The sequence below is a fragment of the Diadema setosum genome, chromosome 13 (assembly GCF_964275005.1).
Source record: "Diadema setosum chromosome 13, eeDiaSeto1, whole genome shotgun sequence".
Taxonomy (NCBI): Eukaryota; Metazoa; Echinodermata; class Echinoidea; order Diadematoida; family Diadematidae; genus Diadema; species Diadema setosum.
In genome coordinates, this window is record NC_092697.1 from 5,811,153 (window position 1) to 5,916,945 (window position 105,793).

The 105,793-nt window shown below is 37.4% G+C and overlaps 3 protein-coding genes across 5 annotated transcripts; 2 read left to right on the top strand and 1 right to left on the bottom strand.

The window, feature by feature from the left end:
• Positions 1 to 23,993: 23,993 nt before the first annotated feature.
• On the top strand, positions 23,994 to 34,110 carry LOC140236952 (uncharacterized). Its single transcript, XM_072316895.1, has 2 exons — positions 23,994 to 24,006; positions 33,687 to 34,110. Exon 2 carries the CDS (start codon positions 33,754 to 33,756, stop codon positions 34,108 to 34,110), a length of 357 nt encoding a protein of 118 aa, XP_072172996.1. The 5' UTR covers positions 23,994 to 24,006; positions 33,687 to 33,753.
• Positions 34,111 to 42,703: 8,593 nt separating this feature from the next.
• LOC140236824 (PHD finger protein 24-like) lies at positions 42,704 to 58,769 on the bottom strand. 3 transcript variants are annotated; one of them, XM_072316763.1, is made up of 9 exons: positions 58,344 to 58,769; positions 56,533 to 56,677; positions 55,519 to 55,704; positions 54,254 to 54,380; positions 53,573 to 53,649; positions 52,573 to 52,665; positions 50,728 to 50,867; positions 45,429 to 45,494; positions 42,704 to 44,158 (listed from the first exon to the last, which is right to left on the bottom strand). In XM_072316763.1, exons 1-9 carry the CDS (start codon positions 58,634 to 58,636, stop codon positions 44,044 to 44,046), a joined length of 1,242 nt encoding a protein of 413 aa, XP_072172864.1. In that variant the 5' UTR covers positions 58,637 to 58,769; the 3' UTR covers positions 42,704 to 44,043. The 3 variants fall into 3 exon arrangements, with proteins under 3 accessions (XP_072172864.1, XP_072172865.1, XP_072172862.1); XM_072316764.1 differs by having other exon boundaries at positions 54,302 to 54,380; positions 58,338 to 58,769; XM_072316761.1 differs by having other exon boundaries at positions 58,338 to 58,769.
• A 123-nt stretch (positions 58,770 to 58,892) lies between these two features.
• Positions 58,893 to 89,341, top strand: LOC140236410 (intraflagellar transport protein 74 homolog). Its single transcript, XM_072316338.1, has 20 exons — positions 58,893 to 58,992; positions 62,159 to 62,270; positions 64,700 to 64,754; positions 65,242 to 65,319; positions 66,116 to 66,263; positions 67,175 to 67,235; positions 68,174 to 68,233; positions 69,386 to 69,447; positions 71,287 to 71,365; positions 72,337 to 72,459; positions 73,822 to 74,006; positions 75,693 to 75,772; positions 77,021 to 77,074; positions 78,109 to 78,149; positions 78,928 to 78,984; positions 79,518 to 79,638; positions 81,769 to 81,932; positions 82,809 to 82,863; positions 84,350 to 84,481; positions 85,801 to 89,341. Coding segments are annotated over exons 1-20 (1,788 nt in total). The 5' UTR covers positions 58,893 to 58,990; the 3' UTR covers positions 85,920 to 89,341.
• Positions 89,342 to 105,793: the final 16,452 nt, after the last annotated feature.

The window sequence follows — 105,793 nt, forward strand, 5'->3', positions numbered from 1 at the left end:
TGTTGTTGCTATTGCTGCTGGCGCTTCACATTGTCCCATAATACTGTAATTTCTCATTCAATGATACCGCGTGGATGAACGCGTCTCACACAAGGAAGTGAGACCAATGACAAAAATTTACATTCGCCCACGATTTCCACGATTTAAGAGGATCACATTGTATCTCCACACACTATATATCCCACTAGCATGTGGTGCATGTAATATATATAACACAGACAATTATGTTCCAACATTTCAGGGCCTCGAAAGTGTTATTTTATCATAAATGCAGCATATTACCAATGTTAGAGTTTAAGTGTTTTGCGCAGCATTATTCTACATGGGTACCAATTTCTCTAATATTGTATACAAATCAATATTTGGGGGCAATTTACTGTAGAAAATGAACGCTATATGCTTTGAATTAATTTAAAAAGGTGAACAAAGTTGCTGTAATCGGTTTCTCCAGAATAAAGTATAGAATAGACCAATTTTATTAACATGGCGATATTGGTCACAGATACAGCACAAAATTGAAGAAAAATCCTTCCATTTGAACATTAAAAGGATTAGGATGCAGAAATGAAGATTTGATAATTTCCCAAACTGAGCCACAACAGTAGCAACAGTGGTAATATTTGAGCTGAGCGACTGAGCGTCTCATGTTCAAAGTGGGTATCGTTAATAAGGGCTAATTCTTGCACCGTCAAACATGTCAAAAGTCACTTTTTTAGATTGTCTGCGTCTTTTTATCTCCGATTGTTCGTGTGCCTGCTTTTATGTGTGCGTGTTTCAGTGCCCATCCGTTATTTCACGATTTTGTTTTCTTTTGTAAATGCACTCTATTGAGTGACCCACATCTCTACAAGTTTTTTACTCTCTTTCCCAAAAACACAATGATGTTGAAAGAATAGTTTCATGTAGGTTATGCTCTTTATTATCTTTTGTTTACTTTTATATGTTTATGTCATGTTTTGTATTATATTGACTTTTGATTCAAGTTCAACTTTATTTTCATTTCCCTTAAATAAGGAGAAATTATGTTCAATGCATAAACAAAACAAATTTGTAGTAATTTCGATAAACGTACATCAACAAGATACATGTGATGATGATTAACGACATAATTGCATTTTATATGCATATTACACGGATGGGAATGGAAATGGAGGGTCCCACTAAAAAGCCAAGCTTGTACGATATGGGACCCTCAGAAATACATAAAAAGCAAATAATGGCTTCATGAAACTTCATGAAACTACAAACAAATATATGAAACAAACAAATATATGAAACAAACAAATATATGAAGCAAACAAATATATGAAACAAACTACAAACAAATATATGAAACAAACAAATATACAAACAAATATATGATTCTTGCATTCGACAGAATTTGTGATATTGAAGAATAAAATTTGATTTGCATTGAAATAGTAATTGCAGTTTGAAAGTCGTATGCTTTCCCTTTTAGATAAATATCCCGATAAGGAGAGTCAGACGGATGCAATACAAAAAGGTATGGTTGTTTGTCAATAAGGCCTACAGATTATCCTTCGATGTAGATGTGAAAGATTATTCTATGTTACTTTTTCTTTTCATTTTTTTTCTTCCACAAAACATGACAGAAAATTGCAAATGATATTGAGAGCAGATTTGTTTGTTGCAAAGTGCAAAGTAAATTGACTAAGGAATTGAAAGCTCGCTTACATAATTTCAAACCAACTTTGTTCAATGTTCTCAGAAAAGGGGGGCTCCACTAAAAAGCAAGGATCGTGTACTCTGAACAACTCACGCAATCGTGGCAACAACAAAAAAAAAATCTGAATTACAAAAGTAAAATATGTTGTAATTTATAACAGGATATAGTAGACAACAAAGAAGAAAACACAAATACAGAAAAATCAAACACAGAAGCACAGCAACCTTGCATGACTGTAAATGCAAATGTAAATGATCATAGAAATACCTATAAGCTGCTGATGAGGAATCGGATAAAGAAAGTGGCTCGGAATACATGATGATTCAGTTCACCTGTAAGGTTGTGATGGTAAAAATTAAGTATACATTTTAAATATCAGGGGATTACGATATTTGCATTTGCATTTGTTATGAATCAGTTAGAAACACTGCCTCGGTAGGACTCAAAAAGAAAAAAAAAAGCTTCAACTTGAGCAAAAGAATACAGTGAGCGAGAGTTTGTTTTTTTTTTTTCATTTCGCAATCTCGAGAACCCAAATAATATTCCAGGCCTGTGTATATAAATCTTAAGATATGAACGCATTCTATAAGCTAATAAAGTTCTCATGAGAGGTAAATGAAAATCAGTAGACTGCCCAGTAGGATGCTCATGAAAAGATTCGTTTCTCAGAAACTGAACGGACAACGACCTGAGCATCGAGCAATTGGACTGATGCTGTATTCATCTCAAACTGATCAAAAGTCAGATGACCGCATGTTAACAGAGTAGAAAAAAAATAAAGAAATCACAAAAATTATATGACCATGGTGACGTCATGTATGCTCAATATCTGATATTATCAGGTTACTATACAAGTAGACAGACAATATACCGCGGTATCGCGGATATGGCCCTGTAAATGAAATCTTGAGTTTGAATATCTGCCCCTCGGATAGGACATAAAATGGAGGTCCCGTGTGTGAGAGAGTCACAACTCATGAACTTAAAGGACAAGTTCACCTTCATAAACATAGGGATTGAGAGAATGCAGCAATATCATTAGAACACATCAGTGAAAGTTTGAGGGAAATTGGACAATCGATGCAAAATTTATGAATTTTTAAAATTTTTGTGTTGCAACCGCTGGATGGGGAGAGTACTAAGGCTCGTGATGTCATATGAGTACAAAGAAAATGTAAAGAAAATTCAACATATCTTCACTTTTTTCGCATAATAAAAGAGCACTTGACTTGCCTCTTTCTAAAAGCAATGGGAATAATATTACCCATAACATATGTCAGTAACGAGTCAAGAGAATGTGTACTTTTTTCAAAAGATGAAATTTTGTGAAATTCTCTTTATATTTTCCTTATATTGTTGTACGCATGTGACATCATACACTGCAGTAGTCTTCTCATCCAGCGGTGACTGCACAAAAACTTCAAAAATTCATAACTTTTGAACGGATTGTCCAATTTTCCTCAAACTTTCAATGATGTGTTCTGCTAATATTGCTACATTCTCTCAATCCTTACGTTAATGAAGGTGAACTTGTCCTTTAAAGGGACTGTACAGTACTGGTTGAGGTGAGGATTCAGGTTTATAACATTCCTAAGTGAGATGATGAGAAACCTCATATAAAAAATGAAAGAGCATGTAATTTTAAAATTCATTCAACGTTTATTGGATGAAAATTCGTTTTCAAATGGCTGAGATATCCAAAAAATAAGTGATAATAATAAAAGGCGACAGGCCACGCTTTTATTAGGATCTCTTTGTTTCACCTTGTTTTTGGATATCTCAGCCATTTCAAAACTGATTTTCAGCAAATAAACTTTTGATACCCCTTAGAATTGCATGCTCTTTGACATCTCATAGAGTGGTTTCTGAATATCTCGCAAAACGTTAGAAGGTAAATCCTCATCTCAATCAGAACTGTACACCCCCTTTAAAAGATCCCGTTTCATTCATTTATCGCAAAGAGCAGGGTGTTTAACCAGGTGAAGCGGTCCCGCCTCACATCTGACTGGACCCCATGGAAGACCAGCTTAGTGTAGCTGAATATGGGCTGTCCATCCATCTTCTCAGATGGAAAACAAAGAAACAAACAAACAAACAAATCATTGTCAGCTAGACAAGATGATGCACCCACAATGTCCCTGTATAGGCATTAAGTTCGACTTCGGATAAGTAATCATATCAATTTTGAAATTGACAGAAAGAAGAGCGGTTCTCATGATAAGGAGCCTGCACCACGAGATAATTCTACTAATTTCAAATGAAGTGAATGTGGGTGTGGTCATGTTGTGTGTTGTTTGCTGGTGTGAACAACCATGTGCGAGTGAGTTTGTCTATCTTTGATGACGAGAAAAAGAAATTTGAGCGAAAAAAAAAATCACACCTAAGATTTCAGTTCTTTTGATTTTCAAGATTTATATTTACACGAAAATTATGAGTAATTACGCCAAAAGTTTTTGTCATATTCAAACGTTTACACCATTAGAAAGGATAGAAATCAAATTGGGTTTGGAGAAAATTTTGGACAATGGATGTTTGCCATTACCATCAGCAGTGACATACTCAAATACACATCCACATATTGAAACAGAGCAATCAGTCAAAAATAGAAGATGATGAATAATAAACATCAAAAGTACATTGGGATTAAACGAAATAAACATCAAAAGTGCACTGGGATTAAACGAAATAAACATCAAAAGTACGCTCGGATTACATGTCGGGTGGAGGAAAGATTATCATCGTCATTATAGTACGTGTCTGATCACATGAGTACCTATAGATCGGCTTGACCACGATTTTATGAAGGTCGAAGCAATAGACTAATTGCGAGTTTGGTACATTCTTGTCTTTTAAGAACAGGAGTGTTGTCAATCCATAGACAGGAACCTAAATGTCACAAGGGCAAAGCTTGCAATGCAGCCTGTTTTCCATCTGTCTTAACTCCATCCATGCCCATTCCTTCATACTCACTCGCAAAGAGGTATACATTGGTTGACAATGCCCACTGCAGAAGTAATTTGATCGGCATGAAGCTCCATCTTCCTCGACGCTCCGAGAAAATTGATACCTCAGATGACTCCGTGTAGATGATTCTTGGCGCACATTGTGTGTGTGACTTTTGTGAACGCCATGCCAAGCGAGAACCCGACACTTATACTACTTACGAGGTATATGCGCGCATTGTATGCGGATATCACCAGTGTCCTTATGGATCGTGAGAAGTCCTGATTTTCAAGTGTGTTTAAAAACCTTCCTGGTGTCAGTCTGAGCTTGACATTTAGTGCGTCATGTACGGATGATAACACGGATGACTTTCCGACGTCCTAAAGTCTGTTAGTTTTTTGCGCTTTATCTCTTTTTTTTTTCTATCCGCGGGAAAATACCGATAGAACATCGTTTCTGCTGGCTTCCATACACAATGGCGTTTTTTGATATTACGCATTTTCTACACCAAAATGCGATCTTTATCATCTTCATCACGTTCGCCTTAATATACTCTTCCTCGGGTAAGTTTTTCTGCTTGTGTGTTTCGGGTTGTTTTGCTCTGCTGTCAGTCATGTTTCAGTGTATGTATGTAGAGGTCTTAAAACTCTTTCTCCCAAGAGCAGACATTCTGTTCGTGACAAACGCCACTGAAATGTATTAGATATGAGTTTCCCCAACTGCTTTCATCAAGATTTCGGTAGACAGGAGACCCATTTGTGTTTCAATCTTTCTTTGTCTACAAAGTGTAAAATTCATCCGTTCGCATGCACCTGCAACACGAGGTTGTAAAGTAAGAGTGAATAGGCCTATCTACCGTATCTTCAGGGAGATGGGGAAAAAAGGGGGCAGACAGGGAACCAACCATTTATCAACCCCATTGTAACTCGGGTAGTTGCTTGTAGAGTATTTATTTCGTTGATGATTTGCATTTCCATTTGCAGCTTAGACAGGATATCGAGAAAAAAAGGTACAAGTCTAACCGCATGATAGTGATTGAAATTAGAGAATTCACCAACCATATTCTTAGTATCTCAGTAGCTCAGAACTAAACTTCTCAGTAGCGCAGGAAGTTCTCCGTGCTCCTTAACAACAAGCGATGTATATATACATATATATGTATATATACATATATATGTATATATACATATTATATATATATATATATATATATATATATATATATATATATATATATATATATATATATACATGTATATAATATATATAATATGTAATATATATATATATACATACATATATATATATATATATAGAGAGAGAGAGAGAGAGAGAGGGAGAGAGAAAGAGAGACACATTGGATTTATCAAATGATCACCTCATAATTTGTTATCCGCTAGAGTGAGTGTTTGTTGGCGGAAAGGGACACTTAAAATTGTCTGTACGTACCATTTATGACTCCAATGGCCATACAATACTTCATTGAGGCTACCTCTGGATATTCCCATCTGTTGAATAAGGTTCACTTTGCACTCTTGAGGGAGTAAGTGATCTCAGTTGAAACTGTCTTATTTTTGTCATTTTGTCTGACGTTGCATGAAAAGCTATTGTGATACAAGTATCTCTATGGTATAATCGATGAAGATGTGAAAACACAACAGTCCTAGTAATAATTTCAAACAACGCATATCATAATACATATCAGAAGTCACTTACTCGTCAGACGTTGATATTCGAATTTGAGAGGAATACAGTAAATGTAAAGAATCTGGTCGCTGAAAGTCTAGTTCTTGGTGTAACTCAAGCAACCTGAAAGACGACGTCATATAGAAGGAGATGTAAATCTTTCTACTGTGGTTTATATTCACGTATACATAATATATCTTTCTCTCTAAAGGCGTATATGGTGATGAAACGACAACGGCAACTGGTAAGCTTTCACTGAATTGTATTAGAAGACACGGTAGAGTTATCTATTTAGCTGAGACGCTGCGTGTTCTCATTCATTTTACTTGATTTCATTTTTCGTAAATGCGGAAATGATATTTCAAGTCTAGGCTTTGACTCTTTCGACTTCCAATGCAGATCTCTTACTTGCGTGGAACACACCCAATAGTTATCATTGACATTCTTGAATGTAATCACTGATCTGATATTGTATACAGGGTATATACCTGGCATTATAGTATCCTAACTTAGCGCATGACTATGTGTCTGAATTTATAAGAAAGCAGATGATGCGTACACTGAAATTTTAAAAGAATGGTACGAATTCTTTAACTTGACGAGCAATGGTCGATGAAAGTTTTTATTGGTTTCGCCAGGCAAACGACGTCGTTAAATATAAAGCGTCTGTCACATTACTGCAAATCTTCTTATGCATTCATGCATTCTCTTTCTAAAAAGGTGTCCCGAATGCGGCAAAAACGGGTAAGAATCTGTTGAATCCAATTACACGAGAAAACAGGTTCTGAGACATAAACTATTCCGATTAATAAATGGATAAATGATTTACTTTCCTCTCAATATTCATATTGATTTCCTTCTCAAACTGTCGTACGTTTAAAGGCATAATTTACCATTTGCAGATGAAACAAAAACCCAGCATTAGTGCTTTAAAATAGTTCTAAAATGTGAGTTAGGGATAGAAACAACCACTGTCAAAATTTTAGTTCGTATAATCGATGTTTAGTGTTGTTAAATACACAAAATGTGAACAATAGTTATAATAAAAATGTTTCCAGACTAAACCGTATACAGTTACGGTTTATTGAGAAAAACCCCGATATCTCCTTATATTTTAGGTTTTATTGCAAATATTTCATATGGTAGGATGTTTTATGATACAACAGACCCACACATATGCATCAAATGTGATATCTTGAACATTTTTGAAATCACTGCTCCCAAAGGTAAACTGAACCTTTAATTGTTCACTCCGTCCATTTTCGATGGAAATCTCCAACTTGTATAAGGCGCAGTTATGTTATGACTACGGCTGTCTCTGAAGTCATCACTGAACTTACAGTTTATTCTCCCCGATATCTTTACAGTACTCAAACAACCCTGCTGGAAAGAACACAGTGGCCCCCAGTGTGAAGCACAATGTGAAACATAGTGTGAACACGTTGTGAACACAACGTGAAACCTCTTCACACTGCTAAATTCGAGCGTTTTAACAATGTAAACAAGTTGTTCATTGTAAATTCACAGTGTGAAACGCAACATTACTGTGTGAATTCTCTGTGAAAAAGCACACCACAGTGTGAAATCATCTTCACATTGTTAAATTCGAGCGTTTTCTCATAGTTGACTATGTGAACTCACTATTAACACACTGTGAGCAGTGGGACACTGTGTTCTTTCCAGGAGGGAAGTTACATAATAAGTATATCTTATCATCACTGGTGCTGAAACTGTGATTTTTATATATTGAATGCCCCAATTTATAATGCATGATGAACAACTTTTTACGTGATCACTAAAACAAAATTTAAGATGAGAAAATAGTGAGTCATCATTACAATATTTATTACAGACGCCTCTGCTTCAGCAACTGTCCAGACAACGACAACTGGTAAGCTTTCATGGAATTCTCTCAAAGTACAGCAGCGCAACATAATTCAATCGTGGCACTGTAAAACTATGATCCAATGATCAAATATTGTTAAACGATAAGTAACGTCCAGTGAAGATGTCATTCCGCGTTTTACTAATACAAAATTAAAGAGAAGAAAATTGTGAGCCATCATTGCAATATCTATTGCGGACGTTCCTGCTTCAACAGCTCCTGATGTCCCAAGTTCGGGCAGAGAGCGACGACAGGTGTTAAAGCTTTTATGGAATAATTGTCACAAAGTAAAGCAGGGCAATATAATTTTATCATGGCACTGTCAAACTATGATCCAATGAACAAACTGTTAAATGATGACCAAAGTACGTTAATGAAGATCTTATTCCGTGTTTCGCTATTAAAAAAAAAAATTCAAGAGCAGAAAATTGTGAGACATCATTGCAACATTTTTTGCAGACGTTCCTACTTCAACAGCTGTTGAGAGAATGACGAGTGGTAAGCTTTCATTGAATTTCCACAAAGAAAAGCAGAGCAACATAATTTAATTGTGACAGTGGAAAACTATGATTCAATAGATCATAGTTTGATATATGATCAAATGCTTTACACCCCTGTCATCATGTTATACAAGTTATATAATTACCATAAATGCGGAAATGCTGTTCTGAGTTTTGGCGTTGACTTGCTTGAGTTGTAACGAAGATTATACCCAAACATGCATGGCGTGATAACTGACAATGAAATTCGCTAATGTCGTCACTTATAATGCCTTTTTAAGCGAGAGATATTTTAATAATACTAACTATAATACTGTTTATTCTTTTTAACAAAAATACATTTTTACCTTTACATCAAGCACATACTCACATAGTAGTAACGAATGTTCAAGATGTTGTGATATCTTCGGTGATTTCCATTTGAAGGATACGTTCGTTTTAAAAACAACATGTGCTTTTTCCCCAAGCCAGGAGCAGGATTGCAATCTATCTACATTCTATAATCCCCGATTCCTTTTGCTTCTTAGTTTTCATACGAGAAAGATAAACAACAAATCGTTCCTCTTTCTCATTTCTCTTTCTATCGGTCTCTTTGCTTGCCAGCTTGACTATCATTTCTATGATTAATGCTATACAGTGTATTGCAAATTCTGTCTTACATTCACATTCCGATTTTGCTTTCATTTCCTTTGTTGAAAGTGGTAAGACTGCAACTGTGTTTCGTTTATAGCCTCCTGTCCAATCTTCAACTACGTGAAACAAATGATTGTATATATATGATAGATTGTATATATATGATATATATATATATATATATATATATATATATATATATATATATATATATATATATATATATATATATATATAAATGAAATACTGCAAGAGATAGGTTTATTGACTTCAAACAATGATTGATATTATAAATTTCATTTTTTTTGTATTACCCATGCACTGCAATGCTGCATGTGTGTGTGTGTGTGTGTGTGTGTGTGTGTGTCCAGTGTGCGATATTGTATCAAGCATGAAGTGTTATGATTATGTTTGTCACATCGTAAGGATCATGTTAAACGATAGTGCATTTTACAACAACAACTGACCCAAAACAATAGTGATGTCTGCCCCAAGAAGTACCCTATAGCTTTCACTGTAGCCGACCACTTCACGGCGAACCATAACATTATATGAAATTGATATTTTCCCATTATGCGAGTCATGTCTACTTATAGGGAACTGCGATGAAAAATAAACACATTTCGAAGAAGATATGGCCGTTACTGGCGTGAATGCAATTATTTGACGGAGATAATGTACTCATACTGAAAATCTATAGGATAAAGATACTTTAAGCACAAAATATTCATATCAAAACATAATGCTGAGATCATGGAGTTTGAAATGCTGGAAAGGCTTGCAATGAACATTTTCTTTTGTTTTTATGGCGTCACAGTCGCAATTGGCTTATGATGTATTCATCCTGCCTATGTTTGCTAAGGTTAAGTTTACTGTTGTGTTCCGCGAAGCTGAATTACAGTTGTTAAGCTGACTTTGATGTTAATGTTTATGATGTTCTTGGTAGCTACAACAGACAAAGAGGGTACATGTTTTGTACTTGAAAAAGCATTAGTGTACTCGTTGTCTGAAGTTTGTCTGCAGAGCGAGGTCGGTTATAATTTGTTACAATCTTAAAATTACATTTTTCTTGAATTATGATAAATGTCGTTGACATGGCTCTTTGCATTTTGAATATAACTCATGGGCCAGTTACCATGGTTACAATTTTTTTTTAATGTGATTAATAGGCATATTTCCAGTATGTGGACGTGTCCTTGGATATACCTCAAAGTTGACATCTATCTTTATTATTATCATTATCATCATCATTATTATTATCATTATTATTATCATCATCATCATCATCACTGTTATCATTGTTGCTGTTGTTATTATCATTATTATCATTATTATTACTACTATTGCTCCATTATCTTTGTTTTATAATCACTCCCATTTTGAAGATTCAATGTGTAAAAGCACAGACACCAACGAACTGGCACGGGCAAGCAAGCAATAGCAAGACTGATAATCCCTGTCTGGTTACATTCATTAAAGAAAAAAAAAACAACCAGAAAATGATTATGACGATAACAGCAATAGTACTGTTTATATATTATCCTTTTCGCTTATTGATAACAAAATGATCTGAACATATCAATTCTTCGGGGTTGTAACCCTTCTCTTGCTAGCTCGTCAGTTGTCCATGAAACTGATATTTGAAAGTGTAGGGCCTGTTGTAATTTTTCGAGTGCCTAGTCTACCTTGTGTTTGCCTGGTCACTTTGAAGTGAGAGGTAACGATTCCGGCCAAATCTCGCTGTTCTTTCGTCGAATGTACATTTTTCGTTACTAGCGATTAAAAAGATTAAGCGTATTTCGGAGATTATTCTGATTTTAGATCCGATAAGCTGAAAATTATAGCTTGAATCAGATGCCTTAGCAATTCTTTGTTTCATCAAAACCACCGTATTACACCTCCTGCAAGTAGGAAATAAGACATAGAACCCGGGTATTTAACACGCCGACAAAAGCGAAAGACAATATCCTCTTTCGCTAACTTTCCCTTGAGACTATTTCAAGATGCGGGATAGCTTGCCAGCATGCATGCCTCATATTTTTCGCTCACGGTGGTATAGTTTGTTAGAAAAATATTCGACCAAAACGCTTCATGAAATGCCCCCCCCCCCCCCCCCCTGACGGCAGTGAAGGGACTGCTTTGGAATCCAGCCCGATGCGTGCATCAATGAACAGGTTTTTATTCACCTTAACTTTCTAACCCAAATTCTAGATAACGTTACCTGTTAATGCAGGGGTATTATTAGATGATCATGTGTTCCTTTGAAGACTGAAGACCCCACGCGTGGCAATTAAGACCATGGGCCCCGTTGCATAAAACTATGGTAACTTTTTTATAATATTAATGCAATCAATGGTAACTATCAGTGATTTCTTGGCTCTAAATGGCTATGCAATAGTGTTGCAATGGTATAGTTACCAGTGATTGCAAATACACAAGTAATTGTAACATTGCCATAGCTTTATGGAACAGGACCCATGTCATCATTTTGACAACACACGTTTTCTCTTCTACCAGATTGTCGTGACGGCATTTTGTCCTAGTTAGAATATCTAACCTGTATAGCTTGCTTCTGCAGTAATTAACATTGAGCTCCGCCACAGAAATACTCTCGTAAAAATGATGAGTGCAAAGCTCATACTGATATCTACACTAATGGGTGCAAAACCAGTGCAATTTAGATTTACCACTTTGAGAACATTAAATGAAACCCCAAGGTCTATCGCAAGCACAAGTGTCTAAAACTTTACCATGCACCAGATTTACAAGTGTAAAAACTTTTGAAGCAGACAAGTGAAAAGCAAAAAATTTACACCGCAATGTTCGTTTAACAGTCTTCGTTTCTGCTTCTCAAATCAAAACAAAAATAGAGTTGCAATGTTGTAACGCGTTAAACAAATAACTAAATCAAAAAGGAGCAAAACTTACGATTTCATGTAATACTATACAGCATAAATATTTATGGTTGCATGAACCATGAAAGGCAATGCATTATTTTGACTCGACAAGGAAGCAGGAGACCGTCAGCATAAGCATAGCTCGACTGGGCTGACGGCCTCATGGGGAATTTAACTCAGGTTTGTCTCCCGCGAAAGGTATAGATTTTTGCCATAGTATACGTGTATAGTGGGAGGAAGATGTAAGGTATGTGCGCGTGCAGCATGATGTGCATTAGATGTTTGTGCTGGGGCAATGTAATACATCACCATTCATCAATATCAATATAATAATGCCTAAGGATGAGATCAGAAACTATACAGGGTTGTGCACATCGCACGGATGTATTTTGCTAAGCGTATTGCGTCACAATGCCCTTCTGTGTGCTAGCTTTGAATGGGATGCTCGTGTGTTCTGGACTGGTGGTAGGGTACAGCATTTCAGCTTTGATGTTTACAAACAGAAAGCTTCCAACTAGTACACCCAAAGCTTGTCTCTCTAGATTTATCACTTCATGACTTGTGAGTCGACCAACTGGCTGACTTATCTCAGATTATCGCTTTTAGTCTACGATTAGTCTAATATGTACAGCAATCCAATTGTCGGTTTATTTGTATTTTTTAAGGAAGGTGGAGGACACTCCAGTCTTTGGCTACTAGTACCTAACAGAAATAAAGATCAAGAAGCTTAAAATTTATCTATTTATGGGGATTGGTTGAACTTCATGGATAAAATGCTCTGAAATATCTGAATCGTTGCTTCGCTTTAATCATCGTTAAGCTTTTAACACGTTACAGACTTTCTCTAAAGATGACAATAGAAATCCCGAAATGATATTCATCGAAAATTTAGATGCATTTGGTTACAATCATAGGAGGGCTAAAGTAGCTTCATGTCGTCGTGATGGACCTACCTCTCTGTGTATGTCCAGCTTTGGTTTTCAATGTTTCATTGATTTATTTAGCTGTGATATTTGACACAAACTTTCCTTCATCCTTCAGAACTCCGTCATGTTTTGCAACTTTACACATCCGCGAATTTGTAGGGGCTAAACCAGGTCAAAATGTGCACTGTTTTCATTATCCTCTCTTAATCTTTAAAATGGTTGCCTTCCCTGATAATAAGATAGACTTTCGCATTCACCAATATGCCTTGCAAACATTCCTCTCCTGTACGCATACCGTTATACCAATACGGAATGTAGTATAAAATGATAAATGTTTCCGTGCTCACTCGCCGTCCATCTGTTCAAATTACTGGCACCTTGGAATCATTCATATTTTAAAGTGAGCGCCAGCATTACCGTAGTCACCATAGTGGTATGGGTGTTACAGGCGTTTGCACTACATGGGAACCGTTCCGTCTGCGTTGAAAAAAAAATGATATTCGCATTCCAAGATGAAGCCTTCATTTACAGATCATATCAGGGCGGGATGGGGGGGGGGGGGGAGGGGGCGGGGAGTCCGAAGTATGTAGGTTGGACAGATATAATATAGGAGCCTTGTACATATGTAGCTATGGTAGTCCGGAATGCTAACTCATGTTCGAACATAGTTACACATTGATCGACTCATCATTTACATGGAGTGACAAATTCGTCCATTCTGTGAAGAGTATCTTCAGTATGAGACAACTAGATGAAGCGAATTTCCAGGAATCACCAGATCCGTTATCTTGCCATCTCTCCTGATGTAAACAAAGATAAAAATAAAATCTTATATCTATAAAATACTGAATGGTATGTACAAATCAAAAAAAAACAGTGATCTTTTACGGCATTTTGGTTTGTTGGTGGAAATTTTTCAATAATTATATCTATTCAGTATCCAGCGTTAAAGAGGTGATTTCACGCTATGTAAACTTATTTACTATTTCAGCTTTTATGTTTTTCGTTGTTGGTAAAGTCTAGTATGAGTATATTAAATCCAAGGGTAGTTGCTTGTGTTTCACTCCAAAATAATGGACATAAACCATTATGAGGTAAAGCAAAACGCGGGCACATGCGCGGGCAGACATACACAAACACATTTTGAGAGAGATTTATTTGCCGAAACAGCGATATACTCCCTTTAATTGAGACTCAAGTGCCTTTGAAAGCGAGCGCATCATTTCCGTATTTGAAGACGGAAATGATTCTTCCAGTTGAAAATAGAAACAACCGCTAATCAAACAAGACCATCAGTCCATTATGTTCTCATCCAAACATTTTCTCCTATACGCTGCAAATAAGAAGAAGAGGGAGATCGAACGTCTGTTATTAATGAAAAAGAAATTATATGTTTGTTCGCTGTATTCATGCGTCTGCCACGGGCCGTGGCTCTGAAGTATTAGTCACGTCAGAACACTCAAGCTTTGTGCATCATTAAACGACCCCTTGTTTCCCCGAACTCTTCTCACATATCTCTTCTTTCCTTTTACATACGTGGACTTCTCATTACCTACTTAGAATAGACAGGGTAGAGAGAAAGTACGGCAGCAGGGATCAAATGAAGAGTTTGGAGGGGCGTGGGGACTCAAAATGGGTGCAAGTCACAAACTCGACACCCACGAGTCACACTGCCCACGAATCATACAGCCCACGAGTTCTTCAGCTCTTATGTCATAGAGCCCACGAGCTAGACACTGGGCAAACAAGACAAATGAGCTAGACATTAGGCGAATAGGAGAGGCGCATGGGGACTCAATAAGGATGCAACTCACGAGCTCGACACGCACGAGTCACATTACCCACGAGTCATACAGCCCACGAGTTCAACAGCTCTTGAATCACACGGCCCACGAACTAGACACCAGGCAAACAAGACCCATGAGCTAGACGTAAGGCCAATTGGAGGGGCGTGGGGACTAAAGATGGGTGCAAGTCACGAGCTTGACACCCATGAGTCACTTTACCCACGAGTCATACAGACCACGAGTTCTACAGCTCTTGAGTCATACATTCCATGAAATAGACAACAGGCAAACAAGATCCATGAGCTATTTAAAAAGGTGGTACAATTGAAACCATGGTTTAAACCATGGACAAAGACTGTAGTTTTGTATGGGGCGCCAAGTGTCGCATGGCCTATTTCGTTGACGAAATGTTGTCATTTCGTTACAAAATGACTGATTTCGTAACGAAATAGGAAATGCGACACGTGGCTCCCCATACAAAACTACGGTCTTTATCCAAGGTTTAAACCATATGGTTTCAATTGTACCACCTTCGTGAATTCGGGCCAATGCGTCTAAGGCCAACGGGCTTGACACCAGGCAAAAAATGGCCAACGAGCCAAATGTTACTTCACAGGGCTTCATTTATGTAGTGTAGAGCTTGTGGACCCTTTTTGCCTAGTGTCGATCCCGTGGATTGTTTTTTTTTTTTGTTTTTTTTTTTTTTTTGCCTATTGTCGAACTTGTGGGGCTTTTCATGTGCCTATTGTCTAGTCTGTGGGACTGTTTTACGTATAGTGTCTAGCTCTTGGATCTGTTTGTTTGTTTGTTTGTTTGTTTGTTTGTTCATTTCCATCCGAGAAGATGGCTGGATAGCCCATATTCAGCTATGCTAAGCTGGTCTTCCATGGGGTCCAGTTGGATGTGAGGTGGGACCACTTCACCGAGTTAAACACCCTGCTCTTTGCGATGAATGAATGAAGCGGGATCTTTTACGTGCATGAGCTGTGACTCTCATACACGGGACCTCCATTTTATGTCCTATCTGAGGGACAGTTTACTTTTTGACTAGCTCTTGGGCTGTATGACTCACTGGTGTGTCTAGCTCGTGGGATGACCCCTTCAATGTATAACTACAATATATTGGGAAATTAAGAATGGGGATTACCATTGTATTGAAAAATTCATCGACACAAAAGGCTGAATGACTTCATGGTTTCTGAACAAACAAAAAAAATCATCTCTTTTTCATCAAATTATGCTACTAGCTGCATAGAGTCTTATAAAGGTGGTAAGACAGTTGTCATCAGTCAATATCAGATATTCAATACTCCATTTGATAAACGCTCGATTCTGATTGGTCAAAGGTGCAGCCACTAGTTTTCGCTATATTGTCCGGCATTCAGGTGGTGACTTTTCAAGAAGCGCATACGTATATATCTTGCGCGCATATCTATATTTGCGCATCGTGAAATTCATACGTTTATGTGATTTCTCTGGCGGGTAGCACAACAACTTCATTTCAATATCTAACTTCAGCATAAAAATGCGGTATGTAAAGCAAATATATCGGCTACTTCTTTTCGGACCACGATTAAAACTATTTCTCCTCAGTGATTTTTCAACAGTACTCCCCATGATGAACGTGCAGCAGTCAATATTTTGTAATTATTTATAAATTTTGGCGAGCAATGAATGGAAATCAGAAATAGATATCTGTAAGGGTGCACTTCTCGAGTTCGACACCCTCGAGTTACACAGCCCACGAATCATACAGCTCACTAGTCTTACAGCCCACAAGCTCAGCCATAGGCAAATAAGGCCCTCAAGTCCAACACTCATTACATCACGGGGCTTAATATTCATACGCAGTGTCGGTCTCGTGGGCCTTGTTCGCGTATATAGGTCAGACTGTTGGGTCTTTTTGGCTTCTTGTCGGACTCGTGGGCCTTGTTTGCCTAGTGTTGAGCTCTTGGGCTGTATGACTCATTGACCCTTTTTCAATGTCGAGCTCGTGGGCGTTTGACTCGTGGGTGTCGGGCTCGTGGGGTGACCCCATCTGTAATGCTGATTATCGTTGTAGGTAGAGGAACATGCAAGTGTCATTATATTTTGTCCTTAATACTTAACTTATACACCAGAGTACCAGTGTTTATGAAATACATAACAAGGTGAAAAAAAAAATCATATCATGATCGAGAGTAATTTGTAATTTGAGAAAGAGCGAACAAACAAAACTATAGAAGCTTCCTTGAAAAAGAGATAAACTTAATTAGGTTATGGAAATTTAAAGGTTCACTTTAATCTTATAGAACTATGATAGCGGTAACTGTCATAGATTTGTAGATTAAGAGAAGTGATGATGTCACGGCCTCATGACACTCCCAATCAAAAGTACACAAACTTGTATTAGATCTTCTGTATTTAATAATCTTTCAACACATTTCCAGTGTTGACTTAATGGAGGGTAGGTTGGTTAAAGTAGTTTAATTCTAAAATCAAACGAAATGACTGTGTGATAATTTATGCACAATATCTGGAAAACCGTTTTGCCTGTGATATCATCACCATGTCTAATTTATATAAAGTAAGGACTGTAAATGAAAATTTGTGTGATTTTTTTAAAGAAACATTACCAATTTTAGTCTGATTTCGAACGGTATCGTTTTCGTTAAGTTTGTTTGGTGTTACTCTTCTTATCAAGTCGCCTTGCACACCAGAAGGGCGTCACTCTGCAACATTTAGTCTTATACTGCTATTACCATACGTCTACTGACATGATCAATAATACTATCATTCATGTCATAATTTTATTCTAATCATGATTATTACATATATCATATCGTAGATCATGACACTATAATGTAAAGATCTGCATTGTCTTTAATATCTTGCGAAACTCTAAATCAGAACTTCTGCAATTCAGAACTTTTTTTTTTTGCCAGGATAAAGACAAGTTTTTGACGGATATTTGATATTCATATGCAAGTTTCTCTTCCCAAGCGGGAAAAGGCCCCGGCATAAGGCTTTCCGATTGACGGTACATCGCAGTTTTCTAGATATTGCACGTTTAGCGTTGTTTGTGATCTGCCTTCTACACTCACAACATTGAAAATAGACCAGCTTATTCGCTGCCTGAATTAGGCTTGCGACATGGTTACTGATTGCCGAGTCGTGATCAGTTTCAAAAAGCATGTAGGCCTACAGAAACGCTGGACAAGACGAGACCAATCAAAATAAATATTATGATATGAGTAGGCCAGGAACTTATGAAATCGACGCCAGTGACGAGTTGAAACCAGTGTTAGGTTAATATTTGCCTTGCATCAAGGCTGAGTTTGTCTTTTTTTTTTCCCTTACGCATGCAACATATCTCGCTACATAAGTATTACCCGTCCGGGTATAGGAACAGACGATGACATATGACGCGATGCCTGATTTTTTAATCTTTTTAGTAGGCACATGCTAATTTGAATGAAGGTAATCTTACGTTCCCTCATGTAAAGTCAGAGTATAAAGGGGAGAAAAGGTTGATATTGGGCGACAGCACCCATCGGCTTGAATATTAGACTTTGGAACGTGAGAGCTGAGCGGGGAGCCGATTAGCTCCAACGAGTGAAAGCTATCCTCCAACATGCTGTATGAAGTGTGTTTGTTTTAACTGTGATCACATGCCATATCCATCCCAATTCTGTCCTTTGTGACCTTACGGTGGCAACATTTGCTGCAAAGCCGTCGTGTTATTTCAGTACCAAGCACAATGACGTTGAGGGTTCATTTCGGCCTTCCTAAATAAATATATGCTCACGGCATGCTTTTCTCCTGGTTAGGGATCGCGTGATTGTGTAGACCTTACATGCAAAAATATGCCAAAACGTTTTCCCAAAACTCTCAAATAAATAGCACTATAAAAGGAAATAAAAGTAGATATTGGGTAACCTTGGCTGTTGTTTTCGTGATGTCAGTAAGCTTCATTTATAATCACAAAACAAACAAATAAACACCAGTACAAGCAAAACAAGGGTAACATATCATAGTCAGCAATACTCAGTATACATGGTATAACCGGCAATCTCGAAAGGACGGCAAGAAAATGAAAATTGTGCTAGAACTCTAGAATTAATGTATCTGTGTGCACTGGTTCACAGTATATACGATTAGTTACTCCAATATAAGAATCCCCTACCCCCCCCCCCCCACCCCCACCCTAAGGAGTGACGGCAAAACAAAATATTATGAAAAACAAACAAAAAACACCAACATAAATGCTCAAGTACTGTAGTAATGTAGTGCATTATGGTTAGTGAAACTTACTAATAATAGCATGATGTCATCCTGAAGAAGTCATGATAGTCGGGGGGGGGGGGGGGGAGAAAGAGAATGGTTTGACGCCATAATATTTTACTTTGAATGTTTTATACGTTTCTCTCTCTTTTGATAATAACAATGATGTACCAATACGTACGGCATGCGCAGAAAAAAAAAAAACGATGAGATAAGGAAGGTCAATCCGTGGCTGGAAAGATTCCATCCAAGTCACACATTGAATAAGAAAATGCACAGAAATGACTAATTAATGATGTCACAGCTTAAAAAGTCTCACAAGAACTATTGCTAAATCTTTTCATTATTTTTTTCTCCAAATTTGAACATAACAAAATGGTTAATACTTCATAGAAAGTCATTGTTTTGTTGTCTGATTTACCTCTATAGGATATTTCCTCCGGGGACAAGAATTGCTATAGGCCTACAGACTATCGATCAGACCCTTGATGTTTGTAATTCTTGTGTTCAAATAAATTAAAAAGTAGTGAGACGGTATCATCACCACCTGTTATCATTTGCATAATCACTATGACGTGACTGAGGTCGCTTCGATGACAACATGTTAAGATATTGTTTTATGTCGATTCTCATGAAAGCGACACTAATCTTACGCTTTGATGTCACTCTTTTAATCAAAGTTTACTAAAGTGATGCAACACTGTACCTCAAAATGCAAACCTTTCTAAACTGCATTTGCTGACAAGGAATATCAGATATTATGTTTCAGCTGTTTTATGATTCGTTGGTCAGTCAATAGCATGAAGTATTGTTTGTAAGCACAGTTTTCTGTTTCTCATGGTTTTTTTTTCTTGAATTCTTCCATGATATCTTTTAGACAGTCACTTTCCGTAAAAAAAAAAAAAAAAAAAAAGCATGGCGATGCAAGCGAGTTAGATCAGTCGAGAATGTGGGGGAGGTATCCTTGATAAAAATGAAAAGGCCATTATGTGAATGACTGTACCATTACTCATTCACAGTGACTTGACGCCATGGTGAGGGTCGCATTTCTTCGAAGGCTGTGCACAACACCAGTCCAGTTCTCGTCTAGATATATCTATGACATCACTTGGGAGTTTTTCGGAGACACAATATGTCTGACAAAAAAAAAAAAGTGCTTCGTGCGATCTAAAGATGTAAAGCGATCCTTCTATATGTATTTTTCTATGTGAGCCAAACTTTAATCCCATGATTAGCTTCAATATTTATACAGTATGACCAAAAAAAAATTACAATCAAATTTTCGCATTGATAACACCCATTATGATTAAATTGTCTAAATGCTACTTCAGGGTCTTCAAATATAACATCTTAGCTCTATTTCGCAGAAAACCCCCATTCAATTTAGTTAAGCGGTCACAGAGAAAAATGGAATGTTGTAAAGCATGTCATGAGTCTGATTCTTCCAAGTTTAGCACTTGGATGCTTTTGTGTGTGAATACAATAGACAGAACTTGGAGGGAAGAGATTCTTGACATCCTCTACAAAATTCCTCATTTCTCTTTGACCACTGAAGCAAATCGAATGGGGTTTTCTGTAAGATGTGGGCAATGAGTTATAGTTTCATACCCTGAATTTGTATTTTGGATTGATTTACTATTTTTAAAGATATCATTGCGGAGGGTCCCGTTGTAATTTTTTTTTTTTTGGACATACAGTAGAATTGAGACAGTTTCACTCATTCTCGGCATTTTTGTAATGAGTATCGGCAATGGCTATATAGTTATTCTCACAGTTTTAGAACTACGCATGTTTTCACTATTATTTGTTTATGTGTGTGTGTGTGTGTGTGTGTGTGTGTGTGTGTGTGTGTGTGTGGGCGCGCGATACAAATTATGCACAATGTTGAATATACTGCACTTGGACGAAAGATGATATCATTTTTATTAATCCACATTTGATTTGATTTTTATTTATTCTATTTTTTTTTTTAATTTCTGCATTCCTTTTGTTTCCGTACGAGTAAATTATACACAAAGGCAAGTGAAGAAAGTTATTGATTACTATTTGAATCTAAGAGTGGAAATACTTGGACACAGGTAAATGATTGACTTAGATGTAGCCCACTGCACTGTTCTTCTTGATTATACATGAGTGAAGACAATCAGGTTTCATTTTATGCACACAAAAAATTGAGCAAAACTTGAGCAAAGTTAAGCAAATCTAGGTATGTAACAGAAATGCAGGAGACCATTGTCATAAGCAGATGCTTGACGAGGATAATGGCCTCAGAAATACACATTGTTGGATACAAAAAATAAGTGGACAATTCAGGTATCACAAAAATATTTGAAGAGAGATTGATTTGAATATTCAATGAAGTAGTTACAAATAATACGTACAATCTTGTACCATACTTAAATTTCAAAAGAGTTATAGATTAGTGAGAGAAAAAACAAGCACGGATACAGTAACAGCGAACTTATTCTTAAACAGTCTTAGCACTGCCTTATAGGCATCTTGTTATACTTGTTTGATGATGTCATTGCATTTCATTTATTTCATTTCCGACAAAATTACAATTACAATAAGGCATTTGAATATGTAAATTCATATATCAAAAATATAATTATATATATATATATATATATATATATATATATATATATCATATCATATCATATCATATCATATCATATCATATCATATCATATCATATCATATCATATCATAATCGTATCATATTCTTCCAACAGTATGTTTCTTTTTCTACAGGCTTGTTTGTATAATTATTATTGTACATTTGAAAATTTCAGATCCCACGGCAAGAATAATAGTATACACTAAAATCAATGGAGATTAAAACTAACTTCAATGCATTATGCTATCGATTATTTGATATTTCAGCTGTGATCCAAGGTAATTACTTTTTGGTTTGTTTTGTTGTCGTGTCACGTCAATGTTTATAAATTCTATAATTTGTTAAGCATGACGTCTTATAAATGCCATTGCATCTTGAAACTAACAAACATCACGCTACATAAGTTTCAAATTAACACATACATATTATGTGTGTATATCCATACATACATGCGTTATTCATTGTGCATTCATGGCATGACTTGTTTACTTGGCATAAAGTCACATCCATTATTTTCCTTGTAGTATTACGGTCGTGCAATGTAACTATGGGTATTCTTCCACAAGAATCAATAATCTACAGTGTACAAATAAAACTCCCATTATATATTATATAACAAATAGCGCCTGTTTGCCATGCCTTCTTCTTGACCACATGCATACCAAATACATCGTCAGCCCTTTAGCAATGTCATGCTATTCGTCGGCCCTCAGTTATGGTGAGAAGAAACTGCACTGGGGCTGATGTTGCATTACAGTGATCGTGCATAATCTAGTAAAGAGGCATTCGATATCACATATTATGCACTGTATGGTGCTGTGACAAGTAAATAAAACTGTCAGCTCTGTCTAAATTATAGAGATCAATGTATACACAATTGGTTCGTTACTGCGTTTATTTGCTTTCAAAAGGCTGAATCATTATAGACATATACATATATATATATATACACAAGCACGCACACAGAAATATATATATATATATATATATATATATATATATATATATATATACTGTATAAGCTGTTATTTTCGAGTACAGATATTTTCGCGAATGAGGAGGTCACAGACATTTTCGCGAGATGTCGTTTTCGCGAATTGATTCGCGCAATTCGCGACAATTATACAGCTTAAATACATTATTAGATTAATATTAGATTAATATGAATTAATTTGCATAAGACAAACTGTTTGTGTTCTTTTTCTGTCTTCTGCATACAGGAAAAACTCCTACCACTGTGAAAAATCTAGGAAGCAAGAACAACGGAAAACCGTACAGTATGTTTCACCCATCCACAATGACTGCTATTATTATGGAGTTATATTGATTTTAGACTAATTCATTGTTGAATTATGAAGTAAATGAATTTTTTATCGGTTCCATCCACATCTAGAACAGCGGCTAATTCAGCAGTTTTCATTTTGAGGGGTCCTCAAAAAATAATGATGTGTTCAGTTCTTTTCTGTCACTGCTGTTCAGGAAAGGTCCGTAACGTTTGTTTAGATTAACCCATTCCATACTGAATTCTGAAATGCCCATAGACTTAATACACAGACCACTAGGTTCCTGTGTGGAACGGCTTAAGGTTTTTTTTTTTTTTTTTTTTGTTACTGTCAAAGAAAAGACTCTCACGTTTTTACTTCATTTGTTTCCGTTTAATTTTCACTCGCTGTATAAGTCAAAAGAAACATGTTTTATGTTTGGGAACACTTAAAAGCCTTTGATTTCGTTGGTCACTAAATCTTGTTTCCAATATCTCTTGTATACGGTGCGAAAAAGAATATACTTGCATAGCCTAACACCCAGATAATACTATCGTTGTAATTGTAGTCGTTTTAATGAAAAAAGGCCGATCACCCGATTTCATTCTTTTTGAGGAATTCAGTGCAAGAATTGACGAATTCATTTCAAAGGAGGTAAAGGCACACGATCCAGGAGTCTTTGCAAGGGTCCGTCTAGCTTCAGATTTACAGACTGTTTTTGTAGTACACGTATGACTAAAGTTTCAGCATCACGGCCCACAGCAGGGGATGCATTATTCACTTTTATCTCTTTTTTGCCTGGCAGCATGCGACTGTGGCAAGTTTGACTGGATAGTTTTCTTGAATTGCGGCCTCATTTGGACTATCTTCTTCTTCTTGCTCGTCCTCCTGCGCTACTTAATTCTCTTCATCATACGGTAAGTCGCATCAAGGGGGCTAGAATTTTATATACAGCTGACAGTCTTCATGTTTCTGTTGAGAGGAGGAAATATTTGGTACACATGGGTGAAGACATGATTATGATTAGTGTGGTTATGGCTAGGTACACAGGCGAATACGCGCTTACGCATATAATACACACTTATGCACACATGTAATATTAGACTATAGCTTTCAAAAGCTATAATGATTGATTCAATCTAATTAGGTTTTACTTATAATTTTTCTTCACCCTTCACAAACATGCAAACACGCGCACACAGTCATGTGTGTGTTCGTGTACCAAGTAGCATGTGACAGGCGTTATTTTGGATTAGTGTAGGATGTTGGCCAGCCATTCACGGTAATGTCCTCGGAAGTACTTATACCACCTACTGACGTATACCGGACATTATTTGAGCTAATGCGGTAAACTTTTTTTTTTCCGTGCTGAATAACTTAGACATACCTCTCAATAAAAACACCGTTCATTGTTAATTTGACTTTGAAAAATAAAACAACCAACAGAATAGGACAATTTTCATTGAATGGGACGAAAATAAAAATCTGGAAAGTTCTAGAAGTTTTGACTCTAATACGTTTTCGAGAAGCAGATAGAATATCCGAGATATAACAATTAAAAGAAGTCAATTGCACATGACAATGAGGAAATCGCCTCACAACTTTTCGTTTTTGTTTGCTTGTAATAAAGGCGCTGCAAAGTCATATATTAACAAGTTTAGTTTTGCAAAATCTGAGCTGTATTATCTAAAATGGTAACGGAGTCTACGATATTGTTGAAAATACAATGATTCAAATAAACACCAAGCGTTCAAAAAAAAAGGTGAAACCTGTTTCGTGATTTTCTATAGTCATTCTTTCCCAGGGACAGTAGTGGCAGAATAAAAAAAAAAAAAATACTGTAAAGGATCAGCTACATCGTGAAATTTGTAAATAGATATATTACAGCGACAGCAATGGTTTATTTTTTTTTTTGTTCAGATTAACTCTTTAATCAAGGGGAAGAATTTCGCATTTTCATATCTGTCGGACCATTTTGTTTGTGTGTGTGTGTATGTGTGTGTGTGTGTGCAAAACGAGCTCCATAAAAGCAATTCAATCCTCACAGAAACATGCGGATCCAATGGTCAAGCGCGCCGAATGTATTTAAGTTATTTTTTTTTTTTGGGGGGGGGGGGCAAAATCTCGAAGGGGGCACATATAACACGTGACAGTGTGAGATCCTCGGCGAGGGAGGCGAAGGGAGCGAAGCGGCCGAGCGGAAGGAGGGTGTGGGAGAGGGGATACCCCCTCCCACGGTAGGGACTTTTTGTAAAAACAGAGTACAAAAATCGCGTTTATAGAGCATTTGAAAGCGAATTTCTAGGAAATTAAGGGAATTAAAGATTGTAAAAAATCATTGCGAAGGATTATGAATGTCTCTTCACCCCAACGATTCCCAGGATCCCCAAAGATTCCACCTAGATGATACATAAAACAAATAATAAGTAAGTGAAAAGGCTAATAATAAACAAATACAAAATATCGGACAAACTTCGAATGTCATGGTAACTTGCACTGACAACATGGTGTGCTTAACTGCTTAGTCTTTTTTTTTAAGATGAGCAAATGTGTTCCTTCTCTTGCTACCTCCACTAGAAATGAACTCATTGGCAAGTTCATACATGTCAGCTTTATCTGTCTTGTTTATAGAGCATTTAAAAACAATTTTCTAGGGAATTAAATCATTAATTCATTTCACTAAGTACGGGCAGAGCGAGTGAGTGCTTTGGAATGTATATAGATTTTCACGACTGATCAATGAAACTTTGTATTACACTATTATTGTCTCAAGATAACAGAGGTCAAATTTGTTATGCAATATCCTTTCAGAAACATTTATTTAAACACCTTTATTTGCGCGAAGAAATCTAAGCGATACAATTGTGTTAGAGGTGTCAGTTTGAACGCGGAATGTTCTATTAAAGTTAATTACATTATCTTTAGTTCTTTATTCGCATCATTGACACTCATTACTCTGTTGAGGGCAAACTTTAGTTTTTTCGTAGCAAATCTAAAGAAAAAAAAAATGCTTGAATATGACTCCATGCAGACTACAGCCTTCGGTAAAACAATACACGTGCTTCTAACGATAATCAATTACTAATGAGTCGAGACACTATTGGAAATGTTCATGGTAAAGTCATTAAAATGTTACTCGTTCACCATTTGGGGATTGATCATTACCTCTACAGACTTCATAATGCGGATGAGACGCTGGGTTTGTTGTGTGCATCTTATAGGCTAGGTCGGTCAGCGCTTTCACTTTGCCATTTGGTTTTAGTCTGAAATGTATTCAATAAAACCGTAAACATAATAACATTGTTCAAGCTGAAAAATATTCTTATATTGCTAGAAAGCTCAGAAGAAAAGAAAAATGAAAGGGTTTACTGAAGGTATGTTTAAAGGGGCAAACTCGTCGAAAGACGAGAGGCTACCATCTATTCACTACTGTATTTGTAAGTGTAAGTGCCCCGTTAGGGCGAAAATTTTCACTTAGAAAATTGACCATTTTTAGACGAGCAAAGGGCCTTCATTGTTCATTTTGGTCTTTAAATAATTTATTAATCATTTGTTACATTTCAGGGGGCACATGGGGGAGGAATTTTATTTGAGGGAGCAAGTGCCCCCTCTGCCCTCCCCCCCCCCTCCCCCCACTCACGCCCTTACCTATGGTATACGGAAATTCTTTATATATTCATGACCGTATACTATGGAATTCTCAGAAACAGCTCATTATATGCTATTATGTGTAAAAAAAAAAAAAAAAAAAAAAAAAAAAAGAAATCTGATGAAATATGCAGAGCTGTAAAGAGAATCCATTACGAATACAATGAAAACTAGAAATGGTCTGCGTGGTGCGTTAAAAAGTTCTAAAAGGATATTTCAAATTGAACGACATGGTAATTCATACAACAGGAAAAAAGAATTGATGAAAATATTTTTTGAATGATTATATTGTCAAGATTAGAAAACACCTCAAAACAGTCTTGATATAGGAAAATGGTGACCCTGACAGCGACCCATTCGAACATTGAAATACGGCAATTTTATCCGCATTAAAGACACAGAGGAGCACAAAACTTTTGATTGATCATGAAAATGTCAGTGAAAAAAAAAAACTGTTTGAATGATCTTGATGTCGCTTATTAAACCGATTGTTCGTTCAATTATTAAACCTCTCACATACCTGTCAAATATTATGTGTATCACGCATGTAAATGAAAAGACAATTTTTGGAATTACCTCTACATGTTAGGCCCTCTCCTATTCCTTGTCGGTTTTGGTGAATGCAACGATCTATCCAAAGTGTCTCTGTATGATCTCTGCACGTCTCGTGCGTACACTCATAAAAGAATGTTAAATCTGTAGTCGAAATTCTCAACAGAAGTTTAAAGAAGTTAAAGTAAATAAGCTTGTTCTCATAAAATGAATAAATGTGAGTTTTTCTTTTTTTTCCATTAAAACGGCTTGAAAAATGTAAATCACCTTAATGTAAATATATTGGATCATGTCAAATCAAACAACCGATATAAAAGAAGCATTAAGTTTTCATACCTTTTCCTTAAAGTTAAAGAATTATTCAAAAATTCCGTATGCAACATAATAAGTTAATCTTTTCTTCCTTTACTTTCGATTTTCAAAATTGTTGCTCGGGTTTAATTTTACTACTTTTTGTACCTCGGCGAGCCCGAGCTTCTGTACCTCCAGTGCCCCGGTTATGACCCATCACTTCCTTCTCCCCCCCGCCCCCCTTTTTTTTTTATTGTCCACCTCGGACTTACTACCTTACTCACTAATCCTTCTATCCTCTCATCATTTCTTCCTTTACAAGAGAGCCGTCTGGTGTTTGTTATGTAATGTGCGTCTTCGCGTGTGCATGTATGTGTGTATTCTTCTTTTTTTGTATCACTTAGGCAAATTGCCTTCTTTTTTGCATTTTCTCAACATATTTCTCAAATTTGTAGTACTGTTACGTTTTATTTAAGAAATATTGCTAGAATTAGGAGATTTATTGATCAATCTGCATGTCATAACGCAGTGCGTTCTTTAGTTCTATCCCGTATAGATTATTGTAACGGGCTTCTCTCTTCCATTCCTTCAACTCAATTGGATCATGTGCAGCGACTTCAAAATTGGGCAGCCCGATTAGTGTTTCAGGTTTCTAGGGACTACCCATCTCAGCCACTTCTGAAGTCGTTGCACTGGCTTCCTTTGAAGCAACGGATAATTTTTAAACCAGTTTTGTTTGTCTATAAAATCCTCAACAATCAAGCTCCGAAATACCTAGATGCCTGTTTGACTTGATTATACACCTATTAGAAATTTGAGGTCATCTAGTGATCCGCTTCGTCTCACATACTCTGTTACTCGCACCTTAGCCGGTGATAGGACATTTAATGTGTCTGCTTCAAAGCACTGGAACAATTTACCACTTACCGTTAGACAGTCTCCATCAGTCAGTGTTTTCAAAAAAGCCTTGAAAACACATCTTTTTAGTAGCAACTAGTTCGTAGCTGTAACATTTATCCAATTACACATACTGTCGTACATGTTTTGAATGGATTGTAAGCGCTTTGGGCCTTGTGGGAAAAGCGTACTATAAATAATAGTAATAATAATAATAATAATAATAATAATAATAATAATAATAATAATAATAATAATTTGACTTTTTTCTTCTTTTTTTTTCCTCATGAGGGGTCCTCTCCATTTCCAGGAATTTTGTTTCTGCCTGTACCATAATGATATAACAATTTTATTTGTATCTTTGTTGATAATTTACCTGTGTCTTTATTACACGTTATTATGTTCATCGCATTGTTGTACTGATTTCCGGACATCTGTACAAACATTACATTGTATTCCTAATTATTTGTTTGTTGGAAATGAAATGAATCAACTTGAACTTGAACTTGACTGAACAAAGTAGACCGAAAATTTTTGTCCAGCCAAAACGGGAATTCAAAGCAGAGTAAGGCAAGATTTTTTTGGTTTATGATATTACCTTAGGACTACAAATGACAGTAAAATTTGTTTTCAAGTTATCATTTTTATCAATTAGTGTGAACTTGAAAAAAGTATGAAAATTCCGTTTTGCACTAGACCAATGAACGGGGCAAAGTGAAACACTTCTCCTATCAAGTGGTTGTCTTCTACGTAAAAACCCATATAGGCCTACCTCTTACTAAATTGCTCTACTATGGCCTTGTACATTCTTGTATAGTTTTGAATGTCCTGTTTCCTTAATGACCTACCTACGCAGTTTTACAATTAAAGAGTATCTATAGGCCCTATATAAATGACCTTTTGTACGTGTGGTAATTCTATACTAGAGAATTTTAAGCCTTTTCTAAAATTGTAACTCAAAAACACAGTTTGTAATATATTTCGAGGAATTGCATGCACTTTTCGTGAACTGTTATGTCACGTGACCAACCTCAGAATAGTGATTAATGACGTGTAGGCACGGAGTCAAGATCAGATTCTGCTATAGCGATTCAATCCAGCAACTATATTGCAGGAGAGCGTAGCTGCAGCAAGGCATGCGGCATGCGGCCCTGCTGCACGGCCTCGAGCGTGAAAACGTACCAAACTTCATTTTACTCACAAGCCCATTAGCTAATATGTTCTACATTGCCCCAACCATATATAATTTTTCCCGACACGCATCACTGTGACGTTGACCAATATTTTGATAGTTCCGATACCATGATTTATCCAAGCATAAGAGACCTATGCATCGTTACCGCGGTTTTCGAGATATTTCAGATATGCACGATAATTTGGCATAAAATATACAATTATTGATTATCGAGGTATGAAAAACAGACTTTTTCCCTAAAAACACACATACAATACCTATGTGCACAGCTCTGATATCAAAAGATGTAGCCTCCCTAGAGGGTCTTGGTGCATGAGCTTTAGATTCAAGACTGAATGTACATACAATTTTATTATGTTTAATGGGGTTTTCACTTTGCCCTGTGTTCCTCTTTGCCCCGGGTTCTCCTAATACAATAATCAGGTATGGAGTCATCATTGAAGGATGCCTGAATTTGGATCAGTATATAAGAATATAAAATTAAATAATTGATAAGTTGTTTTTGTTCAAACGGATACGACCCTTTGTAACAAAACAGACAGCTGTAATTCGTTATTAAGGTATCATACAAGGTAAATTAGATTACTGTGATTATTATGGGGGAATTGGGCAAAATGTTAATTGACAAATTGCAAAGTTTGAAAAAATCGGGCATTACGTATCGTTGTGAATATTACTTGGTGTACAACACAATTAATACAGATCAGTTAGGCATTTTCACAATTGAAAAAAAAAAGACACATTATGTTCCATTTGATGCATAAACTCGCTCATGGAATCTGCCCCAAAAGATTAGTTTCCATTTTTCATTTCATTTCATTTATTTTTATACTTCTCGTATATGAATATCACATCAGAAATAATAATACAGGTTCTTTTACCTTGTAAACAATGTGCAAAAACAAACAATACACATGGTAATAACACATCAATTGTAATGATAACTGGTCGAAATCGAATGGGGTTCAATAAAGAGAAGTATGATGGGACCTACATGAAAGCAAGCTTGTTTGGCTGTAAGCCCCGAGTAATCAGTGTTTGTGAAAAAGAAACGGAGAACGGATAGAAGATAAGATCAGGCGAGTTAATGGTACCAAATAAGAAAAGCGGGATATGCCTATGTGATAAAAAAGAAGAAGAAAATATATATATATATACATGTACTAAAATGTGAACCATTATTGTGACCGAGCTATCATTTGTTTCCGGGGTAGAACATGATTTGTTTGTAGAGCCTCCTTTGGTATACATTATAAACTGTTGTTGCATTAAAACTATCACAAGGTTGTGCTCAGTATAAGACACAAAAAGTAACATGTACAGCTATTAAGCCATTTGATGCCTGCCGTCAAGCTCTGGGTAGAAAGTGAGAGAAAGGTAGAGGAAAGGAGGAAGAGAGTGAAACGAAGTAGAGTGTGGAATTGCTAAAGATGAATTCGGAGAACCTGATGGCAAGGCCCAAAACGCAATCTGCAGCGGGTTGATAAGAATGTTTGATCGGACAATAACATACCACAATATTACATAAGACATTACAAATTTATTCAGTGTCTGCAAGATATGCACTCAATCAAACTCTTTTGATTTGCGTTTAAAGGAATATAAAGACGAGTAGCTTGTTATTTCGAGGGAGAGGTCATTCCAGTATCTGGGGCTCGTATACATTATCGGGTTTTCTGTGTGTGTGTATGTGTGTTTTGTTTTGTTTTGTGTTTTTTTTTTTTGTGAAAATTGTCCGAGTGCGTGGAAGGTGAAATGCGTCACTTTGGCGGGTAGGATAATTATGAATCAAATAGTTTTTCCGGAACATACGAGTAAAAACATCCGGTAACTCCTTTGCAGAAAAATTATACATGAATATACCGACGTTATAACTGAACAGATCTGATGTTTGCAGTATTTTATTTTAAAGAATAAGCTATTCGTGTGGGACAAATATCGGACATGGTTGCAATTTCTAATGGCGCGTTTCAAGAAGATTTCTAGTTGCATTCCCCCATGCAAGAATACAATGATTAAGGTACGGAGTAATCAAAGTAGAATAAAGATTAAGCAAAATTTGACTATGAAAAACATTCTTAAGTTTATTAAGAACACCCGTGTTTTCAGAAAGAATATTACTTAAATAACTAACGTGGGATTTCCAAAATAAATCACTATCAATAAAGAGCCCTAAAAATTTTATACTACTAACTTGATTTAAATCAATTTCATTAAACTTAATAGGGGAAGGGTTTTAAGACTATTGCTAAAAAGCATACAACGAGTTTTACCTATATCAAGTGACAATTGGCGTATATCCAAGACTGCACAGATTTAAGTTCTTTATTCACTGTGTTAACAAGAGTATAAGGATCTCTGTGCGTAAAAAAAAAAAAAAAAAACAAATTGTAGTCATCAGCAAAACATATAAAGGAAAGAGTTGGTGAGGAACTAGGAAGATCGTTGATGTACAAAATGAATAAATGTGGACCTAATAAAGAGCCCTGTGGAACACCACATGAAATTAACTTCAGCTGAGAATCACGGCCATTTATAGTCACAAATTGTTTTCTGTTTGATAAACATATAAACTACTCCTTGTTGAAATCGGAGTCCTGTAAGTTTTTAGATAATACCAAAGGCCGAAGCTTGCAGTAAAATAGAGGGTGTAAAGAATGGAATGAAATTCTAGATGAGATCAAAATTAAGAGTCTTTATAATTTCAGGTCCCATTTAAAACAGGGGTATATGCAGTTCAATATTGATTAAATACTAATGACAATAAAAGGAGTTAGAAAGCTTAACGTTATGTGATCAGTACTATTGTTTTGTTTTGAGTCAGCGTTTTGTCTATGCCTGTATTCTCTCTATATTCAGTACATGCTCTTTTCTCAATGTATATAATCATCCCATGTATTATACCGTAATTGTATGCACGACTTGGACAATAAAAGCTAGCTGCTTCGCAAGTTCCTTTTTACCAATATATTAAAATGAGATAAAAAACGAAATGAAAATGAATGTTAGGTAATTTTTCTAACACGTGACACGGTCGGGGAGATGGATACTTAAGCTGGTGATTTCAATACCAAAGGTTGAGAAAATTCCGACATAAGTTTTCCGATGGAAAACTTTTTTTCTATCACTCTTTTGAGTGATTCACCTCCTACAATTCGCGTTGCTTTTCAGCGGACCACTCTTTTCCATCGTCACATTTTTTTTTCTGTTTTGTTACAATGACAAATTGTGCATTGTTCTTTTTTCGCTATGATATTACTCGTACATGTGTTTTGTATCATCTTCAATGATTTACCCTTCCAAATTGTTTAAAAGTTGAATTGATAAATGTATCACCTTGTATTATGCATTTCCTTTTATTGATGGAAATTGATAATTGAATTGAAATGGAATGTCAGGAAATTCGAGAACTGTATGGGCTGGATCACAAATTTGAATGCAAATTCCAGTGTAACTGAGAAAATGTATTTACAGATAGATAAGAAAGGAATACAAACAATCCAAAGTCTTGATCCTGGTCATTTCAGTAGATAATGATGATATGATTAGAGATATCTAAAAATCTGAAGAAATTGTAATGTTTTTCAATTGATGATGATTTCGTTGTGTGACAGTGTGAGCGTGTGTGGGTGTAATGTATCTGTGTTGTTGTTTTTTCACAACCTTTATCTGTTAAAGTCAACAAATCTACATAAGCATTATTTAAAATTATATTAAATATGAATACAAGCCTACTGGTCCATGCAGCAAAAAGGATTATTTTAGTGATCCAAAAAATAGGAAAGTAAGATAGCTCATCTAATTAATGTCCGAATATGAAAGATGATATTTAACCCCCCAAAAAGCCCACATTTTTCTGTTTAAGAAGTTCAACAAACGTGAGCTCTAGATCTGGGCAAAAAAAAAAAAAAATGGTATTCTGCACATGCGCAAGACAGCTGTTTCCCTGTTGACGTAATCAGGCTGTGGTGATAAGTAATCGCTTATTTCTTCTTTCTCTTTCTGACAAAGCAGCTACTGCAAAGTGAAGCAACGCGGCGGACACGCATTGGAGATCCGGGAGAAGAAGGGAACAACACAAATGAATCCGACCTACGTGCCGACGGCTGCGGACGAGTGCCGCGCCTTCGAGGAGAAAGATGAGGAAGAGCAGTACCAGACGGTCGAGCAGTACCAGAGAGTGGGGAACGTCGACAACTACGAGACAAGCTACGACGACGTCGAGCAAGATGACGGAAAGGGTGATGGAGAGACATACGAGGAGCTGGGCAACGTCGAAGAACCCCCGGGATACCAGGGCGTGATCGAGCGACCACTACCAATACCAGAGGAAACCATCAAATCGGTGGACGATGATGAAGTCATCTACGAAGACCCGACGTCAGAATACACCACCATGATCCACGAGGCTCAAATCGCGCCGAATCAAGGCTTTTAAAGTTCTGCTGGCACTCAACTTTGTTGATTTGTCGGTTCTTAACTGACACAATTGCTTCATAAAATTCAGCCGCAAAGTTAAGCTTTGTTTGTAATATTTGCGCTGCAATGAAAGCGATCCCTGTTTCAGCGGCACATGGAAAAACCCAAAGTGTACATCAAAGTCAGGAAATTTAAGTTTTGATACAAACTACCTCTTTGTGTTCTTGTTTTGCTTTCAGCACTTAGGCCTACGGCGTGCTCCTGTCTTGTTAAGTATGATTATGCATTTCCCATTTCTTTTCTTTTTTTATAAATGTGCGTCGTAGGATTAACGGCGTGACATTTATTATTCTGTGTCGTAAGAAATCTAGCGTGGGTGTACCTGCGTGAAAACCCCGATAAATATAGGATTCACTGTTGTCTCACAGCATCTATTTTTGTTCTCTCATCCGATCCAAGACGGCATCATCCCACACGTGTAAATAATTCCTCTTAACGGTCTGTTGGAAAGTGTAACTCGAAAGCATCAGAAATGTGAGATACGGTTAAGGTGAAATGCATGTACTCGATTTATAAATCGTTAAAAATGATTTCAGCTCCATTTCATTTAGCGACTAAATTTTCATGGAGGATTTTTCTGTTAAACTTCTTATTACGGAGTTACAACAGACTACATTTTCTTTCTTTTTGTATTCATTAAATTGCAAAACATTCGCTTTCAGAAGTTGAGGTGAAACAAATGATAAAACATTTTGCTGCAATGAAAGGAAGCAATTTTAATCGTAAGAGCGGGGTGTAGTAATGGATCTTGCCCTTTCAATATTATTCTAAATTAATTTTCAGAGTAAGTTAATAAGCTCGTGTATGCAAGAAAAAAAAATTCTTCGCATCTATTTTTACTGATATTGCATTGTAATAACATAAAGAATTATGAATTGACCAAAATCATAATTTCTACAGTATTTGTTTTTGTACAAACCAAATGGAAACATGTGACATCATTTACATCTTACCTGCACACGTGAAAGTATGTGAAACTCTGTTGATGTTGATAAAACCTTTACTACTTTCTTTGTTTGATTCCACTGAAGTTAAGCAGCAGTCACGCATTAGGCTTCAATGTAGAGGTATTTCAATGTAGGGGAAATTGATATGTGTAATTAGAAAGAACAGAATATCATCAAAACGTATAAGAACCTTGTAACCTTCGAAACTTTGAGAAACAGGAAAAAATGTCAAACTATGGTGTTTTGCACATTCTCCACTGTTCATAAATCGTTGAATCACTGGAAAACTCTTTCCTGTAGCGATTAGGTCTACATATAATTTCTTCGACATTGCATTGCCATGTACGTTATATTATTGTTCAGCATGGACAACTTTTTTTACGCATCAACGTACGATTTTGAAATATGATTGTGTAAACATCTTCATAAACAGTATGCGGTGAACCTCATGCATGTAAAAGATGTATGATAGAATATGCGTGTCACGCATGGACTAACTATATTCTTGGACACGTTTAGTCGTGATCATATGTCTTCCACAAACATACACTGTATTGAATATGGCTAGCTTTAGAATAAGTCCTTCGGTCTCCTGAATTTCAGGATCTGTAAACGCTAGCCCAGAAAGTAAAAATGTGGCGTCAAGGTTCTGCTACATGAAGGAAGGATTTATGCAGTAGCATTTTACATGTATAATCAGACAGGGGGTAGAATAAGAGTGCAAAAAACAAAAACAAAAAACCAAAAAAAAAAAAAACCGACTGGACAATACAGTCAATCTATAAAACTATGTATAGCTGCAGCCTGCACTCATCATATTGATTTGTGACGTTGTGCAATATTAAGTCATCCAAACTCGATGTGAATATCTTTAAAGGTTTGCGGAGTGGAAATAAAACGTAAGTGGGAATTTAGAGTCAAGATTATTGCCGGAATATAGGGGAGTTCAGTTATTCCTACAATAATTTGACGCTGTTTCGTAGAATGGTTTTACGTAGAATGTGAAAATTGCAGGCATTGTTACACAATCAGTGTCGACGAATGAAAGGCTGAGAACAAAATAACATTCAACTAATAAATATCAAGATCAGTGTACAGAAGGAGTTAATTATAAGCTTGAACAAGATTTGTAGGGCCTTTTTCATAAAGATTGATCGTAAGATAAGATTGATCGTACATTTGATGCGTTTAAAAAAATCTACGCTCAATCTGCTTTTAAATCTGTGCTTTAAATCAAGCGTATCAGGATTGATCTTACGCTCGATTTGCTGAGTTACGATCAATAAATCGAGCGTAAGATCAATCGTACCGCTTTATGAAACAGTCCCATATTGTCATAAGTGTTGCAGCAAAATGGGGCAAACATTTGATGAATAATGTTTCATTACCACCTTCAAATAAAAGTGCGTTATCAATCTATTTAGTTGAATCGTAAATATTGGTGTTCTCACCAGTAAAATCATCTTTCATTAATGCAAGTATGATTTTGATTATATTCAATATAATTATTCACACTATTATCACATGTCATAATGCATAAGGCAAGAAATAAAAGTCATGTAAATACATTTTTATTACTGAATGCATCATGGTTTTCTTATTTTTTTTTATGCCTCCGCCACGAAGTGTCGCCGGAGGCATTATGTTTTCGGGTTGTCCGTCTGTCCGTCCGTCCGTCCGCAATCTATTTTGTGGACAGCGTAACTTAAAAAACCGTTTGAGGTATCCAAATGAAACTTGGCATTTCCATGTATGAGTGGACGAATTTGTGCCTGCCAAGTTTTTGATTGCACATGCTGAAGATCTAAGGTCAAGGTCAAAGTTTTAGACATTTACTATTTACCCATATCTATGCAATATGCCTGAAGGTATTTACTTGAAACTTAGTGCATGCATTACCAGATAAAGATTCTCCAGGGACAGTTTAGAGCCATGGGGTCAAAGGTCAGAGATCAAGTTAAAATGGTAAAATTTCACTTTTTTCTCCATATCTCAGAAATGGCTTAGAATATCATTATTAAACTTAGCAGGTCTCCTACAAATGCATATAAAGCTCGACAGTGATTCTCTTGGAACTTTTGGATTGATAGGGTCAGAGGTCAAAGGTTAAACTGCTAAAAGTTTACTATCTAATGCCGAAATTACATTTTCCCCTCGTCTTGGAGATTACTCATTGCATAAACTTAATTAAAATAGGTATATACTTGCACTACTGCACAATGATTCTGTAGGGGAAAATTCTGGCCATGGGGTTAAAGGTCAAGTGAAAATGTTAAACTGTAAAATTTTTTCCCATATTTCTAAAATATCTCAAGGTATAGTCATGAAAATGGATGTACCAGTTAGTGATTATTTGAAGAATTGTTGGCCATGGGGTCAAAAGGCAAAGGTCAAGGGAAAATGCTCAAATTCCCGAATACCTGCTCTCTTAAACAATTTAGCCATCCATCCAAATGAAACCTGGTTTAAGGAAAGAGGAAAGTAAACACTCGACACATTTGTGCTAAACATGTCACTTCATTTTTTATTTATTTATTTATTTTTTGCCAGTTAAGTGACACTATTGTCTCACATTGTCAAGACGTACTGTAGACCTATTGGGAGAACCATGCAGCCTATGGCGGAGGCATACCAGTCGCCATAGCACCATTTCCATTTTCCATTATGCTATCTTCATCAACAATTTCAAGGGCATCATGGCTGCATTTCATGGTGATCATGATTTGATTAGGAGTGTCATGATTTTCCTTATAATCTAATGTATATTGTTTAGTAAAGTGTGTGTTATCAAACTCTGTATCTAGGAACCGAACTCATGTGATGTAAATATCGAAATGAGTGAACAGTTCATGCTTCTGTTTTGCAGAATGGAAGCAGATTGTCAGCAATAAAAGTGGTGCATAACAAATGCAATTCATCGTGTTTCTGGTGTTCACTTCATAAGATAAAGATGATCATATGACCAAGAGTGTCGCATAAAGTAACATAGAAAAAAAAGAACAAAATTGTGCACATTAAAAAGTTCATTGACCCGTAAATCTAATTTGTATAGGGCAAGCGCACACAATAATGAGTACAATGCACGATGTGTTCTATTCGAACCTAATAAAACATAAAAACGAATTGATAATTTTCAGACTTTTACATTCTACACAATAAAATGGTTATACTGGGTACAGACATTCAGAATTATGTTTTGGACAAGGAATAAGAATGTTTCAAAATTTTTAACAAATTACAAGGATGATGAAATAGTAATTTCACCATAAGAATGCACGAGTGGGGCTCGAGGAAGCAGAACTAAAGAAGAAAGCACGCATAAACTTTACACAGGTGAATTTAAGTGGTATTGAAATAGAATTACATTGCTACATTTCTGAAATATATGAGGCTCCTACGTCATCATCCTTATTCAGTGTAATTTGTTTTGGGTTTTTCCGAGTATTGGTTTCTCTGCTCAAGGACCACAATAAATTCCACAAATCTATAAATGTAGTTGTTGATTTATGTACTACATGATGTGAAATTATGAAAATTGTCTGGAATTCACCTTTAATGAATGCATATCTTCGATTATCCATTAGTCCAAAGACCAAGACTAACAAGGATTGAATGTTTAATACGATGTCATGAAAAAATGACACAATAATACTTTCTCTTCAGAAGATTAGGTTTGAGGGAATAGTATTTCTTCAGTCAGAATTCACGGTGTGTTATCAGTTTACCACTGAGAATGCAAACATGCAGAAAGAGGAAATAAAAACATTTCCGTCTCTTTCTTCCATTAGCCTCATGCACCATCAGTTTGTAGTCGTTTTTTTTTTATGTGTGTGTGTGTGTGTGTGTGTGTGAATTTCCAAAACAGCGAAAGATCAAAAGCCAACGAAGCGAATATAAGCCCACATAGTTCGGGAGAATCTGACAAGATTTATACTCAGGACGGATAGCCGAGTGTTAATAGAATAAAAACAAAACGAGAAAAGCCAATTTCAGATTTACAAAATAGATATGCCCATCATCCATAGGATTCAAGCAATTGAATTATACATCAACATACATTATTAGGGATCTAAGCACAAACATGAAAAAAAAAAATCATAAATTGCCCAGTTAAGATTGACACAAACACGAGACACCGTACTCTTTCCTTCCTTATCCTCCCTCCCCTCCTCTGTTTAATTCTACACTGTATTGTAAAATTGACTTCGGTGTGAGTCACTGCTTCGTGTATGATAACACAGCTTTTAGTCAGTCAAATAAGAAGGGGATTTATCACTTGGTCTACTCCCACTTCGTCTAACAGCCATTTAGTCTCAACCCACGTGGCATAATCCTATTTCGTCTACAACCAGTTCGTCTAATGACGAATTAATAATGACAATTAGACCATCTGGTCATTAGACGAAATGAAAATTAACCAAACTGGACATTTTAGACCAAGTAAGGATTAGACCAAATGGGTATTAGACGAAATTGATAGCAGACCAAATGAGTTTAGCCATAGTGGTGTTAGACGAACTGGAAAGTAGACCATCTGATATTAGACTAAGTGACAATAAACTGATATTAGAAGCTATCACGAAACGGTTGTCTACATCACTGAAGACATTACAGCTTTGGAAAATGCATGCCCTTCGCTGGGTTTTGGAGCTGATATATACTCCACATAGATGCAATCTAAAACCCGAAGTAATTAAAAGTGACGATTAGATTAATAACTATTGATCAATAAAAAAAAAAACCGCAGGTCTTTTCTCAAATACACAAACACACAACATAAACACAAGCACAGCATATCTCTGCTCAGAAACTTAATACATTTTGTTGAAAAATTGGGGGGGGGGGGGAAATGTACATGATGAAGAAAAAAATCGTCCCATGATCCTGAAAACGGAAGATGCCACGGAATCGAAAGTATGACAGGGCAGAAAACTAAGAAGTTCTGACGGAAGTGTTTATTTTGAATTCATCTATACCTCTTAACCCATTTTACAATCTATATACAAATGAGATACACCCAGTCGACTGTCGAGAAAAGCGACCGATATCCCCGCGGCAGGTGCACACATTTGGGAGTTTGGAGAAAAAAAAAACATCACAACTCCGGGTTGGTTTGTGTGTGTGTGTGTGTGTGTGTGTGCACTGTATTTTCCTGGCAAATAATGGATAGTTTCAATTTCTCATGTATCTTTGTTTGGTTTCATTTTGGGTAAATGATTTTTTTCATGCCTTCTTTAATGCCTCCGTTACCCTTCAGATGGAGGTATAAAAAAAAATAGAATTAATCCCATCGAAGTCAGGGATCTGGAGGATGGTTCCCCGCATTTCCTGAGAGGGACGGACTCTTTATATATATGATATAAACATATCTTTCACACATTTCATAAATAGAGCGCAGTTACCAAGTAGATGAACATGACGGTAATTCGGTGATGAAGTCAAAACTTCGTCACCTGATTTTGCAAAAACACAGATTATAACTTTGATGTTTTAATTTTAACAACTTACACCATTTCCTCATAAAATTATCACGATTTATGTTGTTTGGTTATTGCAACACCAAAAAAAAAATGATAGAAAGGATATATCTTTTCTTTTCATGTCTCCCCTTTTACTTTTTTTTTCTGCTCCAGTCACTTGCGAAATAAAGTTAAAGTCAGTTTGTCATATGTTTCCACGTGGTTTTGCCAAACTAGAAACCTATTTTAATGAGAAAAAAAATAATAATAATTTGCGCTTGCATAGTAAACTTGGGAACCATCACGACAGGGAAAAACCCCTAAAGAACTAATTATCTAACACTGTCTGATGGCTTACTTAAAACATCATTATGTTAGGGGAGATATGAAACAAAAAATATAGGCCTATAAATCAACAAGGAACACACAACATTTTGGCGGTTTTGATAGTTCATCACCACTGGCCACACTACTTGGCACTGAACTGTAGGGTCCTATCTTCAGTGTCAACACTTCGGCTATGTCATGTATGTGACACCGTAAACTTATTTGGCAAAAACACTTATGAAGTTGACACTTCAAACAGCCATGACCGTCGCTCCGTCATATTGGTTTTTGAAGGTCGATTCCTCTCCATGCCGACAAGGACGTGACAGTCTACAGGAACATGTGACCCTTAAAACATCATCCATGATATCCGGCCACTCTACATCTTGTTTGTGTTCCAACATGTCCAACTGCCAATAGCCAATTACGACGCTACAGCAAAACTAGTACAGCGTAGGGCCTACATGTACCTGGAATTCATCTCAAATATTGACCCTATCCTATCTTGCATGCTAGGGACTTGTGCAAAAGGGAGTATTTATAACCGACCAGCCAATCAACCACCCAACAAATAAATAATAATCTATACATTACCATATTGATCTTAAACAAAGTTTGGCAGGGAGGTGTATATCATATACGTGCACCCGTTACTCGAATCAACTTCCTCTTTACAGCAGGTTTTGGGCTCCCCACAGGAGGCAAGAACATCTAAACGGACTTTTTTTCTTTCTGCATGTATATCATGTTTATGTCAACAAACTAAATGGCATACAATTCTTTTTTCAAAATAGGTAGTATTTCAAAGTACAGCTGCGGGCGTGTATTCCCTCAGAAACCGCTGTGCTTTGTAAAATGAGGTCATCGCTAATTGGTCAACGCCCAACGCTCTCACTCGCAATTAATGAATTACTTTCGACATCCAACTCCTGGCGGGGTGTGCAGAAATAGAAGGAACATTCAACATACATATGTGCAGATTTTTTGTATGTTGCAAACAAAACACACACACAAACAAGAAAATTGTTCATACTTTCATAGCATCAACACTAGTACCGTCTTCCTACAAGGCTCAGTGTTATGGAAATGTGTGATAACTATCATCGCTCAGCGTAAATTGTAAATATGCACTGCATGGAACCCAATGTTCGCGATACAAAACGCTTCCTGCCCGCATGAAGTATAATACTTTGGAAGTACAGTGTAGGTCCTAAATGAAAAACCATTACATGAGGGAATTTGGTGTTCATAGGTCATGACACAGCACTATAAAATCGCTTTGAAGGGTTAGTCTTGCTTTTTAAGAAGTTAATGTTCTGTTGCTTTCAATTTTGTGTTCGTTTCCATTTTTTCACGGTTCATTTGTTTGTTGTTTGCTCTACTTCTAGCTATAGATGTTCATGTAAGCTCATCCAAAGAGATCGCTGTGTGGCACAATGGTTGAAAGGGTCGAAGTTTTAATAGGCTTTTGTTATTTACGCATCGCTCCTGCCTGTAGCATGCTACTTTAGATGTTCCTTAATTATCAAAGCTGAATAATTACGTGCTCTCTGGTGTTTTCCGTCTCCCTTTTTCTTTATTGCATCATATTCATGCGACATCTTTTCACTTGTGCACTTTTCATAATCATAGTTCATGGCCTGTACATAGAATCATTAATAGTTCCAATTATCAACATGACATCGTTGTCCCTGTCAGCCTGTGTATTCAAATACATGTCTCCATAACAACTTTTCATGCCTTTTTGTGTTGCAATGTAAGATTTGTAGACAGAAAGTTCGCACAAGTGTCAGAATAAAGCACATAAAGACGGCATGAATCGATATTTAATCAATTTTTTTTTTTTTTTTTTAAAGATGCATTTTATAATACATTCCCTCGTGCAAAACAAGTGGCTGGATAATGATGACGAAACATGCATTGTACTGAAATTGTTCAGCAGAGTACCGCAGAGCAATTTTATTTTTATATATAGATTTTATACTTGAAAAGACAAAGGCTAACTTTATCAAGCACACAGTGTAGTACAAGATGCACATGAACTTTGTTTCACCTCTAAATGCTTTTATTCATGCTGCAGCATTTCACAAGAACAGTTCCACAGTAAAAATGATTCATGAAAAGATAGAAATGGGCAAGAATCAATGATCTGATCAACTAGGTGGGATATACCTATTTCAACAGAGTTGCTCAAAACTCATCAGCAGAGAGCAGCATACTTGTCAATGCATGTCTACATAATTACATAGTTCATGTATGAGATGCACATTTCTACCAATAAAAACAGGGGAAGTAACTCTTAGAGCCCACGACAGTAACACACAAGAACAAATACCTAGGATAGTTGTGTGCGTGTTTAATTGCTTGAACACCAGGTGCAAGATACACATACAATAGAAGTCATTTTGACAACAGTGGTAAGAATCAATATTCCTTTGACAATGTAAAAAAAAAAAAAAAAAAAATGGCAGGAGACTCTCTGCAGATAACCTGACACAGAGATTGATTAAAAATGAATCTGAGTATGACCGTGCATCAAAAGAAAAATACTGATAGACAATGGATAAAGACATTTGCCCTACCACAACATGTCCCTTATCTTATATTTTGATAGGACAGAATCATAGGGACAATCATCTTAAAGTTTTGAAAGAGCTTGTGACAATAATTGTTTTCTATTTCAAATCATTCCTCAACCAAACATGTCATTCTTTAGTTAAATTGACGACAAATAGTGTTTTAGCTCACTTTTGCCCACAGATAATGTTTGCCCTGAATTCAGTCTACTTATACAGCTGAATTCAGAGTCGGGATTCACACCTGAGCTGAAAGATTATGCTTTGTTTTAGGGCTCTTTCTTGTAAGCATGCAATCAACAAACAAGTTTAGACCAAAAAAAAAAAAAAGGAGAAAAAGATGAGCTCTTTGTATTTATGTTGACGCTTTCAAGTCTTTGTTTAAAACTTCCCACATGACTCAACTTGACCTTCTGACACCATCAAGGGGTTTAATAGGATAAATAAGGGAAAGGAAGCAAATAGGAAACAGACGATAATGCTCCTGCAATTTACTGATGAGGGTTCCAACTATGACTACTGGAATCCTGTTGGGGAGCTGATGTACGTATTCCATGGGTTGGTGCCATGCACCCCCAATCGGCTACAGGCCTGTGACTGGGTGTCCTCTGATGTAGGGCGAGATGGTAATCGCGTTGGGTCTGGCGCTGAGGATACTCAAGGCTCTCTGTCTGATGAATCTCTCCCACGTGATCAACCTGTAACCATGGCAAATAAAACAAGATATTGGTGCTCATTTCTAAATTTGATGCTCCCTTTTGTTTTCTTTCTCTTTCTTTCTTTTTTATGTTTGTTTAATTTTTTGATTTTGTTCAGGTCATAAGAAAAACATACAAATTTATACTCGGAGGTGCTCTGAAAGGATCAAGACAGCTGGATTTCCAATAGCACATTGCAATTTCAGTCTTTTACCCTTGGTAGTCTGCACAATGACAGGTCATCTTTCCAAAGTGTCTTTCAGGAGAGGGAAGATACCTAACTCATTTGTTATCTTACTTTTTTTTTTCTACTTATATTTTATCATCCGTGATCCCTGATCTAACTGACAAGAGACCCAAGGGCCCGGTGCTCACCTGAGCAATGCACTTTGCTTTTGTTGTACTCCATCTACGGCAAACTATTTTAAAAGATTTTAAGCAACATCCTCCTTGTTTTTGGTACAGGCGACTCCCGTTATATGAAGTCCTCTGGCACAGCGTTTGTTTTTTTGGTAATATCAATTTTTCATTATATCCGAACAATTAAAGTCCATACTAACTATCTAGATGATAATTCTGGGCCCTGCATTTTACTTCATTGTACAGTGCACTCCCGTTATAACGAAATGCTCGGGACCGGCAGTTTTCTTTCGTTATAACGAAATTTCGTTATAACCGAACAAATACAATATAGAACGAAAACAAGAAAACCACGTATATATATCATATTATGTTTGCTGAATACTCATCATACACTGGAAAGCTATGTGAAATGTGATGGGATAACTGTATCACAATAATAAATGCAAGTTCCCCTCAGAAACTGTGCGTGACACAAAGAGCGAACACACAGTGGTGTGAAGCGTTCACCCATGCAGAGAAGCTATAAATGCTTGTTCCGCTACGAATTTTCGAAAGCAATTCGCATTTCGTTATAACGGAGCACATTTCTTTTGTTTTTCTTTGTCTATGGCGCTCGGAAAAGACTTCGTTATAACGGAAATTTCGCTATAACCGTGTTCGTTATAAGCGAATCTTTCACCATAGACTTTTGTGGTGATTATTTTGGGACCAGAAGATTTACTTCGTTATAACGAAATTTCGTTATAACCGTGTTCGTTATAACGGGAGTGCACTGTATCTGAAATGTTGTTAAGCCTCATTCATCATAACTGCAGTGCTTTGTATTTTGGGCCCTTGGGCATCACCACAATTTGTAAAAACTATCAATCAAAGCGGGCGGGCCACATGTGTTGGCTGAATGACATACTTGCGCTTATTAGCTGGGTTGTGCATCCTTTCCTGACATTCCCTCCCCTCCGAGCTCATCTCTAGCCTATAAAGGAGAGATTATGAAATCATATCATGGAACACTGTCAGAAGATGAAACCACAGCTGCATAAGATAAACAGAAAGTAGGCTATCATTTTACAGTCAAACTGCAATTTATGAAGCGTGTGGTAACATGAGACGTCAGTGACAAATATTTAACATTTCCTTCTTTTAAGATATTCATGTACTGCATGAAGGGAACAAGAGTCACAGATACAGCAGAGGTAGCTATAATTGCCACAAAACTTTTTTACATTTGCACTAGTTGCAGGCAGAGCGCATGCTTAGGGCTCGAATTTATATCAGACCAATTTGACAAGGAAATGATTGGCAAATACATCAGCATTTGAGTGATCCATAAAATCTGTTAAAACATCAACGTGAGGAACAACACGCTCTCCGGTTATTCCAATTTAGCACTAACAGTGCAATAAGAGAAGAACAACACAGTGGAAGTTTGAGTTGGCCCCAGGCAGTGTTTGACTTTCACTTCCTTAACAACTTGAAAGCTATGGGTAAATTTGAGAATGAAGAAAGAAACAAACACAAACAAAAAAAAAGAACATAGAGATCAACTTGTCTCTTTCAAAGGGCATCAGTGCTCAGGGATAGAAGGAGGAAAGAGACGGGTAGATTTACTCATTCGCACGCCCACGCAATTGTCAATTGATTATTAAGAATTGAGCATGCATGTTTGCCTAGAAACATTCAAAATATTGATACATGTCCATAAGCTGATGTGACTTACTGCGCTATATGCCATATCTTATTCATCAAATGCAGCTATTAATGTGCATGCTGTAGTGACTTTCATGACAGCTGTAACATCAAGTGTGATTACCCAGCTGAAAAACCCACATAAAGTCCCAGATCAGAATTCTCTGGAACGGACCAACTGTCATAAGGGTCGACTAACTTAAAATTGTCAAATTTGTCTTATCTGGGAAAGTAATCCTTCCTCTACCTTCTATTTGAATTTGACAGCTTAGAAAAAAAAAAAAAAGCTCTTTGAAACTATGTAGAAAAGTAAAAATTAATTACGGCTTTCTTTTTGTGGGTTTTGAGCTGGGCGGTCACAAATAATCACGTCTGAATAAAATATGGGTGGTTTGTTTTGTTGTTGCTGGGTATTTTGTTGCTTTCTGACATCGGTTCGTTTTATTTTGTTTTATATTGTTGTCTTGTGTATTTTCTGAGGGTCCCATATCATACAAGCTCTGCTTCTTAGTGGGACCCTCCACTTCCATCCTCATCCTTAGTTGACTTGTATTATACGCTTTATGTATATATCAACAAAGATGTAATTGCATCTACTTCTCATTTTCATATGTACATTGTCAAATTACATTCTGCAAGTATTACAAATATCCTGTACATATGCAATGTATGCAATTTCTTTGTTTATTTGATTGAAGTGAAAATAAAGTTGAATCTTGAATCTTGAATCTTAAATCTTGAATCTTGAATCTTTTCTTAAGTGATGGAAACTTCATTTGTAGAAAAAACAAGTTTTTAACAGGAAACAGATCTTGTTACACTTTATAGCTTCCAACATTTCTATTCAGCTGGAGAAAAGGGGACACTGACAAAAAAAAAAAAAAGAAACACCACCCAATTTCAAAATTAGCCAAGTTGAGAAAATTATGCATATATTCAGTTCAGTTAAGTTCAGTTTATTTCATTTTAGCACGGAACCTGCATCAGACAATGGCTGTTCTTCAGCTGGTCCTTCTATTAAGTCATCACATAATTAAGTCATCACATACAATCCCAATGAGAGTTTGGTTGGGTCAAGATTCATCATTTCAAACTATCGGGGGAAAAAATATAATTGCAAGGGTGTGTACACTTTTCATGTAAGTCTTCAGCAAATTCTTTGTAAGTTCTTGAATGTGTTGAAAGCTGTCGAGCAGTAATCATGCACTGAAATACAAACTACAACCATTTCAAAAGATCATTGCCTTTAGCAACTGGTTGTTTTGTGTTGATCTTGATATTCATAAAATCACGTTTTTAGCTTAACATGGGGAACACTTCCCGTGCCAATGCTATAGTTTTGTGCCATTGCACTGGGTTCTATGATAGCAATAGGCTTGTTCAGAGGCCAAACCTGCTTTTTTGTTTTTCATTCAAATGTGTTTTTTGGCACAAATGTTCACTGGGGCAAAACTATTTTTTATCACTGATTCCTGACAAGCCTGTTGATAATTTCATCATGCTCTTCAAGGAAGTTGATCAAAATGTCAATGTTATCTGTTTAGCCTTTATGTTATCACAATTACGCATGATGACTGTGCATTTTTTTTTCAGAAATTATTTTATCAAATATATTTCAGAGTCAACATGACTTTCATATCAATTCCAAAGAATAAAAAGGAATTTGCTCCTAGCATTTTCCACCAAATACATGTAATTCATGTGTTTCTTGGAAGAACAATGTAAGATGTGAATACTTGCATAATTCCTTGTGTATTTTTGATACCAATTTACAGATATTTGCTGATAACATTGTTATGCATGTGTATGATTTTCATCCCTTTGGGAATAACTGTTCCAATCCCCAAGACCTTACAAACTGTGCAAGAATGTTGGAATTATTCACAAACTGAAATATCTCTTCCCAAAGCCAATATTGCATTCTCTTTATACAACTTTATTATTACCTTTCTTGAATTACGGAATATTAGCCTGGGGGAATTGCTCAAAGACTATAATTGATTCGTTATTTTTGGTTCAGAAAAAGGCCTTGCGGATTATAAATCGAGCACAATTTTTTGATCACACTGATGAATTGTTTGTTTCAAGTAAATTGTTAAAAATGTCTGATTTGTATTTATATCATGTTGGAATTTTCATGTATAAGTTGAATACTGGTGACCTTCTTAGTATATTTTCCTCAATGTTTGTGAAAAACAGTGATATTCATACTTACCCTACAAGACACAGTGAATCTTATCATTTTTCCCCTGTTCGTACAGTTTTAGCCCTTAAGACAATTACATCGACCGGCCCTTCTTTCTGGAATGAGTTAGATTCGGTTCGGTTGCACTCAAGTTCTTTAAGCTCCTTTAAGAAAAATCTCAAAGCCAATTTTCTAAAATCCTATGTTTAATTATTTTGCTGTAATCACTTGAAAATTTTTTTTTTTGCATATATTCAAATGATGCCTCGCTCAGATGACTTCATTAGTTTGATCAACTTGCTACTTTTCTTAGCATTTATACCATAAGTTAATCATAAACATTATATACTATACTTTGTACATCCCGTAAACATTGTAATATTCTTGATATCTTGAGTTTTGCATGTTACGTCACCTCTGACATTGATATACTGTACTAAAACCCTATGTTATATTTTTGGAGCCCACATCCTACAAGCTTTGCTTTTTAGTGGGTTCCTCATATTACACGTCAATTATATGTCCTTATACATTTGTGCATTATTGGTTCAAACTGACCACTGTGTGAAAAACATTTCTGCTTCAAATCAAATGGAATATAAAACTTGTATGAAATGTGGAATATGGAACATGAATAAAAAAAAAATGCACTTGGAACTGCTTTGATATCATTTAGATTAAAAATGAAATAAGAATTCACAGAAATCTCTTCATTTTTTGTACTAATTGAGAAGATGATTTTGATCAGGAAACTCGATCTCTTTTCCTTTTATTTTCTCCCGGATTAAAAATCAACTGTTCCTGATTTGACATGATATCTCGGTTTTTAAAAAGTTTTTTTTTTCCAACTTTGAAAAAAAGTCTATTTGTGAGAAACAATATTGCATAAATTGTGCAAATAAGGGGTTATTTCACCAGATGCAGTGTTTCCACTTGCGCCAAGGAACATTTGTGCCGAGCAAGACATTTCTACTACAAAATACACTGATCATCCCTTTTGTTTTATGGCCTAAGTAGGTCTACTGTAGAATGTAACTGTATTGGCACATACACCTGTCATTGTGGATACGTATGTGGGCGTAGATATTTTTCCTTTCAGTTTCTGTTCCCTCTTGTGAGCATTTTGTCCAGGGCCACCAGGCAGCTAGTCTTTGTGCTCAGGCCGCCTCATTGTTGTAATTGTAAGTTGTAATGATTAGAGAGTCACCATGTGAGCTGGAACCAAGCCATAGGAGAGCAAGCCCCAGCGAGAGGGCATTAATAGCAGATCAGTCCGACTCCATTTTACAGAACATTGCTTAATCATCACTCATCAGCTCAAGAGAATGTCTTCTTCACTGGCATTTTCAACTCACAAAATGAAATGAATGGTATCACCTGTCCCACACATATACACACAGACACACTCAGCCCTAAGTAATGATTAGAAGAGGACCCCAAAATACAAATGAATAGAATCATCTTCCTACACACACAAATGACTGCCAACATTGCTGATCTGGGCAAGAATCTTGTTGTTTTTTCTTAATTTTTTTTTCTTAATTTTCTTTTTTTTTTTCTAAATTGACATCATTTGTTTTGAATTTCCTCTTTCTTTTATAAATGTGGATATAAAGTAAAAGTTAGATGAAAATATACACATCAGGCACACACATTCACACACACACACACACAAACACACATATGTACATACATACATAGTAAATGGATATCAAAACATAGTATCAAATGTAACTACATTTTATTTGCTAATAAGCACATTATCTAGCTTTCTCTCCTTGCTGGTCAGCATGAATGTCCTAACAAGAATTTTCAAGGAATAAAAAAGTTTCTCTGTATTGTATCACAGGAGAATTTTTTTTTTTTTAAGCAGGTTGCCTAGATCTCTCAGTGAGGCTTACTAGACTGTGTACTAACACATTCAAGTCTATGAATGTTTCTTAAGTTCTGACATGTATAGTAATGAGCTATTCTATTAACCTCTACTTCAAAAACACTTTCAGTACTTCAAATCCAGTTTGCATGATTCTATGTTAGTTGTTGGTGCATCGGGCAAACCTTGGTTTCAGTTTGTCAAGAAGAACCACTGTCAGTAAGACATAGGCTTAACATTTGAATCAATTATGTTAGTTCACAGCTCTATGTTGGAGTGACATGCCAAATCCTTATAAGACAGCTATGCAATCTGCAGCTACAAATTGTAAGTGCATTCCATGAGCACATGAATGGTTAAATAAGAAGTACAATGTAGAAGAAAACAAGTTGTTTGTGTTTGTTTTGAAAATAATGGAAGTAATGCCAGTATTTCAGCAATTTCTGGCATACTGTAACATACCCCAAGCTTTTCAGCCATTCGTAGTAGACCTCAGCCGCTGCCGCTACACTGATGACACCCGTGCTGTGAAAGTCCTTCATCCGGAAACAGTTTTTGATGCGTTCAATTTCCTTGGGGGTCACAGAGATCAAGAGCTGCACCTGATAGGAGCAATGTCAAATGATAGATACTCGGATCACCTAATAATGACAATGACAAAAATAATGATGATGATGATGATGATAAATAATATCACATATAGTTCGAACAAAATCCTTCTGTTTTACTCAAAAATATGAATTGGCTTTACAAAGCCAAGTCAACAGAATAGTTTTGTTTTGTTTTGTTTTTTAGATGGAGTGAAACATTGCAACAAGAAATTCTCAGTTTGAAACCGACATGTATGTTGGTCAAGTTGAATTTTCCTTATCCACTTACTAGAGAAAGAAAACCTGACCTCTTCAGAGTAGGTATTGAGAACAAAGGACTTGAAGTCTATGGTCAACTGAAATGCACTATAAGAACCCCTTGCTGTGCAAAGAATTGAAGAGGAATCTAAAAATTCTAGCAACCGTTCTGAATGGATTACCTGATATACTGAAACTTGTCCTACTCATTAAGCACATTCTATTCAGGATAATTTTAAAGTACTGATACTCGTTCCAATTGTTTTGATAAGTTTCTGTAGGCTGTTTGTACAATCTTTTTTTTTTTCATGCACCACATACGAAGAAAATGGAGAGAAAAAAACCCAAAAAAGCAAAACCGAAAATGTAATAAAATAATGCAAAACACAAAACTGCTATAACATAATCTTTTGACAAGATTCTAAAGATACATGTGGATTGATGGCTTCTCTTTCAGATCAAACCTAAAATAGACCTTGTTGATCCAAACTACATCATTTTGAAGTCCACTAGCAGCGCAACCTGAGCAACCTTTAGTGGATTAATGATACATGGTCACAGATAAATAACTGATGTATTATCTCGTTAATAGATGTAGTAAGCATCCTTCTCTACGGCTCCTATGTATTCCCAATGCAGAATAATGCCATTTTTTCATACACACACACAAATCATGTGTGTCTGTCTGTGTTTCAGTTTTTCTATTTATCATATCCATGTAAAAAAACTAGTAGATTAATTGCTATCTGGCAATTAAATGATATAACAATTATGCTGCCATCCCAGCCATTTAGGCTTTCATAAGTTGGAATATTAAATGATGAGTTTGTATTTCAAGACTAATACTGACAGTTTTTGTGAGAGTATAACCTGTAAGATAGTAGATCCTGTTGTAGTGATGGTCAAAATGATTGTCCAGTCCTTCATAAAAAGCATACAGACCCTTCCAGTTGCAAGGAGATCAATCATCATTGATTATTTGTATATGCAAGCTATATGCTATGAACCCCTTGAAACCATCCATTAGCATGAGCAAAAGAGGACAAAATAACCACAAGGACAAAGATGAATGCCATTATAACTGCAAAGGATGGTTGGACACACCCAGATGAATTTAAATGTCTTCCTTCACAGCAGCTACTTGCTGTTACGCAAAATAGACACACATTAATCAACTTGTCACTAATTATGTGCATACACAAGTTAAATGCTATGAACCCCTTGGCAACATTGGCATGAAAAGCAAGAGAGGGCAAAATAACCATTAAGGACTATAAAGATGAACATGCAATTACATACAAAGTACTAGCTGCGAGAAAGGGGTGATAGGATATACCCATTGTAGATGACACAACTGTCTTCCTTCACAGGAGATACTTTGCCCCCCCCCCCCCCCACCCTCTATTTCTCTCTTCGATGAGTTTCTCCAAATCAGGTGACCGATCACATGGTCACTCACCTGGGGCTGTCTCTCCAGTATGTCCAAGGACTCCACTAGTACAAAGTCTTGCCAGGAGACTATACCATCGTTGTTAGTGTCATACTGGAGGAACTTTACAAAAGGGATGAATGGAACAAGAGTAATAAGTAAAGCAGTACATCAGTTCAAGGTTATCAGATTGGATTAGATTCAAGGTCATAAAACTAATGCTGTTTCAAAACAGCCAATCAAATCATAACTGCTCGTGTGCTGGAAGCTTAATTTTGGCCAACCACACTGTTGACAAATCACGGCTGGAAATATTAAGTTGTGATTTAATTGGATGCAGGGATTATCATTCCATCTATATGAATTGGGAAAACATTAATTTGTGTGTAATATGAAAAGGAGTCTTTAATGCAAATCCCATAGGTGTTACACATTAGGCCTATATGGTGCTTAATACCACGCAAAACTTGAGACATCAAAATGATTTTCATGCTTAACCTTATATAGCCCTAGCCTTTTTGAAACTGCATTGCCTGAGGGTGATGCGGGTAATTTGCCCCCCCCCCAAAAAAAATAATAATAATAATAATAATAATAATAATAATAATAATAATAATAAATAAATAAATAATAAAAAAATGATAATAATAATAATAATAAATGAAAATAAAAATAAATAAAAAAAAATATATATATATATATAAAATAAAAAATATTGGCCATTTATTAACCAATTGTGACCAAACTTGGTGTGTCTGTGTTCCATCATGTATTTTACAAGAATGCATCTGTAGTTAAGTTTATGATGTCTATTGCTATTCCTAATTTATCTAGTTAATTATCCAATTATGCTCATTTCTCTTAAATTCTGATTTTTCTGCCTTTTGGTAAACACATCAGGGCATTTTTTTTCCAATTCATAAATTGAAGAAAGTTGATATCTAGTGTAAGTTTTAAGTCTTACACTCAGCTCCCCCCCCCCCCCCCCATTAGCTGTTCAGCCTTCACAGTATAGACACATATGCTTTACCTTATCTCTGAGGGTTCCTTCACTTGAGCCTTCATTTCTCTCCACGCTCAAAAAGTCTGCCCATGACATTTTAGAATCTGTCAAATGATACAAACTGGACAATGCAAATGCTTGGCATGGAATTCGATATACTCACAGGAATTGCTATCATAGAAATAGAAACAAATCAAAATCACATTCTAAGTAGAGCATATGCTGCATATCTCGAGAATCACGCATTTCCTTCTTCTTCTTTTTTTTTTTTGCCACAATGTAAATGATTGTTACATTTTCTTGGTTTTTGTCTTCTGTCTATAAACTGTTGTTTGTGACTGCTGTTCTAACAAATGATCCGTCTGTGGCATTTCTTTACATGTCAGAGAGGAGACATATTGAGCACCTTATAAACCTTCAGTAATTCATGAATGGACAAGAGTAATACTGCTGAACGTGCAGCTGAGCATCTCTATACTCACCACATAAGACAGGACTTTCGAGTGTAATCATCTTGTCATTCACAACACAGCAAAAACTTTATGCTACCTATTGTTTATCAACATCCCTTCTTCCCTTTGGATTGCACTGCATATCCCTGTTGGATATAGAAGTATGTCATGCAAATTTGACAGTAAGTAGAAGTTGAGCACGTGAGTACAACACACAAAGTTATATCCTCTGCACATAGGTAAAACCTTGCTTCACTTTCATGGTTGTTTCTGAGGGGATGGGATGAAATGGCATGAGCTTTACCCCCATCGGTGTCATATCTGTCGAACTTCTCCATGACACCGTCCATCTCTTCCATGGAAAGGAGGTTGCCTAAAGACTCCTGAAAGAAAATGGTGAAAGAAACAACTTCAAGCAGTATTCTGGGTATTGTAAAATGCATCTACACTGCTTTTGTGGAGGGGAGGTTGCTAAGGAGTGCCATGGCAATCTTCAATCATCCCTACAAGACCCTCCATCATCCATCATCATGGACAACAAGTTATATCGATTCATTTACAGCAATATACGCAGAAGAAAAGGCAAATTGATCTTTAGTGTAACATACATGGATAATCAACACAGGGGAGGTTATCAAGAAAACAACAAAGAAAAAAAAAGAGCAATGGCTGTGGAAAGCAAAGCTGTCAATGACATGTGATATACATACAATCATCTTTTTTTTTATTATTCGTTTATTCAGGGGGGGGGGGGGGAACTGACTGGATTAGGAACTCACTAGGCATATCAGTTGCTTTACCAGGCTATCATCTAGGTATGTATAGCATTCTTCTGAATTCATTCTTCTTCTATACCGCTGTTATCCATATCTATCCAATATACTTTCATATGACTGCATATTACTTTTTGCAATCAGGATTTATGCAATCTCTTCATGAAATTCAAATATTTTAGCTACCACTTGAGCTTGTTATTAGATCATGAGAACGACCTCCTTTTTCACACCCTGTGGTGAAAATGATCTTTGAATGTTGGGTGTGACCATAGGATTGTTTTACAAATGCACTTGTACCAATCTTTCATGACAATACCTAGTCCTTCCTTATTTCTCTTCATTAAAGCTGGCCATCATGAAGTTCCACAAGATTATAGTACAAAATGAAAGAACCAGTTGCTTCATCCTAGAAAATCCTTTCACAGATTGCCCAAGACTAAGAATTTGCTGATTCTAGTCTCATTTTTGTGTGCATGCCTTTTTACAATATCACACTGATCATGGCTCACAAAATGTTGCAATAAGTACTTCAATTTCAGTTGCTTGGTTATGTTTTCAGTAATTATGCTTCTTAAAGGTCTCAGATAACTTCGTTTTTTGTGGGCTCAAGGATACTTTTTGTAGAGTGTGATAACTTTGTCAGCTAAAGTTTACTTGCATTTTGTAGGAGTATGTTATATAGCAAGTTGACAAAAGAACATAATAAAACCAGTAATACTACAAACAAGATGGCTTCAAAACTTACACACTCACAGCAACTCCAGCCAATGTCTTCATCTGACTGCCGCAAGGCAGCAGCAAAGTTTTCATCCTGGCAGTATCCTCCGCTTTCCAAACACAGCTGGTGGTAGCAACGGCCACAGATGCGGCATTCATGAATCACATCATTCTTTACCATGTGGCACAGAATGCACGTGACATCAAATTCAATCTGACGAATTAAATAAATGAATTGCTAACCACAAGGTGTAATGATATTCATGACGAACAAGTTATATAATCCTTAGCTTTGAGAAGAGTTGACAACATTGCCTCATATTTCTCTTTTGCAACTGGTTTACTTACCTACCAAAAGGCAAGTTTGTGTGTGTGTGTGTGTGTGTGTGTAAAATGATCCTTTTCATGTTATTTACCATTTTATGCCATTTTCTTTTTGTTCTTGACTCTTTTTATCTCATATGTGTACAAGAGATTAAAGTCTAGTAACAATTTCCCCTACCCCTGTAATTAACATAATTTGTAATCAATTCCCTGCTTGTCTTTGGTAATCTAGCCATTGCATGGGTCTCCTTTGAATAATAATTGAATGGCAATGACTCTCATCTCTTTATGACTGTGCATTGTGGGTGGGTTGACTCTAGTAATGATGGCTAATGAACAACTCCACATTCAAATTCAAAGTGCAAGTACATCTTCTACAAGGAGGAGAGCCTGCATCATAGGAAACTGCTACATAAAATACCCTCATATTTTGACACACAAATACAAAAATATAAGAGCGGAAGTGAAAAGAATGCTGCTATATGCTTAGCTAGAAGGCCAATAGCAGTTTGATGTTGATACATGCTATCTAATATTTTTTTTTTCAAAATCCACCTGTGTATTTGTTCAAAATTTAGTGAATTATCTTATTAATCAGTTATTATTAGAGAAATCAATTGCAACAGAGCAGTAAGCTCAATTTAACAAGAAGTGAAAATTTCTGCTGAACATAAGGGCATTGTGGTCTCATTTCTGTTGTTGTAAATATGAGACTTACTTCCAAGATTGTCTCGTAGTCGAGGTTTGCTGAGGGTGTCCCATAACTCGCCTCTTCACGAGACAGCTTCCGTCTCTCCACCTGCCTGGCTTCTCGCTGAGCATCCACGGAGTCTGTTGGAATGTCATCTGACTCATCAGCAATTCTACATACATGCACAAGACCAAAACAGGTTTGAGGGAAGAAAATAAAAAGGAAATAGTCATGTCATCCATAAGAGTCTAGGCCCTATTGATATTTCTTTAGAAAGGAATTTTCAACAAAATGCAATTGTCTCATTTTGTATTTCTAACTTACCGTCCTTAGGTGCCTATTCTACTCATCATGTTCTTTACCAGCAGTAGCTTGGTGCAGTGGCAGTACTTGAAGTGTAGGGTAGATTTATCAATATCAACCAGAACACCCATCCGAAATTGTCACTTACCACGTGGGGTCTAGGTCTAGACAACCTAGGCCTAGTAGACTAGTAGGCCTAGTGTAGTGTACCATTAGGCCAGCCCGCCTATAGTAACCAGGGCTCTAGGTAACTATACACAGACCAGTCGCTATATGCCGTGCTCCGCACAGCGTCTGGTCGGGCTATGATCTAGGTAACTGCGACCAGCCCAAACGCGAAGCATTAGCAGTACAACTGCGTGAAGGAGCACCACGGGGTTAGGGCTCTAAAGTCTAGGCTATGTAATGCCAATGGCAATGGTGATGCCCGTGAACACTAAAACTAAAATTAGAGTTCTTGAGTAGCAGACCCAGTTTCAAGGGTATTTTGTAGTATTCTGGTAAAATGGGCAACAGAAATAATTTTTTTTTTTCTTAATTGGAAGAGGTACCAAAGGCCTCTTCAATGGTCTTGACACTGCATCACAATTTTGTATGGTGGGCAATTACCCTAGAATATTCTAGATCCAGGCGTCTAACCGTTAGTAGTAATAATCAATTTTATGCAATTTGCAACTCCAAGACTAGTTAAGAGGACCTGGTTGCGGCAGGGGGTCCAGTTTGCGGCATCCCACACGAAAAAGTCCCCTGATTTCCTCAAACATTAAAATTTTGCAAAAACCAAATATTTTTGGATGGTTAAACTAGTTTTCCAGCTTGTTAGAACACTTTATTTGGATTCACTATTTTGATCCTTCACGATTTTAATGTTTTTCAAGATTGCATGCATTTTATCAATTTCCACCCATGTAAAATAGCGCAATATTAATGTGTAAATCCCATAAGGTTGCCACAATTGTAAACCAGACCTATCCCCGACATTTTGGTCACTGTTGCAATCCTCAAAACTGACGAAGGAAATGAATTTTAACGTTAGAATATTTATTCAACACAGTCACAGGAGGAATCCTTACCATGCCAGGCCTCTTTTGATTATTTTATATTAGATCTATTTAAGATTTTGTATAAAGACGCAAACATGGGACGATGGTGGTTGCCTAGCAACAGAACAAAATCTTATTCTTAATGCTTTGTTAAGAAAGTCGTAGGCCTACTTTTTCAAAAACAGGGGGACAGTGCGACACAGTTTGATTTTGGCATCAAAAGAAAGCTCTTAAGTTGCTCTTCAAATAAAACAATAAAGAAAAAAATAGGCCTACCCTTCTACTTTTGAAGATATGGTTAAATATTCCTAGGGGTGCCGCAAACTGGACCCCTGCAGCAAACTGGTGCCCCAACTCTAACGTTAGGTGTTTAGATCCTATAAGAAATCGTATCTACGCCATTTTTTTAACATTGGTAGGGCCTAACGTTACCGGTAGCCTACATGAAGGTCAAAACCAGTCAGATCTACATATGAATATGCATGCCTGTACACTTTATGAAATGATGATGGTTTTGCCCACGCAGACTCGCTATATCTGGGTTTCTGGCCTTGTTGAGATGTGGTGTTGCTCGTATCCACTTTACTACTTTCAGACACGGAGCTTGTTGTGCCTTGTCTCGGCTCTTTTCCTTTCAAGACGCCATCATCTTGCCCTGTACTTGATCCTGCGTGTGCGACAGCCGCGGCTCGAAACAGGTTCGCAATTCGACCAATTCTACCCGTTAATTGCGCTCTTTTCTGGAGTCTTTGTCTTCGATATTTTGCCACAGCACTCCCCATCATCGACTTCCAATAGTCCTACGAAAGAAAATTGTGAAAATGGGGAAACGAAGAAATCCTGTCGGCAGAGGAAGAGTCGGTGAATTAATACTGGGAGCCAGCTGGCAACTCAAAACTAAAAAGCAAAACTTTCGACCAATGAAAAGTTGTGCATACATGTGTGTTAAGCAGGCACGTCAATGTAGGTAGAGGGCATTGGGTAGAGGTATATCGAGAGAGGGCGTCTTCCATTCCCAGCATTCCTAGTGCAAATATTTTTCGTCGACCTAGCGACAGCGGACGCTTGAATCTGAATTCGGCTCTCGTATTTCATATCAGTTAACGATTTGATATAGAAGAGCACACATATTTTGAGATATGTAAGTATTCCTTTGTTTTGAGTTATGTGGCATTTCAAAGGAGTTAATGAGAAATCATATCCCAAATATCGTTCGTCCGCATTTCCTCGGCGAAACAAATGAAATAGCGTAGGCCCTATGTCCCATGTATTCAATATTTTGTAGTGGTATCCTCGCACTCGACTTATGCTCTGCTGCTGTGCCGTGGCCGTGTGCCATTTGACCAATTGCTACAGGTAACAGTTCTTTTTCTTCTTCTTCTATAATCTTCAAAGGGCTATAAAGTGCAGCCTATCACGAAGATTAATACAACTTGTGTGCACGATGAGAGGAGGGGTGTGGGCTTAATCACAGGATGTGATTTTGAGGTGGGTCATTAACATTGATTAAGAGCTCCTTGGAACTGCTCCGGTGAGACTGCACAAACTACACAGAGCTTGGAAGTTTGTTCCACTCAGGTATGGATCTCTGGGCAAATGCAAATTTGTCGATGTTGCCCCTGGGGCGGTATGTTTGGAAGCACATGTCGTGATTTTTCCTGGTTTTGGACGAGTTGATTGTGAAGAATGTATCTGGATGAATTGCAACAGAGTCGTTCATGATTCTGTACACCATAGTTTCTGCTCACAGTACGTCGTGAAGATAGGCTGGGCCATTTCAACTTATTAATCATACTGGTCACACTGCTCGTTCTTCTATAATCAGCTGTGACAAAGCGAGCTGCCTGGCGTTGAATCCTTTCCAGTTTTTGAATGTCCGAGGCCATATATGGATCCCAGACACTAACGTTACAGCTATATTCTAGATGGGGTCGTACTAGCCCGACCAGACGCTGTTAATGCGCTATGCTACGTATGTACAGCGGCGACTGGGCTGTGTATAGTTAGGGTCGTACAAGGGACTTATAAGCTGCCTCCCTGAATGACTGAGGGAAGAACCTTGTGTTACGCCGGATGAAACCAAGCTGTTGATTAGCTTTCATGGAGATTGCTGAGATATGTGATGACCACTTGAAGTCATTAGATAACGTGACACCAAGATATTTAACAGACTCACACTTTTGAAGAGCAGTGTTATGGATGTAGTAACTGCAATTCATTGTGGATCGGGAGGGGCAAAACCTTACTACGAAACACTTGCTGGGGTTAAATGACATCAGCCAGGTGTTTTCCCATATCACAGTTAGTGTAACGTCAGACGCCTAGTGAAGTGTGATGCTGTTCAGTAACGTTAGATTATTTGTATAGAAAGTATACAAACACGATAGATCTATTACCGGACAGCATAGTAATTCTGGACGTGCACATAGCTGCGTACTTCAACTTCTACGCCACGCCCACGGTGCACTGCTAGTTGATTACTAGAGACAACCCCACGGCTTGGGCCCACAATCCCAGCCTTACTCTACCCCAGTTTTCAGCCGGCCTCTAACCACTAACGTTAGAATCCGGGCACTTATCACTTATCACAAGCCAGCAAATTCTATTGTCACAACACACGCATATCACATTGTTTCACATAGACCCTACTGGCACTGTCGTTGACAACAGGAATTTGAAAGTGCCTTAGCTAGTCGCCTCCAAAAATCCATCTAATAAATCCCAAATTTTGCCATCAAAAACGCAGAATCAGCATGACTTTCTAAGTATGCGCGATTTAGCCGATTTAAGTCCCGTGTTATGAATCAGGGTCGCCAAAAAAGTGCTAAAAATCAAGAAATACAACATTCTGTTGTGAGATTTTTCGCTTATCGCAAGCTCAGAGTGTGGTGGTACATGTACCCTCAAAAGCACAACAACAGTAAAACAAAATCTCCACACGCGCCGATGCAGTGACTATTAAATGTATGGTAGCCCTACTACATATCGACCACCCTTATTGAAACCGACCGCATATAATTCGCGCACTGAACACTTAGTACGCACTTCTCTGCGCGCAAAGCACATAAAAATGGATTGGCTTTGAATGTAGATGAGGATGGTGTGGGAAAACGCGATAATTCACTGTTCATTAATGGTTTTAATCAAGGACAAAATTTCGAATGAATATTTTCACCGAATCATAATGACAGCACAATGTAATGTCTATGGAAGTTTCTAAAAGGCTTCTAAAAAGCTTCGTACAACACGGTGTTCAATACAACTCGGTTTGCGTGCATTGTCAATGCAAAAACAGTGGTCGATCCTAATAACGCGATTTACCGCTGGGAGCTGAAACGAGGCCACACAAGTTCGTCGGCGATATTTTTGCACTGAAACTTCGAATCGAAAAGGGAACAACGGCATTTGATAGAGCTGGATTTTCTCAATCACGTAGGTCAAGTTTTTTACGTGAATTTCAGTGTTAAATATTCTTATCAAGCAAATAAACATTAGGCGGTCGATTAGTAGTAGGTCCAACCATACTGGGGTTGAATGCAAGTGCTGACTTGCCAGAATTCGGACACCAACGGGCGCCGCAATGCCCCCGATGCAACCTTGCACCAACCAGGTACGGCGTGGCGCATTTTTCAGTGGCCTTGTATGTGCATTGACATTGAACACGCATAGGGCGCGTCCAAATTCTGGAGAGGTCGGATGGATTCTGAGGTATTATCAAGGTGATAATATTTGGGGATTTTGTGAAATTTTATGATGTATTTAACAAAATCAATATTGAGAATTAGTAGTTTGATACATTAAATATACATTGTTGTAGATATAATTTTTCATGTATTATTTGAGTTAAAAAAAAAAATTGCAGAAAAGCTTAAGTGTCCAAAAACTGGGGTTTTACTCGAGACAATAATGACATTCAATTAATTTGCAGACTTCAGACCCGTACTAATGTACACTGTTTTAGCTAAGTTACAGAGCGTGTATATTACACCTCGCCAAAAGATAACTTTTTTATAGTAGGTAAGGGATTTACATGTAGTTTGAAGTACAATTTTTGTATATCTAAAAAAAAAAAAAAAAATTGAGTGACTAATTCACATAATTTTACAAAATTTGTAATTTGCAGCACTATGTGAATAACTAGTGTTAATTTTACTTTTTTTACAGACAGTGCCCCATGTTAGGTGAACAAAGTGTGGATAGGGTAGATCTAAGTGTTGCACATGTAATTGTGTTTTGAGCATATGTCATGGCTAATTTATTGTCATTTGTAAAGGGCATTATTAGTATTATTTTTTCTTTTCAATCAGGAACCGTCCGCCTTCCAGCAGCGGACGAAAGCCAACCACCGGCATGAGACCTCCATCAGGTGTGAGACAGCCTCCACCAGGCACCGCCATGAGAATGCCCCCGGGAACAGGGGTGAGTGGGCTCAATCCCAGATATTCTGAAAAGTTCTGCGATGATTAATGAGAGTTTGATCCTAACAAATTGAAATATAAGATCAGACAAAAGTAATGATTAAGTGTATGTATTATGGATAGCAATGCAATACTGTGGATGTGCTTTATGATATGTTCTTCTGAAGTAGTGATATCCTCTAATCTGACTCAGCCATTCTATACTCAGTCCACCTCTAGATCTCTTCTGAAGATTCATAGTAATATAAAAGGACTATGCAATAAATCTTGTGGAATTTCATGTTCAGCAATAGAACTTACTGCATCTTAAAGGCATAATTTACCATTTGCAGATGAAACAAAAACCCAGCTTTAGTGCTTCAAAATACAGTCAAACATGTCTATCGCGCCCACCCAAGGGAAACAACAAAAATGGCCGCAATAGACAGGTGGTGGCTATAGACAGGTTGGCGGCCATTTAGAATTTCAATACTTGCATTTAATAATAGCAGGAGATATATATGTTATTCTTTTAAAGAAAACAACAACAACAACAACCAGGAAATAAGTTTGCATGTGCAGCAGTGCTATTATGGGGATGTTCATTGTACAATTCCCTTCATATCATTTATTTTTCTTTGCCTGCTTCTGTTCTTTTGATGTTAAAAATAACATTTCGGGCCTGAAGATGTTCTCTGGCTCATACCGGTTTCCATGAATGGGGTCCACGAGTGCTGAGTTCGATGGAGATTGATAATGTGTGAAGCTTACGTAAACAACAAACAATACCCATACAAGTACCATATTGTCCTTATTCAAAGGGACTTAAACATTAATAATTAGTCGGCATTTTGGTGAAATTCTAAGATGTTATTAGGAGTGGTCTTTGCATTTGTAGCATCTATTTAGGGCGGCATGACTGAAGCCTAGATCTAATCTAGTCAAGTTAGTGGTAAGACGGATTTTCATGGCAAAGAGCTGCATCAGTTTTGTCAATCTTGTCTGTGTGATTGTGACTGAGCTAAGACTCGGTAGAAATCACGCAATGAATGTAAAAGACATCGTACTCATGGCTGATTTAACGGTTCAGCTAAATATTTGTGGCCGCTATACGCAGGTAGATATTCACCACGGGGTACAAAATGAGTGGCCGCTGGCCGCGTTAGGCAGATGGCCGCTATATAAAGGGTCCATATTACGGCAATTTCGTTCGGGGGAGTTTTCAGTGGCCGCTATAAGCAGGTGGCTGCTATAGAGAGGTGGCCGCTAAGACAGGTTTGACTGTAGTTCTAAAATGTGGGTCAGGGATAGAAATAACCAGATGTAAAAAATGTTGATCAGTATAATCAAAGTATTGTTAAATATACAAAATGTGAGCAATACAAAATGTGAGCAATAGCTATAATAAGATTGCTTCTAGAATAAACCATTTACAGTTATGGTTTACACTTAGTTTGAAAAATAGTGATATCTTGTTATGTTTTAGGCTTTATTGGGAAATTTGTATATGGTAGGATGTTGTGTAATACAACTGACCTACACATATTCATCGCATGCGATAACCCGAACATTTGTGACCTGCTACAACAAAAGGATCCTAAAGTCGCTGACGGCTGAGTCAAGAAAATCAAGTTTGAAGTCACATCATCAAGTTTGTCAAAACAATTGTATTTCTGTTTTTAGCATAATTTTGTAGTCTAATGTTTTGTCTATCATCTGCCCAAATTTTGAAGATAAATGATCAAAGGAAAGGCAAGAAATCAGCGTTTTTCTGGGCCATGATTTTCGACTTTCACCATAACAGAAATGTGTCCGAAGATTTGGATTTAGCGCCGCAGCTAGACTCTACCCCTAGCAATGAGGGAATGGTCTTATTGGTCAGTGCATGGCATCCTGATTACTGATAGGTCGTGCGTAGACCGCTGGCGCTAAGCTTGAATGAACATCGTGGAGATTGCTAGGAGCATGCCTTCTATTGTCAAGTGGTGAAAACTGTCTCACCTCCCCTTGATCATGATAGTGTCAGAAGGAAAACTTTGAAGGCGTTTTTCTTGAAACTCTGATTTCCTCAACCACTTGACATGCGCTAAAAATATCATGGATATCTCCGCAACCGAGTACTTTTATGAGTTGTGGTAAATATGAATTTAAAGTAGAAGAGTATAATGTCGTGCCATTTTCAGAAAATTGTCCTCCCCCAACTTTCGGATCCTTTTGTTATAGCGGGTCACATTTTTTATGTCACTGCTCCCAGTGGTAAACAATACCTTTAAGGAATTGAGTGCCACTGATGTAGGTTAAATTGTAATATTGCTTCCTTTGCTCAAAATGTCATCTTGAATAATTGTATGGCTAGGCTGCTTCAGAATTTGTCTATGGGTTCATGTTCATGTGGAGTATTGTTACCATGATTTTGAAAATATGTTTTTTGGTCATCTCCTTGTGGTGCAGGCCCCTGGCACAGGAAGACCAGGAACAAGGGGAGGAGGACCAGGGGCCAGTGGAGGTAAAAAATGATACCGACTTGTTATTAAGAATGGAACTTTGAATTACACGGACATTTTCATGCCTTTGATGCTATGTTGTAAAGTAGCTTGAACTACAAATGTAACTAAACTCATGCTGTGGTTTTGTTTTGTAAATTGCAAACTAATCTATATGTGAGGGTGAAAGTTGTTGTTTTGTTTTTTTTTTGATGTCATGTAGGAACTTTGATAGCGTCCCTCATGTTTCAAATTGTACATGGCAACATAAGGGACAGTCAGCTATAAATCATATGAAGCATTCTCTTTTTTAATCTCTTACTAGTGTACCATAAAACAGAGGACACACACAAAAAAAAAATGATTGTTTTAGGTTTTGCTGTTTCCTATTTGGCACAAAGTGTCAATTATCAGTTATATATAAAATCTGAATGATGATTTATTATGAGAAATCAAAAATGAAACTCTACATGTATGTTCTGTAATTTTCTTGCCCCCCCCCCCTGTTAGTTCTTGATGCCAGAATCAATGTGGCAGATCGTCCAACCACTCAGCAGGGTCTTGGTGGACTCAAGACAGGAAGGAAAGGTAGGTAGAAAGACCTCTGTTAGGGAACATTATTTGAAATAATGCAAAATTGACCTAAACCAATGCAAACAGAAATAATAATATGCAATCATATACTCCACTTTGGGGAGTGCAGTTATGGTTGTATGGTATTGGCTACTGAGGGCGGTATAACAATTGTGTTGCGATGGTAACTTCAATCTCTCGATCTCCAGTTACAGGGTATTCCCCTGTTTCATGTGAAAGTACAGGAAGAAGCTGGTGAAGTCATGCTGTGAAGATCATTTATAGGATCGAAAGTAACACTGAACTAGAAAGGAGCAAGTGGATTTTTGTGGAAGATGAAGGCACAGCTGATATTTCCAGAAATTACAAATTTGCTTCATGTGGTCAATATTTATCAGGTTACATCATGGGCAGGTAGTGAGAGCATGTCTGGATGCAGAAGGAGGTATCAGACCAGAAGAAATCATTTTTCTTTATCTTCATCTTCTACACAGCATTGGTCTGGTCAAGAACCATCAGTGTCCTAATCTTAAAACAGAGCAGTAAATCTGAACAGGGAGTTTTCTTGAGCTAGCTCTAATGCCTTTGCCAGTCACATGCGGAGAATACAGTCAACAGAGTAGGCATCTATAACAATGTTGAGGGATTGTACTTTGGACTCCCCCCCTTCACAGACTCTTCTTGTAAACGTGTGCCCAAAGACACAGCAAGATTCTTTGAAATGTGTGCAGTGAAATGACATAGACTGGTTCCACAAGAGAACCCCAGGGGAGAACTCACTGAATTTCAACCTGACCTTTGACCTCTTCAGGCCCCCAGAGAGTGGTGATGGACAAGTCATATTTCCTGGGTCTGCTGAGGACCAAGATGAATGAGCTGACCACGGAAAACAACAAGCTGCAACGAGAGATTGACCGAATCAATGAGGAGAACAACAGCTTCTTGTCCTACGAGAAAAAGTGAGTGAATCTGCGAATACGGCTCTTGATAGTGTCTCTCTGCATTACGTTGTGAGAGATCTTGGAGAGATTTTGCACATTTAGGTGCCCTTCTGATCAAAATTTGATTCTTTTTTTTAACAATTCTTTAAATATTTACATTATCATGGCATACATTATAACATACACGTACATCCTATCATTCTTATGAATACTGTATAAGCGTACAATTTACAGTGGTTTTATTTTCACAGTTTATTAAAGTAGCTCATGCTTGTGGATATAAGTATGCCGAATCATTGCCTCCCATACCACAAATACGCACTGAATGTCATCTTGAAGGTGGGAAAACTTTGATATTTATTCTTGTTAAAGGACAATACTTTTTCCTCATTCCACTGTCTTGCTTCTTGGTCACAAATTTTGACCATCTGTGAGTGCTCTGATTCATTAAATATTGTGCTCACCAAATTTGTGACATTTACACGATATGTATCTCTGTTGGCTAATATTGTTAATTCTTCTTTTTTTTTCAAAATGAAGCTTTCATTCATATTGTGCATTAATGGTGATTTTTGAACACGCTTGGCTTTTGTTTGGTCCAGTACAAAGTGTTTAGTGATTGAGTGGTCTAGGTAATCCCCATATTGTTAAATTTGACTTTGATTCAGTATTTATACTTGGCCTTGATATATTATGCATCTTTACAGATTTGGACACAATGTTACCAATATTTTGTGGGTGTACAATCAATAAGAGACTTTTGAAGAAAGAAATGGAAGGAGAAAATTCAGTGATGACATTTAACAGAAAAAAAAGTCATACAATGCCACATGCTGCTGTTTAGATTACTTATACTAATTTCTCTCAGTTTGTAGGAATTATTTTGATTTCACTCAGGATTTGTATTTTGCATATTTTTCTCCTTAAAGGGCAGAAAGTCTGGCTACGGAGATAAAAGAGCTACAGGGTCAACTAGGCGACTACAATACAGTAAGTGTTCTTCCTCATTTCAAACCTGGCATTTTGCCTGTTTTACAGTGAATTCAAATTGATGATTAAGCAAGCATGAACACAATTTATTTCAACATAATTACTCGGGAACTTTCAGATGATGCTATATCAAGGCAGCACACTAACCCATTTTTTCTACTGGTCCGACCTGTCTGTTGACCAGTAGGTGCCCAATTTTTCCATCTTTTTCTTTTCCATTCCTGAAAAAGTTACTGATTCAATAGTGATTTTTACTGGTCAGAGATCATCAGACTAGTGCCAGTGTGCAGCGTTGGCTATATGATACAGTGGTGTCTGGTATTTCAGTGTGTTTATGTAGAATCTTGTTTTCCAGCTAGGTATAAGATTATTTCACTTGTTTCCTGTCTATTCATCGTAATGATTTATTCATATATGTTCGTTAAGTGCAATGTATCTGCACCAAAAAACAAAAAAAAAGCAGAAGGAATATTTCTCATTACTGTTTTCGTCATGATGTACTGAAAAAGTGGAAAGTCTGGTGCAAGTGATTTTTTACACTCGGCCAGAGAAGATGAATGTTGCTTTATTTATTTTTGTCACCGCAATCAAGCAAGTACTTCAGACAGCTCATCGCTGTCTTGACAACAAACGGTTTTGGCAGCATGCAGTACAGTATTAAAAAGGAAACTGGTCCACATTATGACAGCAAATTCACTCATGCTATAGGGCTAGTGAAGTGAAGAATGCTATTATAACATAGTTATAACATATCAGTTATACCCTTGAAATGCACTTACCTTGAAACCAAAGATATGACATAATATTACATCTGACAGGCAAAAAAAAATTGCACACTATCATCTTCACGCTAGCTTCATGCTGCACGAAATGCGTGAAAGTTTCTTCTCCACAAGAACGTCCGCTTTTACAGCATGTACTTTTTTTTTCTCCTCCAGCTTGTGGACAAGCTGAACACAGACACTGAGATGGACGAGGTCCAAGAAGATTTCAACCAGGTGAGTTAAGGAGGACTTCATGTCGTAGCAGCATCCCCACAAGAATTCTAGACACAAAAATATTCAAAATGGTGGTCACTGTCCACTAATCCCGACACCAACTATAATAGGAAGCCTCCGAAGGTTCAAAATAATATTATGTGCTTCCACTAATCCTGACACCAACTGTAAATGGAAAGTTTCAAACAATGTTGAATATGTGCATAAACTGGTTAGGTTGTGATCCGATTCTGATGCTGACCATAGCAGGAAAGACTCAAAACATTATTGAATATGTGCCTTAGTCGATAGGTCAAGGGTCAAGTTGTAACACTAAATGAAAGAGGAAAATTTCACACAGTATTGAATATATGTGAGCCAGCTAAGATAGAGAGCATCTTCAAACATTTTCTTTCTTAGGAAGAAAGATTTGCGGTGACACCATGTGTATGTAGTCCTTAACCGGATCGTTGTTTGGAAGAAGAGCCTAGAAAGAGGAGAAACGAAGAGGGAAGTGACATATGGGGGTTGTGAGGAGGGCAAAAAGTGGAGAGTGGGGGACAGTTATGGGCTGGAAGTTGAAGTTGCACTTCTTTCTTTCTTTTTTTTTTTTTGCCTTGATACTGTTGTTTATGCTACTTCAGTCTCAGTGAAAATGATGTGCACTATAATATAGTGGTGTAGACCACTTATTATTGTGCTGACAGTCATAAAAGATATACAGTACAATCAAGTTAAAACGAACACAGTAGTAATGAAGCTCTTGTTACAATTTAGCAAATACTCGGGTCCCAATATTAGCGTCAATACATCATTATAGTTTGTTGTTCAGTAAAATGCATGCAAAATCTTTTTGTCTACACTATGCATAGAATGCTAGTCGCCAATTCACAAAAGTTTCATGTAGTGAAAAAGGCCATTGACTCCAATTCTCGAAAGCTTTATACCACGAATATTTTTGGTTTTACAATATGTAAATCAAAGAAACAAGAAATTTTGTTTGCATTATATTTTAAATTCAATGCCATGATAACAGTGAATTAATGATTTGACCTCTTAGTGTATGAAAGAAAATGATCCATCTTGTTTGTGATGAAGAATTATAACCTGTTATCTTTGTTTCCACAAATAATACTACATGACTTGTAATTTTATTTCTCTTTGTCTGAACAGCTGAAAGTGGAGAATGACTTGGAGAGTAAGAACATTGATTCAATATTCACAACAAGACAAGAGTAAGTACCAACAGCTTGTGGCAACTTAAGTAAAAGCAATGACAGTGGTCCTCTGTTTCCCAAAACAAGTCATGGTCTATATATATATGCAACTCAAAGATGAATGTATTCACAGAATTTTTATCTTGTTGGAAATTTGTATCATTATGCACCAACATTCAAAATACAGTGTCATACAATGAAAAATTGAAGTCCATCAGTGGGCAGAAAGATTATCTGAAAATCTCCTTAGATCCCTATTAAAATGCATAAGAAAAAGAAGAGGATTCTAAGTAATTGAAAAGATGAACAACCGATGTCCGTTAATGATGAATGATACATCTTGACACAATACATGTCTTCTCAACAGTGGTTTGGACAGTATGTACCATTGAAAGGTTTAGTTTGACTACATTATACGAATGACAATGGTAACTTTATGTTTGTTCTTTTAGTTATTTTAAGTATTTATTTGCACCAAAGACAAAAGCTCTGTAAACATTGGTATTGTTCAATTTTTTGTTTGTCTGTGTGTGTTACTTTTGTACATTGCATTTCATGATCAGTGTAGATAATTTAGTTCATGGGTTTTTATGCCTCTGCCACGAAGTGGTGCCAGAGGCATTATGTTTTCGGGTTGTCCGTCCGTCCTTCCGTCCGTCCTTCCGTCCGTCCGTAATGAATTTTGTGGACAGGGTAACTATCAAAACCTTTTGAGGTATTCTAATGAAACTTGGCATGTATGTGTATTAGGGGGTGAAGTTGTGCCTATCAACTTTTGGGTGCACATGCTCAAGGTCAAAGGTCAAAAGGTCAAGGTCAAATACATAAAATTTCACTATTTCCATCATATCTATGCAATGCCTGAAGATATTTTCTTGAAACTTAGTGTATACATGTATTACCCGATTAAGATTCCCTGGTGAAAGTTTGGGTCATGAGGTCAAAGGTCCAAAGGTCAAGTAAAATATTAAAACTTCACCTTTTTTCCCTGTACCTTGGAAATTGTTAAAGGTATCTTCATGGAACATAGTATATATACATGTACTGACTGGCAGAGATTATCTAGAGAATTTAGGGTTCATGGGGTCGAAGGTCAGGGGTCAAAGGTCAAGGGCAACACTTCAAAATTTTACTATTTCCCTCATGTTTATGCAATGCCAGCAGGATTTTTTTTTTTTTCACACTTGGTGTATGCATGTATAACCTAATAGAGATTCTCTGGAATTTTTTTTCTTTTGTTTTTGCCTCAAAGGTCAAAAGGTCAAAGATCAAGTGAAAGTGCTGAACTAAGTTTTTCCTCCATATCTCGGAAGTGGCTCAAGTTATCTTGAAACGTACTACGTATTTATGCATGTTCTGCCTGACAGTGATTATCTTATGAATTTTAGGTTCAAAGGCCAGATGAAAATGGTAACAATTTACTATTCAATACAGAAATTGCGCTTTTCTCAATACCTTGAAAATTACTCAATGCATAAACGTATGAATGGGTCAAAGTCAAGTTAAAGTCCGTAAATCCCAAATACATGCTCTCCTATTCATCCAATGAAACCTAGGTCAAGGAAGGTGAACATTCCACACATTTGTGACAAACTCGTCATTTTAATATTTTGCCGATTTTGTGAAAATGTAATCACACATTGTCCACATGTACTATCTAGACCTATTAGGAGAATCATGCATTATGGCGGAGGCATACCAGTCGCCATAGCGACATTTCTAGTTTTATCTTCAAGGACATCAAAATATTCCATCTTCAAGTGTTGACCATATTATATATCTTTGTACTTCCTCTTAGAGTGATGCAGTAGAGTAGAACATTTGCACTTTTTTATGGTGGCATCATTCCTTTTGCAGGACTGAATCACAGATAGCTCAAGTCAGCGTGGAGATCCAGCAGTGTCGACGAATGGCCGACACTCTGGTGGAAGACATGGTAAGTTCACTTTCTGGAGATTTGACATCTACTTTGTGGTACATATTGTAAGATTAATACAAGTTTTGAATTTTTGGTTTGTTTGTTTGTTTTTCTTTATCAACACAATCTGGAGGTTTTCAATACATTGTTCATATAACTCTCTTCACAGTTTGCTAGCTGTTATTTAATGCAACTTTTGTGAACCACACAGGCATTATTAGCTAACCTCCACTTTTTTTCTTTATCTGTGATCTTAATTTGACAAGTTCTCCAGATTCACACTGAATTCATCTGAATTTGATAAGTTCTCCAGATTGACTCTGAATTCATATGAATTTGACATTTAGTATTTAGGAATCAAATGCATTAGTGAAAGAATACAAAGGGCATGGTAGGTTAGCACTGGGCAGGTGATAAAATTCTTCATTTTTTTTCTCTTTGATTGTTAAGGATACCATATCTCACTGTCATGGAGTAGCTGTCATGTAATCGGCCCAACTGTAAATGAACATTGTGGGATATTTGATGCATTTATCTCCATCATAAGCCAGTGCCTGTTGATTGAAAATCTTTATTTTCAAGCCAGAATCCCCGCAAAGATTTTGAAACAAGAGCCACAAATGGTGAGGTATGCAATCGATTTCATAACCACATTTATCATGTACATCCAAAGATTTGATTCAGTGCGGAGGAAGCCTGAATGCTGGTTATTTCTGAGGAAAGAAGGTGCAATGCATGCTAGATTTCCCTTTCTGTGTGTGTGTGTGTGTATGTGTGTGTGTGAGTACGGTCTCAAAAGTGAAATTTCTTGTTCAATATGATTGTGCTGTAATAATGGTACAGATCAAACAAGATCTCACTGAGAGTTACACCAAACAACGCCAATTTCAAGAAGAGATAGTTGCAATCCCTTGTGCCATGTCTTACATACCACACCTGTCAAAATGAGTGATTGGTGTGAATTACTCCCCCTGATTCCTCAAACACAGAATCCACAGATGCGCAAGAAGTACCAGCAGCTGAAGGAGGAGAATGAGATGCTTTCCAAAAAGCTGGAGGACCGGCAGCAGGAACTGGATGCACTCAGCACCAAGAAGGATGGCTTGGATGATGTGAGTATTGGTATCCATGGCAACAACCTTTGACCTGTCCTTAAAGGGAACCACAGGGCAAGGATTTTCTTTTTGCTGTGCAACAGATGCACTATTCATAAACTTGCATCATATGTGTAACTGTTTTTATTGTGAAAATTCCTACTGAGTCCACAGTCAAAAGGACAACATTTACGCAAGCTTATGGTGGGTAAGGCTCTTTGATGTCACTCAATGCAATTCATGAAACAGAGGGTGATACATTGTTTACCCCTGCATGTACACAGTTGCAATTGTGATGCATGCATGCATGGTGATATGGCTTGTGTATACCTACGTGTACTACACATGCATGCATGCAGCCAATGAGCTACTTGTTGCTACAGTGGACCCGATGATTTAGAAGCAATAAGCACTGAATGTACACATGTCATTAAGACACAACACAAATTTTGTAAATGCTATATGTTATTTCTTGGCGTTCTATTCACAGAAATTGTAGCCATGACATCGTAACCATCCTGATCATTGGCATTTGTCTTTAAAGCAAAAAACAGATAAACAAGGATCTGACTTATCCCAATGGTCCCTTTTAACTCACTGAATGTGAAATATAAAATATGGAATTATAAGTCAAGGTTTCATTGAGATAGGCGTTCTGAGTTGCCATATCTTCCTAATCTTGCAGAACACCCCTGAAAACCGATACGATGGAATTCACAAAGGCCATTCATTATGCAAATTTCACGAGCGTTATTGCGCATCACATATCATGTACACAAACAGATATCCAATAGCAAACACGCACTGACATGTTCATGTGAAAGGTATGCCTGTTATGCGTGTGTTTTGGTCTATGAACTGAACTTAAATCATGGATTTGAATTAAACTTCCTTTTTTGTGAATTCTGGTCATAATGTCCATTCATGGTGTGACACAAGAATCTAAGAGCCTCCCTGATTTGGGGACTATTTTTGATGTTATATTAAAGGAGGATTGCACATACCTTGTGTATATTTCATGATCATCATCCTATTCTATTATCTTTGGAGCATTCTGGTAAATCGTGCATATCTAGTAAGTACTGTATATGCCATATATTTAGCAAGTCTAATTTTTCTTGAATCGGAACTTCGCGACAGTTTCGTGAATGGTTAAATTTGCGATTGTGGAGTATAGTACTGAATGGGGAAATGTACGCATGTACATCACATGCATGCTGGGATCAGAGTTAAAATTTTTGCGTGTTTTTAAATTCGCAAATAGCACCCGACTCACGAAATTTGCGAAAATTAAAATCCTACTTCAAATATTTGGCATATACAGTATTCATGTCATTCAAGTGTGAAAAGGTCCCCGACGTGTTGTAACGATATTTGTAGGAGCTGCAACACTCCCAAGTGAAGCAGGAGGCAGTGCGCCTGTACGAGCAGCTTCATGAGCTGGAGGACAAGAAGAACCAGCTGATTGCTGAGGAGCAGTCCAGAGGAACCCCGGCAGAGGAGCGAGAGAAACTCCTCAAACAGGTCAAGGAAGATAACCAAGAGATTGGCAGCATGGAGAGACAGTAAGCACAGTCTTTGTCTTCTTCTTTTTCTTCTTCTTTTTTTTTCTTCTTCTTTCTTCTTCTTTTCATCTTCTTCTTCTTCCTCTTATTTTCGTCTTCTGGTTAAGTCTTTGTCCTGTGATGTTTTTGCCAATTTTGACATTTTGATTTTTTTTTCTGCATACTAGTATGTTTTCTTCTTCCACTCCTTTTTTTTCCCTCTTCATCTTCCCTTCTTTTCCTCTTCCATCTTTCTCTTCTTATTTCTTCTTCTTCTTCTTCATCCTCATTCTAATATATCCTTTTCCTTCTCTTCTCCTTGTTTTTTCTTCCTCCTCTTCTCATTCCTCTCCTCTCTCTTATCTTGCCACCTCTTCTTTCCTTCCTTTTCTCTTCTATTTTGTCATCTTCTCCCCGTTCTTTTTTTTCCTCTTCCCACGCACAATCTTCATTCCTGAGCTCCTGAGCTGTAAGTGGGATTGCTTGTGGTATAGCTGTCCTAAAATGTCAAACATGGATGAGATTCATCGTATCTCACGTGATGTAAAAATCAAGATCTTTTCATCCTTTGGTCCCCCATCCCCCTCCCCTCCCCTCCCCTCCCCTCCCCTCCCCTCCCCTCCCCACCTCTTCTTTCCTTCCTTTTCTCTTCTATTTTGTCATCTTCTCCCCGTTCTTTTTTTTCCTCTTCCCACGCACAATCTTCATTCCTGAGCTCCTGAGCTGTAAGTGGGATTGCTTGTGGTATAGCTGTCCTAAAATGTCAAACATGGATGAGATTCATCGTATCTCACGTGATGTAAAAATCAAGATCTTTTCATCCTTTGGTCCCCCATCCCCCTCCCCTCCCCTCCCCTCCCCTCCCCTCCCCTCCCCTCCCCACCTCTTCTTTCCTTCCTTTTCTCTTCTATTTTGTCATCTTCTCCCCGTTCTTTTTTTTCCTCTTCCCACGCACAATCTTCATTCCTGAGCTCCTGAGCTGTAAGTGGGATTGCTTGTGGTATAGCTGTCCTAAAATGTCAAACATGGATGAGATTCATCGTATCTCACGTGATGTAAAAATCAAGATCTTTTCATCCTTTGGTCCCCCATCCCCCTCCCCTCCCCTCCCCTCCCCTCCCCTCCCCTCCCCTCCCCACCTCTTCTTTCCTTCCTTTTCTCTTCTATTTTGTCATCTTCTCCCCGTTCTTTTTTTTCCTCTTCCCACGCACAATCTTCATTCCTGAGCTCCTGAGCTGTAAGTGGGATTGCTTGTGGTATAGCTGTCCTAAAATGTCAAACATGGATGAGATTCATCGTATCTCACGTGATGTAAAAATCAAGATCTTTTCATCCTTTGGTCCCCCATCCCCCTCCCCTCCCCTCCCCTCCCCTCCCCTCCCCTCCCCTCCCCTCCCCTCCCCTCCCCTCCCCTCCCCTCCCCTCCCCTCCCCTCCCCTCCCCTCCCCTCCCCTCCCCTCCCCTCCCCTCCCCTCCCCTCCCCTCCCCTCCCCTCCCCCTCCCCTCCCCTCCCCTCCCCTCCCCTCCCCCTCCCCTTTCCCTCCCCCATTCTTGGCATAAACTACTTATATCATATTTCATGTTGCACTCAGTGGACGTTTCAAACATGGTCAGTTCATCAAGTATCCTAGTTGATACAGGAAGTGAAGAAAGTTTTCACAGCGAATGTCAAGGCCAAGCTTGTCTCTCTTTGCCCCGACTCTCCAGGACCAAAGAGATACATGAGAAGCTGGAAAACGTCCAGGAAGAACTCAGGCACTTAGACATGGATCTCGAGGAGCATCAAGGTAGAGTGTATTAATGTTTGGAAGTTTCTTGACCACAGTATGTAACTAGAAGAGCACTTTCAGAACGCAGGCCTCTTCCAAGCCAACATGTCATTTCCACCCATACATGCATGCAGTTTCCCAATATAGATGCCTTTTGTTTACGTCATCAGCTTCCAGCTGCGCAGTGCCTCGCCCGAGAAAAGCATGCACTTCAGTGCGCATACCTAAACCTCCAGTATGCACAGCTTCAAGTTTCTTGACCCTATATGCCAAAAAATAAAAAATCCTTCAAAAATCCATATAAATTCCCTGATCACTACCAAAATTTAATCATCTGTTCCTTTTGTCATTATCAATTTCCTGTAAGTTTCATCTAAATCCGTTCTCAACTTTTTTGAGTTTTTTTTTTTTTTTTTCCAAACAGACTAACAAACCAGCGCTGACAAAAACATAACCCCCATGGCAGAGGTAGTCATGGTCATCCATTTAAAATGATTACATGCTCTTAGTACAACTTGTGCAAGATATGAATTACAAACATAAAAAAAGAAAACAACAAAATGAAACAGTATAAGACATATTTGAAAAAAAAAGGACATAGTAACTGTAGTTCTAGACAATCAAGATGTTTTGGGTTTTTCTGACTAGCCAACAATATTTTGTAAACATTCAGGTAATTATACATGAAAGTGTTCAAGTGAACCATGCATATAATGTGATAGTGGCTGAATGGCAGGGGCTTGTTCAAAGCTTGACAGAACTGTGCATTTAGTAATTTTTGCACAGCTTTCTGTCCATATTCATCCACTTTCACTTTCCATCATGGTTAGCATCTATGGTCTGAAATCCATAGATGTTTTCAACTGCCATGATCACTTTAATTGTCGCACATGTTTGTAATCCTGGTGAATACGGTAATGGATGCAAGACAGGAGAAGAAAATAAAAAGGAAAAAAGACAACATTGTACTTATCTGTAATGACTGTTGTGCATAATTACTTTATTTTCGTTTTTCTTGCTGTTTCATAGGTTCTGATGTTTTATCTGATGACCACATCAGTTATTAAAGATTTTTAGGCTGCCATTATGCATACTCCATGTTGGATTAGAAATAGGATCAGGAATGTTTAACTCCCTTTGTGTTTTCACTATCGCATCAATGCTCATCTAGTTGGAATAACCTTCAAAATATGTGATACATCTTTTATAATTACATTTTTTTTAGTTATTACATATTTGTTACCATTTCTTTTCATATTTCTTCAGGAGAGAAGAACATGAAGTACAAAGAGCTGAAGAAGCGAGAGGAGACCATAGATGGTAAGTGCATCTTTCACTGAGGTTCCTAAAAGAGTACCAAAGTATGATGTCGTCAGGATGATGTAGCCATTCATTGCCATGGAAACTAGTTCTAAACAACCTCACCTGGCCTGAGTGTTTACGTGTGCACCTGGTTCCAACCCAAGCTGTAACAAAAGACTGTTACATTCTCACTTCCGTATTCTATGGTCCCATCAAGCTAAGTGCCTCTCACCAGTCGAATGGACCTGTAGATGTAGACCCTCAAACTTTGTGTCTAGACATTTCACGGATTATGCAGATCACACATCATATAAGATACGTCACCGGAGTGACATGGAAACTGTTCCATACAGACCGTGATGAGATCAGCCGATAAGTCGACATGTCAGGCAACAAGGCTTTCTGGACAATTTGGTTTATTTCAATAATTGTATAATTGTACTTTTTTTTAACAAGTTTATGTTGTTCAATTAATCTTTCTTGCATCCAGTTGTTGTTTTATTGTAACTGATTGATAAATTGTCCTTCATCAATGTAGAAATTAAATGTGACCCGCTACAACAAAAGGATCCGAAGGTCGGTGGAGGACAATTTTCTGAAAGTTGCATGACAGTATTCCCTTACTCTTCTACTTAAATTTCATACATAGCACAACTCATAAAAGTACTCAGTTGCGGAGATTTCGAGGATTTTATTAACGCATGTCAAGTGATGGAGGAAATCAGAGTTCCAAGAAAAACGCCTTCAAATATGCAGTACCAGCTGCCATAAGGAATCAGAACCATCACTTGCTATTGGGGGGGGGGGGGGAAGCTCTGAAGTCTAGTATATATGACATCTGTTTAGCAATCAGGAGGTCATTGGTTCGAGTCCAACCCAAGTATGTATGCCCTTGATTTTTTTTTTTTTAATCATGGCTACGTGTGAAACACTGAATATTTGGTGCTTATTTAAGTTGATGAAGAGCAATTCGTCATTCAGTTGCAATACCATGTACGTTAATTCTATGTATTCTTACATCCATGTAACTTCTATCAAAAATCGCCCAACAGAATTCCTGGAAACCTTTGAGAGCACCAAGAAAGAGGAAACCGTAAGTACGACTTGATATTTGAATGATGTTGTTATGTATTGCAGTGATAAGTATGGTAGACTCTTAGTATGATATCATACTTAAATGCTTTAACCCCTTTTTGGGCCACTCCCTCAAAACCCCATAGCCACTGTATGTGCTTGTCAAGGCTTTGGCAATGACAAGGCTAATCAGCACGTCAGATTGTAGACATTGTGTATGCTGGGCACTCTGCAATGATTGTCAAACATCTCCCTTTGTTTTTTAATGTACCTACAGTCAAACCTGTCTACAGCGGCCACCCAAGGGAGACAGAAAAAGTGGCCGTTATGGACAGATGGCCGCATGTTTGACTGTATTTTCATTTGTCAAAGACACTACATGAGATTGTGGTGGCTAATTTATTTATTTATCTTTTTTGCTGTTGTTGAATTGCCAATCTTTGCTGACTGAGCTGTGTGATGATATCCATATGGATGAACAAACATTCAAAGGTACTAAAAGTTTTGATAGTTTTTTAGTCTCCTTCAACATATGTTCAAACAAATGTCCCCATGCCAGTGAATGACTAGTGTCTGTGAGAAAAATTGGACATGGTAAATTCTGTCACTTACCGGCTTTCACTCTTATGAAACATTGACTTATCATTTTTCATGGCAAATGTTTTATACATAATTTTTAAACACAAAATCAGAGAGACTCGTAGGGTGTAGGACCATGCTGTGTAAAATTTCCAATTAGATACAGAGTTTAGCAATTCCTTTAACTCACAAATGCTTTGTTCCGTCTTCGTTCTTAGGAGAGACGTGGCGCAACAGAGGAAACCGTCGTGACGCTCCTGGCGCACATGAGTAGGGTAAGTGTGTGCGTGTTGGTGTGTATGTATGTGTGTGTGTGTTTGTTTGTGTGTGTACATGTACAATCAATGTCACATGATCTGTGTCCATGATTTCCTCATCTGGGACACGTCACATGACACTAAGAGTTGTTTGAAATAAGAAGAGGAACACACTCTGGTTAATCAGAACAGAATGACCTGGATGTTCGCGTGAATCTTTGGGTGTGGAGAATTTCCCGGTTCTGTCCAATAATAACCACTTCTTCCTCCACCAGAGTCACAGGCTGGCACATCAGTTGGTCAAGCAGCTAGAGACTCCCAGGCCTCAAATCAAAGTTCAATTAAAAACAAATTAATTACATAAGTAGCTGCAATGATATGTAACTAGGTAAATAACACACAGCATATGATTAATAAAAATGAATAGTGGAACCAAAGCTTTATGTCCATAATGAATAAAAATGTGAAATATGACAAAGCACCAACTGAAAACAATGCCCGCAAATGGTCCTAAACTAAAAGCAATGTTTGCGCTATCTTCCATCCATCAGAACCTTGGGAGGCAGAAGCACATGCCCACGCCCCAGGAGCTGTCCCGCATGCAGGACGACCTCAACTTTAAGCAGAATGAGATGCAGAAGTCAGAGGCCACAACCACAGGACTGACTGGAGGTATGATCATGGCGTTTGTGGAAGGACAGTGGAGCTTGAAAATGAAACAAAAACCACAATGCAGACATGCTGACTTTTACTCTTTTCTCCTTTTTTTTTCAGAATTTTGTACTTAGTCTACACTTGTATCTTATGGGGAGGGAGGGGGCAGGGCAAAAAACACTGCAGGTTTCATGGAAAATGCCATTTTACCCAAATTGTATGACTACACATGTCTATTGTAGATGGGTACAAATACTATTTTTTCCACCAAATATATGCTTTTTCAGCCCTCAGATTAATATTGCAATGCTGTTTACAAGGTTGGCATCCCTAACAATGCCTACCTGGGTGAAGCATGAACTAAACTAAACAAATTACCAGAGGGGAGCATTGAAGTTTTCTTCTTTTTTTTTTTCTTTTTTTTTTTTTGGGGGGGGGGGAGGGGGGTTCTCTCTCTTTGTAAACCAGTCAAAAATTAGTTTGTGTGTATTCAATACCAGAGGGTTATGTATTCAAATGTTGTTTTTCTCAAATTAAGTCATTTCTGTTTTAGTATGATTGATTTCTTCTCTGTATGACACTCGAGAGTTTCTGGAAATGCAGTTTTCCCTTCTCGTACACATTATGTGATGTATGTGTGCACTGTATGCGATCAGAAATCTGATAATATTTTGATGTACCTGCTTGGCATTTAGTGATAAAAATGTCATTGAAAATCATGATCTCGTTTGTAAAGTGCTGATTGAAATAAAATATGTAAGGGCTTGGTGTGATAATTGCATGACAAAGAAAGTTAGGAGTACACAAGTACAAAGATTAGCGCATGTGTCAAATAGTGTAGAGAAGAAAAAAAAAAGGAAATGAAAGTCATAATGTAGTTACAAACTAGCTAAGGTTTCAAGATGATACTTGAATAGATGGAAGAAAAAAAAAAAAGTAGCTATTTTTAACTATCAGGGCAGTTGATGCCAATTAAGCCATCAGTTTCAGATTTCTTTGGTCTGGTGCGATATGTTTTCATTGTGGATGCAGAATTTTCAAAAACATATTATTTGCAAAATCTATAACTTATTCTCTAATTAGCAACACATCTTAAAAGATAGAAGTTCTTCTTTCTCTCTCAAATTGCCCAATGATTTGTTTTTGGTAATTTGATGACTTGATGAACGTAACAAACCCCGTGTACTCTGGCTGCAATATACTGTAAAGGCAGAAATTTTCGTGTGCATTTTTGTGAATTTTGTGAGAGCCGAGATTCTCAAAATTAAAATGCACACGAAATTTCTTGCCTACACTCGATGCAGTGAATGCCTGCATGCAAAAATTTTATGCCTCAAAAAAGGCTGTCAGCTCCAATATGGCAAAAATTTCAAGCTTTGAACATTTCATGCATTACTGTAATATATGTGAAAAATTCATAGGTGCCAATTTGATGATCACAAAATTATCATTACTGTATCATGATTACAGTCTGACCTCTCCTATCTGACCTCTCTTTATTCGGATCTGTCTATTATCCGCATGCGATCTTGGCATAATCGTTTTTGATCAATCTGAAATTATGGGGAAAAGGGAGATGTCAATCTCAAACAAACTTCCTGCACAAACTGACATGAATTACATATTATCCTTAACATGATTAACATACATTCATATCAATTTTTCATCTGGATAACATGCATTCAAACGTTCACTTCCCCTAAATCATCGCAAAAACATGGACAGAAAACTTTTCATTAAATCAGAGCACGCTACAGGCAATCATTCATTGAGGAGATTATCAGAGAATTCAGAATGTAGACCAGCTGACGAGGACATGACATGTTCACGCAAAATTGATACATTTACATATAGCTACCATTTGGTAGGCAACTGTGTGTATTAACCCGTTTAGGACGGGCTGATTTTGCTACAACACGCATTTCTCATAGACACTTGCCCAAGTATACTCGGGACTCGTCCTAAACGGGTTAAACTCTGAGTCTTGTATATCCAGCCAAATCCCTTATCCGGATGAGCACCGGTCCCGACATTGCTGGATAGGAGAGGTCGGTCTGTACCCGAGGACCTGAAGGTTAAAAATGATGCATGTTTGATATCCCATTATTAAACACCACCTCCCCCCCATCCCCTCTTCCTCCTCCCAAGAATCTGCCCGTCTCCAGATGGATCTACAGAAGGTGGAGCAGCTGGAAGGGAAAATCACGGCGGAGCTGGAAAACCTCAAGATCCGCATCAAGGAGATGGACGAGGAGCTGAAGACCTACTCAGACCTAGACTCGCTGCAAAAGAATGCTGATGAGAAGAAGAAGGTAAGTTAAAGTCCTCAAATCCCCAAATGCATGCTCTTCCATTCATCCAATTAAACCTACACTTTGTACACATATGTAGGTCAATGAAGGTGAACATTTAACACATTTGTGACAATCATATCATTTTAATATTTTGTCAATTATGTGAAACTGTCATCACACATTGTCCACATGTACTATAGACCTATTAGGAGAATCATGCATTATGGCGGAGGCATACCAGTCACCATAGCGACATTTCTAGTTGTTTTCTCTTTTTTTTTTTCCAACAAAGGTGATAGCCCTCTCATCACACCCTACTCACTTGTTCCATCAGTCATTTCATTGTAAAGTACATTGCTTTATGAATATGCGTCATTATTATCTTATCATCATTAAGTTGGTCATTTTGAGTGATGGAATTGCTAGATTTGTCCAATCAACTATTGGCGCAAAAGGTAAATTGCAGGCTTCTCCCTTTATAATGAAGTCTTTGGCACCAGCAGTTTTCATTTGTTATATTGAAATTTCGTTACAGCTGAACAAGAATATACAAAGATGTATAGACAATAATTTTGGGCTTGGATTTTTACTTCTTTGTAATGAGAATTCATCATGACGGGAGTGCACGTTATGCATAAAGCTTCTACAATATAGTGCTCTGCTGACTGGCAGATTTTGCTCACCAATTGTTAGTTGCAGAATTCAGCCTGCAAAGACGTACAGCCATTGTGTCATGATACATACACATTGTATGAGCACAAGATAGATGCAAATCAAGTGTGTGTGTGTTTTTGATCCTCTTCTTTTGATTACTTTTTTGTGAAGGTCTAAGATATCACTCAATGGATTTTTGAAAACATTGTATATGGTTTTATTCTTTTGTTTTTTCCACAGAAATTGCAAGAAGACAAAGTCAATCTTGCGAGGAGGAGAGATGTCTTCAAGAAAAGTGAGTTCCAGTCACATGTTTCCTCAGGACCACTCTTCTTGGGGCACTGTCATCAGTGTTGTGCCACTGGGATGTGCCCACATTTGTGTAGAAAGGTGTAGTCAAACACACAAAGACTACGCCTTGATTGTGAAAATCCTCAAGTTACAATGTTAAATATTGCCTCATTAGCAAAAGAAAAATGATGTACCACTGTAAGCTTACTGTGATGACAACGTTCACAGGTGCACAGTTTTGCTTTACTTTTCTACTTATGTTTAAAATGTGTATGCGTCCATGATGGATTTTAGGTGTCTCTACAATGCTTAGGGATTTGTAGAGGCATTATGTATTCTCACCAGTGTTTGCGCTTGGTGATGTGTCATGCAAGAGTGTCAAGGCAGATATTTTGAGCTTGATTTGCTGGCAAGATCAAGTTCGACCTCTAACATGGCAGTGTTTAAGCGCTTCCAGTAGCAATAATTCAATTCAATAGATTGTTGAATACAGTGGACTCCCATTATAACGAAGTCCTCAGGACCGGCAGTTTTTTTGCGTTATATCAAAATCTTGTTATAACCGAACAAATAAGCAATGAAAATACATAGAGTGGGTAATGTTGCGGCCTGAATTTTTACTACGTTGTAACCGGAATTTCGTTTTAACCGTGTTAGTTATAACGGGAGTGGACTGTATGCCTTTATTGGGACATTACATTATTGTTGTCATCACCACGTATGTACAACTTGTATGTAATCATTCATCCTTCTTTATATCTACATAAATTCATGTGACGTATTTGTCAAGAAAGAGAGACAAAGACGAAGAGAAACCTACAACTGATAGCATCATTTACATATTACAGTTCGACCTCGATTATCCGGCGTCCTTTTATCCGGAAATCTCTATCATCCGGACGTGTTCACACAGTGAAGGACTTCTTTTTTTCATCCAAAAAAAAAACTGTGACTTTAACATCTTTCATGGATCTATTTCACTAATTTCAATATCTAATGAGGTAAAACATGTATGATTTTCACATGAAGATATACTTTTATTTTTGTGAAGAAGGGACTACAATTTTGCGCAGGCTAGCATAGATTACACCACCACTGCGGGGTACGCTACCTGCCTAGCTGCCAGTGCACTGGGACGGCAGCTTGGACGGCAGCTGTATACATGCATTAACATTGTGTCTCCCATATCCGGCCAATTCGCTTATCCAGATGAGTGCCGGTCCCGACATGGCCGGATAATCGAGGTCGAACTGTATTATGATCGGTGCTGTCCATGTTTGTAACCATCTGTCTATCTCTTCATCTTCAAACTAATTTGTATTTTGTGTATAATACTGTAAAGAGAAAGAGAGCAACCTATATAATTACAATTACAATATAATTATAATTACAATTACAATATAATTATAATTATAATTACATTCAAGTTCATGGCTCATAGATGTTCATCAAGAGTTTTGGCGTGTGACGTTCTTATTTTTCTCCTCCAGGCGTTCAACTTCTCTCCAGTCAGTATGAGGCACTGAAGACTCAGCTGAATGATAATGAGACACACTCGCAGCTGGGCAATCTGGAGCGAAAGTGGCAGCACTACGAGCAGAACAACTTTGTCATGAAAGAGTGTATCCTTTTCGACAACATGCACATGTGCACACATAAGTGTGTTGTTTTGAAGTAGACTTCTCTTGTGCTGCTATTTTTTTTTCTCTCTAATTCCCAGAACAGGTGATGCTTGAGAGTTGACTGGCTGTAATCCCACAGTAGTTGCTAGCATTGCTGTGCTAAAACTGATCTCAAAGGCCCGAATTCACAGAGGTGGTACAAATGAAACCATGGTTTAAACCATGGACAAAAACCATGGAGCGCCAAGTGTCGCATGGAATATTTCGTTACGAAATCAGTAATTTCGTCAATGAAATGTAACAAAATGACAACATTTTGTAACTAAATTAACATTTCGTCCATGAAATGATAATTTCATTAACGAAACGGTCATTTTGTTGATGAAATGACCAATTTCGTAACGAAATATTCCGTGCGACACTTGGTGCGCCGTGGTTTTTGTCCATGGTTCAAACCATGGTTTCATTTGTACCACCTTCGTGAATTCGGGCCATAGTGTTGAAGAACAGTAGGGTGGGGAGACACGGGTGGTCCGATCAAATCGACTTTCATCTGCTGCCCACTGGGTGTGTTTGAAAAACATGAATAGCGCCCATCAGTGAATATGTACATTGAAGCGTAAACTCATCAGTAATGGTTGACTCCTGTTGAGAGTCTTTGACTGTGTATGTACGTACCTAAAGATCAGTGATAAAGCTGTATACAGTTTGTTATAGAGATTCTCGAATATTATCTGAGCCAGGCCAGCCTTCTCACTCCATGGATTCTCCCACGCTACTGGGTCTTTACAGTTATCCGTACTGTGAAGCCCGTAGGTAAATCCTGCCATTCTGAGTGTTTTGTTCTTGTAGCCAAATAAATGTTTGCGACTTCAAAACCTGTTTACGAGCTTGATTGCAACTGTTTATGAACCCTGACAAAACCTTTTTTTTTTTTGCAAACATTTGCTGCTCAGTGAGATACCTCCTTTACTTTATGGCTAGGTGAAGATTAATAATAATGATAATAATAAAGGACATTTATATTGCGCAGCTACTACATAATAATATACTCTACTGTATATTACAAAATAGCATACATACAAGAAATTCAAACATAAAATACATTACTTCAAGAGATGACTTTTTAACCTGACCTTGAACTCATTAATTGTAGATTAAAATAGATTACTGAGTGCTGATCAAAAAGCTCAGCAAGTTGAATAAGCAAAGTGCCTGGACACAAAAAGGATTAAGCAAACATTCATGGTAAAGGCTGTATCATCTGTCATGATGGTTTCCTGTTGTGTTTTCCTTAACTCAGTCCACTCTAATAACAGTCATAGCAACTAAGAGCATGGAGAGCGACTACCGCCCTCTAGTGGCCAAAGTCAGAGAGCAGGTCAATGACTACAACCGCCTGATACAGGATATGCTAGTGAAGGGAGTCCAGCGCTAGGTGACCATCAACAGGGCTACCTCAGGAAGGGTCAACCAGAGTCCAGCAACAAATGATGTCTGCCACAGGCAATCATAGTGTCAAGTTACTTCAAGCTAGGGTTCAAAGGGAATGGAATCCACAATGTGTTCCACACTGTGTTTTCAGGGCATTTTTTATTTCCCCATCCGCCGTCAGATTCTATCAACTAATAATCCATTGTATTCCATCAAACATCTCCAGGCATTGTGTACCAAGGTTCAGTCATCTCTTGATAATGAATTTTGTATAAATCTTTGGTGGTACTGCTTTGTGAAGAGTGAAACATCGACAGAGACTCTGAATGGCTTTCTTTTGTCATCAGCCAGCGAAATAGAATACAGGCTCGTCGAGTTTGTAGACTTGTGACTGTTTGATGAATTTTCCCCCACATAAGTTAGTTAGAGTAGACCCTTTCACAAGGCTGATGGGCTATTGGTGAGTCTTGCCTTGGCTTTAAGTTCAGTACATCACATCCTCGCAAACTTGAAAATGCCAATACTGTAAAAGTGGAAATTTTCGTGGTGTGGAAATTTTTCATGCATTTTGCACAACCAGAAACCAGCGCAAAAATAAGAGCACACAAAAATTTCTGGACGTAATAATGTTCCACAAATAAATGTCTTGATTCTGTGGAATTAAAAGCACGTAAAATTCATTTCACCCACCCTAATGTGAAAAATTATGAGCGCGAAAATAACCACTTTTACAGTATATGATACCATATGCCAAGGTTCCATGATGATCTCCACTTGCAATAGCCACTTTATTGTTGTGATACACTTTTGTCACTTTCATATGATAATACATTTGTAAGTGATATCATCATGGAGGTACCTGTCTCTCCTTTTGACCTATTAACGCTCACATCACATCACAAAAATTGATAGGGAAGATGATTAGTGCGGACGTTTGTTTGAAGTGAAACAAAATTCTCAAGTGTAGCAGACAGTAGGCCAGTACGACAATAACATCCGTAGAATGTGACCATTCAACTGAGAGCTGAATGTGGAGGTTGAGAGTATCGGTTATTCATCTCGCCGAATGCTGGTAGAGCTGGCAAAACTTAATGAGGTGGCACCATCTGGCATGCTTAATGCGATTTCTCACGTAAGGATAGCTGCCTGCAGAACGTCACTCACATTTATTGAAATCAGTGTCACATTCTTTTCCTTCTCAAATCAACCATGATGTGCTCCTGTTGGCTGGAGATGAAATTGAGAAACTTGAAAAGGATGGTTTCTGTCAGAGAACAGAAATGAAATAAAAAAAGGATATGAAATAAAAAAAAAGATAAAGAATTGAGGACTTCAAATATTGCTTATGTTTTGACAAAAGGAGTACGGGGGAAAAATATCACACTGTTTTTAAGATCATTTGGTCTGTTGCTCTCAGTGTGGAAGTTATCATTCATTCTGCACGAGCTTCTCGAGCGTGTCTCGAAGCGGCGACCCAACCACGGTATTTTCCCGTATGTCTTCGAGGGGACGGAGCTCATTTTGCATTCCCTCTCACCTGAGCAGGCGTGTCTCTCCATGGCTGAGTGAGCTGCACTTGCCTCCCTCCCTCCCCACCCCACCCCCACCCAATCACCACATCCTCTTCTTCACCTGGTCTCATGAGATCGTGATGGGAATTTAGATGGGGGCGGGAGATGGGGGTGATGTCTACTGTTGGGGTCACTGGTGTTAGTCAACCCATGGAAGTTGGTTCTAGGATTCTGATTTGGCCAACACATCACGGTTGAAAGTCCACAGGGGCCTCGTTTGACTCTGTGATTTTGTTGAGAATGTGGAGTAAAGACCTTGAACCTGTTGTCATATATGCCAGCATATTAAAACCCATTGAGGATGGGCTGATTTTGCTACAACACGCATTTCCCATAGACCCTTACCCGAGTATACTCGGGACTAGGCCTCAACGGGCTAACTGTCTCACGACCACTTTCTTGAAATCTTACTGACATTGTACGCAAATTATGTTACAAAAAGGACTGAAAGAATTCATGGAGCCCTTCTGTAGACAGTGTGTGTTTTGTGTCTTTTATTGCATTAAGCACTGTAAATTCACAACCCATCCGTGATTTAAAAACTGCCTGTTTGAAAACACTTGGATATCTTCACACAACAACTTGTATCTTTGCATTGTCTTCTTAATGTAGCAAAAAATGAAATTCAAACCATAAAAAGATAGAATGATCAAATCCTACACAACTGGAGGTCAAATACTTGATGACCCCCTCCCCCTATCCCAATAAAAGCAAACAAAACTACACAGTTAATAAAGTAGTAGTCTTTTCTGAATAAGATACAGCTCCCTTTCTGATCAGGGATAGACTTCTAGAAAGACGTTTAGATGATATTATGAATACCTCTCCATAATCCAGTTGAACGTTTCTCATTTCATATACAAAATTTCCAGTGGTAACAACATGGATAATTTGCTGGAGATACCTCACAGTGTCTCTACTTTGAAATTATGTACATCTATGATATCAGAATGTGTCAGATACACTTTGGCCCAAATTCACTGAGTTAGTTTAAATTAGCCCATAGCTTATGCAAATCTCTTCTGCATAAGTGTGTGTGACAAATTGCATACAGAAAACAGACATCCCATAATGAATGCACGCTGATACATGTGTGTAAGAGGTATCTGTATACCTATTCCATGCTTTCCCAGAACTGTATTTAATCCATGGATTTGATTAAGACTGCCCTTGTGAATTCGAGCTTTTAAGTGTGGATTGACTAGGTACATCACACCTGGAAGTAGCTGCCCATCAGCTATTATCAATGCTTGTTGATCACCTTAGTACTCTGTATGTTGGAGAGCACAGTGTGAACATAGTGAAGCAGCTTACAAGGCATTTAAATGTCATACAGGAGGAGCTGAAAGTAGAAGATCTCTTTTGAAAAAAGAAGAACTTTATCATGATCCTGAGAATCATTTAGTGTCATTGATGTTCCCACATTTTTCTTTGTTCCCATTTATATCTGTTATCAATCTTTGGCATAACGATGGTGTGTATGTTTATTTTACTGCAGAGTAAAATACTAAATACACCATTTTATGAATTTACTGAATCTCCATGATTGGATTATGATTAAGTAGAGAGAAGCCTCAGTTTTCTTCTCTTTTTTTTTTGCTTCTGTTTCATTTTGTTTGTGTTTTTCTTGAAGCTTGCTCTTGCTGAAGGGCAATAGATGCAGCATTTATCTTGTTGAAAGAAAAACAAGAACATACTCAAATGTCATACACCTTGATCACAGACTACGTGTATATATTTAGTATGTAAGTAGTGTAAATATTATGAATATTACAATCAGATGGTGATGCTGTTGAGTCAGATGTAGAATTGAACATTCACAGTCGCAATTAATAAAATTTATAATTCATGTGAATGAGAGAAAAAAAAAAGTGGTTTCCTTTGTATATACAGCTGTGTACTGCCAGGAATTAATAGTTGAGTGTGTAAATTATGTTTCTCATATTTTCTGTGCATTCATTTTCCCTTTAATGAGTTTTCACCATTTTCAGTTTATAGCTGTACTTACAAATCAACAAAAGCAGCCTATTCATGTGTCTCGATGGGTATTAACTCATCTCTAACAAAGCAAGCTGTGATATTATTGTAATGTTATCGATACACACTGGCTATGGTAGGAAAGAAGTGTTTCTTTTTGTACCTCAAGTCACTATCTCATAGATTGAAAGAAATTATTGTTCCATCATCTTTCAGATAGATCAAGGTCTTACGCCTACTGGGATACATTTATTACGCACGATCACTCGCCGGGAACAGTGTCATAAATTTGATATTACTCGCTCCACCAAATTCAATCATGTGAGGCCGAGCTGAGGCCGCTGTTCCCGTTCATGCGTGTCCTCCTACAGGAAAATAAAGCGAGGATCTCATGTCCTGCTGTGGGGGCTGCCGTTCTACTTGAGATGAGACCTCCCACTGGAATTATTACAGCGTAGTCGGCTTGCTGCAGAGAGCAGGGAAGTTCTGGGAGGGAGAGGGTTAGAGACAGACAGACAGACAGACAGAAAAAGAGAGAGAAAGAGGGAGGGAGGGAGGGAGGAAGGGAGGAAGGGAGGGAAAGTGAATTCACAGATTTCTGTGTTCAAGATAGTGTGTGTGTCTGTGTGCGCGCGTGTGAGACGGTGAAGTTGCAGAGAGGTTGTGTGTGTGTGTGTGTGGCAGGGAGATAGACGGGGAGAGAGTGAATTTGCTCATCATCTGTGTGTTAGAGATAGTGTGTGTGTGTGTGTGTGTGTGTGTTTATATGTGTGTGTATGATGGGGAGGGGGGGGGGGGCTGGAAGAGATACAGAGAGAGTGAAGGTTGCCAGGAACCATGCTTATATGATTTATGATACGTAGATGACAGATACCTTGCTTCCAGCTCAAATCTGTTCTGACGTGCAGGCGTCATCTCAAGATAACCATCTTTTGCCACTTCTTTATTATCAATCACAATAGTAGTGATGATAACTGTGATTTGTACACAGCATAATGATTCTCCTGGATAATTCTCTATATATATTCTTGACATAACTGTAAAACTGTGAAATTGCACACGTAAATATGTACGGGGGGGTACACAAAGTTGAATTAATAGTAAAAATATGCATATCTATCTTTATACATCTCTCTCTCTTATGTATATATTATGTATATAATTCAGTGTGTATATATATATATATATATATATATATATATATTTATTTATTTATTTATTTATATATATAATTATATATATATATAATTATATATATATATATATATATATATATATATATATATATATATATATATATATATTATATATATATATATTACTATGTATGTATATATATTCATATGTTCCTAATTCCTCCGTCTGTTATTTTATTTCTGTATTTCTTAAAGTAGCAACCTGTAGTACCTGTGTTCACAACGTTTCTTTACTCCAACCCCCCCCCCTCCTTCCATGGTGTGTGTGTGTGTGGGTGGGTGGGGGCGTCCTGTTTCAGTGTTTAATTTTCTCAGCAGCAGCTGTAGTACTGCAGCAATTAGTGTCTATATACATCCAACCACCGGCATTTTTACAAACAAGCAACAACATTCCATCAATAAGAATGTCATCATTGTGCATGACATACGCAATGTAATTTTTTCAGCCATTAAACTGCAAGAACGCTGTCGATTTAAATAAATGAAAACTTTCTTGTCTACCGTGACCGTTATTTTGTCAAATGTAGAAACTACTGAGTACACATTATCTAAGTATCATGTTATGGAACAAATAAATGGTCTTTCTTCTCTCATACGACATATCAATAAATTTATTGTTTACTAGTTCAGGAAATGACAGCAACACTTGTTTTTGGTAAGGGGAGAAAAATAACTTTATTTGTTTATGCAAACATTGAACGAAACAAGCGCAAACAACAGGTGCGCGACGAATTACTGGACAACACAGAAAATAAACTTTGAATTACGAATGATTATGGTAATGAATATACATGGGGGAGAAGTGAAGAAAAAATAAACACACTGATATGGCGCTTGGGCGAAACGATGAACCGCTGAGAAGGCGAAGATGAAAATGCGGAAAAATATTCTTGGGAAGAAAGAAAACTCGCTGATTTTCTTTTCACTGCAGTCATCTCTGCGTGCTTACACATTGGCAGCTGTCAAAAATAAAGCAAACAAGAACGATAAATCCACAATTATTGCTGTGAAAATGGTGGTTGATAACCAAATTGAAGAAACAAAGTTATAACTGTCCTTACGCATTTACTGTGTGATAATCACATCTGATCTTATATGAAGTTTAATTAAAGCGATATATTGTATTGCAAATGCTTCTTAGTTTTACTATACAGTTTGAAGTAAATTTATCGTTTACTACAATAAATGTTGCTATTATGATATATTGAAGTTCATTGTATTTTGATCAAACTGCTTGAGATACACTCACTCACACGACTTCGTTGTCTTAAAATCCCATGAAACTAACATCGATGACGATTGACGAAATGCTAGTTCCATTTGATTAGCATTTATATTGCGTTAAGTTTGATTTAAAGACATTTCCACATCCTCGTAGTTTTTGAAGTTGCGCAAACAAAGGAAGAGGCTCGATATGAAATCAAGACAGGATATCATCGGCAACATTAATCTTTTCCTTTCTTTCTATTCTTAGGATTAGAAATTATTCGTCCATTTCGCCTTTCTGGGCCGGGAAGAAAAAATCTTATGAGAAACATTTTGCGATAATAGCGTTTGTTGATAGTCACTAATTGTAGGCTGAATAACGTCATGAGTATCCTTAATTATGTCGTCACGAAATTGTTGCCATATCCCCTTCTCACTATTGTAGTCTAAATATCTGTCAGTGTCATCATTTCGAATTGATAGGCAGGAATTACCAGTCTTTTATATTAATGATAAAAAAAAAAACCAAAGCAATTTCTGCCCGTTTGATACTATCACTCTGTGTCATACTGTCGTATGTGTCAGATTCTACCTAGATTATAAAAAAAAAAGAAAAAAAAAATCCTCAGAGCATAGAGTGCAAAGGATAGAACACGATTAATTGTTGCTATTAGCGATTTTTAAAGAGGTGGAATATCCATTCATTGTTCGATTGAATGGACACTTGTGATTATCCAATACTTGTACTTAAGAATTATTAGCGATTTGTAAAGGGATGGGATATCCATTCATTGTTCGATTCAATGGACACTTGTGATTTATACTTGTATTTAAGAACTATTAAGCTTAAGAAAAGGTTGCTTTGATACTGTGAAAATTAGTCCGAAGTTTTCTCACGTTTGCCGACATGACAACAGTCGATGATATGCATAATATTATACGTAATACAAAGTAGACCACATGTTATGTAGCATCCCTCAACAAAGAGAACTGCTGAGAAGTACCCCCCCCCCTCAAGATTTTAACTACTCTCAGTTACTTTTGATGTAACGAGAAATAAAAGACGACAACATTAGTGATAGTAACACAGCACACTTTTGGGTCAGAAACACTCATGATTATAATTCGGCAACTATTGCTGATAATTAATGACCCCTTATGTACATATAAGAAATAGTTATTGTAGAGTAAATAGTTATTGTAGAGTAATATTATTGTGTTTGGTAAATTATTATTTTTTTTTGTTATATTTTGTATTATGGTACAAGTTGTTTGTAAAGCGCATTGAAATTCTTTTCAAGTCTGAAATGCGCTATGTAAGAATTTGCCATTGTTATTATTATTGCTATTATTATAAGTTGATAGAAGCAGGAACAGTGCTTTGACCAGCGCTCGGATAAGAGGACGAAGGACAGATAAGCTTGATAGGTAGGCCTATATAAAGATTAAATGATAACAGTGTTGATCATGACTCACCGTGGCAGAAGACAGTCTTTCTGCTCCTTCTGTTACACCAGCACTCCTGGTTAGCCCTGTTACAAGCTGTCAAAGTGATTGATTGAATAGATGGTATACACTCTTAAAACATCCAGGTCAGAACTGACCCGGAAAGGACTCGTTGGGGTCACACCCCGTTCCGGATCAGAACTGACAAGGAATGGGGTCAGATATGACCCCATTCAGAGTCATGAATTGGGTTAGGGTGACCCTATTCCGGTTCTTCATGACCAAATTCCAAGTCTTTTTCGACACGGAACGGGGTGTGACCCCAACGGACCCGGTTCCGGGTCAGTTCTGACCCGGATAGAGTGTACGATGTTAGTACAATGAGTATAGGGGAGAAATGCACAATAGCAAGTCTATGTTGACACACACACCTTCTATTGAAACGTATATTTTTTGGTTTGTTTTGTTTTTGTTTGTTTTGGTTTGTTTTGGTTTTTTTTTTACTTTGTTGTGACCGGAATTTCGTTATAACCGTGTTCGTTATAACGGGAGTGCACTGTATAACACTACTGTATTTACTTACATTTACATACACTTACTACCTTACTCTTACTGTCATTGACTGTAGTCTTCTGTACTCTCCAAGAATCTTGAATTTTCACTCTGGGTGAATCACACACAAACACGCACACACGCACACACACACACATACACACACACACACACACACACACACATACACGCAAACATACATGATAATACACATTTGCACACGCACTTTCTGCCTAAACGCCATCTCTTTGAAATGCAACCGTTCGAAGAATATAGGCCTGACAAAATGAATGGCCGATAATGGAAAGTACATCGTGTTTAGCATGATTCACGTTGGCTGATATTGTGCACAGTAGCATTTAAGATACAACTGTGTACACTTAATAAACCGTTTCTGTAATCTACCAATGTTTCTTTTCATACTGCCTGGTAATAATCTGAGGCCTCTCTTATTCACTTGTACCCTCCTGATGTAAAATTATCAAGCACGAATAGACCGAGTATTATCAGTTTTTGCTCGGTGAAGGGCAAGCCTCTAGCACGCTTTGTGGTTGTTAAGGTAAGATCTTGTGAACAAAGCATGTACTAACTAACATTTTAGAATTTGAATACATTACAGAAAAGCTATTCTGATACACACTGGAAGTGATGCATAAACAGTGCATATAGCCTAAAACGTGGCGCACAATCAATGCAAAGCCCTTTGTGTTTATCGATTGGTCAGACACCAATGCATTTGTTCAAGCGGGTTTGGAATTGTTTGGAGCTACTTATCAAAAACATGTCAAATAACATGAAATTGTCCGTTCAACAAGTACTACGTTTCGATTTCAGTTTATAGGCAGAGTGAGAATGTTCTATTCACATGAGGATAGCAAAAAAAGGGGGGAAGAAATACGTCTTTATTTCCGTATCTTGTTCACGAAGTTTGTCAGAAAATGCCTGAAAGGGCTTACTTTCGGGTAATATAGTGTATATGAGATAACACCGCAGACAGTTCCGTCGGGAAATTAAAAAAAGAAGAAAACATAGTACATAATATAAAAACCTAACATAGTTTGGGAAATACATTTGATCACTGTTTATGCCAGCAACGACGGAGAAGTATTATGGTGTCCATATAATGACAACAAAACGTACAGAAAACGAAATGCTTCAAACAGCTCTACAGCGGTTATGGTTCGTTTTTCAAAGTTCCTTATTAAATCCGGAAATGAAATAAGCTTCTTTATTTCGAAGTAATCTGAAGATTAAATAAGATTCGTCATTCCGAACATGCCGAAAATTCAATTCGTTAATCCGAAAACGAAATAAGGATCGTAATTCCAGAGGTTCATTAGTAAGCCTACGCATCTTCTTTCAATTTTCGGAATAACGAGCCTTGTTTCATTTTCGGAATAACGAATATTCTTAATGGCAAATTTTTCATTTTCAGATTAAGGAACATTCGGAATAGCGAACTTTCGTAATATAGTGAAATGTCAAAAAGTGTTTAATTAACGAACCCTTTCTCATTTTTTTAGAATCAATAAACCATTATTTAGGCCTTTAGGGATTTTGTATTTTGGAATAACTATTGAATTACAGACTAAAGAAAGATTTGATCTTAATTCTAAATACATGCAGCTGTTCCTCAAAACGATATGTAAGAGCTAAAGTGGGTCTCGGATTTAGTTAGAGGTTGAGAAGCATTGTTCTACTGCTATGGTAAGGAAAGATTGAAGGCAAATCCTGTCCTCACATTGAGTTGTTTTTTGTTGTTTTTTTTTATCAAGGTCATGGTGCAAGTGAGTTGGTGCCAACTCGAAATTCTGATAAAAACTTAGCTTAAGGCGAAGACCTTCTGTTTGATTGAGTGTATCGCTTCAGCCTATTTCGCATTACTATTGAACATTAAAAAGGATTGTGTCCCTTGCAATTACATGATAACGTATGTAATTTCTTTGATTATAGAACAGTTGCATTAAGGATGGTGATACAGAAATCAACAAATCAAATCCATTAATCCATTACATTATTTCTTCGACCTCTTTTGTTTCGGTTCAATCGACTCACCGACATATTTGTTGATCTTGGAGCCCCTCTTCTCTGCCATCAGGAGTTCTTGCATGACTGGATCGCGCTTCAGGAACTCGACGTCGGCGAAGTCGTCGTCGTCCTCGAAGTCGAAGTCGGCCACGACGGCGACGACGAGGAGAGCGGAGAGGAGGAGGAACAAAGCCTTGGCCATTACCTGGTGCAGGAAGTTGTTTTGTCGAAATTATTAGTATGATGACGATGGAGGAACATGCACAGGCTGATAACCGTGACGTAGTTTTTGTATTTTCTCCTTCTTGTACATTTATATTTTTTTTCAGTAGGGCCTATTTATGTGTAACAAAGACATCTCATGTCAGATATTGTGGTTAAATGGGTTCCATGACATTTGTTCCTGCGACAATTGCTCCCATGAAATATCTGCACCCTAAACCAAACATTAAACCTACCCACAAGCATGACCCTTACCCTAATCCTCATCCTCACATCAAACTTAACCTAAAAACCTATCACGACCCTAACCCTAACAAGAACTTGGAGAAAATAAGACCGGAGAAATTGTCGCAGGAGCAAATGTGTCACCTTTTAGATGATGAAGTAAGAAGAATTCATGAATCAAAATGATGGCAGAGTATTCTAACTTCGTCTTCAAAGACTGGACATAGTAGAATCTTGGCACCAGCTTTAGTTAGTCCGTGAATAAAAAAAAAGAGTGGTACTTGGTAGAAAAGAAAAAAAAAACACCTTCAACACTACTATCAAGACACTGAAAACATCACTCTATTGTATAGCAAGTACTTAAATTCCACGAATTATAAAATGTATGAATTCAAGATAACACATCTACAAAAATTAAGCTATAATGCAAGCTGGATAGCGAAAGGAAAATGATGCTGGTCACGAATTTTGTTAGCGTCTTGGATAGCGACGGCGACGATGATTACAGTTGGCAATGGTGCCCCAGGCGATGACGCTAATCCAAAAAGTCCTGGAAATATTAAGATTTACGTTTCCACGTTGATTGAAAGCACATAGTGAACATTCCTGGCGAATTCTCACCTTGTTTTTTCCGATGGTCGGGGATGGGATGTAAAGTCAAGTAGACTAAGTCTGGTTTGAATCTGAAAGGAAGATTTGCCTCTTCCACAGTTTTATATTGGCCCTGTCATCCGCCACACTTCCTACAATCGCCTTGTTCCCAACGGGAAACGTCTCAATTGGCCGATCATGATTGAAAAAAAAAAGAAACAGGGGAATTGGAGAACAAAAAAGAAGAAGACTGTCCCTTGAAGTCCGGGGGAGGGGAAGGAGGGGGAGGGAGGGATGGGGGTGTAGAAAGTGTGCCCACTGAAGCATAGGACCTCTCTGCGGAGTACTAATCATGTCTTTGCGAAATCTGTGGGGCGTAGAAATGCGTGTGTGTACGTGTGGTGGTGATGGTGGGGGGGGGGGAGGTGAAGGGGACGAAGAGAAAGAGAAAAAATTACTTCGCATATTATGAGGTTCGGATAGCTAATGGATTTGATGATGCGAGTAGAAACAACTTCTGATCTGGAGATAATTCATTGATGACGACAGTGTGACGGGCTCCTGGCCTTCAACGGGATAGTTGACCGTGACAATGACAGAAATAACTCGACAACAGTATGTTCCTCTTTTGGTATTTTCAAAAGATATAAAGAAAAAAAAAAAGTCATCAATATTTCCATCAATCATTAAGTTAATTTCTGCTGATAAGGATGAGGAATTAATGTTATCCGGGTCTGAGAATGCAGTGTGTGTATCGAGTAAACTTTAGTTTGATTTTTTTTTTCTTCAACTACAAAGGAACACATACCTAAGTGAAATCGAGGAAAACATGATAATTCTATTATGCATTGTGAATTATTTGTATTCGTAGTTAATTTACATGTTTATTCTTTCTTTCATAATTGTAAAGCGCTTTGAAACATGCTTGTCTTAATTGATATATAAGATTTCGCATATTATTAATGTTATTATAATTTTGTCATGCAAATCGTGCTCATAATTTGCATAGACAGTGTTACAATGATACAAATTCATTTTTTCATTTCAATTCAATCAAGGAAATTGACATTCGCTTCTCTACTGTATCAGGGGTAGAATTTGGGATGAAACTTGAAATGACAGCCAGTATCATTTCCACTGTCTGCATATCAATCAATTGATAAAATTATTGTAAAACAATGAGAATGTCGACGCGTCGTTTTCTAGGCTCTGAAAAAAAAAAAAAAAAAAAAAAACTTGATAAAAACGAGAATGATATGCTCTCCTTTTAATAGCCAGGGTAGATACTTAAGTCTTCCAGCTGCTCTACAAGATGGGCAACGTCATTATTATTTCCCCAGAGCTCGAGGTACCAATTCAATTGTACACGCCCCAGGTCAAGAGGGACATTGGCACCATTCGTGGTCTCCTTAAGCTGTTGACAGTCGCGACATTAGGCCTTCACTTTATTAGGGAGCTTTTACTTTTGCGGCGCGGACGTTTAGACGACGAATGCGTTGGCCCTTTCTCCTCTCTCCCTGCGTCAAAGTAGCTTTAGATTACGCGAAGACGCAGCATATAACAAGTAGTAAAATGGCGTTCCCATAATTATGATCATGGCAGCCTGTCTAGCTCTCTGCGTTGTGAATTTGAGCCGACGCAAAGATGACCCAGAACCGATCGTAAGAACTCGGACGACGCGAGAGCAATACCGATAAGCAATTTTGCGCATGCGCAGAACAGTTATTTATTTCCTCTGAATGTCCGCGTCGCGAAAATCTAAAACTCCCTACTACCGCAAAGGGTGGCATTCATTCACTGCGATGTTACTAACTAACAAACATTAAGTGCATTATAGAACGATATCTTCGTAAGATATGAAAATGGTAGTAGATTTTTTTTTCTCTATCTCTCCCTGTCTTTACCTTTTCCCCCTGTATCATAGCAAGAAGTCAGGCGTGGTGTTATTATTTTGCTTCTTCTTCCTTTTTTTTTTTTTCAAAACTGCCCGTGAAATTCTATGTTAGCTTGGATGTTTTTTAATTCGTTTCTTTCTTTTTTTTTTTCTTATTGCGTTGGAAAAAAAAACACCATTCAAGGTGACATTAAAGGGGATGGCTAGTAACTGATCAGTGGGAATTAGTGGGAATGCAGGAGGATGATTGTTCCAATCCTTGTGGGATTCATTTAAGAGTACATTATAAATCTATTGTTGTGTGGCAATTATTTGCTTCAGAATGGTCTCATATTCACGTAATGTGCAGTTTAATGTTTCCAGGTTAGCGTGCCTGGTCAGTGACGGGGCATTAATCTGCACATTACTTGAATATGAGACCGTTCTGAAGCAAATAATTTTCACACAACAGTATAGATATATAATGTACTCTTGAATGAATCCCACAAGGATTGGAACAATCATCCCTCAGCATTCCCACTGATTCCCACTGATCGGTTACTAGCCATCCTCTTTAAGATATGGGCCACGACCTTAGCACAAAACAGTGTTTGTAGAGAAAAAGTGTTTGAAAGAACAGGTGGTGATGCTCTCACAGAAACACATACATATCACACACACACGCGCACACATACACACACACGCACACACACACTCTTTCACACACACTCACACTCACACACCCTCATACATATTACACGCACATAAGAATTTAATTGGAAGGGTCACTGCGTGATCGGTAAAAAGAGAATTTTTATGTGAAAACAGGATGAAATTAGTGTGGAAACAGGATTTCTTTTTTTTATACAAGAATACCGCTGGCATTTGCCAGAACATTATCTCGCAATAAGTTAAAGGTATGCGTGATTTATGATTATGAATGGTACGTCGATTACACTCCAAGTCGAATAATTTAATCCCCCCCCCCCCTTTAAGTGTTCCTTCTATATCTTTCTTCTTTGTGTTGTATGATAAAGGTGACTTCTTGTTCTTTATATCCCAGTCACGACTGTTCGTCTGCGTGTTCATATTGAAACTATACCATACACCACTTTAATTATTGTCCTTTAAGGACAATGTGGCCCATTTAGGCGAAGAGTCCCCGTGTTGTTTAAATGTCAGAGTCACGGAGGGTAAAATTGCTTGACTGAAAATAACCGTGGGCCAAGGTCGACTCTCCATGTCATGGTCTAAAATCACATCATGTCGTTCCGGTTTCGCTCAGTTACTAGACCAACTCGATCAAATGTTTCGTGAAAATGACTTATTAGAGGACTAAGAGTTTTAACTATTCACAATGAAGAGTTTTTAAGTGGAGACAGGCAGACTTTTTTGTTGTTGTAATATTCGATGATATTTTCATGACGTTCAAAGGACGTCAAAAAAGCAAATAAACAATCAAAGCAGCAACAAAATAACAAAAAACCCAATATTGCAATCATACACATGCATGTATTACCCAAGTAAGGCATGTGTGTTTGTGTGTGTGTGTGCGTGTGCGTGCACTTATGTGTGTGTTTTATCTATCTTTTCAACCTCTAAATAACTTTTTTTTAAGTTCATGTATAGGCATAGACGAGCATAACACATTATACTCGAAACTCAGGTAGGAATATCACACATTATGTCGAATTTTAGCGAGGCACAACAGATGCGAGATTAGCGTATGATATTTCCCAAGGCGACATCTGGTGGCTAAGCCATGCAGTGGAGCAGTACTGGTAGGGCGAGCATGACAGTTTAGCGCACAAGCGACTCCCGCGTGCAGTTTTATTGAGACCATCCCCGCCATTGATTTGGAACAGGCGTTAACGGAAACTCGTCGGCTTGTTAATTGGAGTTGGCAAATTGATTGAATTTGAGCCGTTTTAGAGTGAGGAGTCTCGCATGAGCAGTGAATAGCCGGCTCATGTTACGTCCTTAAATTGTAATTACGTCCAAATGTGGCACTCAATAAAAGATTCTTTAATGCATTCCAATGTTTTAAACATGTTAAGCTAGTTGTCACACATGCTTGACGTCTTATTAAAACTTTGTGTTACTTTTCCTTAGGTTGCAATTCCAATGCTGTTATCATTACTGACATCTTTATTTCAATAATAGTATAATGATGCTAATAATACTCATTAAAATAATGATAATAATAATGATAATAATAATAATAATAATAATAATAATAATAATGATAATAATAATAGTAATGGTAATAATAATAATAATAATAGTAATGGTAATAATAGTAACTATAATAATGATAATAGCAATTATTATTATTGTTATCATTATTGTTAGTACTACTACTACTATCATCATCATCGTCGTCATCATCATCACCATTATCATCATCATCGTCATCATTATTTTCATCATCTTTTGGGATGTATATGGTGATAACTGCCCATGAAAGTTATAGAATCAATGAAATATGTATATACAAGGAATATTGTGAGGCCTACCGCGTATGATCTAGCAGCTGTTACGGCTAATTTACGGTTATAGTATAGTAGACTGTTGTTGTTGTTTTTTTTTCTAGAGGCACATCGAAGAGGCATATCATGCTAGTAAAGATGAAGGAAGTTTGAATAGACTTCGTCGATTTAACGATATTGTTACCAAAAGTCACTGTATTATATTAATTCAATGAGTAAACACATAATGAACCCACACTTACATAGCTCATTCATGATTTTTCTGTATGGATGATTTTAAAGAAAAGAAGAAGACAACAAAGAATGGTCTATATTTCATATCCTTACCTTGTGACGCAACCATTCATTAGCATCATAAATTTCAGAATGACAAGACTTTATAGAATCCATTAGTTCGTTTGGAGCTGGTAAGGTGACTTTTAATGGCAATTTTCAAACATAATTATCGACGATATGATATTGTGACATTTTCACTGGAACAAACAGACAAAAAAGTGTTCTTAGATAGAATGAAAAATCGCATTTCATTGAGCGTTCGGTTTGCATGTTCCTGAGCGCCGTATCAGATTAAATAGCTTTGTATCTCATGGTAGATTTATTCTGACGAATCATATAGCCATTATAGCAGATGATAAAAAGAAAAAGTAACATTATTGCCGAAGTGTAAGAGTTCGTAAGGCATATGACATCCTCTGATTTGCGGATTGTTTTGCTATTCTATATATATATATGCCTTTGCATCTGTGTATTTTTATTACTTTCATCCTTTGTTTTGTTTCCTTATATTTCATTTACGGCATTAGGCTTATCTGTGTACACACCACATGTCTTGATTAAATCTCAGTGCGGCCGTCTGTTGAGTCGTATTTCTCCCGCAGCAATGTTGTATAAACAAAGCAGGAAAATAAAAAATCATTCAAATATTTCCCGGAGTTTCACTGATTAAAGTTGTCGATGAATTCTCTGTGATGAAAACGAATGACAACTTCATTTTGATCAAGTTAATTTGTCCAGTTATACGTAAATCACTTTTGACACTATATTTTTTTCTGATATGAATTGATGAAACTAAACTGAGATATAAGATAGATTGTACATCATTCATCGTCATTGTTGACACCTTAAGCATTATTTTTGAGCAACAGTCGTTGGCAATTTATGTATTCTTTATTGACTTAACATGCTTAATGTCGAGGTAATGCAATGTGTTCATGTTAGCTCTTTCTCAATTCACGATGCATTTTTAATCTTATACTGAATGAAGGATCTTTCTAGATGTGCTAATTTTCAATTATTCTCCAGTGGCATTGCAGAGAACATGAATATTACCATAAACATGACAAATTTAAAGGCTGTTTCCTCCCCCTCCTTCCCCTAAACTGTTCCAGAAATGTCCCGGAGCTATATGACCTTCGTAGCAAATAACCGAAGCACAATACGATGTATTATCACATGTGATTCTATATTCGTATAAGTTTTGTGATCAAGAATATGAATAATAGAATATACCGTATAGATATTTACAGTGAGGTCCGTGCAGTCATTAGACGTACACCTGAGCTTTCCACCTCAGACAACAGCTGACATTGAAATAGTTTATAGTTAATACGTTATTATGTTCTTCTTTTTGGCTTAACTCTTCACGGCAAGAATTGCACTGGTGCCAGTATACTGATCCCATGATGATTGCTCTAATGTTTGATTTGTTGTAACAATTCTACTCATTTCCTGCAAACAAACAAAACCACACAATAGTTCAGCGGTGATGAGAGCCCGTATAGGACTGCCATAAAACTCCACAGTTACTTCGACAAGCTTCACATCTACTTCTTCCGGACGTAGTCCGATTCAGGCACGACAGGTTCATCCATTACGCATGCGTAGTAGAGCTCGGTGAAGCAATTATCTTCCTTGGCGACCACGCCCCTCTTTAGGTCGATCGTGTAGCATGCTGTGAAAAAATAAGAATGTATAATACGAGCTAGCACCATGACTCAAACAGTAGGCACATTTGGTAGGACAGGGCTTCTTCTCGGTATAATTGAATGTATTCAGTATCAATTCCAGTGTACTAAGTTGGAACCGCGCACCTGGCGCCTGTCACACTTTGGCGAATAGGCCCACCGTACAAGAAACGGGCGATATTTTGCTCATCAGTAACTGTTGTTGAAATCGTTAATCCGGTGGACAGTGTTAAGTTTCCGTTTAAGAGGAACGCATATGCACGGTCCAGGGGCCGAACAAAACGCACGTGAGGCAATTATTGTGTAAAGGACAGTGGAACGTGCACACAAACGCATGCGAAACGTATATGGACCGCATGCCGACAGGACAGAAACGCAAGAGGAACAAATGTGTGACACATGAGGCGTACACTTAACGTCAGAGAACCATGCATAACTAGGCGTTTGATGAGCTGTACACATAGCCGTTCCATCCGTGCCATCTCTTGCAGCAACGGACTCTACAGGACACCTAGCGGATGGACAAGAGTGGAAAACGACAAAATACAATACAGATACAGGAGAAAGCGTACAACTATCGGACAAGGGTCAGATCGCGCTATCCGTTTTTAGCCAGAGAGAGAGAAAAAAAAAATGCGCATGCACAAAGTTTTCTGGCCGCTCTGACGGAAATTACCGGAAGATTAACGTCCATCCAAAGGTCAAAAAGGGCATTAAACGCTTTTTAACGGATATTAACGGATGCCAAAAATCGACATTCGTTTCTCATGCGTTTGCCTTATCCGGCAAAGTGAGACAGGAGTACCGGTATCCTTGCATCTCAACTACGTAGGAGAGGAAGAAAGCAACAAAAACGAAACTAACAGACAAAAATGGGGCATGATCATCTGCTTTAAAGCCGAGCGCTATATGGATCTTATTGAGGAAGGTGTTTATTATCTCAAAAGTGCCTTCAAGTCTGATATCATTATGAATTTTGCACCGCATCTTACAACGACTGCAAGCCACGTGCCCTCCGTTGTTGAATCACCCGATTTCTCTACTTTCTATATCTACAGAAATCGGTGTAATCACGTGACTATTCCCTCATATAATCGTCTATCATACACGTCCAACGTGTCCCACCGGGAATCGGTTCACACCTTGGGCTTAAATTGTCCATGCTCGAGTCATAATTTACGCATTGCAACATTCAATTACAATGCAGAATGCTAATTGACCCCAAGTAATGTCTTTTGATTATGAAACTGCATGCTACTTTGTTCATTATGATCATCGTCATCATCATCATCGTCGTCATCATCATCATCGTTAGTTTATTATCATCATTATCGTTATTATCGTCACCATCAGTAGCAATTTCTCGATTTACCTGTGACCCTACAGTAGCCCGACACAAAAAAGAAAAAAAATCGAGACCCTGTTTCATAAAACTTGCATAAAAATAACAAGTAATGATAGTTGTTATAAGCTACTGAAATCCTTGCATCTGATTGGCTAAGAGCAAATTTGTCATAGAAAAGTGGCAGTTGTTACTGATAACAAGTTTTATGAAACGGGAGCTCGATGTCAAGAAACTGATGACATGGCATCTCTTGTACAGAAACTGACAAATATAAAGAGAAATATCGTCACTTTTACGACACCATAACGATTTTTCATACGGTTTAATTTACGGTACCAAACTCAACACAATTCAATGACATTGTTAATGGTCGTGATTTGTTTTTGTTTGTTTTTTTTTCTCTCTCTCTCTCTCTTGCGACTCCTCGATTTTGCTTTGGAGTGCTCTTTCATATTCCATCTCTTGCTTTCATACTGCAATCCCAGGGGCGGATCCAGGAATTCCGGAAAGGGGGGGGGGGGGGGGGGCTCCAAAAATATTTCTTATCAGGGCTTCAGCGCAATTTTCCACTACAATCGGCTGACAAAAATTAAAGATGGTTTCTTCAGAAATTAATGGGTGGGAAGCACCCGCATCCCCTTTCATTCTTTGTTCCTTTTTATTTCTTTTGTTTTAAGAAAAAAAAAATAGGGTGTGCGCACCCGGGGAGCCCCCCTCTGGATCCGCTTATGAATCCGGAAGGAAGATTTCTCCGTTTGAAAGCACATTAATTTCTAATGACACACACTTAATAAACGAGATATCGACATTTACGGTAGGAATAATTAAAGGTCCAGTTTACCTTTGGGAGCAAAGATTTTAAAGATGTTCAAGATATCACATTATTGTTTGATGCATATGTGTATAGGTCCGTTGTATCACAAAACAATCTGTTGTATCACAAAACATCCTAGCATATATATTCGCAATAAAGCCTAAAATATGAGGAGATATCAGTATTTTTCTCATTAAACCATAACTGTAGACGGTTTAATCTGGAAGAATTCTTATTATAGCTATTGTTCACATTGTGTGTATTTAACAATACATTTCACTTCACATCGATTATACGGATTCAAATTTTTACAGTGGTTGTTTCTATCCCTAACTCACATTTTAGAACTATATTAAAGCACTAATGCTATTGCCATCAT

Excerpts from the sequence above, each read along its gene's own strand:
- LOC140236824 (XM_072316761.1), bottom strand. The coding sequence starts at position 58,636 with ATGATGGGGAGTGCTGTGGCAAAATATCGAAGACAAAGACTCCAGAAA. Across the intron at positions 53,650-54,253 it reads CCTCAGAAACAACCATGAAA|ATTCTAAAATGTCATGGGCA; the intron begins GTGAAGCAAGGT and ends ATCATTTGACAG. Across the intron at positions 44,159-45,428 it reads AACCCAGCTAATAAGCGCAA|GTTGATCACGTGGGAGAGAT; the intron begins GTATGTCATTCA and ends CCATGGTTACAG.
- LOC140236952 (XM_072316895.1), top strand. The coding sequence starts at position 33,754 with ATGAATCCGACCTACGTGCCGACGGCTGCGGACGAGTGCCGCGCCTTC.
- LOC140236410 (XM_072316338.1), top strand. Across the intron at positions 79,639-81,768 it reads AACCACAGGACTGACTGGAG|AATCTGCCCGTCTCCAGATG; the intron begins GTATGATCATGG and ends CCTCCTCCCAAG. Across the intron at positions 84,482-85,800 it reads CAACTTTGTCATGAAAGAGT|TCATAGCAACTAAGAGCATG; the intron begins GTATCCTTTTCG and ends CTCTAATAACAG.